The following is a 144,179-nucleotide window of genomic DNA, read 5'->3' on the forward strand; positions in this document are numbered from 1 at the left end:
GTCTGTGTCTCTTCTCTCTCCCTTCTCCACTTTCTGACCTCCCTGGATGATCAGTTCTGGAAACCAAAACCATTATGCAGAGAGTAAGCCAAGCTTCACAACCCCTCAACTGACTAGCCAACCAAGGAAGGCACCATGCCTAAACTGACCTTGCACTTAGCAGCTACATAGGATCCTGAGGGCTATGCATTCTACAGGCAGATTCTTTAAAGCCTTTCAGCTTCTCTAATCACAAACAAATCTGTCAGCCCAAGCAGAATCAGTGGGAGCCTCGCCTGAGGAAAAGCTGGATGATAGAATTTTGCATGTTGTATATTCCACACATCCTCTGCCATGACCATAAATCAAATCTTATTCAAAAAAGAAAGTTCTGCTGTGGTAGTAGTGAGGTCAAGGTTTAACTGCTGCTTAGGAAGAACCACCTTTAATTGTATGCTACTTGTTATTTGCTGTGTAAGAGAAAAATAATGTCACAGAAGAGGTAGAGAATGCCAAGCCAGATCATGAAAGTGTATTTATCTATTGCACATCCAGAAACATCTCAACACAATCTCACAACTAGAAATACTGCAAAACTGCTTCACAATTGCAGCCTTCTGAGACTATTAATCTATGAATTGATTACAAGATATGGGTCTCACATCTGGACCTTTTTGGTTGGTTTTGGTTGTTTGGGTTTTTTTGAGAGCACTGTCAAAACATTAAGGGGGGGGTGGGAAATGCAGGCAGCTTCAAACATTTTCCTTAGTGGGATATTAAAGTTCATCAGTCACATACTAACGTGTTACAAGGTAAGGGCTGAGGCTGTAGTGTTACTCTGCAGCAGCAGAGAATCCAAGGAGCTGCTGCTTTGCTACAGCTCTTCACATCTCAGGTCCACAGTTAAGAAAGCCTGTCAGTTGTATCTGCAAAGCTACCAAGTGAAGCACAGCTCACAAGTTCCTTAAACCCAGAATGAAATGTGTCAGTGGTAGCAGAAAATCATGTCCACACAGAAATAACATCCATCTGGTTCTCTTTGACATCCTACTTTTCAGTTGCTGGAAAACTTTTCCCCTTCCCACAACTCCTCCATTTTTAGGGTTGAGCAGGGGCAGGAAGGATCCAGAAATCCAAATTGTAACTATTTATTGGGTTTTCACCAGAAGAAACAACATAAATAAGGTCAAGAAGTGTACTAAATCATTTCAGTAAATAATTCTATTGTGTGGCCACTTAACTGGTAGAAAAGTCCTGAGCACTTAGAACAACCAACCTCCAGTGCGGAAGCTCACTCAGGTTTTACACAGCATCACTGCCCACTGAAATGCTGTGGCTCTAGCATCTCCATTTCCCTACAAAGCATCTCAGACTGATTCACTACTTGAATGTAATGAAACTGAAAGGTTGAGTAGGGCAATGGATTTGAAAACTAAAAGTAACCAAATCCCTGTGAAATGCAGATACTGATCTCACAAAGTTTTGGAAAATCTGGGGCTAATTGCCTGAAATGGGATGCACAGGAAGTCTTTCATGTGGGAAAACATCAGTCAGTCACTGCCCAAACTGCCCACTCTCAGAATACCTCCTTAATAGCAATCACTATGAGATGCTTTATGAAACATACTCTGCATCTTCATAAGCACTGAGTGAAAAGGCATTTCTCCTGTCTTCTGATAACACTTGTTATGAATCCAAACTGCTCAGCCTGCGGAATACTCACCACAAGAAGCACAAAAGCAGCGTTTATTGATACACAAAAAATGCTGAACACAAAAACACAACAGCAGAAGAGGATACTGAAATGATACCTTTAATGCATAGGCACGGTAAATCGGTTAACTTCATCGGAATTGAAATACATAGAAAAGTAAAATTTTCTGGTTACAGGTTATTTCTCTGCTGCACGTCTATTACAACCAGTAAATGGCAAAAAGCATCTGATCCCGAAGTGCTACACCTCCTCTTTGGCACCAGGTGGCGCAAGTGACCTACAAGCACGTTCACAAAGCTGGCAGTATTTGCTTTGCCACCCTCAAGCTAATAAGGCATTTTTTTTTTAACATGTGAAAATGAAGAAAAAAAAAAAAATGGCACAGCACCAGTCACTCCCTTTACCCTTGACTCACCATCTGCTTTGTTCCTTTACGCAGAATATTCCTGCAGCTTAACTCAGAAGTTTCCAAAATTTTCAACAGGCATTAAGCTGAGCCCTTCTAACTGGAAAATGTTTCATGCTGCTGTCAGTTCTGAGAGACATTTACATAGAACAGGACATGCCGAGAAGCAGGTGTCTCTGATCTGCTGTTGAATTCCCTAAGCTTAAGGAACATGGAAGCACTTTTCCAATACAAGATAATCATTTGCTGCTATATGTAAATGCTGTATACAATCAGCATTTATGTATGGAACACAAAACATCAGGCATTATTTTAGATGTAGCAGATATTGGGCATAACAATACCTATTAACATACTTAAATGCATTTAAATACACATCCATGGCAACTCAGAACTGGCAACAGAGCTCAGAAACAGAACTGGTTTTTGGCAGATACCTCAAAGAAGATTCAGTAGTATCCTCTACTCCTATCTGCAGCACTCATACAACAAATTTAGACAAAGTACTAATGCTGCTCCCATTTCTCTGAGTACATGAAGCATGCTGCTGTGAAACAGTTTACTGTTCCAAGAGCATCCAATATCCACTTCCTGCACTGGGATTTAGGCTCATCACAACTACTTCCTTAATATTCATATTTTGTGTTGTGCATCTAGAATGACACATCATAATTTATATCTAAGGCAGTAACATATTTGCACTAGTGATAAGAAGATGTCTGCAGATTATTAAAAACAAACACATGAATTAAATGAAAAAGAAGTCTGGCTTAATATGAAACAAAAAATCTCTCTTACTTCATACTCTGTTACTGAAACTATTCAGGAACCCTTCTACCAAGGAAAATGGAGTGCAGAGTAACACATTAAGTCATGACTGATGACTGTCTGCAAAACATTTGATATGTTTTATGGGGTGTAAAGACAAAGTAAGTCCATGTCAATACATCTACCTTTCAGCCATTGATGTTAACATGAATTCAGATTTTTATCAGGGGTGGGGAGAAACATAAACAAAATAAACCCCACAGAGCAGCTCCAGCAACTACAAACAAGTCACATACACACACTGACCTGGTGTGATCTTGAGTGTCCAAGTATGAGAAGTTCACTGTTAGCGCACAATGTTTGTAAGCTAGACTGTCCAGAATCAGATCTGTCAGACACTGAACTCTGAACCACTTCAAATGCAGACCTGCAAAACTGATGTTCTAGACTGGCACTCTGGAAGTGATAAATGAGACCGTTCCATCCTCTTAACCTTGCACACACTGAGCGGATCAGAAGAGATCCTCAGCAAGCAGTATGCACTGGCAGATAAAAAAAGGTTCATCTGTCCACTATGCAAATACAACATGATTTACACTTGGTGCAATAAAGACAACACACAAAGCAAGAGAATAAAGCAGAAATTGTTTGCTCTAGAGAAACACAGCATGATTCTAAGATTGGAACTTAGAGACTTTATGTTATCCTGCTGGAAAGGAAGAGGGAAGACTGTTTTTTGCAGCCCCTTTTCATTAATGGGCTAATGGAAAAGACACACAATTCAAAATACGAGAACAGCAACACAAGCAGCACTTTCAAGAGCTGCCTATGCTTGAAAATATGCACCTAGAAATCAGATAAAACTAACTAAAAGTGAATTCTCACTTCACAAAGTGCCTTTTAAAGATCAATAGTAATTACTAGTTTCGGGGCGGGGGGGGGGGGGGGGGGGGGGGGGGGGGGGGCGACACCAAAACCCACCAAAAAAATCCCACCAAAAGAAAAGCCTAAAGCCTACCCCCAAAGCAAAACCTCAACTAAAAGATAATCTGGAATTCCCAGCCTTTACAGAAGTAGCTTCCAAAGGCCAACAGTATTCTTCTGAGATTCACCCAAGTTATCCCTGCACTACCTTAAGAGAATGTCTGCTATAAAAGTATATATGCTTTAATGACTTGTTTGGCTCGTGTTCACACAGCCCTGAATCCCAGGCACTGGCCAAAGGCTCTGAAGAGGCAAATAGGAGGCAGAGGTGCAAGGAGGGCCTTTGTGCTCTCTTCTGGCACTTGTGTAATTATGAAGCTCCTGTGATAAAAGTCTGTGATGGCAGACACAGAAGCCTGAAGTATTCCAGATTTGTTGCAGCACATACAAACCTTTACCTGTTTGGTGGGGATAACCCTCTTTTTCACTTCAGACTGGTTTTATGATCACTGAGAAACTGCAGTCCCCAGTACTGATCACCACCATAAGTAACTGAACACTCCCACTGGCCGTATTTACCCAACAGACAACTGTTCCAGTTCCAGCTGTTTTCCCCCTTCTCTGTGCATATTCAACTCAAATGAACACCAAATATTAACACAATTACAATCTTGTCCCTCAAAGGGCGGAGTTGGGAAAGCGATTTGCAGGCAAAGCTAAGAGAGGTTACCATACAGGTATAGCTGTACACACACAGGTGTGTATGCATCTATGCAGAAGTATCTCAAGAACCAGCCTGTAGAGACACCAAGTGAAGCGAGGACAGTCTCAGCTCGTCTGCTCAGTCCCTTCACTTTGCAGCAGGATTCTGAGGAGGTTGCAGTTTGTAGGTGCTGAAATAGTTCACCACTTGCTGAGGGACTTCTGCCAGGACACACTGCGCCAGAGCTTCTTTTGGAGACTTATAAAAGAAAGAACAACAGGTTTCAGTTTCTACCAACTCTTAACAGAAATCCTGACAACTAACAAGCACCTCCTCTCTACCAGTCCATTTTAAAGCCTGACATGTTACAGAGGACTTTAGACACTGCCCTTGTGGGACAGATGGAGGCTTCCCTGACATCTTTACCTTCCTGCTCCCATTATCAGGAGCCAGCTGGCTGCCTTGTTCTACTGAGGTAGTAGAAGATGAATATATAAAGAGCCATGGCTGAAGGTACCTCCTGTCACATGAAATACACACATGCCCTGTGCAGACATCAAACCTCACCCCTGTAAACACACTTCCCCTACATGCTGAAGACGACCCTTCAGGGTCATGCCTCATCACCTGCAACCTTGTGCACCGAAGTCTCACCCACAATAACTATGATTACAGAACAGCTGGAGATCCTGGGTTTACTATAGACTAAGCAGCCATGTGAAGAAACAAAGTGCTCCTTTTTCTAGAAACTTAAAGCATTTGGACATAATTTTATACTAAATAACCTACATGCAAGTGCATCATTCATTAAGTATATTTGGTATTTATTTTGCTCTTTCTCCTTGCAGTTTGCCTGAGCTACTCTGAGACTCAAAGAACTTGCATCAAAAGTAAAAATACAAAGACAAAATATGAAGGTATGACTGTTATTATTAACAGTGTTAATACTAAGAAACAAAGAAAAATGGAAACATCTTAGGATAGACATAAAAATATTGCTCCTATTTTCCCCATCCTGAGGAAACAGGGTCATTTTGTTGGGTTTTTTTTTTCCATTCAACTTTTTTCAGCAGTATGACATTATAAGAGAGACTATATTAGCCTGCACATATTTTATTGGCTTCTACAGCAAAGAAAATAAATAAATCAAGGCTCCATTCTTTCCTTGCCAATTTTCAAATACATTTCCTTTAATGAAAATGAAAACTATCACCACTATTGTGCCCACACACAATTTCTCCTGATTACAACCTTCCAGATTGAGCCCTGGATTTTAACACTGCACTAAAATGTGAGACTAATCCACATCTACAAGTGGGTATCCACAATAAAAAACCAGAACAGAACACTTTAACATGAGCACAAAACCACAGTAAGTTCTTCCCTGTGAATGAATAACATCCCCATCTGTTCAATCAAGTCTGAGGCATAATTACAAAGGTCATCATTCCCCTGCAGCAGCTTGCCAGAAACGGGGTGCTGCAACCAGAAATGGAGCTGCTTTGAACATGACTCAGCTCACCTAAAACAAATTCTACAGATGAAGTTTTCTGTCCCTTTTAATGTTTCAGCATTTCATAAAGACTTCTCAGACATCACAGTCTCCTGTCAGAGATGCTGCAAAAGCTTAGGACTACATGTAGGATGTCCCAGGAAAGCCAGCATACCTCTACACTATTTATTAAGCATACCACTAAGATTACTTACATTTTGGAACTTCCTGAATGGTACAAACTGTACAATGTCTCTGACAGCTGCTTCTCCTGATGAGGACCTAAGAACTCCATTGTCACCATCAAGAAACTCCATAGCATCAAAGTCTGCTCCTCCAACACCAACAATGATGATGGACATGGGCAATTTTGAAGCATTGACAATGGCAGTTCGAGTTTGATCAAGGTCTGTTATCACACCATCTGTTATGATCAGAAGTATAAAGTATTGCTGTCAAAACAAAAAGCACCAAGTTACGACAACCAGAAAACACGCAGGCACTCTCCTATATGCAAAGGCTTTAATTAGACTTCAATACCTGTGTAACACTGCAAGAGTTTTGAATAGAAGATACCATAGTAGTGCCATGTTTTTATTAAGTTCACATTTCAACTCTGAAGAGTTTCGGTCCATTCAGGAGAGAATTGTGGTACGCAACCCCCAAAAAAAATCAGTTAGCTTTTAACTTATGTTAAGGGTACCAAACACCACCCAAGGAAGTACTTACAAGCTTAAAAGACAAAAGTAGTATTTAAGTCAGAAGGGGGGGTGGGGGGGGAGAAGGGCAAGAAAAACATACATGCTACCATAAAACACTTACGGATGCTGTTTGCTGCTGCGTAGCTGCAGCAGCAAATCTCGCCACGTGATTTATGATTGGAGAAAAATTGGTTGGCCCGTATAACTGCACTTGAGGGAGACAAGCTCGGTATGCATCGACAATGCCTTGGACTCCTGAAGAACACAAACAGAAGCTATTAAGTTTTTCCTATTAGCTCTGGGACTTGATCTTCCTAAAATACTGTTATTTATGCCATGATGCAAAGATGTAAAACTAAGCATGAAGACGACAAAATAAATGCCCCATGAGCAGTAGAGGCCTTCAGCTTGACCTGTGCTTAACGCACATGCTTACCATGTCTGGCTTTATGTGAAGATAAAGGCTAAATACTGCATGCTCCAGTGAGTGTAACTGAACTACAACAGCTCTCTTCACCTGGCAGCTTGTGGCAGTCATTGTGGTCAGAGTGTGCACGCTGAACTGGCACTAGTAACATCATACTCAAATCAGACACCTCCAACACTAGCAGTGAAGCAGAATGAAGTGGGTTTTCAACATGAAAACTGTTCCCAGCTTACCTCCGCTGTACCCTACACCTCTTGAAACCCCTTCCTTCCAAAGAGAGACTGAATGCTATTTCTAGTAACTAAGAACATGGTTCTAAAATTGTTTATTGGTACAGAACCAAACTCATTATTTAACTGGAACAACATTCTTCACACTTCACTTTTAAGTGGTTTTTAGCCCTTCAATCTCAGGCATTTTATTCTCTAGGTCTGATGTTACTTTTGCAGACTTACCATGACAGAATGGGTTTGATGGGTTAAAATTTAATGGGAACTCATGTGATACCTATCAATACACAAAAGACACAGTCAGGATTGTATATAGTATTTCCTCCTAAGTGCTTCCCCTCGTCTTATGTAGTGCATTTAAATATTCCATTACCTGAAAGGTAGGAGGAATTTGTGCACCAAATCCAAAGGCTGGAAACATCTTATCTCTACAAAAAAGCAATTGTAAAGAAAACAAAGTGAGTGCCTTCCTTTAAATGATGTCATAGTTCAGTATGGTTGATTAATCTGGGATGGTTTTGATCAATAAAAAATGTTGTTTACTAAGCAGTAAGAAGCAAAATTAAATGGAATTTTCACGCACAATGGTGGGGGAAGTATTGTAGGGCCAAAATCAGTCTTTATCAGCAAATTGGCAAGAATGCACTCATTGAAATTAATGTTGCTCTTTACATCAGATGAAAAGCCTTGCTTGCATGCTGTAAACACAAGCACAGTAATTACAAAGTCTTTTTTAGCTCAGAAGTTCCATTCTGATGTATCTGCTGACATCTTCAGCACTGATTCAAGAAACTTACACACAAATCTACATCCATCTAAACAAAACATTTAAACAAAAAACTAACACTTACGTATCATAGTCCTGAATGACCATGCCTACAGACCAAATGGCTGTCAGGTATTCATTCACTCCGTTAGGACTGAGGTAATGCAGAGAGTCTGGAGAGCGAGGGTCACCATTGGAGCCTGTGAAATCTATCCCCACCTGTCAAATGCAACATTTACATCAATTGCTGTTAAAGGTAAAATTATGTTTCTTATCTCTGGCAAAGCCAAAGTGAAAATCGTGAAGGACTGGTAAACAGCAGTTACCAGGACATCTACAAATCAGGCACAACACTTAGATGTAGGTTTCTTAGAATATTAACACTGTTAAAACCATGGCACTCCAAACACAGCAGCAGCTCTGTCAGCTTTTCACTGCTTCCTTTCAGTTACAACTCACAGTAGCTCTTTCAATAGCTTTTATTCTGTATCTTGCCCATACGCACCTTCAGCCTCAGATGTACGACTAGCAAGAAACCAGAGAACCCTAGAGCCAGCTCCTTCTCTAACCTCATTGGGTCTTTCTGCTTTGGTGATGAGGCACTTCAGCAGGGTGAAGACATCTTATTGTGATGTGTGCTGTATTTGGTTCACCAATTACATAACTTAAGGGTCCCAACCCACATGATGGCTTCTGTACATTGCTTTCATTAAGCAAAGGGCCTTGAAAGCCACCATCAAGGGCAAAAGCAAATGGAAACAGAGAGGAAAAAAAAACCCACAACCAAACCTGTACTAAAACAGAACTACAAAATTCTCATTGGTCTCCATCCACACAGCTCTCTAACTACAGAACTTTGTGCCCTAACTAAAGAAAACAATTGTTTCTAAACAAATGGCAAATGGCTTTCCTGCTCCATGCTACACAACCTAAAAAAACCCCAAACAAACCACAAAGCCACCCCAAAACCCCCCAGAAAAACAACAATCAAATGAAGTACACAGGCAACTAATTGCATACTTCAGTTTGTTCTGAAACTCAAAAGCTTCTTTATATGAATGGTTTAACTTACTGTGAAATTCAGCTGACACCCACCCATGATGTAATCAAGGAAGGTGCATTCCACTATGATCTAAAAGGTAATGAAAAAAATTAGATTATTTTTTTTTCTCTTGAATGACAGAAAACCACTAAGTATTACTGCAGCAAATTTGGGCATTACAGATTTGTTATCTTTACCCATGCAAAGCAGAACTCTTACTCTACAGATATCCCCCCCACCCACTACAGTGAAGACTATGTTTATAGCATGTGCTGTCACATGCTCAGCGCATCATGCTTAGGCCTTGTACAAAGTTACAGACAAAGCATCTTCAAAAGCTCTATCATTTACAAAACATATTCTGACAGATTTTAATTCACTATAGAACAGTGCAGTGTCTCAAGAACTGGTAAGCAAATTGGTAAGCAGCCTTTGCCATATAGATGGCAAGACAATTTGAAGGGACAGGGAGGACAGACATGCGATTCAGCTGTCAATCAGTCTCCTTATATGAATCAGAGCCCTTAACCATTTACTATCTGGATCTTCCAAGATATTTGAAAGTTTCTTGATATTTGAAAGATTCAATGATTCTTGGGTGAAGACATAGTATCAGTCAGGGCTGGAAGGGACCACAAGGATTATCTAGTTCCAACCCCTCTGCCATGGGCAGGGACACCTCACACTAGATCAGCCTGGCCAGGTTGGTCTTACACACCTCCAGCGATGGGGCCTCAACCACCTCCCTGGACAATCCATTCCAGGGTTTCACCACTCCCACAGTGAAGAAATTCCTTCTCACATCCAGTCTGAATCTCCCCACCTCCAGCTTCATTCCATTCCCCCTAGTCCTATCACTACCTGATATCCTGAGAAGTTCCTCCCCAGCCTCCCTTTAGATACTGGAAGGCTACAATTAGGTCACCTCAGAGCCTTCTCTTCTCCAGACTGAACAGCCCCAACTCTTTCAGTCTGTCCTCATAGGAGAGGTGCTCCAGCCCTCTGATCATCCTTGTGGCCCTTCTCTGGACACATTCCAGCACATCCATATCCTTCTTGTAATAGGGGCTCCAGAACATATTAGATGTTACAACTGAACACTTGCAAGCAGAGAGCTGTACGTTACTGACCTCACAGTGCTTAACGCTCACAATGCCAGAGTTTTTATAACTCTTTTTCTTCTGTCTTTTCTTTTCATTGATGCATTCAAACTCCACCTGCACAAATGTAAACAAATCCAACAAAAGCACTATAAATAGAATTTATGCAACCATTTTTAAAATTCTCTAGCCCAGGACTGACACTTTGGGCTTGTATTGAAAACGCATTTTATTTTAGCATCAAGCAAAATTAAACCCAGTCTACCCAAAATCAGCAAGAAAAACCTCCACTGTCAAAAGAGCAATCCTCTCTTACAATTACATTTGTTTAGACAACTGTATTTCAACCAAGGAGATTTTCTAATACTTTTTCTCCAAGGTTTCTCCTAAAAGCCTTCTTTTGTTGAAGACATGGTGGGTCAGGCAAAACACCACTGTTCCCAGCAGCTGTGGCAGTAACATACCAAATAAGACCAGATTTGTGCTTTCCAAAATCAGTTACTGAGCCTTCAACAACTAAACCAGTACTCAAACCTCCGAGTGCAATCAACAGCCACCAGGGTTAAGCAGCTCCTGCCATCATACAGTCATAGTGGCACACTGCAGCATGCCTGGTGCATAAGTAGCCTGAGAAGGTATTCCTGACATGCCTTCTGGCTCAGTGCCAGAAACAGCTTCTGTTGCTTTCCTTTAATTATGTTTTAAAGAAGTGATCCTGCAATTAATCTCAAGTGAAACAAAATAGCACTAACAAGGTCAGCACCTGAGAAGACTACATGCCTCTTGTCTACCTTGTTTTCTTTTGCTATTTCACCGCCAGCATCACTTCTGTTTGATGGAAATTGTCTTACAGGGACTTGTTTTTTTGTACCAGGTCAATTTGTGTGGTACTCACTAGTAACAGCCATGAGACAGAACATTTATAATTTTTCAATCACATTTTGTAATCCTCCAATCAGAGCTCACTAACAGCATGTCTGGGAGGAAGATAAACCTTAAGGGAAGGGAAAAAAGTATAAAAAGTCATCAGTTCTCCAGAGAATGAAAGCCACCGTTCTTCAGTCATATGCCCCCTTTACTTCAGTCATATGAGATCAGCTTTCTCAGCAACTAAGAGTCACACCTACCCTCACGCTTGCTAAATTTCAAAGTAGTTCTGCCAAATACCCCACAGGTGCAGCTGTGTGGAAGTGTGGGAGTAACTTGGAGCATATAAAGTCACCCTCACCATAAAGAAGTGTCTTCTTGTGTTGAGGTGGAATCTCTTGTGTTCTAGCTTGTACCCATTCTTCCTTATCCTGTAACTGGGCAACACTAAAAAGAGACCATCACCTTCATCTTGACACCCACCCCTCAGATATTTATAGACATTGATAAGATCCTCTCTCAGCCTTCTTTTCTCCAGACTAGACAGGCCCAGGCCTCTCAGTCTTTCTTCAGAGGAGAGATATTCACATCCTGAAATCATCCTCAAATTCTCCTTTGGACTTTCAAGCAGATCCCTGCCTCTCTTGAATTGGGAAGCCCAAAACTGGACCTAGTAGTCCATGAGTGATCACACCAGGGCAGAGCAGAGGGGAAGGAGAACCTCCCCAGACCTGCCAGACACACTTTTCTTAACGCACCCCAGGATACCTGTGGCCATCTTGGCTACAATGCTCCCTGTTCTTTTTTTGCATTCTGTCTTTTGACACACCAATTTCTGTATTTTGATGACTAGTGGCATTCATTTGCGCTGACAGGTATTTAGATATGCTGTATCAAATACTGTAACCAAGATATTAATCCTGCAAAAGTGGATGCACAACATAAATGTTGAGTCAGCCTCAGCTACAGCACCTCTGTTAAAGTATAGCCTAACACAGCTTCCAAACCTGCAAGTCAAGTGACGTAAGTTTTGCTCCACAATGAGTGAAACCACAAAACCACACAGGCAGCTTAGACTATGCAAGACTTACAGGTGAAGACCGAGATGCTTCCTTGAGTTTTGACATGGTGGTTTGAAAACTTCCTATGAGATCATGAGATCCATCACCATCATAGTCATAGCACTCAACCTACAATGAAGCATCATTCACTGTTAGTAACAGAAACGGCCCTACTGAAGCAATAGCAGAGTTGCATCGTGAAATGACAGATGAAAATTGGTAAAAGCCAACACACTCAGTTTCAGATCAGACCTTCACTGAAGTGAAGGAGAAACAAGAACAGCAAGCAGTGTCAGGTCTCATGAGCAAGTAACATCAATTACATGGAACTGCATTTTTGGAATGAGGACGTGTTGGGAAGAGTTGGAAAACAATGTAGGAGTTTTGATGTCATCATGGATTAAGAGACTTTTTTTTTTGAGGTATTAAAGGAAATTTAACTATCCCTGAGCATCCATCTAAACACTTAGTAAATCAGTTATTCAACTATCATGGGAGTTTTATAAATACACTAATATTCCTTTCTTTATCTTCAAGATAACTCACAATTCTTAAGCATGTGAAAGCAGCTCTAAATCTCCAAACAAGACTTAAACTTCTTATTCCTTTTTTTAACATTGGCAATTTTACACAACCATTACGAGCCACACTCTGTGGTTCTGAATGACAACACAAATTTGTCTTTTCCTGTATTCAATGTTCAGTGCTAAGTTTCACTATTCAATCATCGCATCTTTTCACACCCCAACCCAAAGGTTGGCAGAACAAGTGAAAAACACATTTTTTTCCCCCTTTGAGAACTAGCAGTTTGAGTGAGCATAATTTTACCACTGCTACTTCATAACCCTAGTGCCCTCAATTTTTGTCTTTTAAAAGCTCAGCTTAAAAATACGACCCAACTGCCTTTCTATGTAAAAGATGCCTATTTATCTATAATAACATCTGCTGATTCCATCCACTTCTGGTATTCCATTTGTTTAGCAGAATAGACATGTAAGTTCATTTAATAACTCAAAATACAGAATACAAGTAAAAATAATTTAAATATTAATAATAACATTAATAAATGAAAAGCCATAGTAAGAATCCCCCATCATTTGAAATCAGAGAAAAATTCCGAGTATATATGGCTTAAACCGAGCAGCTATTTTCATGTCTGTATATCCACAATGAAAAAATGGTGCATTTTGCTCAAGAAAATATTTACCTGATTACTTGGCTACTTCATTTAGGAATAAAAAAAAGTAACACAAACAACTTCAACACAAATTTCAGCTTCTGAGAGGAATTAGCTTTCTGACAGCTAATGGTAATGTGGAAGCACAAAATTGCGAGTTCTGCATTGTGCAAAGCATGTCTCTGCTGCAGTTTGCATTACTCCTGTAACATTTTGAATGCAGTGAAATACAGAAATGCATGCACATGGACTGATTATCAACTGAAGTTTCATGGAACCAGGCCCTGACACAACAGGCTAATAAGCTTCTGCTATGAAATGAGAGTTCTTTTGAATACCATAAATTAAGCCAATCAAATACTCAGTGAATGCTTCAGTATCCAAAAGTTAAAACTGAAGACAGTTCCTGAGCCAATAATTTATGATACCTGTTCACAGTTAGCACACTTGTTTTTCCCTAGAGGCAAGAAAGTTTGGGTTTATTTAATGTATTTGATACATCTATGGCAATTTTCAATACTTTGTCCAAACGAGCTAAAAATATTCCTTTTGTTCCATGTATACTCCCCAGACACACAATAGCACTGGGGAAACACACGATAAAACTGCCCATGTATTTTTCCCCAGCAGAATTAGGCATGCTTGCTCCAGATGAAAGTCTCACGTTTTCAACACAGCAGAATTTCACTGACTGCAAACACACTCACATGGAATACAGAAATCAATGCAGAAGATAAATCAGCTTCGTTTGTGCACCGCTGGGGATACACAAACTAAGTGATTGAAGAGGTGAAAAGTCACTCATTACAGAAAAGCTGGCAGGTTTACTTACTCTGACAAATAGCCCATTATGTATTCAACTGTGCACATACAAAAGTGTTAGAAGTACTGCTTAATTCTTCAACAACAACATTGTACATTCTGTCTGCAGTTCAACGTTTGAAGTGCTAGATCCCAGATTTCTAATTGTGACACAATCCTACCGTCTGCCTGCAAAACTAACTCCACTGGAAATAAACCCACACTGCCCTAAAAATAGAAACACACACCTACACAAGACTTCAAAGACCAGACTCTGTTGAAATGATGACATAACTCCACCCAGACACACTTCAACCACTGATGTATAGTTTTTAGTACAGCTGTTTACTGAAAAGGAGAAACAGATTTGCAGGATGTGGAGCTGTCACAGCTCTTCTGAGAAAAAAAGAAGCAGTAAGGAATGCAAAGGAAAACATGCAGAAATAGTAAGCAAAGCAGGTTCTGGGCTTGTAAAGTTTTTCATTAGTCTGCTCTATAATTATGCATTTAAATCCATACAGGTGCTTGTAACACCCAGATCCCTGAGGCTGTTAAGCATCTTCCAGGACTGCCTGAAGTCGTATGACTAATATCTGTTACATGCAGATCGTGCTCCCATTTTTCCTTCCCAGAGGATGAGTAGCAAATATAGTGGTTCATTTCATTTGCTTTGCTTTTGAGTGCTGAAGTATCAGGTTCCCAAAATGTTCCTAACAGTTTATAAATGGCATTTTGAGCAGTAGTTTAGCTTCAATTTGAGCCCTAAAGGGAATTCCTGAAGAAAAATATTAAGAAGTTAAATGTAATTTATACAAGATGAGATTTGAAGGTCTAAGGAGTTAAAGACCAGTTGTGCTTGAGCTGTCACTTCACAGCTGGTTGACTTTCTGATGGAAAATTGGATTTTATCTGAGAAGAAAAAGTTTCTACATCCAGTACCCACAACCCATATACAACCCACCCACATCTGTTACCTCAGCTAGTACATGAAGTGTAATTAATTGTATCAGGTAGTACATGAAGAATTTCATTAGTGTTATCTTTTGCACCAGTAACAAAGTATTACAAGATCCACAACATGGAACAAAGCGTATTCCAGCCTTTACCATGCATTGTTTACTGCACAACGTCTTAACACCACTAACACTGGCTGATGCAACACTACAAATGGATGATTTAAATAAACTGAACTGGACATTTCTAGGTTATCTATGTTCAACTAGTGTCCTAGATATTTCAGCAGTGTAGAATAGAATAGACCAGACCAGGTTGGAAAAGACCTTTGAGATCATCAAGTCCAAAGACCAACTTTCATCAGATACTGAATCACAAACACAAGGTACATTATTTCCTAATGTATCTCTGTGCCTTTCAAATAAGAAGCCTAATACTTTCAATTCAATTTTAAATAAAAAGAAGCAATAACTAGAAGCAGCACATCTTCCATTTACATGTTCTAATTTTTTTTCCAACACATTAATTCATACACACATTTTATAAACATTACCTTGATTGCTTTATCCATGTCACTGTAACACAGGGAATTGAGAGAGATTTTGAAGGGCCTCCAAACAGGATTCAGGTTGTTTTTAATTACCTATTAAAGGAAAAAAAAATAATTAAGGAAAATAGAAGAGCAATGTTCACAAGAGTGGAAAGGAGTCACTGAAATGGGTCATACTTTCATGCCATGACTTGTGTAATCAAAGCCACGCTGATTAACGCTGCCATCAATTGCTTCTGGCAATTCAAATCTTAACATATAAGATAAAAATAAATTAAGCAAACTTAATATGCAATAGTATTGTCCAAAAGAGATGGTATCTTCCAACTCCACATTCTTCTAGACTGCACTGTGACCTATTATATCATTCAGCTACTACACTGAAAAAAATTAAATTCATATTTACATGAATATTGGCCTTGTTGCTTGGGTTTTTGTAAGCACACAAATATACACATGAACATCTACATATATGTGACTTACCAAAAAACATGTGGAAAATTTGCACTGGATTTCTACACATCAATGCTTTGGAGATTACAATTCATTCCAGCCTATACTTGCTCTGAAATGCCACTTATGGAAAAGTTCCCTCAGGAAATTTCAGCTAAGCTGAAAGTGCATGAGGATGAAAGATGTCTCAAGCTGAAAGCTAAATAAGTGATATTTAAGAACAATACTGAAGGATCTTCAGGATTAGTCAGCTGGAAAGTATCTGTAAAATACCCAATACGCCAAATAATCTTTTAAAGCTCAAGAAACTACCCATGACAAGCAATCCTTAAATAACAGTACTTCATACTAGCAAAACTTAAGACTTTAGGCACTGTAGGAGTGCACAGGAAAATCTCCCTTTTGAAAATGAAAACAGTAAACCATAGTTAGCAACATCAAAAGTGTTTTAAAATCTGCAACAAACAATTAAACCTCCATCCAGTTCTAGGCTGGAACAGAAAATTCTGGATTCATTACCAAAATTGACCAAAATCTTCACAGAAAAGATACATTTTAAATGAAAGAACCATCTTGTGAGAGAAACTGTTTCACAAACCTGACACACAAAACAAAAGGATTTATACTATTTCAACATCCGTGCTTCCTTAAAATTAACATGGTCCCCACTTCAATTTACACAGTACCTCAGTTATGCCTAGGGCTTGAGCTTCCACTACAGTGAGACCTTTTGAACCTACTCTTTCCCTGCCAATTGCTGCCACAGGATCTCTGCACCCCATCCTGGGTGAAAAGCTGCTGCTGCTGAAGCATATTTTCCTTCACTCAGCATTATCCTTGACTTGCCCTTGCTATGCAAGCATTCAGTGTAATTACTCTCACTAATGAATGGTACATGTAGGTGACACTGACATTAGAACTGCAGTCACAGAAATGCCCAAGTTCTATCCTCTGAGGAGCACTGAGATCCTGGGGGGGTGTGCAGTATCTTCCCAAAACATGTTCATTCTTTCTTCTAGATTGCAGAAAGTTTAAATAGAAAGTATTTTTCCGATTTATTCCATCCTATTTTAAAATAAGAGACAAGCTTCTTTGTCCAGAAAATCAGTGGAAGAGGTGAGGTGATTTCTTACTCGTCTGCATACCAACTACCAGACCACGCTCTTCTTTCCGTAAGGAAATATACCCCCTAATGCTGTGACACACTGGAAATCAAATAACCTTACTCTCTAAGTTGACTGAAAATATCCTACCTCTGTTCTGTGAACCATCACCCAGTTTCCATCCCCAGTCTGCTTGTGGAATTCCAGATAAGGATCTGACTTTCCAAAAAAATCCTGTATTTAAAGAACACGTAATTATTCCAGAACAGCTTGTGCCATGAATGTCATTAAATGCCAGTTAAGACACACTCAGATTAACAAAAGCTAAACTAAAAATCCAGGGAACAAAAGTTTTAGATGAGGAAACACAAATCTGCTTATATTACAACCTGCAAAAGACAGAAATAAAATGGGACATGGCTGTCAGTTAAGGACAGAAGTTGTTTAGTGTACACACAAAATATCTGACATTCACATAAAATAATACATATACTAGTAGGTACTGAGATGGCTAGGTAGGGAATGAAGAATTTCATCCAGTTACTCTGAAGGAGTCTTTCTAAATTTTCTTTTATAGTGCAAGAAAAATTTTAATGGATTTAATTTTATTTCAGCAAAAAAATTAAAAAAGAAAATTTAATGCTGAGAAGGTTCTGATGTTGCTACTTGATCAAAGAAACAGCAATCACTTCAAATACCTTGTTGTCCAGTTTCCTTGCTTCCACTTCCAATACAACCACCCGGTTATCCTTCACTTCCTCTGCTGTAATCTAGATAGGCAAACAAAATCAAACACTTTTTTATTCAAGAACTACATAGTTTTCTCAGATTTGCAACACTCCTATTAAAAAATACAATGTTTACTCACAAATGGAGCATTGAAAAATGGGATGGGGTGGAGGGAGGAACAATTTGATTTGACAGAGAGATTCACTAGATGAAACTGACAGTGTTGCCCAAATAGTGATAGGTTGGATGCCCTGATTATTTTGGATGGATGCAATGAGACTTGCAGATGGAGAAAGCAGCCTGTTTTCTTCTTGAATGACAAAGAATTGTCAGTGGAGTGGAAAAATCAACACTTGGAAGATACTTTTTACAGCACTGTAGATTAGACACACTGTGTTAAAGGAAGCAGCTAACAAAACAATAAAAGTAAGCCACAACAATATTTAAGGCTAAATGCTGTAGGTCTTACCACAATACTTCCTTTTCCAGCAGGTCTGCCATTTTTAAGTAGTAAGGGTTTTGTTAGAGTCCTGCTAGAAACTATCTGCCAAGACAAAATTTGAGTATCAAGCATTAATAGTGTAACTTCATGGATTTTCGAAGGAATGAAATGAGAGTGTGAGCTATTTTCACTTCAGGAATTTCTCCTTTATCATGAAGATGACAGCATTTCATTTATTTCTAAGAGGCATGGGGAAGTAAGTAGGTAATACCTGATACACTTCAAAAGTTTTAAAACTATATGCAGAGGACCCTCTGTTTCAGGAGAAATATGAAATAAAATGTCTTCTAGTAACATGATGCATATACACAGACAAACATAACACTTGAAGTTCCAAGCTCAAACTGTTGTTAAGTTTTTCCATACACACCATTCAAATATATGCAAGCCATTTTACATACAAGGCTTCAAAAAGAGTTTTAGATGCCGTGTTTGTCACAAAAACAAACATAAGCCTCCTCCCTGCAGTGTTTCTACTTGATTTTATTTTATCCTCTTGAGAGAATGCTTTCTCAGGAATGTCTACTCATTCTACAGGTCCTTCTTTAAGAATGAATAATTAATTTTAAATTGATACTGAATTTCATTTCACAATGCTTCTCTCTTCATAACACACAATAAAAATACTTTATACACAGAGGAAGAAAAATCCCAAGACGACTCTCCTGAGAAGTGCATTTGAAAGATCTATTAAAAAGAACAAGCTAGAAAGAAGCTGCCTGGCTGTGATAGCACCAACAGCAGAATTTGACAGGGAAAAGGGAGTGCAATTAACAGCAGGCAGAACCAAAGCTACTGCTTGCCCCGAGTGGAAAGCAAATTACAAGGTTAATGTGGCCTTTGCGAACACACTTAGGTGGCTAAGCACCAATACTCTTTTTATGGGGCATTAAAATAGGAATTTGAGTATTGGAGTAAATAGCAACTACCGCTCTGTGCTCCCTGACAGTCACTTTCAGACAGCAACCTGGACAGTCACCATGCTAGAGGGCATGTACACAGATTCACAGATTACACTGGGTTGGAAAAGGACCCTCAAGGGTCATCTTGTACAACACCCCTGCATCCGACTAGACCAGGCTGCCCAGGGCCACATCAAACCTGATCTTGAATGTCTGGGCATCATTTTGAGACCTTTACAAAGAAAATACACACTGAACTGAGGCTTGAGAAAAACAAACAAAGGAAATTTCAGTCAACTTGAGAGTATACATAGTACTCCTACTATACACAAACATAGCGAGAAGGCAAAAGTGTTTCATGATTTACAGTAACTTACGCTTTCTCAGTTCTACGGGAAATCTGCATACTTACTTGTCCCAGTGTACATTCAAATTCTCCTAAGAAGTCATCATCACTCAGATCAAAGGTTTTGTTATCTATGTCATATATTCCAAATTTAAGCTTCTGAACAAGCTCAAAATAGTAGTCGATCATGAATTTCTTGGCAAACTTTGGGTTCAAGGAGTTCTTAACTCTTTCTGTGCGATCAACCTGCAGTTAGAAAGTTATCATTTAAGCTGGTATTTCACCAACCACACATGCACTCAAACCAAGTAATATACTAGCAATGACTTTACTATAAAGTACAAAGCCAGATCTTCCTCCACACTTTTCATCAAATAAATAACCACATTACAATACAAAACCCATTGCTGAAAATCAAGGTATTTTAGGACCTCTTTTCCTTTGCTCCCTGGATAGAGTATGTTTCTGCATAGGGAAGATAAACATCAAAATGGTATATCAACAAATCATCATAGAATGGTTCTGATTGGAAGGGATCTTAAAGATCATCTGGTTCCAAACCCCCTGTCACGAGCAAAGACCCTAGGCTGCTAAAGACTGCATCCAATCTGGCTCATCCAATCCAGGGTGAGACCTTAGTTTTGGAGAACTCTATTTACAAAAGCACACATAAGCAGTTAGAAGACTTACTCTGCTGGTCCACACATGGCTGCAGGAATGATGCTGAAAGCCTGACAGGTAGAAGTACTTATTAGACACTATTAGTATGCATCCTACTATAACACTACTACAGATATAACCTCAAAGTATTCAGAGGTGCTTTACATAATTAAACTGGTATAAATAAAAATCATACACTCCAAAGCTTTAAAAGGTCCAACACTTTTTGACTGTTTCTTCAGCAAATTCATGAGAAGGATCACACAGTACCTCATACCACTGCTGACCACTTGTGTTCTGGAGAAGCACACACAGCGGGTCTGACTTGGAACCAACATCTTTATCCAAGAGATTGGTGCAGGAAATTGTTAGCTCCACCTTCGTAACACACTGGGCTGCCATTTGTTAAGCTAGAAAGCAGCAGGACTGAAAAGCAAACAATGGGATTGTCAGGTGGTCAGAAGCAAAAACTGAGGCTTCGAATGCAAATTCCAAGACTCAAGATGTACCAATATTACAGTATTAGTGTCATGTTCTTGGCTGAAGCCATGAATATGGCAGAATAGGAAGAGGAGTTTAAGCGGGTAACAAGCATTGGTGATCTTGCTCTAGGAAATCTTCAAAAACAACTGCAGTTTTTAATAATAGGGATACATAATTTTGAAGTCCAGTAACAACTGAGGATTAGGAGGAAGTGCTCTTTCTGAAGGTTCATTTCAAAAAAAAAAGAACAACTGGAAGCTTTCTCACATTTCCTCTTAAGTTTCTCAACCATTCTCTGCTGGAACTGAGAAATACCAGTCAGCATTACAAACCTACCAAAACAAATTAATTATCTGTTACAAATCTCATGCTGGGATAATACACATTTGCAAGCCCAATTAGGTCTGAGCAGCAGATATTTTTTTATACTTAAAAACCCCTCTGTAAATATACTCCTCAGGAATACAGCTGGTCATTTCTAACACCTCTTTGCGAGCTGAGCGTTGACAGTACAACTACCCTTGACTAAGAAACTGAAAGTTCCAAATCTTTCCACAAGCAGATATTTTGGGAGTTCTCAAAGCCCCTCTAACTTCAGGCTCTCCTTCTCTACAGGAAGTCCACAGTCTAGTATCCCTCTGGATTAATTCATACTGAACATGTACACTGAAGAAGGAAGGAAAGGTATCTGCTTCTATCTAGCCAGCCCACTCACATTATACATTTACTTGAACATGAACTATGCTTAAGCCAAGCCAGCTCTCTTCCTTGCACTGCAAGCACATGACCTCAGGTAAAAAGGAACTCTTTTTAGAGGTAAAAAGGGAAAGGAAGATGGAAAAGAGGAATGATGAATTGAAAACAGAAGAAACAGAACACTGTAGTCTGGAGGCTTCCTGTATTCCACTAAGGCACACCTCACACATTGTCACCTCATCTGTGTTTTGCTGTCTTAAGAGATGGACCTTTTGGAGATTGAAGTAAACATAAGTTGTCTGTAAAGGAACCACACAAACATCTACACACACATTTTCTAAGATAAACATGGAAATCCTCCTACACCTTTGAAACACCTCAGTGTGACTCCATCTTTGAGTATCTTTTGCTCCCATAACTTTAAAGTTTCAGTCATCATCCTTGAGGGAAAGAAACACACACACAAAAACACCATAGAAAAAAAAGGAAACTCTAAGTTCTCAATCTTTAAATTGTTTTTGCATCAATGTTTTTTCTAAGCTTAGAAAAAACAGATATACTAAAGCAACCTGATCCTTGTTCCCTGGTTGCTTTTTTATACTAGTATTTTCCATTTCCTATTGCTTTCCTGGCTGCCAGACAAAGCTCATTAACAGTCAGTGGCTTTGCCCACAGAATCCAGTGCAGACCAGTATGCAACTCCTTAACGACTGTTTCCAGAAAAACAGCTTTCTGTCCACTGACAAAATGATACTCTAATACCAACTGATGCTGCAACAGCAAGTAAAAAGGGTTTTCTTGAACTTGAATAGAATTCAGACTTCAACTAAGACATACTTCTCAAAACATTTGACATTGTCTTGCTCTAACTTCCCTGAAACTTGTTGTTAGGAGTCCCTGGAAGGACTTGTGGCCACATTTTTCCGTTGTTAAAGTACCATTTCCAAAATTGCTGGTAAACAGACAGTAGCCAGTCAGTCTAAAAATCTGCACAGCTTTTTCTCATGTATGTGTGTGGGCATGTCCCTCTTCTCTTACATCACAAGTACTTTCACACATGAATATGCCCGTTCTGTTATTCCCTCGCCTCCTCCACATGTCACTGACATTCCCACTATTCAACTCATGGGGAAAGACCAAATTTAGCAAATGAGGTATTGGGCAAAAAGTATCCTTTAACACACAAAGGAAGAATAAAAAAAGCTGCTTCCCCTCCCTGGAATGCAAATGCTCTTCAGATGTAATAATCACATCCATATCAGATAAAAGACAACTTACAACAAGAATGTGTATTCCTTTCTAGTGAAGGATACTCAGCTTGAAACCCAGATACAAAAGCAAAACTTTCCAAATCCTGAAACAGTTCTTTACTCTCTGCAATTTCCAGTTGTGCAAAATAATGCAAGGCATTTTCCTCAGAGGCTTTGAGTATCTTAGGAAGTGTCATTTGTATAATGCGTTAGAGAGGTCTGTAATACTTCTAATGCATTTCAAGAAACAATTTTGCTATTGTACTTGGAAAAAAAAAAACAACATAATTATCTGTAATACCACAAGATTGGTAAGTTTTACAGTAAGTAGTTGTTTACAACCTTATTTTTAATGACATTCTAAACATTTAAAGTTAGTAAACTACTTATTGGTGAAAAGTCGTCCTATTTCATTAATCCAAAACAGTATTTATGGTAGTGAAATTCAGGACGTAGACAACAGAGACTGCAGTCATTACAGACCTTGTGGAGGGTACACAGATGCCTCACTTGTGGGAGCTCAGAAGTCTTTTAAATAGGAGTAGCTGTTGGAGCTCTGCATATGCTGCAAACCCCCTCACCGTCAGGAAGACTTACACAGGCTCCACTCAATTCCCTTCACCTCTGAAAACTTATGTTAGCCAAAAATCTCCAAACCAGGAAGGTAGGTGGCAGGATTCCTAAAGATGATAAACACCCCCTTGGGCCACAGCCACTATCAGGTAAGAAAGAACACTCTTTCTGAAGACTTGATGGGATAGAGGCTGGTAAAGTGCAGTCTCTTCAGGATGGTGGAAACAAGGAATCATTACCTCTTGAAATGCCACTCTACCACTGGGCAGGGAAATCAAATGCAAAATATTCTAGAAACAAGACTGGGTCACTTGCACATTTAGGATTCTTTTATGGACAGATGATAGTGCTTGGGTGCTGGTATGATAAGCCTTGACTGCCAGTAAGATAGATCATATAACAAGAGACTTACTTATTCAAGTAGTTGCCGTTATGAAATTAATAATGTTCCACATTGGCCAAATACAACTAAACTCTCTGCTTTTCTCAAGCTACCAACTGTTTGTCATCCATGCAGGGTACGCCATAAAGTGAGGTAAAGCACACTAGAATGAGGTCAACAAGAGGAAGCCCAACAGCCCTTTTTATAGGAAGAGCTTTTATGTCTGCAGGAGCCCATCAAGCTTTTTAAAATACACCAATAATTGTGGACAAGAGATGACTGAAAATTACTGCATAAACTGTACAGCAGAACCTTGGACATCCAGACTCTGAACTGCAGCAATGTGCAATCACTTGGTTCCTGATCTGATAGCACATCTAGTCTACTCGAGGGTATGATTAGGTCAACTAAGTATATCACACGAGTCCTTCTGCTTGAACTGTCCTTACCAAAGCAAAACTGTAAGTAAAGGACTAGTCAGGTCTTGCAGTTCTGCTGATCATAGTATTATTGGAATTCCAGTAATGATTCTGTTGAAGGTAAGTGGCATGCACCAAATAACCCAGACAATGTCTGCTTTCCAACAGAAATTGTAAACATGGCATTCTACTGGAAAGGCACAGATCCATCATCAGAATAATCTTCTAACAGAGCACTTGGGAACTGTCAGACTGCAGCAATCCTGTCACTGCTGCCATACCAGAAGCGAATACAGGCTTGCCCAGACAGCCTTTCAAACTACAATGGTATGATCATAACTACAGGTCCTTCTAAATTTGACAAGCAGAAATACACAACCACAAGAGGACAAAAAGACTAATGAAGTGGTACTGCTCTAGTTGGGCTTTGCATCACTGCCTTTAGCGACAAGTCTCAAATCTGGTCTCATGTAAGCTATTGCTTACATTTCCCAGTTCCTATGAACTACTAATGGCAATAAAAAAGCCTGGTTTATAGTTACCTCAGGGCCTAGATGGACACGGGAAACAAACAGCAAGGGAAACATTTTGGAGCTTGCTAACAAAGTCTGTTCCTGATAAACTAATCTTCTAGGTACAATGGTAGAGATAATCATCTTATGCACACTGTGTGCCAGACTGAAGAAGGCAGTACTGTACACAAGCAGTGCTCCAAACCTTCTTGGATCATTATATATTTCCCAGGAACATGGGCAGGCAACAAGGAAATAAATTAATTATTTAGACTGAAAACTAAAGACTTGAACCAAGCCTAAACCTGAAACAATGCATATGAACCTTTACTGTTCTGAACATTCACTGCATGCAATTGTTCAGTCTCTGCTCCTTCAGACAGAACTAAGACTCCATTTTTTGTGGTATAGATCTCTAGTCCTATACTACTTAGAATCTCTTCTGTTGCACCTCAGACTAAGCAGTAACAGCACTTTCACAGCAGCCTTTCACAAGAAGGGCTTCAGTGAAGAGCTGGCAAAAAGAGAAAACAAAATGTAAATTAAGCTGCAACACAACATCCATCTGACAAGATAACCTCTTCAATCCATGTCAGCACAGTTTTCTAGCATCTCATTGTAATAGTTGCATATGCAGAAAATGGCAATGTACTTCCAGAACCACAGCTGCTGCAAGGATCTGACAACGAAATTATGACCAAGGGACGCTTCTTTCCACTGCTGCAGCTAGTAGCAACATGATTTCTTGTCATCATGCAGTATATGTACATAAAAGTGTATTTTAAGAAACCTGAGGATAACCCTTCAGTTCTCAGGGAAACAGACCACCTCACAGGAACTGATATTTCATATGAAGTTACAAAGGCAAAGACTGCTTCATAGCCTGATTTCATCACTGCACTTGAAAATTAGACACTTTTATAAATCCAAATTCTGGCTCCTTTTCCCCCCTCACTCTTTACAGGCAACACAGCTGATAAAACTGCCCTGTGGCATGTGCTGATGTGCCAACAAGTTGAGTAACAGATACAGCTCAAAGTAACATCTCAATTTGAATGTTTCTGTATTTGAAGAACCAAACAAAATGTTGAGAGTAAACTGTTTCTTCTCATATTGACTATTTAGGAAGCATGAAGGAATTATGTCATTCTTAACTGCACAAGAGAGATTATGCTGATATAAACCTAATAACCACAGAACTCGTTTTGCTGGGGATTATGCTCAACAAAAAGTAAGAGCTTGTATTTAAAACACATGATACATGAGTGTTTGAGAAGGAAGACATTGTTTTCTCTATGTAACATGAATCATCTACTTACACAAGCTTAATCATACTTAAGCAGTTCAAATATTTACCTACTGAACTGGTAGCACACCAGTGTAACAAGTCAGGCAACTACTTGTATATAGTTCCTTAAAAAAATCTGTATTAAATGGCATTGCTAAATATTTTCTTTTTTAAAGAAGTCAAAAAAGTCCCACTGCACATACAAGAAACTATTAATTTGATTCCTAGGACACCAGTTCAACAGATGACCTAGAAACAGTAATTTCTAAGTATCCTGCGTTCTTTTGATCCAAGTGAGCTAAACTATAAAAGTACTATTGAAAAAAAGACTTGAGAAAAACAGATGTTTTGACATCAGCATTTAGTTGTTCCAAGCAGAGAGCATTCAATAAGGGGGAAAAAAACACCCTGTTTCCTGTAAATATGTTTCATCAAAATATTTTTGTATCAATTACACATCTAGCAATTGTAGTTTATAATGTTTATTCTTCATTGCAGTTTCTCTGTGTATAGCCTCTGCCTGACTCTACATAATTAACATTATCCAGAATAAAGAAAACCCTGTATCCTACTAAAAAGATACAAATGATCACATTTTAGACAAATCCTTCTAAGGGTCCATTTCAAGTCTGGCATGGTATGAGACTTCACTGGTAAAAATACCACTTCTTAAAAATGAGTTTATGGTACCTTACCTCAGAGGTCTGCCTCTGATATTCTCAGCTTCAAAAGTAGGATTAACGTGTGAAATGAAATTCAAACCAAGAATTGTTATGTCCCTGTATCAATGGAAATAACAGGGTCCGATGCATATACGTTGAGGAACTACAGCTCCTCCCCAAAAAAAACAACCAGCCTAACAGTTCTATGTGTCCATGACAGCAGCACTGTAAACAAGACTTATGGGAAACTCAGAGCCTTTGTTAGAGAATAAAGTACAATACAACCTAGATACTTTTAAAGTGCAGTGAGAAAAGACATTCAGGATTTTAAGAACAAATATCAGAGTACCTTCTTTATTCTATTCATTTAATGCTTTTTTTCCCCAATACTGTGATAGAGTTTTAAAGCAAGCACAGCAACCTCCCAGTGTGATTTATGCTCCAAGAAAGCTGTGCCTTCCTAAGCTGCTGAAGGCTGCCCAAGAAAAATCCATAAAATCACAATGATCCAGCATATCATTTTGTATCTCAGCACAAACAATAACACTAACTTCAAGCTGCCAATCATAAAATTACACTTCACTATGGCTCAGATGTACTTCAAACCTTCCTATAGGAAAACCCAAAGCTCTCCAGTCAGCCATCCTCCAATTCTGTATCCTAGCAGCTCTTTGCATTGTGTTCACTCTGCCTAGCAGGCATTCTACACACTCTGCATATACACAGGCAGCGGTTCTGAACACAGGCTCACAGTAATCATGCTGTCTCCTGGATTACTGCATACATGCTAATCACCTACCGTGAGGACTTCATAATAACACTCCTGGGTGGGAGAAGCACCAGAAGCAAGTCGCCACCACCAGAACTAATTCAACTGGTTCCCAATTGTGCCTCAGATAAAGCACTGAGTGAACATGCAAACGTGCAGGATGAGAAGGATCTTCTTTCAACACAAAAAAACGGGAAGTAGGAAGGAAGTCATCCAAACCATTAAGATTACTTCCTAAACAGCAGCTTGGACCCAGTATAGTAGCCCAGACCCACAACTTCTACGTTCAGAAATCCTTCAAATGCTTAGTGTCATTTTCAAGTCCCTGAGCAATAGTGTCTCTTCTAAAGCAGTAGTAAAGATAAACCAAATAAATTAAACACAAAACAGTGAAAAGCACCAAAATCCCACTTGCCATTTACCTGTTTTCACAAACCCCAATTTCAAATGTGATGCTTTATTAATTTTAGCCTAAATGATCCAAGAATAGAAGTAACTTTGTTTGGTTTAACAGGAAATGCTACACATAAATACTAACTTAATTGTGCATTATTTAGGTTGGAAGAGCACCCTGACTTTCACTGAAAAAATAAACAAAATTAACAAAGAAGAAAACAAACCAACCAACCCCACAAAAAAAACCCAGAACCACCTATCTTTCTACTTGACTTTGTCCCTAAAGGTATTTTCTAAAGGAAACAACAGTAATGACAGCATCTGATTCTTAATCAGAGAAATGTGGAGGGGGAGAATTCAACTCTCCCCCAGCTGATAACATTAGCCTATCCATGGAATGGATAGTTTAGTTTTATTACACCTAGAAGAAGCATCTTTGGTGTTATTTCTACTACTATGGCTTCCTTCTAGCCTTATTCTGGACAAACATTAATGCCTTGGGCATAACACAAGGCTACAAAAATACTGTGGTACAGCACCACTACCTTGGAATTCTGGCATTTAACAATGGCTTAGTGATTCAGCCTACATAAAACAGACTCTTACTTTCAACGGCTAAACTAAAATTAGTCTAACAGTCACATATAATAGCTTGTATAGATTAACTCTGAGACACTTAACACAAACATGCTTGCTGGAAAAAACCACCACCTTCTTCCCAACACCATAACAGAAAAACAAAAAGATCTCTGTCTGGCTCTTCTTGTTCCTCTACACATCTTTCTTGCTTACTTTTTTCTTCTAAAGCCTGTGGGTGTTCTTTTAAACATCTGACCTCTGTGACTACACATCTATGAAGTTAAAAACTTCAGCCGAAAAAAATAAAACTTAACAATTAAATCTGGGATTACGTTTGACTCAAATCACTTCTATTAAACCAACATTTTTGGTAGTTATCACAGTAGTATTTTAACTTGAACTTTGAGGGACATAGAACTCCCAATAAAATAAGCGTAGGTTTTGGAGGTGAGGTGACGCATATTACCTAGAGGATACTTCGTGCACTTTGAAGATACAAGTATGGACGTGAAAGTGGTTTCGTATTTTAACTCTTCCCTAGTGGAAGAGCAAATGATGACATCGTACGTGTCCGCTGAAGTTTGTCTAGCACGTATCTTACAACTACAGTGAAGCACGACAAAACAACCACCCACTCGAAGAGCAGCTCTAGAAGAGCAGCGCATATTATTTTTAGGAAGGACACTAGCTTCTAGCAGGACCCTTTCTCAGGGCGAGGGTGCTTGTCTGAGCAGGATTACACCGCCCCAGAGACCAGTACTTCAGCGTTCTACCCCACAGTTTCTACCTCATCCAGTTGCGCTATTTGAGGGCCGCCGAAACAGACAAAGATTCCTCGAGCTTCGCCGAAGCTTCCCTGCAGGAAGTTGCCTGTGCTTGGGTGCAGGAAGCGGGCCCGCCACCTAAGGGGGTATTTCATAAGAGAGAACAGTTAGGGTAAGCCACCGCCCGCGGCGCCTGCTCCAGCCCTGCCTGCCAGCCCCAGCCCTGCCTGCCAGCCCCAGCCGTCCCTCCGTTGTATGAGGCGGCAGCCCACTCCTGAAGGAGAGAAGCGCCTGAGGCGGGAGCAGCTAGAAGGAACGCACGGAGCGCACCCAGGCAAGCAGCGCGGAAGGCATCAATTCCCTTTTCTCAGGTCGCAAGAAGCACAAACCCCGTGGCAAACGCTGTAGCGCACGGACTGCCTCTGAGATGTGGGAAGGCGACGGGGCCCCGTCCCCCAAGCACTCTGCCTAGCCAGCGACCAATGCCCCGTCCTGAACAGCGGCACAGCGAACGCCGCTGCCCTACAGGCAGCCACTGTCCCCTTACCCTAGGGCCGGACCCCTCTCACCTGCAGGCGATAGAGGTGCGCAACCTCCGGACCTCTGGCGCCCGCGGCGGCCACACCCACGGCAACCGGGGGCGCCCCGCCCCAGGTCCGCCGCGGGCAATGGGCGCATGCGCGGAGACATTGTGTCCCTCAAAGCCGCCCCCCCTGCAGGGCTGAGACCGGCGGTCGGACGGTGGCCGAGGCGTGGCTTGGGTCCCGGGGTCGCTCAATGGCCAGCACCTGGAGCGGCATCTGGCTGTCAGGCGGAACAGCCTGCTGTTGTCCTTGTTTCTCCGCCTCGCCCGGGCAAGGTTGGGGGATGGACTGGTTCCTCCTCTAGTGTGGGGCGGTGCTCGCTGGGGGTAGCTGCTGTCATGGCGGCGCGGGTGCTGGTGAGGTCCTTCCGCCGAGGCACTGCCTGCCTTGGCAGGTCGCTCCGGTGGGAGGCAGGAGGCAGCCCGTGGTGCTGGGGCGACCTCGGCAGGACCTCGGTAACTGGATTGTTGCTCATGGGAGGGTGGGGATTGGTGGTCGCGGCCTTTTGTAGGGTCATACCGTGGCTGTCTGCCCGGGGCCCTCAGCCGGCGGAGAGGGAGGCGGCTGGTGGGACCAGCTGTGGGCGCTGCGGCATCACGAAGTGCGGCGAAGGGCTGGCTTATTTTTGTAAAAGCTGGCATTTGTCTGCTTGTTGTTCAGTAATACATATTTTATGATCCCACGCAGGTGCTCAGGAAAGGCCTTAAGGGGGGAGTTGCACTTTCAACGGGGTCTTTTTTGGTGTATGGAGCTCACAAGCTGATCTCTGGACTTGGTGAGGTTCATGCAAGTTTCAAAGGTAATATTTTCAATTTTTTTAAATATGTACATTATTTTAGTGTGAAATTTGAAATTTTATAGGTGCAGACTTATACAGGAAAATGGCACCATGCTTTTGATTTTCTCCATGAAGACTGCATGCAGTGTTTCTATTACAGGATGCTTTTGAGTTGGTTCAGAGTAGCCTTGTAGCACTTTAACAAGTTATTTTTTTCAGTTGTCACTGAAAGCAGATCTAGTAGCTCATTCTGTCCAGGATGGAACAGATGCACAAAGTATATGGTAACTAACTTGTTGCCCAAGCTTTAAATTACTATTTTTGAGAGAGATTTGGTTTAGTTATGAATGCTGACCAAAGTCAGCACAGGTTTTCATTATGAACACAGTGCATAGATTCCCATTTAAACTAGGTGAGCAGCACTGAAGTTGCAATTCAGACAACATTAAGGAATGTCTTGTATTTTTGTCATGCTGAAAAAGAGTAAGAGCAGCATTGCTTTACCTGCCAGAAAAGAATAGCAAAAGTGATAAAACATCCTTTCCAAGATTTGAATAAAGATAGTCTTGCTACTGGAAAAAGAGTAACATTTTAAAAGGGGCTACTGTTGCAGACTTAGAACTTGTCTGTCATGTGGCAAATTAAGGGGTTTTGAGAATTAAGCCTAACTGAATGGTGAATGAGCCTAACTCAAATGATAGAATGGTCTAAGTTGGAAGTGACCTTAGAGATCATCTAGATTCAACCCCTGTATTCTTATTGTACAGGTTAAGTAGTAGTCAGTTCAGAGAGCCTGTTTTTCTGTGTCTGAGAGGGGAGCATTGTAGGTGTTTATGGAATAATCATTCAGACAATAGACTGTTGAACAGATAAGGAACTGTTTTATTTGCTGTAAAGGAGTTTCAGTGAATAGATTTATGATAGCTACTTAGTGCACAAGTAAGAAAATTGCCCATGAGGAACATAAACAACACTGCTTAGTTGCCTCTGGTCTTTTTTAGTGCTCTAACTTGAATCTGCAATTTATGTTGCCAAAAAGAACAACGTTGGTTGCCTTTCTGCATAAGACAAGTAGCAAATAGGTGAAAACAAGTAAAAAAGAAATAACTGAAAAATCCTCTTAAATAAATAAAGGTTTTAATGAACTTGGAAATTTAAATTCAAGGTTTGATTTACTGACAACATCTGGTGGGAAATATGTTCAGAAGCTTGAGTTCTGAACATTAGATATGTTAGCGGTGTTCAGGGAGACTCAACAAACAAACATAGCAGTTCACTGACAGTAATACTGAAGATCTACCATGAAGCTAATCTTGACACTAAAATCCGAAGTCCATTATCTTATCTTTGAAATGGTGGATAGAAAACATCCAGAGATGGCAGAGTTAATGATTATCCTGAATCTTCTCCCAGTCTTCAGTGATTTATACTGTAGGAACTTTTCAAGCTTTTGTGTTTAGCTTTAGTGTTGTTTTTCTTCTAAGTCAAACTGCTGCTGTGAAATGTGGCCACCATATCCCATAAACAAGTATGTTAAGAACAATGGGCACATGGTTCATACATTGATACTCTAGAAAGCCACATCTGATTGCAGAATTAATTTTGGGTTCAATATCTTGAATGCATAAAGGTTTCAGTAAAGGAATGTATTTTTTGAGTCATGCTTGTGAAAACCTGAAGGGCTTCCATCAGAAAACTTCTGGGCTTGTTGAGCAGCATTAGGGAACCTACTCAATCTGCAGTCATATTCTGGCAAAACTCTGGAACCATACTGAGAATGAAGAATTCTTTCTCGTTTATATTATTACTTTTATTGTTATATTTAATTATGCTAGTGAGCAAGGTTTGTTACTCTCAGATCTGTTCAGATCTGTACTATGCTTACTGTCCTGGTCATATATTGTCATACTTATTTTGGGGTCTTTTTCCTGCTCTTTTCACAACAATGACCACAAATAGCTTCTAGAGAGATGCTGTTGAATTTTAAACCCATTAAAAAGCCAAAACTCTCTTGCTGGAAGCTGTTTTGCAGCTCCATGTGCAAGATAATGTAGCTTATTCAATCCTGCTGTGCGTGTGTGTAAGTTGTTTGGAATAATGGCTTAAAAAGGCCATATTTCAGTTAGATTGTCTTGCTCTCAAGTGTCTTGTTCATGATATAATGTCCTAATTACATAAAATTTGTTCTTCTGTTTCCACAATTTTAATTCCCTCTGAAGTGGAAGAGGTTATAGAGCAAGCAGACTACCTGTATGGGAGTGGAGAAACTGAAAAGCTGTATGAGTTGCTGGTTCAGCATAAAGATAGGTACTTCTGTGCTCCTCTTTATCAATTTTTCAACTAATGTTCTCATTGTGCTGTGCTGGAGAAACTTGCTTTTGCCTTTATGTCAGTAGGAAAGCAGGACTCATAATTTTTTTCCTCCTAATGGAAATATGAATGAAGAAAGGACTGGTAGCTGTAGAAGGTGAGGGTTAACCATCAAGCTTTTCAGTCCTCCAAAGGAGAGTTTTTTGCTTGTTTGCATATTTTAAAGGATTCTTAGAGTAACAAAAAACTAATGGTGCATCTACAGACTACTAAATGAGCAAAGTACCCAGAAGTCAGGTATGGAAGATTTTTGAGAGTGACTGATGTATTTTTCATTGCTGACTAGCTATTCTTTCTGTCCTTTTGTGTTGTGTTAGAAATTGAGTCTGAACAGGAAAAGCTCCTTACTCATGGAGTTATGTCTTAACTGCACAAAACATTGTAAAGGGAAAAGTGGGAAAAGCTGTTAAAGGAAAATGCAGAAGAGTCCATTCGTTTGGAGGAGACAAGGCTTCTCGCTACTATACATTTCTTTGGGGCTTTTTGTTTGTTTGTGTTCTCCCCCTCATTCTTGCCAGTGACACGAGTATATAGCCCGGGATATTCAATGGAAGCCCTAGTCTATAAGGGGCGCCATGTAATAAGCCAGGTGTAAGCTTGCTATGAGGTGTATAACTAAGCCAATTATTCTGTGAGGAGTAATGGTCTCGAGTAGCAGGACTTAACATTTTGTGACTTTGCTGAAAAATGAGTCTACTTGTTCTGTGTTCAGTAGGGCAGGGCTGCTGCCCTGTTAGCAGTCACTCAGTTTTACTCCAGATAAGAAAACTGGCATTTGTTGACCCTCTGAGTTTAGCAGCAACTTGTGCTTCTTTAATATTTTTAATTTCTGGTTTGTTGCTTGTTACCTTGGGGTTGTAGATAGCCTAGAGTAACAGATGAGATAATGTTGTTTCATCACCCACTTGAAAGAGTGGTGTCAGACCTCTGCTTGCTTTCTTTCCATCAATGCTTTAAAATGCTAAGAGTTTTCTGTTCTTAACTAGCAATGACGCAGAGCTGCTATGGCGGCTGGCACGGGCATCACGGGACCTGGCTCAGCTCAGTAGCACTTCTGCAGAGGAAAAAAGAAAACTGGCCTATGAAGCCTTTGACTATGCAAAAAAGGCACTTGAAAAAAATGAATCCAATTTTGCAGCACACAAGGTGAGCCAAGCAAAGTAACTGAAATCTTGTTCTTTGATTTCTGCCAGTGGAAACTGGAACAAATGCCACCTGCTGTTTCAGCAAACTTCAGCATAATTTACCTTGTAGTTGAGAATGTGTGAGACTTCCAGTTCTCCATAACTTTTTTGCAAGATTAGAGTTCAGACTTTTGCAGCTAACTTTTTTTCTTTACAGGAAACAGGAACTGGTTAAATGTGTGTGGGAGCTTGAAAAAGAGGTGACTGATCAGATTGCTTATAGCTGATGTAATGAGTTCCTCTTTCTCTGATGCACCCTTAAACCTGTTGTGTATGCCCTGCATACAGCACACTTTCTCTGCACACTAGTAGGTCTGTAGAGTTTCCCTGGAAATATTTCAGGCTCTGGTTTTGTTTTGCTCTTTTTGTGCTGCTTCTCTCACGGACAGAGGAAGCGGTGTAGGCAGTTGTGTTGGTATCTTGGACAAGAGGACATTGATTCCCTTACACATGCAGAGCAGAAGGTTGCTCTGATGCTGCCTGAGCTGTTCATAATAAAGGATTTTTACTTGTTGCCAGTTGTCATGGTGGCAGCAGCTCTGATCTCGTGTTGTTGCAGGGTTGCTTTTTATTTGCTATTAAATAGCTGTAAGGTTGTATTGAATGTTTTATTTTTGTTCTTTGAATTACAGTGGTATGGAATTTGCCTCAGTGATGTTGGAGATTTTGAAGGAATCAAGACTAAAATTGGAAATGCCATTATTATCAAAGAACACTTCCAGGTAATGCAAACAGCTTTTGCATACAGAAGCATTAATGCATCCACTATGTAGAACAGTGTTTGACAGCTGAGAAGTGGGTTTGGGCTGAAATCTGCAAGTGTACTTCCGTTCAACTCTCCTGGTGCCACTTTGCTTTTCTGGGTTATTGTAACAGTCCTGAATGCCACAGCAACAAGGAGTACAAATTATCTCCTGCAGCAAACAAAGTCCACATAGAATGGAGATATGAAATAGCTGAAATGCTTTTAACACCTTTTAGGACTAAATAAAACATAACTGTGCTGTCGAGAATGGATGTGTGCCTGTGTGGAGTGTGTAGCAGTAAAGGATAAATTCCAGAGAAGATAAAGGACATCTCAAAATCTGAACATGCCAAGTCTCTTGTGAAATTCTTAATGACCTGCTAAACAGAAGTGCTTAGAAATCTGACCCCCATTTTTTGGGGGTGAGATGATTTGGGTTGTGCACTGAATAAATACTGCACTGCCATGAAATTCTGCACATTGGCTTTAATAGTAGGATAACAAATCTGTTAAAGTGTATTTTAATCCAATTGTGGAAGAACAACTTCTTGTCTTGTGATTTTTGTAATTATTTTTTTTCCCCTCCTCCCTAGAGAGCCATTGAACTGAATCCTAAAGATGCAACAACAATCCATCTTATAGGCATCTGGTAAGGTATATTTTCAAACTAAAGTTAGCATGTGGCAGAGGAAAGCACCAGAATATTAGATGTCTTGCTTAAGTTGCTGAACACCTTGGAATAAATTAGTGGCTTGTAGTTAGTTGATGCAAACATGGGGAAAAAAATAGTGGAGGGGGGCATCATGTTTTGGCAAAATCTGGCTGTTCACAAAGATGAAAAAGAGTTGTTAAGTCAATTTATTTGCTTTACTGTACATAACTATTACAAACTCACTTTGTAGACATGTTTCCATAGCAGACATCAGAGACTGAGTGCTATTGTGTTTTTTTTCTCCTGGTGTGACTGGAGACAAAGCTCAACAGTGAACTTAACACTGAACTTCAGTGGAGGCTGCAATTTAATCTGAATGTAGTGGAAAGTTACCAAAAGTGAGGTGTGTTCCTAAAATAATTCCATCATTAACTGTCATGACACTATATTTTAAAAGTTACATTTATTAAAGGCATCTTACAAGTGTGTTAACAAAGGGCTCTGAACTTGAATTGCTGGGTGAAGTTGTAACTAAGTGACTGTTGGTGAGCAGGCAGAGGCACTGGAAATAACAGCTGTTCATCCTGACCAGGGCATTCTGTGGATACAGTGTGGTTGAAAGCAGTATTTTTTTATGTGTTACTGAAAGACTCCAGACAGCAGTTCTGGCTATTTGTCTGAGAGACCAAAGCTGCTACATTGCTTTACAGGAAATCTCCAGTGTAAGATTGAGAGAGTGAAAACAAATAAAGCCAGTGTATTTGTAGATTAGGAAAACAATACTATAAACCACAGAGCTTTCTCTGTGTTTTCTTTTCTGGACTCTCAAGTATTGGAGTAAACTACTATCTGTTGCTCCACAGTTTTTTGTGTGTTCACAAACTTACTTGGGTTTTTCAGTGTCCACCACTCATCCCCACGTGGCCCAACAACTGCAACGGTCCAAATTTCTAAACAGAAGTTTGTGCTACCAACTGACTGAGCCTCAAGGGCTGTTTTGAGATAGTAAACTTGTTCTGGAAAATGTTGAAGACATCATTCCTAAGGAACATTAGAAAATATTATCAGAAATGTGAGATTATTGTTGCTTATTATTTAATCATTGTATATTTAAATATTATTGAATCCCACAACATCTTCATCTGGAACTGGGACTTGGTGTCAGACAGTTCTTGAGGATTCTTCTCCTTTCTCTTTCTCATCTATCCTGAACTGAAACTCTTTGATTGGCATTTCTGATCAGGTGCATCTGAGGACAGAATCATAGCTCAGACATTCCATGCCTCGCCACCCTCTCTTCCAAACACTTCCATGTTTGCATCTACACAGGGACTGTTACTTTGTACTCCTGGTAGGGGGTTACTGAAATGAATAGTATTGTTCAGCACTTCCACCTGGAATGTTCTGCCTATTTGAAATACTTAACAAATCTTTACTCTTTTCAGCATCTCTGAGATAAGCTTTGTAGTTTAGGGGCTAGGAAAGCCATGTAGAATGCCTAGCTTAGAACAGTGGTTTGATTCTTGGGTTTATTTTCATTCTTATAGATCAGAGTCTCTCAGGACTGTACTGCAGATCTGCTTTATGTTAATAAGTAAGAAAAAACAAGGTAGCGTTGAGGTAAGGCAATGACATTACTCAGTTGTGCCCTGGTTTTGCAAATATGCCAGAACAATATCAAATACACATCAATTGTTAAAGTCATCCAAGCTCCAAAGCCGTCTCATGGTTAATTGTCCCCAGTTTTGTCTAATGTAGTAGCAGAAAAGACAACCCAAGGCTCCTTTAGTAGAGGTACACAGCAGCTTCAACCCTCTTGCTGTTTCGTTGTGCAGTTACAAGGACTTGCTCACAGATACTGCAATGTGGCTGGAGTTGTTGTGAGTCCTGGAAACAACAGTTCTGACATCCAAAAGGTTACAATGTGAGTCAAAACCCAGAGAAAAACACGAAGGGTACAGACCGATGTCTCCTTTTGCTGCAGGTGTTACTCCTTTGCCGAAATGCCATGGTACCAAAGAAAAATAGCTGCAACACTATTTGCCACACCACCAACCTCCACATTTCAAGAGGTACAATATGCAAATATTTCACAGATTAATACTGTCCCCACAAAGCCACTGCTACACTTTAACTGATTTTTCCTGACAACGCTGACATCTGCTCATGGAATAAGCATCGACTTGTGAGTGTACAGTTGTCTTTAATAAAGTGAGAGTGTAACAGGACAGTGAGTGATACCCAAAACAAAACAAAGTCTTTTTTTTCAGCTGCAGCACACACAGAATACCAAAAATTATTCTATGTACTTTGTGCAGCAGCAAATAACAAGCTATATGTTACCTAGCTTGTATTTACTAGTATGATCTATTGTGGAGAATGTACTATCCCCAGTGCTGATTGATATGGTGGATGTTATGCCAGGTATTTGACAGGAGCATTAGATTCTCCCCCCCCTTAATATTAAATGCAGGAAGCAACAGCTTGCTTTACTTAACACAGACAAATATCTTCTCATCTGCTGACTGCATATAGTGGAGGTGGTGTTGGGTTTTTTCAGTTGAAAGTATTTTTTTCCCTTTTTGCTGGGAAAATTCCTGCTGCCATACACCTTGTAATGCATCATCCAGATGTGTATCACACAGGGTGTCTAGCACAGAATGCAGCTTATTTAAACGCTTGCACAAAACATGAAAATAAATAGGTACTAGGAAAGTTCACTGCAGCTGTTTGAATCTTGGTTTGTTTAGATCAACAACTGGCCCACTATTTTGATCTCTTGGGGAGGGGTGGGGAGAAACCACTCGAAAGTAATTGCTGAAAGCTTCTGGCTGTTACAGAGAAAGCAATTTAAGCTCTGATTGAAAAAGAAATAACATTTTTAATGGAATGGAAGTTTGTCAGTATTCCCAAAAAAAAACACTCTGGGAAGAATACAAGTTGTCAGTGAGGGTTGTGAAACCTGAAGAACCCTGCCAGTCCCAGCTGTGTTCTGCAGCTCTTAAGGTAGCTGAAGAAGCAAAGCAGTAGCTGAGCCATAGTGATGAGGCTTCTGCAGGTTCAGTACCAAATATATTTTGTAGAAACATCTATGCTGTTAAGTTTTCTGATAGTATTTTGCCCCCAACTAATAGCATCAGGAAGAGAGAAGAAATTTCTCATGCAGGATGTGAAACTAGTTGAAAAATGTGTCCAGATTTGATAAAGGTTTATTCTCATGTAAGAGGATACTAGCTGGTGCTCTGCAGGAATAGGTTCTCCCTGAAGTGTTTGCCAACATTAATGACCTGAATCACAAGATTCATTTCATCTATCACATTTATACATGAGAGCTGGCTGGGGGAAACTGCAGATCTGATGAGTGGTAGAAATCAAATTCACAATGACCTTGGCAAGTTAAAGAGTGGAAAACCGTGATCCAGTTTGCTAGGGACAAATACATGTATTCACAAAGGAAGTGGTGGGGAGTCGCTGGGTAAGTCCCAGCTCTGTTGGGAAGATGTCAAATCTGATGGCACCTCTCAAGCCTGAGAACCATCAGTAGTATGCTGCAATTAATAACGATCAGATTGTGGGCAGGAAGTCCTTCAGCTCTGTTAAGCGTGCACATAAGGCTTTAGTTTGACTACTGTGTTTAGTTTATTCTTAATGTTAAAGACAACCTTATCTTTTGCAGGCTCTTCATTACTTCCATATGGCAGAGGAAGGTAACACTTCTAGCTTTTTTGAACAGAACGGTTATCTTTGACTTGTGCTAAACCTCCCACTTTCAGTGCTATCTTAATAGCATATGGTCTCCTGATAAGCCTGTCAGCTTGTTGTGGTAGCTGGCACCCTGGCCTGTTAGATTGGAATGTTTCACCATAGCTACTCAAGCTACTTCAGCTTTTTTTTATTCAGAGTAAGTGTTATAAGTGAAGTTTGCATCTTTATTAGTAAAAGAATGCTCTTCCCTCAACAGTAATGCTCTTCATTCAACAGTAATGCTGGGGGGAAAGAAGCATGCAAAAAAAGGGCAATTTATAGTCCTTTTCCTTAATTTTCATCAAGGACAAAAGTCCTCTGTATCCTAAATGGAATAACAGAGAAAGCAGACTTTATGATTTCAGAAGCTATTTGGATCAGATTGCCAATCTAACTGGCAGTAAAACTGTCCACATGTAAAAGAAAATATGGGCCTATTATTTCTCCAAGAGTGAAGCCGTACGCAAGAGTGACTGGCTGAGAGACAAAGGCAGACAAGGGCAGACAGTGTTCTATGAAAAAGCTGTGCACAGTTAAATCAGTGAAGTTAAAAGTTTGTTGTGTGTCTTCCCTGGGGTGTCAAGTAATGCAGCTGTGAGCTCAAACTGTGGATGATCTCCAAATCTGCCTGTAAAACTCCTCTGCATGTTTTGAATGTGGACCTTAGATCCAGCAGCAGAGAGCCTGTGGTTTAGTAGCAATAGTAGGCAAGACCAATCTTTAATAACAACCAACAGCCAAAGCATGCTTTCTAAAAGCAGTTTCTTATGAACAGTTACATGTGGGTACACGCAGTTTTAAGTTTTCTTCCTTTGAAGCAAGAAAGCTGTGCCTGTGGCCTGAAGCTAGGAAATAGGCCCTCCATTTCCCTGCCTGTACTTCCTAAGCTGAGTGCGTTGCCTGTTGCACCTACTGGGTCCAGAAAAGCAAAGCATCTGCAAAGCCAAGCTGTTCTGCACTATGTTCACTCCTTAATTCTCTGTGAGGAATCTAGTTTTGTTGTTTGCTAGCTTATGGAGCTGTGTATGAGACCAAAATCTAGCAACTGTCAAGTTTTACACTGGCTTCATTCTGAACCAAACCCAAGTGCTGTTCATCTTTTCCACAATACTTAAAGAAGTGGCACTCTATATTGGCTTCAGTGTTAGTGTGCTGCCTGTTCCTATTTGAAGGTTTTTTTTCTTCTGTCTCCACAGCTGACCCAAACTTCTATAGCAAAAATTTGCTCTTTTTGGGGAAGACATACTTGAAGTTAAACAACAAAAAGTTGGCTCTGCTGTGGCTAAGCAAAGCAAAGGACTATCCTGCACACACAGAAGAGGACAAACAGGTAGGAAGTTCGGAAGTGTAGTAGTACAGCCCTAGATTGCAACCAACACCTGTGATGTCATGGCAGTGGAGTGTTTTGTGAAGTTAACTCAGAGCAAATGGTAGTTCAGCACCACAGTCCAGGATCACACCCAGACACCAAAAAATTCTGGTACGATGGTAACTGGCTCTGAATGCAGGGGTTAGAAATATCCTGCTTATAGTAGCGATCTTTCTTCTACCTTCATGTTTTTGTGGTGCTAACAACAACCCTGTTTTAACTGTGGTGGAGATGAAGGCAGGCACCTGCTGACCACTGTGTGACCAGAGGTTCTCTTTTCACATGCCTAAAATTTGGGAGAGCTAAAAAACATAAAGCAGGAAGAAGAAAAAAGCAAGGATGTATCAAAAACCTGCTAGATCTATGAAAATTGTCATCCTTTTCAGCTCCTAAGGAGAGATTCAGACTATCTGAATTGAGACAAAGGGCAGTAATGTATCTCTGAAAGCACCTCTCCAATGTTAGGTGATGTGAAGCACTTAATTACCCTTTGAACTGCTTAGAAGGATCCTGGCTTGGAGGGGCAGGCTCCTGCTTCCTACCTAAACCCACACAGAATGGTTCTAGGAAAGGTAATCCGTTCAATGTGTTCACACCTGGTACTGCCTTCAATGCAAACTACAGCAATTGCAGCTATCTTTCATAAACAATCCTACTGACAACAGAACTAACAAAGTCTGATTTCCAATGGGTTTTTCTTACAGTTGCTTGACCTCTCATTCATAGTGTGTTAAGTGGCAGTAAGCATTACAGAAAACATCCAAATGTAGTGTGACACCCTGAACCTCCTGGTAGGATTTTGCACTTCACACTTCAGAAAACCTACTACTGAGGTTTCCCTCTGTAGATTTTTCTGGTAAGGCTCAAACTGTTTTTCCCAAAAGCAAGGTCCTTCAATAGTCTCTTTCAATGGAAATATGACTAAGGCTTCCTATCCTCTACTGCTTTGCAAAATGTATAGGAATTTAATAGCCTAAAGTGGTCCCAGGTATGTATGAAATCGGTCACTTCTTCTGACAGTTACTCACAGCTTGCCTTTCTCCAGAAACCACACTGAAAGTGCCTGCAGGGACTTAGTATTTGCTGCAGCCATGCTTGGTCTCCTGGTACAGACACCTGCTTAACTCCTAGAAGGGCGTAGAGCTGCTGAGCTAGCAGAGGTGCTCGTATTCTCTCCACTCTCTGGGTGAATGCATAAAATGTAAAATCCATTGGAAGCTACAGTCAGTAGTGCACTAAGAAGGAAAACTGGCCTGTGCAAAGGAATTGGAATTCCTGTCTTTGTGTTTGGCAGAGGTAGGCAGAAGTAGGTTTCCTGAACACTTGCTGCAGTCTGCAGTGGCTGGCTGGCATTGTCCACACTGCTTGGTCCGTCAGGACCAGAAGTGTGTTGGCTTTTTACTTTGCCTTTCTTTTAAATCTAGATGTTTAAGGTAATATTCCAAGTTTATTAGAGTTTACCTGGAATGCCTAAGCCAGAGGAGTCTCAGAAGCAGCCTTCTTGCACTCCCTTAGGCACTGTCCAGTTTTGAAATCCCTAGAGGACAACTTCTTGCTACTATTGGACTACAGCAAATCAACTTATTAGATGTAGTAAACAAATTACATGGAAGGCACAGGCTTAAGTGGTTTGATTCCTACTCATGTTTCATGTGTTGACCATCTTGAACTCCAGAAGAAACATGACTAGTCTTAGGAGGGTTCTGAATTTACAGACTGCAGTGAAATGTTTGGGTGCCTGCATAGCAAATTCTGCTAGAGAAACCTGTAGCTGTCTGGCATTCTTTTGTTACAAGAGTACATTTATTTATTCCAGGTACAGAAAGAAGCTTTGGAGTTGCTTAATTCTATATAACAAGACACAAGATAATGGAAATTCAGTGCTTCAGGGTTGAGCAGCATGGGAAGACGACCTCAAAGAGTTCTTTGGTTCATTAAAGCTGTTAATAAAAATGCAGTGTAAACCTGCTCTCTGTCTCTCTTTCATTGTGTGATTCTCTCTGTTGATTACAGGGACTAAAGGGTATCCTGGAAAAGCAGGGAAGGTGCTGGAGGGAAGGGCTTGTGCAGGGAGAGTGAGTAAAAGGGTTTTACTTAATTTTTCTTTTAATGCTGGTTCTGCTCCCTGTCTCATCTGAGGAACAGTAAGAAACATGACTAACACAAGCTGTGGGAAAGCTACAGGGCCACAGTATAACAATAAACCTGCAAGTTTTCTTTCTTGGGGGGGAGGGTTCCAAAGGCCTACAAGAGCACTGTTCACATGAGGAGATGCTCCTACAGATTTCTCTTCACAGGTGCACTTTTCTCTTCCACTGCAATGCTAATGTTTGACTGCAAAAGGTGGTGTGGTTTAAAAAACAAGGGAAATAGGGAACATGTAAAAAAATCCTCAAGGGCGAGACCAGCATGTGCAGTGTGAAGCTCTCTGCAGTCATAAACCAAAACTTTCTTGTTCTTGCTCTTTCAGCAGGAACTTTCACTGGAAATAACAAACTAAGTTAGATATCTAGCACAGAAAATATTCACAGCCTTACCAAACAGAAAAAGGATGCAATAATGAAAACATGGTAAGTGGTCAAATACGCTTGCTAGTGCCAGGAGAGTCTTACAACCTACAACAGACTAACTATAAATAGCCAGTATATACTTGAATAGAATAGGATATTGCAATCCACATGAGAAAGATGAAGTCTGAATTGCTAAGACTAAAACCAGGCTTGTGCCAAGTCAGTAGTAAAAACCTACAGCTAAGAGACTGGAGAGCTGTAATTCTAGCCTCAGCTCATGAAACTAGTTACATGATGTTTTTCTCCACTTAGGGTAAAATAATTACTTTTCTGCTATTAGTAGAGCATCAAAATTAAAGTCTCAAACATTGGTCAGAGTCCTAGAGTGGATAATGTAATGTTTTAAAGATTCTTCAAATGTTCCACATTCAGCCACTGCAAAAACATCTACCACACTTCCAGTAGCTTTGTGGAAGAAGGCCCCTTCTACTGCAGAAATGGCTCTGCACAGAGGAAGGCCATGCAGGGACCAAGTTAAGACTGTTGAGTATTTACTGAAAAGCAGCTGACCCACTTGCAGGAAGAAAGGGGCAAATGGAACCATCAATTACACAGTAGCTCCTTCAAGTAGTATTCCCTCTGATCTCCAACATTTGCTGCTTTTGCCTCTTCCTCCTGCCCCTCATGTACAGGAGGAATGCAAACGGGCAGAGGAAATGTGGCGATGCAGCGTTCCTGACGTTCCCAGGCAGTCCAAGTAAACTTGACACGAGCATTTAAGTCATTGTGTTTGGTTTTGTTTCTCAAGAGCCATGCTTCCAGTCAGTCTTTTGTAACCACTTAATCGAGGATACACCACGTACAGAAAGCCACTGGGTTGGTTTTTTCCCTTGCTCACTGACCCTTAGACACAGAAGAAACTATTGCAGATATCGCAGCTCCAATTAGAACAATAAAGCAACTACATTCTTGTGATGTGCTGTTTTTATTATTATTTTGTTCACTTACTCACAGATTCACAAAATTCAGCAGTTGGTAGTGAGTCACCAAGCCATTCATTAGTGCAAATTCGTGAAGTTCAACTCTGTAACATTTAGCCCTCCCCTCCTCGCTGTCAGCCGGACAAGCCACGCGTGCCTCTGTTGCCCAGCTTCTAACAGGGCTGTTTGTGATGTTGGTTTGGTTTTTGATTTGTGGTTGGTTGGTTGGTGTGGGGGTTTTGTTTGTTTTTCCCAAAGCTCCTCCATTCTAACCCAACCTGGTCAGAATTTAAACGAATTTGCACTCCAAATTAACTTAATGCTGTTATTTATGAGCATGATTGTACAGAAGATATTTGGTGTAGTATGAAAAACCCGTTCCTGTAAGCTAGCGGTCTGTTGGGCCCCTTGCACCACCGCCGTTACCATAGCCAGGTAGAGGTTACAGCTCCACAGTATGCCATGTGCAGAGCTTCCAAGGCCTTGAGAGAATCCAATATGTAGAAAAATAAAATTCAGCAGAATAAAGTTGCTGTATTGGAAAGATACACAAGCAGATAGAGCTCTTTTTTCCTGCATGTACACTTTTAACAGTGCAATCCCATACATTACAGAAGTGGTTTTAATTCTATTCTAAGAAACCTGTCGTGTCCATAGAAAATTCTAAGTTAAATGCAATGAATTTTACAGTTAGTATTTAAAGCATAATACAAATGGTGATGTTAAACATGTTTTGACTCCAATAAGGAGGAACAGTTTGCTAAAAATCACATTTGATCTCATTCACATGAATAAGGCGTCGAAATGTCAATTCTTTGCTTTTTAAAACACATCTTTGCAGTTCAGCAAATGCCCTCAGTGCCAACCAAGCTCATTTTTAAGTGGCTCTATATTACTGGGCACTTAGGACAAACTTGACCTACATAAAACCAGCAACAGGTTTCAGACATCCTTAATTCAGGTACATCTGAATTTCTGTAAGAACTAAAGAAATTTGAGAGTATGTGATACCCAAAGAATGCTTTTATCTGTGCAAAGCTGATGTAACTTTCATTTTATTCAGGTTTACTAGATCCAATAGCTGAAACTGAACATGAACACAGGAAGCAGCAATGTTCACATTACCTTCTGTATACCCTTATAGTTCAGTGTACATTAATATACTCTACAAAGCTGTAAAAAGGACATCACCGACTGAAAAGGGAAGCAACAACAAAAAAAAAAAGAAGACAAAAAGAAGAAAAAAGAAACCTGTGAGACACCAGACCAAGGAGAGAATGTGTAATATTTTCTCTTTTATTGTTACTTCTTTTTTTTTCTTTGAAGATTACCTAACACCCTCGTGGTAATAACCCAAGGTAATATGTAAACAAATTTCAATGCTGCCCAAACGAATTAAAATATTCTGTTCAGCTCCCATAACAAGTCAGAACAGTGGCACCAGTTCCTTTCAACGTTAAAACACATTCATCTTATTGTACATGACTCTTGTGCAAGTAGTAAAGGCTTTATTCATGACCTTGGCTACATCAGTAGAGGGATCTATCAGCTATTTATGTATTAAAAAAATTAAACTGACAGAACAACATGTTCTGTCGTCTCAAATACCAGCAGCATCTTTCTACATATTTAGGATACATTTGGCCTAAGCCTTTAACACCTTTTAGAACAGCCATGCAATAAAACAAACTTGGAGATGTTTCTTAAGAAAGAACACAGAGCAGTTTAAACATTTTTTTTTTCTGAATAATCAAGCCAAGATAAAGCAAATCCAGGCCCTTTTCAATGGCTGCAACTGTTCATACACTTAAAGCTCTATAAAACTAGAGCCTATTAGTATATATATTTATATTTTTTATATATATTTTAAATAAGTCTCTTGTCTGCTTTCAAAATTTGAGGGGTTTGTCTTGTCTTTTGGAAGGGCAATAAATAAAAGTAGAAAAGGCTGAACTGTTTTGCATATCTTTGTGGAAGAACGTAGAACAATTATACTTTAGAGTTCCAGAAAGATCACTGTACAGAACAAAAAGCTTATATACAATTAAGTGTGCAATTTTACTTGGCTGGGCCTTTCATTATGCAAGATCTCCTCTGTGACTAGAAGCCACTTCTACTCTTGACCAAATCCCTCTGTTTCTTCAATGGCAAAGAGCAGCTTCTCTTTCAGTTGTTCATAGCTTTTATATGGTGGCAAATCCAAACGATTAAAACTGAGCAGACAAAGAGAAATATAAAAAAAAAAACAACCAATTATCAAGTGTTACATTTATCTCAATCCCATGTAGAGCACTGCAGAACTCAACCTGTACAGCAGAAGTCCAACATGTTCTGATCTAACCATTAGAAATGCAGAAATAGTGATCAATGCAATCTCACCACCTTGACATTTTCTATGAGCAGCAAAACCAGACAGAGTTTGAGTGGAATATGCAAGAAAGAAAAGAAACTAAAGACTGCTATCACATCAGATAGAACCTCTGAAGACTACAGTCAGGCAAATGTAAGACTCAGGAAAGGAAATGTTCACCAGTTGGACATGATGATCTTGAAGGTCTCTTCCAACCTGGTTTATTCTATTCTATTCTACAGTTTAAGGCCATCTGACTTTGAGTTCTTGGCCCCTCAGTTTAGGAAGGATGTTGACTTGCTGGAGCGTGTCCAGAGAAGGGCAACAAAGTTGGTCAGGGGTTTGGAACACAAGCCCTATGAGGAGAGACTGAGGGAGCTGGGGTTGCTTAGCCTGGAGAAGAGGAGACTTAGGGGAGATCTTATTGCTCTCTAGAACTACCTTAAGGGAAGTTGTAGACAGGCAGAGGTTGGTCTCTTCTCCCAGGCAACCAGCACCAGAACAAGAGAACACAGTCTCAAGCTGCACCAAGGGAGGTTTAGGCTGGAGGTTAGGAAGAAGTTCTACACAGAGAGAGTGATTGCCCATTGGAATGGGCTGCCCAAGGAGGTGGGAGGTGTTCAGCAGGAGACTTGATAGGGTGCTTGGTTGCATGGTTTAGTTGATTAGGTGGTGTTGGATGATAGGTTGGACACGATGATCTTGAAGGTCTCTTCCAACCTGGTCTATTCTTTTCTACCCTATTCTATTCTACTCTATCTCTAAACCCCAGGAAGAGCATGAAAAGGCTGAATTTCTTTCCTTCCTACACATGCCTGCATATAAGGTTGAGATTTGTCCTCTCTAAACTGCCCAAAAATACTTCTGCCAATATTCTATTTCATTCCATGTCTTCCTTAAAACTATCTTAGAGAAATGCTTAGCTCTTGCAATCATCACTTGAAAAATCAGCGCTGGCAGAGAAGGTGGTGAAATGGAGTAGTTTAGAGCATGAGGAATGTTAGTGTCACAAGGCGTTTGCAATTGGCACACTGTGTGTACAGCAAACTGATCTGTGTACCTGCAGCACCAGTTTGGTGTAGGAATTCCAAGCCAGTAACAGGGTGAAGCCTGGCAGGTAAAAGTAACTGCATTCCTGACTATGCAATCCTTGGTTTGAATGTCTGCTGTCATTTCTTTCACACTGCTTTTTCTCATGACTATGCATTTATCTTTTATAAAGTCGCTGTACAACAAGTGCATCTAGCACCTAATACTAACAGGACCTTAGTTCATCTATTTAATGTACTTAGAATTAGGGAAACACCTCTCACTTCTGTGCAAGAAGTATGTTATCATACTTTTGACAGATCCACCACTGACAAATAGTAGCAAAATCTAAGAATAGGGCAACCAGAAGAGTTTTCAAACACTGTCAGAGCAATTGAACAAGCTGAAGATGGAGCTGGAAAACCAATTCAAATTAGGTTTCATTTGATGTGGCAAATGCAAGACCAGACGAGAGAACAACTAAATCATAGTATCTCAGAATGGCTTAGGTTGGAAAGAATCTGAGATCATCTACTCCAACCTCCCCAACATGGGCAGGGATACCTCCCAGTAGACCAGGTTGCTCCAGGCTTCATCCGACCTGGCCTTGAACACCTCCAGGGAGGAGGCATCCACAACTTCCCATGGCAACTTATTCCAGTCTCATTAACTCTCATAATGCAGACTTCTTCCTAAGATCCACTGCCACTGCTGGCTCATGTTGAGCCTCTCATCAATACACCCAAGTCTCTTTCTTCAGAGCTACTGTCAGCCCACTCTCCACCCAGCCTATATTTCTGTCTGGGACTGGCCTGACCCAAATGCAGGACCTTGCACTTCAACTTGTAGAAACTCATGCAGCTGTCACTGGCCCACTTCTCAAGCCTGTCAAGATCCTTGTGGATGACATCCCTTCCCTCAAGTGAGTCCATGGCACTTACAGAAAGTTTACATGTACCAACTCACCAAGTGTGACTTCTTGGTAACCAGGTTTCCTTACCAACTTTTTCAATGCAGAATTTCTGAGGACCATTACTTCCTAGAAAAGAAGATTTAGAAAAATGCAATCTGTTCCTCCAGTTAGCACACATGCTATATAAACATACAAAGCTTACTAGAAGCTCATTGTTAAGTGACTATGAACATTCTTCTCACAGAAAGAAGCTCATTTCCTAAGCATTTAGAACTGCATTCACAGGCTTTCTGATGATATAAAAGCCCTTCCAGATGCAAGCCAATCTACATGAAGTCTCTGTTTTCTGTACACTGGCAGCATGGGTCATTTGCAAATGGAACACTTACAGTATAATAGATGTGGTCACCTTTCACTTACCCATGAGTTCAGCAAATCCACCCAGCGGTAATCTGCAAGTGCCAGTGACAAACTGCAGCAGTCGCATGCGAACCTCGTTGTCTGTTTCTTTTACAAACTAGGCACAGAAATTCAAATTACTTAACAAAAATACTTAACACAGCTAGAGAAAAACACCACCCCCCCATCTCCTACCCCAAAACAGTTGAAAAAGTGTAATCCATTTAAACAGACACCACCTTGAGAACTGTTTACTTTGCTTGGTTTCAGCAGAACTGTGTGGAGGGAAAAGACAGTGATGTCAGATCTTACATGCACTGCCACCCACTGCAACACAAAGGCTGGGACAGCAAATAAGCATCAGGGCTCATCTGGTTTATTCTATACTAGAATTGAATCATGCCAGTGCTTTCTCTGAAGACTAACTGTTGCCATTTTGATTAAACACAGCAACAGCCTGGCCACAGGCTCTGGGTGTTTCAAGGATGAAGTATTCCCTGTGTATAGCAGCCTCAGTGAAAGAAAACACCATCCTGAACAGCTGCATTGCTTTGTAAGGAAATGCACTGGGAAAGGGAAAAGGAAGGAAAGGGAGCAGAGACAGAAAACATCTCAGTGAGAGAGGAGATAAAACTGGAATATTGACTTAGAAAAGGAGTATGTTTGTTCTATAAATGTTGGAACCATATCCAAGTTAACTGAACTTCTGGTGAAGATTCTTTCAGCACCAAGCCTCTTCAAAAGAGATCATCACATCAGATCTTACATTATTCTGACAATATATAAGCTAGGAAATAATGCATTTGCATCATTTTCTTATAGGAACTTAGTCAAAAACATCTCTAAAATGATAATTTATCAGAAGACTGAAATTACCCAGCTGTGACATCTATTTAGGGAAATCCACAGAAGCTGGCAGCCTGTATAGCAGTGTTGGAGTTTCAGAATAATTCTGAGCCAACTTCACTAAATTGTGAGTGATAATCAATCAGTGAAGACTGGCACAGTTAACATGAACAATGAGTATAAATAACATGTGGTATTTCAGGTGTACAACTGTACTACATACAAGAACATTTCTATATGTAGAAGGTAGATAACAATACAAAAACCTCTATTGTTGTATAATCAATACAAAGGATAGAGAATGTGCACAGCCCAGACATCCACACATAACACAGATATCTATCTGCCATTTCCCATGCTGCAGTATGCTCCTTTATGCTCCCTAAGAACCAGTAATCCTCCTTTCCTTCTCTGAAAAAAGAAAGGAAGCAGCAAGAACCCTCATTCAGATGTCATCCTTCCTTTCCACATCATTTGTGTTATCAAACAAAACCAAACCAAACCTAAAGCAGCTGGAATTGGGTCAACATACCTGCCAGAACCATATGATTTGCTTGCTGTTCCTTGTATAATGACGATAAACAGTGTTCCTCTGCCAGTCTGCTAGATCAACTTCTTGCATACCACAGAGCATAACCTAGAAAAGAGAAGAATTACAGTATCACAGTATCACCAAGGTTGGAAGAGACCTCAAAGATCATCAAGTCCAACCTGTCACCACAGACCTCATGACTAGACCAACATACACCTCTACACACATACATTAAGAGTTGATTTTGTATCCTGTATGAGACATGCTGACAAAAATGAAAGTTCTTTCTCCCCAAAAAGGGCTGGGTTGTTTTTTTTCATCTTACTATACAGTTAGATCTTCCTTTACCATAAGTTTTCCCCTCTACTCTACCCTGGTTAAACCATATCTGGAATATTGTGTCCAGTTCTGGGCCCCTCAGATCAGGAAGGACTGCTAACTGCTTGAAAGAGTCCAGTGCAGATACACAAAGATGCTGAAGGGAGTGGAACATCTCCATTCAGAGGAAAGGCTGAGGGAGCGGAGTCTCATTAGCTTGGAGGAGACTGAGGGGTGACCTCATTCATGTTAGTAAGTATGTGAAAGGCAAGTGTCAGGAGGACAGAACAGGCCCTTCTTAGTGATGTCCAATGACAGGACAAAGGGCAACAGGTGCAATGCAAGCTGGAGCATAGGAGGTTCCACGTGAACATAAGAAAATACTTGCCCTCTGTGAGGGGGAGAGCACTGGAACAGGCTGCCCAGAGAGGTTGCAAAGTCCCCTTCTTGAGACATTGAAAACCTGCCTGGATGTGTTCCTATGTGACCTACTCTAGGTGATCTTGCTCTGGCAGAGGGGTTGGACTACCCGATCTTTCGAGGTCTCTTCCAACCCCTAGCATTCTGTGATTCGCAGAACTCCTTCCAAATTGTTTAAGTGGTCTGAGAGTTTCTTCTGACTCGGTGACTTCTCAATAACCTCTGACTTTCAATAACAGAAGAGAATACCTTTCCCATTAAAACCTTGCTCCATATTCCAATATGACGATAACAGTACTAATGGTAGGAATATCAGCTAAGATAAGTCTACAAAGTATTCATTAAGAGAGGCAACTGAAGCTGCAAGTAGTAAAAGCAAAGCTTCTTAGAAAACTGAACACTAAGACAGACAGATCAAAGTCTTTTCTCAGGAAAAAACACCCATCTAACTTAAGCAGCTCATTATTTAGAGGGAACCTTGGCATGTCTCAGAAATAACTCAGCATAGCACTACAGAGCCTTTTGTCCCTGCTCCAAATCACAACCCTAACAGTGAGCACAGGTCAGGCTGATTGCTAAGTAAATATGGAGCATGCAAGTGATTCCTATTAGCAGTCCTTGGATTACATATTAAGAACCTGCTAAACGCAGTTTCAAGCCCTGTAATTTCCTCCAAATTTCTGTCCTCAAGTGTACTAACCCCAGAACTTACCCAGGGCAATGTATGTGAAACTTAGTGCACTATCACTATATATCACAGTATCACTAAGGTTGGAAGAGACCTCAAAGATCATCGAGTCCAACCTGTCACCACAGACCTCATGACTAAACCATGGCACCAAGTGCCACGTCCAATCCCCTCTTGAACACTTCCAGGCATGGTGACTCCATCACCTCCCTGGGCAGCACATTCCAATGATGAATGACTCTCTCTGAGAAGAACTTTCTCCTCACCTCGAGCCTAAACTTCCCCTGGTGCAGCTTGAGACTGTGTCCCCTTGTTCTATCAAAATCAACTTCTGTGCCCTCTGCTACAAGGTAATCCTACCTGCCTACCACAGAGAGAAAAGTTGTCTTTGTCCAACAGATGTATCTGTGACCTCATATTCTGATCCTTTCAACGAAACTTGGAAAAAATATTTTAATACTGATGATGGAAGCCAAAATTCCTAACTGTTGAACATTATGAAACACCAATTCAATAGATACTGCCTTTTTGGGAAGATTTACCCTTACTGCTCCTATTAAATTCTCCACATTCCAGAAACTATCACATGCAGCACAACACAGATGAGAGACTCCAGCTGACCTCTCAGTTTAATCATCCCATATGCGTTACTTGGCATACGGTAAAAACATTGTACAGAAAAGCTCACCTCCAGCTCCTTTTCATCAAAATAGTGTAGCCACTGTAGAGGAACAACTTCATTAAAACCATCAAGAAAAGCTTTGGTTTGTTCTCTAACTCCCCGAGAAAATCGCCACTCAGCCATTAGCCTGGAACAGAAAGCAACAAACAGAAATTAAAGATCGATTAGCACTCAATTCAGCCTGGAGAAGACTCCAGGGAGAACTAATAGTGACAAGAAAGGGGCCTACAAGAATGCTGGAAAGGCACCGTTTACAAAGGCCTGTAGTGATTGGATGAGGGGTAACAGTTTGAAATTCAAAGAGAGTAGATTTAGGTTGGACGTTAGGAGAAAGCTCTTTGCCATGAACACTGGAACAGGTTGTCCAGGGAGGTAGCTGAAGCCCCATCCTTGGAAATATTCAAGGTCAGGCTCAACAGGGCTCTGGGCAGCCTCATCTAATGGAGGATGTCCCTGCTGACTACAGGGGAGTTGGACTAGATGACCTTTGGAGCTCCCTTTCAACCCAAACCATTCTATGATTCTATGCAGTGTGCTCCCAGGAAATAACACTTCCTTCAATTCTATTTTCCTCTGCTATATGATTCCATAGACTACTATTCTCAGCATACTAACATCACAAATGTCCAAATTCAGAAAAAAGTAAAAGTAAAAAGACATACTTTTATCGCCATTCCACTCTAACAAAATCTATCATTATTATTAACCTTTCACTAAAACTCAGCAGCCTTGTCATAAAAATAATGCTGCTTGGACAAATTGGCAAAATTTGATTTATCTTAAGAAAATGCAGAATCCTAGTGTTTCAATGGCACAAAATTTATCACTGGTTTTAAAATATTCTGTTCTTGAGTAAAAAAAAAAAACAAAAAACAACAAAACAGAGAAGAGGAAGAAATACTGCTTACAATATCTGTAACTATGCCTGCCCAATATTTCAGCATAAGACTATTTGCAACTTCAACAAATATAGGAACAACGTATAGGAATAATTCTCCGGTTTGAGCTTCTGATTTATGCTAAGATTTGGAGGAAGAGGTAATATCTTTTAAGTTTCAACTAAGGCCACTTCTGAGTAAAAAAAAAAAAAAAAAAGACAAAATATATAAATAAAAATATATATTTATATATATATAAAAATAAATATATATATATAAATAAAAAGACATACTACAGAAACTATTTCACTGAAAAAAAATTAAGACTGCTTATATAAGTGGAAATTTTACATACATCCCTGGGCATATACTGTATCACAGAAAAGGATCTCTTTGGAGATCAGTCTGAAAGGATGGATCATAAACTTAGGTTCAGAAAAAAAGAAAAAAAGTGCTAAGATTAAGAGAGAAGCAGGAAGAGTGCAGCATAAACACAGCAATGAAAAAATAGTCACACCGCATTGTACACCATTCTGAATTTCGGTTTCCACCGTGACAGCAAAGTTCTGAACAATTATTAAATCCTCTGTCATATGTACATCTTCCTTCCACCTGGATTTGTTACCAGAAGCCACTGAAAACAGGTTTGCTCACTTTCAGTTTCACCTGTTCTCTCACTGTACATGTAAAAACACGATGGGTCATCTTCTCTGTGTCAGGTGGGTTTTGTGAGTGGTTTTTTGGGAGGAGGAAGGGAAAAGAGGAATAGGAGAGTTCAAACCATACCAAGAAATCGTATGTGCCAAGACACCATTTCAACAATAGTCCCAAGAATTACATAGTAATAGGGGAAAGGAAAATGAAGAGAAAATCATATACTGCGTGAAAAAAAAGACATAAGCAGCAGAAGAAATATGGAACACTTGTTTCCAACATCTCCACCTTCCTACCCAATATATTCTTCTTTGTTCTCCTCAGTTACCAAGATATTTGAACCTCCTGATTTCAGCTCATGTGAGGTTACTTTTCCCAAGAGCTCCATATCGACACAAAAGTACATTTCCAAGTTACACTCTTCAATGTTGTTATCCCTGAATGAGAAGAAAAACAATGAGAGAGAAAAAAAAAATCACTGTGAATTCTGTAATAGACAACAATAAAATCCATAAAACATCACACACAAAAAGCCATTTACAAACCTTATCCAAATTAGGGAGTTGTAAAATTCAGTATCAATAGATTCTAGGTCCTTAATGGTAAGTTTTTTGCTCAGCATTCGTTTGTAGAAAGGCAAAGAAAACCCAGTGTCAATAAATTTCCCATGAAACAATGCCTGTTGAACAGAAAAAAAGGCTGTTTAGTTTTAAGTGAACTACTGAGTTATTGAAGAGTTTCTGACTTGAATTCTTGTTCTTTCTTTCCTCTTCTAATAATAAAAACCAGCAAGTAGCAGTAGTAGCGTGGTATCTTGAAAGAATTAAATGCTACATTAAATGGGAGGGGAAAATAATAATGATTAATTGACAGCATTTATCCAACCGTGTCAGCATTACAATTTAGAAACCCCTTGATTAAAAAAACCCTTCTCATAAAAGGATTAAGTCTATAAAAAAGGAAATCATTAAGTTTCCTTTTTATTATGTGGACATTATGTGTTACCTGATACTACTTGATCATTATCTTCTATCCTACTGAGTACTACTAAGCATTTTTTACAACATGCATCCTGCAAAATCATCCTTTATGTAATGCTTGTAAAAAAAACAGTTTAAAACTGCAGTCACAGACTGCCTTGAGAAGAGCTTTGGGAATCGCATTTTACACAGGTAGCAAAACGGAGAAATTAGATTCTCCCTTCAGCTGCAAAAATGAAACTGAAGAAAAACCCAACACACGGTCACATTTGTCTCACCATGTGTGCATGAAAGCTCTACGCCAATTTCTGGTACTGAAACACTGCACTACAGACTCAAGTGTTACCTTTGGACTGAAAGCTAACAGAGCACAGCTGTAACCCTGAATTATGTTTTTATCACCCTTATGAAGTACACTAAATTACCTTTAAAAATTCACCATGAATAGGCTATGTGAGGCAATCACACCTCTTTTCTTTGTAGATGAAATTCTATGAGCAGAAGAGCCAAAATGTCCATTTTTCTAGAAAAAACAAAAACCAAGGTCTTCCCCCCACCCCCATGTTCTAATCTCCCCTCCCCTTAAGGCTGACTCCAGCAAGCATTTTCCTCTCCTGTAGGAAACCTTAAACAGGTTCTCTCAGAGGCCTTTTTTTAATTTATTCATTATTTGTGTATTTCTTTTTAAACTAGTCTGTATTTCTCATGGGAGAGTCAGCTGACAGAAAACAAAATATTCAATGTCAAGTGCACCATCAAGCCATACAATTTCCTGCTTCTTGCAAGAGTAAGCTCTTCAATCATCTCATTTAATGTCTACGATAGCCTTACAGCAACATATAAAAGTTGCCTCAGCCAACCTCATTTAACAGCTTTTTATTACAGAGCAAGATTTTATGTTTAACCCCACTTCAGTCCAAAACATCTGTGATTATTTCAGTACTTAAACACCAAAGAAGTCACAACTATTTTAGGACTGTGAGAAGGACAGAAACTACAACTGCAGTTAAAAACCTTATCTACACTCCTTAAAATTATTTCCATCTATGTTACAGCCTGGGCTATTTCAAGGTATTAGAGAGTATCCCAAGAAGTACTGCAGGACATACCATCCATTATAAACCCTGAATTTACACAAACCTTGTCACTGACCAGATCAGGCATTGTGACTCCTTTCCCCTTTACAGAATTTGAAATAGAACTGCAAAACTACTCGAGACAATTAAAGTCTGCCTTTCAATTACATTAAATGCTTTAATTATGTTCTCTTTTCTGATATGTACTTTTATGAAGTAGCTTTCCCATAGTTAACATTTCAATTATGGATTTATCTTATGTGCAAGATCAAAATCACTGACTGAGCCAGAATTTGGCTCTAGCACTTAACCGGCTTTATCACATCTCCCTGCTTGCTGTGGATTCTGAAAGAAAAAGGTTGGCATGCTGTTGAAATGATAACCCAATGAAACAAATGTTCACTTGACCTCAAATCAGAGACATTATCATCAAAACCAAAGAAATTTACTTCTCAAGAAGCATCTATAAAAAAAGAAAAAACAAGAAAACCCCAAACCTAACTTATTTTAGGTCTGAAAGTATTTTTCTATTTATGATACATTTTCCTAGTATTCTAATTTCGTATAAAAAGCCTGAACAACAGAAGATCACAGTCTCTTCAATGTGCACCTACTCTTCCTGGTTTCACTGTGTTCAGGGACGTTACTGAGGGCTATAGGCATCATGATGATTATGTGGAATGATACCTGTATCACTACGTGGAAGGAAAGAAATGTGACATGTGACAGAAAAGGACTACTACAGAAAACTGACACAGTGACACCAAAAGAAAAAATAAAACAACATGCCCTATCAGCTTTTAGTTTCAAAGAAATCTGATGGCAAAGAACCTGCTGCCTGACAGCTTCTGCTCTTCTTAGTATCTGACCTGCGTATTCATATACAAACATTTAAGTTCAAGCTCAATATACTCCACAAAACAGTCTAACTCATTTTTAGATCACAAGTCTAACTCAGCAGCCTTCTTTGGAAAACACTAGTCGCATTTTTCAGAGCATCAAAATCCACACAATCAAATGGCAGACTGCATGAAGTACAAACATCCAGCTGATAAAATATTCCATAAAGGTTTTATTAACTTCCATCACTATCCCAGGAAACTTGTGCGGGTAAGAAACTTAAATCTCAGGGAATATTTCAGCTCAGTAACTGTACATGCCTTCACCTTCCATTTCTAAGAAACTGATATCACCTTTAACAATTGTAACAAATACTATTCAGGAATAAATGTATAGCTACAGCAAATAATAAAACCTTCAAAATCCAACCTACCATGGCAATAAAGCGCCCAATGAAACAGAAATATGAAAGATGGTCAGGATTGATTGTTGATGCTGGATTGATCTGCAGGCAATAGTTGCTCTTGCCAGCATATTCAAATAGGCAGTACATAGGGTTCAGTACTTCATGGGAAAGCAAGAAAAACCATTCTCTAAGGGAAAAAAAGAAACACACACATGTATAGACATAAAAGCAATCAAATACAGATGTTTATCACCATTCTCCTTAGGTAAGCAGCAAAATGGTCAAAATATATGCAAAGTTAGGCAAATACTATAAAACAGTGTTGTATTAGAATCCCAGAATAATGTATGACATTGTATACTACTGAATTTTGAGAAAAATAATTATTAAACCTGGCAACATTATAAAGTCATGGCTTCCAAAACAGAGAAATTACTGTCAAGACTGTCACCTTGAACAACCCCTCATAGCACAGGTTTTAGCTGCTTATAGTAACATTTTTGCCTCAGAGTCCTTGCCCACAGCTAACACACTGTATTTATCCTCCTGCTGCCTGCTTTGCTGCATACAACTCAGATCTTTATTCAAATAAATACAGACTAATCCATGGCCAGTGCTGGCTATAGCACAACCTAGGTAAAACAAGACAGACCAAACAAACTCAAGCCACAGAACATCCCATTCGCTTTCCCAATCTGACAACAGAGCACACACCGAATTACTGTGGTTTAACAAATTACAATGCATCAGTTAAGCCCACAGAACAGAATCATGTGAAGATAAATTTCCATTTGAGGTTTAACTAATATGTATCATTCATCACTTTCATAGTTTCTTCCTCAGCTGACCTGTAATGACAATAGGATCTGATAGTTCAGTATTAGGACTGCTGATTTTTGCAATCCTTGCTGCATATCATCAGAGCTCAAAAGCAGTCAAATATACTCAGGAGTTTTTGTATCAGGCCCTAAATGCTTAGAACTGAACAACCAGGCTTAGAGAAAAGCCACAAAAAAAGCTAAAAGTCTATTTTACAGTAACTGCAAGGTCTGAATTTTACCCTGGTTGCATTTCAACTGTTACATTTAAGAAGCATCTTTTCCATATATTTACCTGAGACTGAGGAATAAAATTAAGAGATCTGCTGGCCTGTTTCTCCTAGTTCTATGAAATTCAAGTCATGGATGATGACTCACTACAATGTGCTTCCAACCCAAAAGAATGATAAAGTATAGGAAAACAGCCAAAATGAGATAACATTAACCAGGTTCTGTGTATCTTTTAACAAGCACAAAAATGTTGTACAGAATTCCATGCAAGCTTTATACTGACAGAATTCTGCATAGAAGCATGAAATTTAATAGGCATTTAAACTAAATCAAAGACAGGTAACAAGGGAGGAAGAATCAAAGAAGTCAGTCATCAACAAGAAGTTTGCACAAGCAATTAATTTTTCACATCAACAGCTAGAACTAGCTACAGGACACAGTGTCAGACTGGTCCTGCTAAACACAAGGTAAAAATCTGTAGGGAACACTGAGCTCAGCCTGCTGAGAGACAGGTGATAAATCAGGTGCTTCAGTTTGCTATATTTGTATTAATGCAGTATTACATTAACAAGTCAGTACAGGGACATTTAGTCAGTGCCACTTAGGAATTTTCAGCTCAAGTTACAGTGAGATCCTTGCTGCTTCCCAATTTCACATACAAAACTTTGGGAAAGTCTTATTCCTAAAACTATGAAATTATACTAGTTCTACATTTCTTAGTTCGTTGTGGTTATTTCTGTGAGGTTTGTTGGTTGGTTGGTTCTGTGAGGTTTATTTCTGTTGGGTTGGTTGGTTTGGTTTGATTTTTTGGTTGTTTTGTTGGTGTGTTTTTCTGCTACATTCTGTGACTAGCACTCTTCAGTTATACTCAGTTTCCTTGGGCCTCCATCCTATGTCCCATTCTATGCCTGGGGCCATCATGATAGCAACCAAAGACAATCCACACGCAGCACAGATTGGGATCCTTTCCTGCAGTCACCCCTTAAAGTCACCCTGCAGTCACATTTTCCAATTCAGAAGCATAACCACGCACATATCCATTAGATGCTCAACTTCTGGAGACAAGCTTCCTTACAAATGCTACACATCTTCACTGCACAATTTAACACCACAAGCTACACAAAACCAGAACAAAACCAAACCAGAACATCTTTACATTACAAAATTCAAGTAAACCAGAAAAACCGCATCACCTATTCCTGGATCTGCACTAGTACCAATATTTACATCCTAACAGTTATGTTTCAGTCAAGTAGTCAGCAGTTCTCTTCTATGTAGTCAGCAAATGAAACACTTTGTATACAATTTTCCTGTTACCAGATTTTCCCTGCAAGTTCCACTTCAGATTCTAGAAAAGCTTGCAGTCTAGTTTTGCACTCCTATGCAGCCTACACAGTCTGTTGTTCTGCTGTCACCTCATGCCTGCACTACTCTCCTTTTGTTTAGGTTCTTTCTGTTAACAGGAGCCCCAGTCTGGGATTCACTTCTTTGGGGTTTTTTTTCCCTAAATAACCTTTATGTTTCCATAGTCCCCACTTCCAGGGAAGTGGGAATTTCTGATAGAAAGTTTCTGAAATAACTAAGTCTAGAGAAATTAACTGGCATTAAAAAAAAAAATAATTCCATTTAAACATCAATCTTTGTCAAAGAACAACTGAGGCCACAGATTTCCTAATGCAAGGTTATAAACCCGTAACAGTGGATGGTGTGCCTAGTTCCACTTCCTTAATGCATTATGGGGAGCTAAAAAGGTAACCAGGGTCAGACTGCAAAAGCAAATTGTTCCTTTGCTAACAGAATGCCATTAGAAATCATGGTTAGAGTGCTATTGAAAAAACAAATGATGTTTTAAGCAAATGTTATGTTACCTTGCCAAACCACCATAATCCAATCCTTCTTCTCCTCTGAATATAACATATAATCTTCTCCTCAAATCATAGGGTTTTAATGCCATAATCTACCAAAAAAAAAGTTGTAGTAAGTTACACATTGTCAATACAATTGCTCCTCCTTATTCAGATTTTATTTAATTGATACAGAAATGCCATGTATGTCAAATGTTTACACAGATTGCAAGTAATTAGACCATCTCACAGAACACACGATGAACTGTGTGCAAAAATACTAACTTAGGACTTAAAATCCCTAAGCAGCAGACTGCTAGCAAGTGGGGGAGCGTATCTGGAATTTAACATTACATGGATATCCTGTCCTTACACTCTTCCTAAGGCATTGTTGTAGTTTGAGCTGGGTGCCCCCCTGGTGCATTCACTTCCTGTGTCCAGAAGTCCAGCCCAGAGGGATGGACACAGGAAATTGTGTATTTCCTACCATAATCCTTTGCACCACTATAAGATCCAGTGCGGAGTCTGGCACTTCCTCTTTCCTTCCCTCTCCGTGACTTGGTAACTGGGGGAGAGATCTCCCGGCCATGGGCCTGATTGGGCCCAAGGCCACAGGGGGATGGGCAGTCTCAGGCCTGGCCAGCTGAGACTAGCCCAGCAGAGGGAGGGGGAAGAAGGAGCCCTGGGGGTTTTGCATGCACCCTCAGGTGGGGATGGGATCTTTCTTTGTCACTGTGCTTTGGGTTTTATGTAACATTCACCGCTTTCTATTTAAACTTTCATCACTTTTGCAATCCGGTTGCCTGAGTCGTTATTTCTGCCTGTGGTGGGGAGGGGATCTGCCCCAACCCATTACAGGCATTCATTATCATTAAACAGACAAAAGGACATTTCATCTGATACATTACAGATTTTTGGATTTAGGCAAATCACTTCAAAAAGTAATTGACTCTAATCCACAATAAGTCTAACATATTTCCTTTATCAGTGACATTGATGATGGGACAGAGTATCTTGCTGACAATACAAAACTGCGAGGCTTGGCTGATACACCTGAAGGCTGTGCAGCCATTCAGCGAAACTTGGACAGACTGGAGAGCTGAGCAAAGAGGAACCTAATGAGGTTCAACAAGGATAAGTGCAGAGTCCTGCTCCTGGGAAGGAATAATAAACTGCACCAGACCAGATTAGGAGGTAATCTGATAGAGAGTGGCTCCATAGCGAAGGACCTGGGAGTCCTGGTGGCCAATAAGTTATCCATGGGGCAGCAACATGCCTCTGTGGCCAAGGCGGCAAACAGTATCCTGCGGTACATTAAGAAGAGCGTGTCCAGCAGATCTCTCTGCCCTAGTGAAGACTCACCTAGAATACTGCATTCAGTACTGGGCTCCCCCAGTTCAATATGAACAGGGATCTACTTGAGAGAGTCCAACAGAGGGCTACAAGGATGACTAAGGGACTGGAGCACTGCCTTATGAGGAAAGGCTGAGCAACCTGGGGCATCTTAATCTGGAGAGGTGAAGGCTGAGAGGAGATCTAATAAATGTATATTACTATACAAAGCCTGGGTGTCAAGAAGGAAGGGACAGCCTCTTCTCACTTGCACTCTGTAACAGGACAAGAGGCAAAGGAAGTAAACTACAGCAGAGGAAGTTCCACCTCAACATGAAGAACTTCGTTACTGAAAGGGTCACAGAGCACTGGAACAGGCTCCCTAGAGAGGCTGTGGAGTCTCCTTCTCTGGAGACTTTAAAGACCTTTCTGGATGTGTTACTGTGCAACCTGTGCTAGATTATAAGGTCCTGCTCTGGCAGCAGGGTTTGACTCGAAGATCTCCAGAGGTCCCTTCCAACCCCTAACATCCTGAGATCCATTAATAATATATTTTTCACTTGTACAGAATTCCTTACAAGAGGTTTTGATGGGGTGACTGTAGCAAGAATCGCTTATTGCAGAGAAAAAAGGAACATACACTGGTTACAAACTAAGTGCTCGAGACCTGTAAGCTTCAAGGAAAAAACAGGACACCAGTCTTAACTGGAGAAAACAGCATTTTGTAAAGTATCTAGCAACACACAAGAATCAGAAAAGCAAATCCAATGTGATTAAGTTAAGATAGCATGCAATGTGGTCAAGCTATATCACTCTTTACCACAGGATGTGGTAAATGCAAAAAGTTCACAAGTAAAGCACAGACAAGATCACAGAAGAGAAGTCCCTTGATGACTACCAAAATACTCAGAAACCACATCAAGCTGAAGCAGCATTTCAGTTGTAAACAGTTGGGAGCTGAAAGAGCATTTGGTGAAAGCATTATATATGTTACTTCTGCTCTTACAGGCTTCCCTTTGGCTAACACTAGAGAAAGATTACTGTGCCTGAAGGACCATTAATCTGAACTCTTATGTTCTTGTGCTTTTTCCTGATAAACAAACACAATGATCTTTGCAGGCTTACTTGCTGGAAGGAATCCTCAAACAAAGTCTGTCGGGATACATTGATTTTCACATGGCTTGGCAGTGCATTGGACTGTAAGCATAAAACAGCAACGTTAAAAGGCAGGGGATAAAAACGTGAATTCAAATAGTTTCAAAAAGTAAATAAGTAATTAATGAGTACCTGACACAAGTAACGGAAATGAGCAAGTTTCCACCTAAAGCTACGCTCATATGCAATCTGTGGCCCTTTATTTCTGTAAGGAAATATATTTAAGACACATTAACCACACAGACATCAAAGGTACTTTCAATGCTAAACACAAGCATGTAGATTTCAAAAACACACAGAACTTGTTAAAGTGAGGTAGTGGCAGAAACAAAATGAAATTGATGATAGAATTGTTTTGGTTGGAAAAGTCCTCTAAGATCATCAAGTCCAACCACCAACCTAACAATACCATTGCTCAAAGTGCCATGCCTACATATTTTTTGAACACCCCCAAGGACTGTGCAGCCTCTTTCAATGCTAACCACCACTTGAGTGAAGAAATTTTTCCTAATATCCAATCTAAACCTCCCCTGGAACAATTTCAGGCCATTTTCTCTTGTTCTATCGCTTGATACTAGGAAGAAGACATTTGTTTCAGTCAGACAACTTTCCTTTCCACTGTGCCCTCATTATTTTTTTTAGCATTGTGCATGTGCTTAAGATGCTGCAAGGCAATTTACTAAATTTGAGATCTAGAGGATTTCAAATCCCTATCAGTGTTATAAAAATTACAAGCCAACTACAGGAGAGCCATCTGATTTTCTGTCTTAACTGAGAGAAAGAGTGCAAAAATCAGGCTTCAGAAATTCGTCTGCTTGTGGAACTACATATGAATTTGTAGTAGAATGCTCTATAGATTCTTTGAATGGAAGACCAGCAGCATCTCATCAGAAGTAAACCCTACCCTACACAAAAAATATTAAGACAGCCCCCCACAGGTAGATCAATACTTCTGACTAAATTAGTTTTAATGGATTTGCATGCAAAATTAGTGGAATGTATTTAGAACTACTTTGTTCAGACATTAATGTTACTAGAGAGTGTATAACTGTAAGTAATACTCATTACAATTGCTGACTGTTCCTTTAAAAAATTAACTATTAATCACAACATTTGTTCAAGTTTACCTCTTCATTTAAAAAACTACTACAATCTTAGTATTTGAAAAGTTTATAAAAACTACTGACCCTTAGAGTAGTACAGCAAAGTGTGCCATAGATAAACTGACAGTTAAAGCCTAAAAATAGATTAAATTTGCAGAACAATAATTTAGTGCTCAATTTCAGCATAGATTATTTTCTACTATGAGAAGACTTTGTTATTAAACTATAACAAAATGTTTAATAGAAGGTATTTTATTTCTCACTTACACAGAAGATTTCCCAGTACGAGGATCATTGAAGGTGGTGGTTCTCGTATTATGGTCAACAAAGTATCGGACACCTTCTCTGGTATATCTGATTTCCCAGCCCTCTGGAAGAGGGTCCTCATTTTGTAAACTGCAGAAGAAATTGCAGACAGTACTTTTTCCCCTGTATCATGACATACAAGAATTAAGCAGGATCTTTTTATCTGCACAGTCAATATACACACCTACCCTTGAGTTCGAGGGTCTTCCCACTGTGTTGTCTTTGTGTTATGATTTACAAAATACACCCTATCATTTGAATCCACTCTCCTTTCTAGAGGAAAAAAAGAAAAAACACTATACAACAATTGCATTCCCAATTTCTACAACTGTCACTTCCTGAAATTAACAGCTAATTAACTTACCCCAGCCTGGTGGTAAAGGCCCAAGTGGATCATTTTCTGCTGACAACATTGAAGCCTATTGAAAAACAAGGGGACATTCAGTTAAGTCAAATACTAGTCATACTTGTTTGTTAATGTGTTTTAAGACTAGCACAAGTTCTGAAAGCCATTAAATATTTTTAAAACATCATGCCCCTTTTAGTCTGCTTTTCTGAAGAAACAGATTATGTAACAGTGATTGGTACACATGCCTCCACCATTTCCACAAACAATGTGTTCTCCCTCCCTTCCTACAGCAAGCTGGAGAGGGTCAGTGGTCTTCAACAAGTACAGTTCACACAAGTTTGGAGGAAGCACATATAGACAGATAAACAGAATGTTCTTGCTTAAGAACATGTTTTACCATAACAAACATTTTCAAGCACAGTGATTATTGCCAGCACAGGGGGTTTTACTTCCTCAGTACATGCTAACTTCCCTGGGAGTTCAGCTATTTTCAGACTTTGTTGTTCTTCACAAATACAGCTGCATTCATTAAAATATGTGGATGGTTAAAATTATGCTAATAATCCACAAGGTTACAAAGGAGGGGAGAAAATAGATAAAAGCCCCAGATTCAAATATTACATAAAGCCATGCCAAGCCATGCAGAAGTTCCCTCAGTAGCTCCCAAGAATATAAAGCATGAGAAAAGAAAGCGAGGGAAGGGACTTTTTATAAGGGCTTACAATGATGAAAGGGAATGGATTGAAGCTTGAGGAGGTTAGTTTTAGACTGGATATTAGAATGAAATTCTTTACAGTGAGGGTAGGAGACACTGCAACAGGTTGCCCAGAGAGGTGGTGGATGCCCGCTCCCTGGACATGCTCAAGGCCAGGTCAGATGAAGAGGATGCAAAAAGGACGGAGCCAGGTTGGTTTTGCTGATGCCCAATGACAGGACAAACAGCAACAGGCCCAACATTGGGAGATTCCCTCTGAACTCTAGAAAGCACTTTTCCCCTGTGAAGGTGACCAAGCACTGGCACACATTGGCCACAATGGTTGTGGAGTCTCCACCCTTGGAGATATTTAAAAGCTATCTGTACACAGTCACAGCTGCATGCTGGCTCTAGGTGGTCCTGCTTGAGCAGGGAGGTTGGACCATGAGAAGTCCCTTTTAGCCTCAACAAGTCCAACTTTTTGTAACTGCGTAAGACAAATTGACTTTGACTAAAGAAAAATATATAGTGATACATATTTCTGGTATTGCTAGTGATGTCATATATGTCTAATTAGATAATAGGAGGCTCAGAATTGTTAAATGTAAAAATAGTGCAGTATCGTTTCAGAGGGGTCCATAAATGAAGTCCATCAAATTCAAAGCAAAGTTAGGTCTGTGGATGTGGAGTCCTAGTCCAATGAAGCTGTTTCAGACTTGCACTTACAACTTCTTTAAAAGGTTCCATCTTAGCTACATATCACAAATTCTTTGGGACTGGATCTGTTTTTTTAAGAGGCCAAGCCCAATTCTAAACATGGACTGTCTAGAAAGACAGTGACATGGTGACACCGTCATTCATAACTCTGAAAAAGCAACTACACTCTTCATCCAGCCACGTACAGAAAAATCCATCTCAAGAAATATCTTCTTTGGAGCTACTCATATATTCTTCAGGAAGAAGTGAGTGAGCAAATATCTGAGAGAAATGGAAAACCATGTTGGAAATTCCAGAGCTGAACCAGATGTGTATAAGCTTCAAAATGAGCTCAAAGTAAAAGAATTGCCACCTGTACTAATGAATGACTCCTAATGACTAAAACAGTTTTGAAGGCCCTTTAATGTTCAAAGTGCCCATAACTCAGCTTTTAGGCTCCCTTTTGGTTAAGGAACATTTTTAGCGTTACCTCTTAATTACTGTCATTAAAAGCCGTAAGCATCTTCCAGCACACAAGGCTCAAGTTCTGGAACAGACTCAGAAGGGAGTGCTTTTCACCCTTCACATTTTTCAACAGACAGAATCTGAATTACAGATGCCATGCATCTCACACCACATATGCTTGCACAGTTACAAAATCAAGTCAGGAAAAGTTAAAGAACAGAAAGTATGCCTATTCTTCTTTACCCATTTTAAATGTTATGCAAAAGTTACCGAATAGAGGTATCGTTGGTTAAATTGTTGCATAGCTCCCTGCAGTTGATTCCGTTGAGATTGCCATTGCTCAAAGTTCCTGACCGATTCCATTGTTGGTCGCTGCCACGTTGTTGTTCTGGTGTTGTGATCCACATAGTAAACTCTCCCACGATCATCAACTCTTCGTTCCCAGCTTTCAAGAAACACAAATGTTATCAGCTAAACTTTTCAGTAATGTTACATAACTGATTTTTTCTTCATGATGAATTTCTAGACAGATCTCGAAGGAAGTACTGGAGTCACAAGAATTATCTGAATGTCTAAAGCATACAAAAGCACTCCCCAGCTTTATTGGTAGAAGGACAACCACACTAAGCAAACAGACTTCAGAATGCTCAGCTCTCCATCACCTCACTCTTAACTCTGTCAATCCAATCCCTGTGACCCTAAGCAATGGTGGCAGGCATCACAGAAAACACTTGGCCTGGAAATCTGGTCTTTGAAACCAGTGCACTACACCTTGTGATGCCACCTAAGCAAATGCTTGTGTTTTAAAGGAAGAACAAAATGATTTAGCGACTATATTTCAGCAAGTCATCAGAATGAGTGACATATACCCTACCAACATTCCTGTAACAACAGCTACAATTAACAGAATTCTTAATTAACTGAAAGCTAGTATTTCTTAATAGCTGATGTGTAATAAAGTGTCTTTGAGCTACTTATATAAGGTGGTCTTTTTCCTGCTCCAAACAAACAAACAAATAAATAGTACATTTGCCACATTTAAATCAAAAAAGCCTACATTACCCAGGAGGTAAGGGCTGTGGTCTTTCCCATGTTGTAGTTCGTGTGTTGTGATCAACATAATAGGTTCTACCGTGAGGATCCTTCCTTTGTTCCCACCTTCAAGACAAGAAGGCTTTCATGTACATCAAGCTGAAAAGGCTTCCTTCGGACTTATTTCCCACTAAGCCAAAAAAAAGTATCTTGGTATTGAATGAAAATAGTATGATCCAAACCTCATTACCGAATACAAAAGAAAACTCACTTTAGCATCTCCTTCAGTTACCTCCTGCTTGAACTGATATCATCATGAACACTTCTAACAGGGATTTGGTATATAAAATGAGCACACAGCAATATTCACAAGCATTCCAATTCTATTTGAAATATCTGAAAACAAAGTCAATTATCAGCTCCAATCTTGGATGCTAAAATAACCTCATTCAAAAGAGCATAGAGACACATTCTTTGCATTTTCAAGTAGATGCCTCTCTCAAAAAAAAGCCCAGTGGGATTGTTAAACACTGTTCCCTATATCAAACAAACAACAGATCTTTCAGTGTGAACTCACAATGTGTGCTGTCATACAATCACAGAATGGTTTGGGTTGGAAGGGACCTCCAAAGGTCATTTAGTCCAACCCTCATGCAGCTGGCAGGGACATCCTCTACTACATCAGGTTGTCTAGAGCCCTGTCAAGCCTGTTCCTGAATCAGCCTACCCCAAGGATGGAGTCTCAACTACGCCCCTGGGCAACCTCTTCCAATGTTCCACCACACTCATGGCAAAGAACTTGTTCCTAACATTAAAGCTAAACCTACTCTTCTCTAATTTCAAACCACTGCCCCTCAACCTATCACTACAGGCCCTTTACAGTCATCTTGTAGGCCCTCTTCCTGGTAAACTCCACATCCAATATCCCTGGGGATTATTCTGTCAGTTTTAGTTTCAAAGCAAAATGACACTGAGAATTAAGTGAGAGCCAATTATAAATAATTGACATTTCATGCTGCTGAGAACTACTATAATGGGAGAGAAAACCAGTATAAATGTTAAATAAAAAGCTGAAGCCCTTGCTTACATTAGACGTGGGTTTGTTTTTCAAACATATGCTTTACAGAATCACAGAATCACCAAGGTTGGAAGAGACCTCAAAGATCATCAAGTCCAATCTGTCACCACAGACCTCATGACTAAACCATGGCACCAAGTGCCACGTCCAATCCCCTCTTGAACACCTCCAGGCATGGTGACTCCTCGTAGGGCTTGTGCTCGACATAATTAATTAGCTCCTAAAACCACAGGCAGAACACCTTGCCTGCTACTCATAGGATTTGATGTGCATTTTCTCACTACTACAGAGTATCCTATAAAACTCCTACAAAATGTTTTCTGCAATTCAAAAGGTCAAACACTCACAGTACAAGAAGATAAGAGAAACAAGCAGCATGTTAAGGAGTTACTAGGGCTGAACATAATAGATTTGGGGTGGGGAGGGGCAAGGAACCACACTAAAGAAACATCCCAGAAACACAATCAGGGAAGAATGATGAAATGCATTTGGCCATAGCATGCACTGTGCCTGCAACTCATGACAAGTCTTCAACAGGAAAGTATGTCAAAAACTCAGAGGGAAAAAAAAGACTGTGAAGGGGACCTACAGGAGTTCCCTCCTATGAAGAACTTCCATTATCAAAGCATCTGAAAATTTAACATTTTTGCAACTCTTCCCCAGAAATATATATACAAAAGCTCTATCTTTTTAGATGCCTGTTCTCATGTTTATCCAACTCAACCAAAGTGTCACTTAACTCACTGAACCTGGAGCAGGTCCAAGAAAGGCTCTAAAAACACAGATACAATGTGTAAGCATGTTAAAAACATGCTGAGAATTACTATTTAGAATATTATGGAAATGTGAAGACATCTTTTCACCCAAACATGAGAGCATCTATAAAAAAGAAAATGTTAACATCTCTATATATATTTTAGTATGTACTATGTCTTTATTTAATGTTTAAGCACATTTTTAACTTTGCATTTAAGGGTTAGGACTACAGAAGTCGTTTCTAACAATCTAAGAGAATTAAGAGTTTCTAGCTATTCTGAGTGCTTGAAACCCACATTTTTATCTATAGTATTGTTGATCTCACTGTTACACAGTAAACATCTACAAGTACTTCTAAACTACTTTACTAATATTCACTTCCCTGTATTTTGGTCCCTACTACACTCTCATAGATTAAGAACAAAAGGAGTAACAAATTATGACCCAAATACATTGGAATGTATCAGTCGAGAAGTCTTCACATGCGTAATAGCCAAGAGTTTGTCTATTTAAATCCCAGTACCACCTCAGCAAATTAGTTGGCAGTTGCTACTATCTGGGACAAGAGCTACTAGCCAGTTATAGCATCAGTATAAACCCCGTTTTAGATCAAATAACCCTGTCTCAGCCAACCGACCTACATTTGGCAACGTCAGTGTAGAATTAAATATCTGTTTCTTCATATGCATGCTCAGATGAAACATAATTATAGCATGAAAATGAAGCCCACATACCCTGGTGGCAAAGGCTCTGTACAGGTGTTACCAGGCTGCTGTCTTACAGGTTCTGCAGATGTACTTGAGGAGGAGGAGGAGGACTCTCTTGGTTTTGCTGCATCTGCTGATGTACTGTTTCTAGCATTAGGCTGAGCACAGTCTGTTGCAGCTGTAGGTTCCAGTCCAGCAGATGCAGCTGGTAACGTAGAAGCATGGCTTTCAGAAGAGTTAGCTGCTTCTGTTGTTGACTGAGGTTCTGCTGTGGTGTTAGTGCAATCTGAAGGCATGGGAGCTTCAGCTGAACCTGTCAGAGCCTCAGAGACAGAAGAATCACCAGCTTCTGGTGCGGAGGTGGATGACTCGCCATTAGCTGAGAAATGGGAAAAAAACAGTTGTGTATCAGAATCTGATGAGATTTCATTTTCAAATGACCAGCCTCTGGAGTAAACTGTACAGAAGTAATAAGTTTAAGTTGCAGCTATATGCCATAAACAGTATTTCTGTCCAATTACAAAATGTCACAATGCACCTGCCTCTGTTAAACCTGCAATTAAAACTTAACAGTCTGAAAGCCATTCTCTCTATCTCTCTGCTAAGGCAATTTATTAGTTTCTTCACATCTTTATGAACTCAGCATTCTACCTTACTTAGTATTCAGCTAACATAACTTACACTTCAATGACTGAACAAAATTATTTTGGAATCACAAAGTAAATCAATTTCTGTCTCTGAAAGAACAATACAAATGTCATCCAACTCAAGCAAGCATAATCTCATAAAAGGTTTAAAGCACGTGTGGATTTAGCATGGGGCTAAGGCGGCTTTATTACTCCCAAGTCCACCTGACCAACAATACCAATCATCTGCACAGCTTAACAGAAAAATAACTCAGCACAAGGTCTTGCCTTAACTTAAGTGAGGTATAGCAGACAGTAGGACTCACATCAAACATTGGGGCCCTTTTGAAGTACTGCAACATCATTCTCAGCTTTCATTTTCTGCACTACCAATCAACACTAAATAGTGACAATTCTACTTAAACCCACCAGTCTGCACATGTTTTAGACCTGGAACTATCTTTCTAACGTGACTAACTATAACATGTAACAAACTTCAACTAATTTTCTACCTATACTATCAGCTTACAATTCTAAGGATTGAGATCAATACAATTCCATAGAATCATAGAATCAGTCAGGGTTCGAAGGGAGCACAAGGATCATCTAGTTCAAATCCCCCTGCCATGGGCAGCAACACCTCACACTAGAATTTCTCTCTTCTCATAACCTTACTGATACATTTTGAAGACTTCATTTCATATAACACTTTTACAAAGAGCTTCTGCTCATTACATGTCTCATGTATATCAAGTCAGCAATTTCTCACCTTCCCAGATGGTCAGAAAAGCAGGTCAAAGATTTGCAGACAATAAAACCTTCATCAGCACCTATCTACATTAGCAACTCAGTTTCTTTAAGAAATTATCACTCAGCCATAAATATTTTCCTGATATGCATAATGAAAAGCATGCTTTTACAAGCAGCAGCAGATTTCTAAGATCTGTAAATGCATTGCTTTTTGAACACAGCTATTCCAGGGTAATGCATCACTACTACTAGCTCACACAAAACAGATAAACATGTTAACAACATTCAGGTGTGTCAAAACTTTGTATTACTGCACCAAAAGCAAAGCATGACATTAAAAATAAAGCAAAAATCATAACTATGATCTCTGCTTTAACTTGCAAAAAAATTATTTCAATAGAAAAAAGGAAAAAAAAATAAATGAAATTGCAGGTTTCATTAAACAAAACCAAAACATTCAATTCATCCACATGAAAGAGTGAATGAGATAACATAACAAAGTTAGGAGCAAAATAACTGAAAATCATCAGTTCTTTTAGTAAGCTGATCTCCAAAACAGATCTATAAAACATTACATTAACTGATTACCTCAGCAATTAGACCTAAAGTAGCAACTCTGGTATCATCACATGAAATTACAATCCCACTAAGTACAACAGGGGAAGGGGTGGAAGTAAAGTCTGCCACGATCACACGCCAGAGACCTTGCCTTGAAGTCTCCACCAGCTGGTACAGTAGTTGAAACCTGCTGTATCAGTGCCACAGTGCAAGCTGAGTGAATATTTCATCAATATTACTCTTTGAACAAATCAATTAGCTTTGCAATTACCCTCTCCTAACACAGATTACAAACAGACCTCTGTGCTACTGAAGAAAAAGGGAGCAATGCCTAAATAATGTATATGCTCTCTGGCCTTCAACTGAAAGACAGAGGAATCAAGTTCAAGTTCTTCAAATAGAGAAATGCTTCAGAGGAGGCCTAATTTAATTATCACCTTTTAAAGTTCACAATTGTTTCTGCTATCTTCCCACCATACTCACATTTCCCACTCTATTACAGAAAATCTGATAGTCTCTGTTCTACTGTTTATTAAGAGCTTGCCTATTTCTGTTTAAGGTCATCTTTTTCCTTTGCTATCCCTCTCTCCAAACGTTCAAAGAAGTCAGAAAGTGCTTAGAAAGTATAGCCATTATCAGATGCACAGTTTTGCCAGAGAAGCAAAGATTAATGTAAAAAAACCCAAAAGCCAAACCAACAAGACCCAACCACATTTATTTTTCCATGTTTTACTCTACTGAATATTAATTGTAGTCATAAAAAAAGTTGGTTGTGTTTAGGAGGAAAATCAAATTTAGTATTTGTTATGAAACAGCAGACCTTTAGAAAAAATTAGAAGGCAAGAAGAATCTACAACACACCTCAGCTCAGAGCACAGCAATTCCACTACAGAACTAAAAATCAGATTTATCTAATGACAAAAGAGATTTAGTTATAGTTATTCAAATCAATAGCGAAAGAAAACTGATTTTTCCTCAAGATAATCAGTAATACTATTTAGTCACCTGGAACTGAAAAACTGAAGTTTTGGACACTTTACATCTTTCTTCATCAGCTCACACGAAGTAGGAAATTTAGCACACTGAAAAATAGATCTACTCCATAAAAATTCACAAAAGCAGACACACACAAGAGTATAAATTCAACTCCAGGAATGTCCTCCCAATATTTCTAAAATCTAACAAAAAATGTATAGAAAAAGTGGCTCAACTTCAGAAACATTTCAAGCAGATAAAGCCTTATGGAACATGTTCTCATAACTCTCCCATTCTTACCAGTGCTGTTGACAGGTTGAGCTTCAAGTGGTTTTGGTACTGGTGCATTTTTGGGTCTGGTTGCAACGTGAGTAGGAGATGGTGTGCTGTCTCCATTAACAGCTTCTATACAGAACGTATTCTGCACTACAGAGTTGGATGGTACTTGATTGTCTATTCCATTAGAAATGTCACAAGCAGATCTTGGCAAAAATAAAACATCAGTTTAGGTTACTACAAACAACATGTTTAATAGTTACGCAGCTAAACCAATCCTGCACTAAATCATGCTAACGAAAGAAAGAAATGGAAGGAAATTAACAACAGTTTATAACACAATGTTTGCAGCCCATAAAACACTCAAGTGCAAGATCAAGCCTATTAAGAAACAAGGGGCAAATTTTCATTTTGAGGACTTCAGATACTTAAAACAGATACAACTTTTCATTTCCACTTCATCTTTTACTTGCAATGACATACTAGAATGGAGCTGAGCAGACTGATGTTCCTGCCAGCATCTTCCAAAACTGCCTTAGGGAACCTTCCCAAGCCCAGCTAGGAGCAGGAAAAAAATTTCCCTCATTAAGCAAATGAAACAATTGGGTTTGTTTGGCATATGTCTGAAAATTATTCTAGTTGTAACGTAAGAAAATAACAAAACTCTCCCTCAGCAAAAGGAAAACAAGACAAGCTTTTCTATACGTAGGCAGGATGGAACACTGCAGGGACAGAAACACAGGTAGCTCTGTTTACAAGCCCACAACAGAAATAAATGTAGTGTAAGGGCTTTTGAACAGGAAGTCTTGTTTTACTCAAGACTATCCCAAAAATGCTTAAAACGACCCACTAGAAACACACTGTGGAAATAACATTCACTGACAAATCCTCATCTTCTCAGGGAGTAGAGGCTTACAATTAGCAAAGTTAAACCAATGACCATAAGTGTGAGAAGTGTTAGAGGTCCCACTCTGCAGAGTAAGAAAGGAAGAAACAGAACTTCTATGCTACCTTACCCAATTCAAAAGAAATACTATTAAAAAAGGAATTTTACTTTATTTGTAAAATGCCTTTTCAGTTCTAGACTAAAAAGTCCTTGCTAAAGAAATGAACAAACGCTACTTGAGAACTATTTTTCATCTCCTAATTTTAAAACTGCAAATCAAAACTGTTGAGAGCTGAATGAAAAAGTGCTGTAATCAAAATACCAACATCAAGACCAGGATCCTAGTAGCGGCCACTCCAGCAACAACAGCTGAATGAAAATTGGTAATTGATTACTACTGTTTCAAAGTGGTCTACAGATTGTTTCAAATCACTTTTAACAATCCCAAACCTTTATAATAGAAACTAAGGAGAAACAACTTTATCCTCACTCCCTCTTATTGGCACCCATGGAGGAACAAACTTCCACATAATCAAAATGAGATTGAATCAAATCAAGCGCACAAGAACAAATGTGTCCCTGACACTCAAATTCATAGCAACTGTATGTTTTTTCATTCACATTGTCAAGAACTTAACAAAAAGAGGTTCACTGCAAGGTAGCTGAGCAGGTCAGCAACATTAAATTGATCTGAATGCCTGTCACTTCCCTAGTGGTGGAGGGACAAACAGCCTACTCCTCCTTAGGCCGTCCAGCAGCTGGTATCAAGATGGAAAAGCTAAGAATGAAGCTTTAAACTGATACCAAAACCTTTTGCTTGCCACTGCAGGTTGAAGCTAGCAAACCCTCTGCCTCAGTGTTCTGATCATGACTTTCAAAAAGGAACTGGGTGAGGGAGAAATAATTTAGGGTTTTTTTTTCCTTCTTCCTTCCGTTCTGATGGTACATTGCAGCAAGTTTGTACACATGAATAGAAATGGTTTTTAAACAGAAGAAGAAAACAAATGTTGAATAAGTACAGAAAACCACAGTGAACCACTGCTCCCCTAATCTCTGCTGCAGCATGTAGTAGACTTCCACTCAGTTGATTTTTCACAGAGGACTACACATCCAAGAAGCAATGGTAAAGTAGTAGAGAGTAGACTCTACCAGCAGAGGAAGAACAGAGTTGTAAACTTAATTCTTCTCAAGCTAATTGTGATACAACTTACATTACTAAAATTTGGGGCAACATAATTTAGGGCTTTGCAGTTAAAACCTATTGCCCTCAAAAAATATGTATTTCAAAAAACAAGACAAGACACAAGCAACCCAACCATTCCAACTGAGAAACTTGTTTATATACTTCATACAGTGTAAGACACAAAAACAAATTCCAACCTGGATGTACTTCTTGCCGAAGCATCTCTGCTTTCATGCACAGCCTCGCCATTTTGCTGAACTTCTACTGAACGGTAAGAAACAAATTCAATAGAAATATTCTATTATCTCTGTTTGAAATCTTAAGCAAAATATTACCAACTGATTTAATTATTTTAACTTACTGGTTGCTGATGAACTGAGATTTGTAAGAGATTCCTGTTCAACAACCAAACCATCTAGCACAACTGTCAGTTCACCTGTTTGCACCATGCCACTCTTGTTTTCCAAAGAGAGTTTCAACTGTTCTTTCACCTTCTCCACTAAAAATGGAGTTGGGGTGGGTAGGGTGAGAGAAGGAGAGAAGGAATAAAGGAAAGATTAAATTCTAAACAGCATTAAAAGAGATTTTTCAACACAAAAATATGATATCTGTATTTAGTTGTACAAAACTGAGCATGAGAGGTACTCGGATGTTTCAAAGCAACATAGAATTCTGTGTAAATTTAAATCCACTGTGGGTAAAAGCACCCTTTACTGTAGAAATAAACTGGCCATCTACATAGATTATTCCACAGGTATGCTACAGGATCCATGTTTCTCAGTACTTTGTTGCTAATGATTATCCAGGCTTGCTGTTTCCACTAAGCCCCTTCTGAAATTATGCGCTACTTTATATAACATGAGAAGGCTTAGAGCCAAACAACTTCTGAACTACACATCCAAATACTACAAGTCAGGGGGAACCTCATTCTATAACCAGAGCTTATATTCATTTCTCATGTCACCCACCAAAAGTAATGCTGAGAGCACTAAAAAGATCACTTTGAGGAAGAAGTAAATGCAAAGAATACATAGAGTCCTTCTTCCTTTTTCAAATTATTTTTAGTAAATCCTTACTAGCATTTTCATAGATCTCAACTCCAAGGATTAAACAGAAGCAGAGATGATACCTCAAGTAAACAAAACTTAAATCAGAGACTACTTTCACTAAAAGGAATTTTGAGATAATTGAGATATACCAAATATATATATACATGGTGCAAGAAAAGAATTCAATCTGACTGATAAGCAATGCACACATTTGTAGAGAGAAATACATAATCCAGAGGTAAAATGTGCAGAGGATGCTGCATAATTCTCTCTACAGCAACTCTTACTAGCAGAGAGGTTAAAGCTATGTATCATAAATCCAAACATAGTCAGCATCCATTAATCAGGTTAAAAAGCTTAAGGCCTTTTAGTATTTGCAGTCTCAGATTAAAAGATTCATTTTTCAAGATATACTACCCTATTTCCCTCCATATGATTCCAAGCTAAAGTTAAAGCTCTCTGTGCAACTTTATATATGAAGGTAGCATTTCCTTATTTTCTTCATTCTTAGCATACATCATAAATGAACAATAACCATGGAAACAGGGAAAGCTCCCAAAAGCTATTGCCAAATATCTCCAAGCTGTTACGTTAAAGAGCAGTTTTGATAGTGCACAGTTGGGCAGCAGTTACCAGCAAACACCCACTGCTATATTACAATGGATGAAAGATGAAACTAGCCTGCCACTGAGTTGATAAATGAACATATTTATAAATCATCATTTCTGCAAAGGGTGACTGGTTTAGCTTCCACCATTTTAACACTTTATCTCCCCAAACCAGATCAACAGTTGGTTGTAGTCCATCTGAGCTGGCAAGAAAACTGAGAGGGGCTTGGGCAGCAATTCATTACTGGTGGTGTCTAGCAAGAGAAAGTAACGGCACTAATTCCAAAGTTCCTGCATTTAGAGGACTTCCCCTTTACATTTTCTTCAGGAAACAGCCTTTCATGTGTTGCATTTTAAACTAGGCATCAATGACTGAGCAACTGAAGAACACAAATCAATTATTCTCCCGCTGAATTATTGGGTAATTTGGAGTGTGTCAAACTGCTAACCTACCCAAATCAGAAACCCTACACATTAATTAATTTTGGTGCAACCATTCCCTGAAAGAATTTCCCCCATTGTTGGTTCCTATATCCCCTGGATCTACAGTAATAAAATATTAGCTATTTTGTTAGAAATAGCTAAAATATTAACTACTTGCATTGCTAGTATTATTCAACCCAGTGTCTTCTGAGACAAGGGGGAGGGGACATTTTTAAAATTAAGCCATTTTTCTGCTTAATTATGGAATCTTGGCAGAATCTTTATAATACTGCTGAAGAAACCTCACTTGATTTTCTATTGAGTGTCAACTTTCTGTAAGAATTGAGAAGTGAAGCTTTTTTTTTTTTTTTTTTTAAGCTCTCCTGTACTCCCATCTCCCTAAACAGAGCTCTCAGGTTTGTAAATCTAACTTATAAAAAGAGTAGAGATTGGTTTAGCTGGAATTCTACTGCCACTTGGAGCGGAATTTAAAGTGTGGATTCACCATCTTCTTTAGTAATAATAAAAAAAAAATAAAAGCAAAAAGCAAATTAGATAGAGAAGACCTGTTTTAATTCTATTAAAGACAATTATAAATAGAAGTTACATAGAACACAACAATCTCTAATGTATTAAGAGGAAGCTCTCAATTGTTTCATTTATCCCTGGTTCTTACTGCTATCTGGGCAGCCAAATTACAAGGGAAAAATATCCAGCCTTTCTATAGTCACTCCAGAGAAGCAAAACATGAAAAATAACATAGAAGGCTTTTCTGAAAGTTTAGACCTTTTTTTTTTCTTTTTAACCAAGTCTAAACCAGATCTTCTAGCAAACTAGTTATTAGTTTGCCACAAAACATTGTGTCTAATCACTTCTGCTTTTACTTAATTTGTAGTAACTCCTAGGGTAACAATTGTTTCAAAATTATTATATCCCATTGCCACATTTAAATTGCTCTCAATAGCACAGACATCTCTAGAAGAGACAAGTGAAGACCTCAACTGAAAGTCAGCTGTAATTACATGTATAGTTAGTAGTCTGGTTGCCAGTTTGATATATAGATTAGTAAGAATAATTTTACTTTACTCAAATATCCTTAATGATAACTTACATTTTCTATTGTGTATTTCCAAAGCTTGTCTCAAGTCTACAGTGGCTCTTCCTAATAAAGCATCTGCTTTTAAAGTGTGATGGCTCCACACTCTAAATTCCAGCGTAGTCTGTGGAGTCACATTCCTGCATATAAAATACATTTAAAAAAATATATATACAGATCTTTAAGTATTTGTTCTTGTTACTAGGAGAATTTGAACTTAATTCACTTCCTCATATTTATTATATTTCTTGATATTAATTAACTGAAAGAAGTTTTTGTACTGCAATGGGAAATTTTTTAGTAGGAACTGCCAAAAAGTGAGGTATTTATACTTAAGATTAAACTTAATGGGTATCACTACAATAGCATAAGGAATTTGAGAAGTATCAGGATAATCTACACTAAGCCCAAATCTCAGTTATATAAAACACACCTTCCTTTATTAAAGACAGATCTTCTCTATACCTCACTATTCCAAAATTCTAACTAAAAACTCACATTTAATAACATAGTAAGTCTACCATTAAAAAGAAAAATACTAAATGTTCTTAAAAAGGGAAAAAGCCACCTATCAGCCACTTGCAAGCAGGAAGAACCCACTTAATAGCTGTTAGCTTGCCATGAGAAGTGTCAATAAAACATTCTTTGTGAATCTACAAACATACATAGAACCATAATGCATACTTACAGAAATCAGAGGGCAAAAATCAAATGATGAAGCTAAAGTAAAAACTGGAGGGAAGCAGAAAGGTAAAGGACCCAATTACAGTAACATTGTAACTCTGCTCAAGAAGGAAAGCAGGGAGCTATGCTAGGTCCCGGTGAGTAAGTTTTGTAGTACAGGGTCTAGTACTGAAAGAATGTTCCTGGCTGTGAAAAATGGGGTAGAATCACTGTACTGCAAAAAAGTCAAAGGCCACATACTCATCGGGATTGGATACAAAAAGATATATTGATACTGATGAAAACAATACCAAACCTCCCAACAACAGGGCTAGCTTTATAGTCAAAGGTGTTGGACAATGTGGATCATTTTGCTGAGGCCCATGACCAAATGTATTTCTGCATTTTGAATAGGCTGCCTTCTAATGGAAGTCTTACTAAGAGACCAACTCAACAACGAAGGAAAAAAAAACATCAAAAATACCTATGCAGAGAGAACATATTGCTGGTGCTCAGGCAAACCCATAGAGGTGAGGGGAATTTTCCAACTCGGAAAGTTCACTCATCCTCATATAGACTGGGCAATGGAAGCAACACCACCATTCCAATAGCCAGAGGAAGAGGAGCTAGCATACCTTATATACATGAGGGGATGATCCTAAGTAACAGTCATCATGGAATGAGTCTGGCTGGCTGGCTGTACTGTGCATGCCAAATTACCTTGTTTCTACCAGTTTACCATAGCCTGCCAAATCAAAGCTGCCTCCTCAACAGAAACTGTGGTCTCTGTGAATAGACTGGTAGCTCTGTACTTGTGCTAGGATTAACTCCTAGTCCAGGTCCAAGACTGTATTTTCCTCTTGTGCAATACTGCAGAGGACTAAGAAGCTCTGCTAAACCTGAAACAGGGTGCATGGGAATATCCTACTTGCTTCAACCCAGGTCTGTAGTTAATCAATAAGTGTTCCCAAACAAACAGTTCTCCAAAGCTAGGTATGTTGTACCACTCCACAATCTCCAGCAATGGTGGCTGTAGGAACTTGGCATGGTTCCTGCTTCTAACAAAGCTGGCTACTGCACAAAGACAGGTCAGGTGCTGTAAAATGTACTGGCCTATGCTCAATGACACTCGATAGTAGCTGTGCTGTTTCCAGACCCAAATCTGAAGCAGTACAGTCTTAGTTCTATAAAAATGAATTCCAGCCAACTGGCCAGTTCTTCAGAGTCATATGCAGGTATAGCGATGTAAGTAGTATAGTTAAACCAAATTAAACCACAAGAAGATTAAAAAGGTCAAATATCAAGATAAGCTGCAAGATCATTTAGCAGTACAATGAATGTTTGTGTGTGCATATGTCTCTTCATTAGGAAAATTAAAGGAGAAAGTGACCTTCCTCATAACTACTATTTTTCCAGCTGAGATTCTTTTCCTTTTAAAGTTGAGAATGCCATGGTTACAATTAGTAACCTCTGAGAAATCTTAAACTTGAAAGGTCCACAGTGCTAACAAGTATCAACTATCTACCATATATAACAGCTGTATACAAGGAACACTCTCTGTAAAAAATATTCTCAAAACATTTTAAGAATTGAGAAAATACTACTAATTTGAGATAAGCATCATCTTATATCTGCATTTAGTCAGCAACAGCCAGAGAAAAATGTAGGCAGCCAAGCTTTGTAAATATTTGCCTGCAATGTCTGCCTAATAAATAGTATTAAACAACCAAAAAAATCTACTTACACTGTCAGCTGCTCATCCCATTTTGGATTTGAAGAACTACTTGATTTTGCTGTTTTCTTAATTTCTCCATCTGCAGTTAATTCCGTGTAGAAAGTTGTTCCAAACCAATTCTTTTTCCGTTTCAGTTTGGCACTAGAAACTAATAAAATATATTGCTTTATCTGTAACAGCATATTGTTGCTGAGAATATACTGCCTACACAAAGTATGAAACACAGAATGTTATTCCTCACCTTTTCTACTTCCACTGAATATAAAGAGGTCAATGCTAAAATGGTAGCTTGTCTTTTCAAAAGCTACTTTGTCAGCTGAAACCAAGTGTGGCATATTCTCTTCAACACATACTGACAGGATGGGTTGCAGAGAGAGCAACAACAATTACTTTAGTGATAAACACTGAAAACCATGTGGATTCTTCATGGCTCTTCTTACTCTTCCCTTAAAGATATCGAAGTATGACACATCTGAGAGATTATCAGGCAGATTTAGTTTTAATAAATTCTATATAGTTATTAAGCTTTGTGCAGTTGAGGCCTATTTCAAAATGCCCCTGTAAAGCTTAATTTCCTTGCTATTTTACCTATGTGGTTAACCTGTGGTTTGACACTGTTTCTTAAAAGCAAGAAAACAAGTCTCACATTTCCTCTTACTTAAACAGCTTTGCAGATGAATTTGTAGTTTCAGCTAAATATTCAATAATTAAGAAGTAGCAAATGACCAAATAAGCTGTTTTTTTACCCCCAAATCACTGGAGAGGTCCTCAGTAATCCTGAATATAAATCTGTTCTCCCCCCCTCCATATCTAGCTGTGGAAGTCACTAAAAACACCACCAGTGCCCTAACTGCTAGCAGTTCAGGCAGATGTTGTCTTTAGAAGACCACATCTGTATTCACAGCTGTATCTACCTGCTGGCTATGCCTTCTCTCTCATTCCTCCCACACTGCACTGTGATTCTCTCTTCACTTTCAAACTAAAGCAAAGCTGAGTATTTTCAGCCACTTGGAAGTAAACCTTGTCATTTTTCTGTATGGAACTTGCCAAGTCAAAAGTGGAAGTTAGCTAAACTCTCTTAAAAGAAGACAATAAAGGTCTGTCATGTATTTCTGAATTACAATATTCTAAAACATACATTAGTTAGTTAGGGGGATGCAGCTCTCCAAGGCATTGGCCATGGACTTCTACTTAATTTCACATTTAATTCCCCCACATTTGGGAAGTCCATTCTCAGTCACATGTCATAAAAGGGAACTGCAGCCTCTATAATGATGAAAGATTAAATGTGACTAAACACATTATTCCACACATGGGTCACATTTTTTCATCTGAAATCATAATATATTCATTTTTAAGCTTTAATGCCCCTACTTTCTTCACATTTTCTTCCATATCTTGCTTTCTAAAAGCAACTGCAATATTTGTTAAATATATAGATTCTCAGCCATAATATTCAAGCTTCCTTCTAGTTTACCCTTTTTACCAGATTATATATTAAGTCTTTGAGTTCCCAAGCATGAATGGAAGCCATTATCACTTTTTGGTTAAGACAATTTTTTTTTTTTTTCCTAGAATAAGAGGATTAAGTAACAAATACCAGCAAAAGACTTCAAAAAGAACTAAGAAGACGTCTCACCAACTATATGTGACAAAAACACTGTGGCAAAACTTGTTGGCAACATGCTCCAAATGCCCAAACTCAAACAAATCACCACTCCATATGAAAATCTATAGGAACGTCTACAAGATAAGTACATGCTACTTGCTGTCTTTATAGAAGTGATTTTTAAGTATAGTTCTCGAAATATAGATTCTACAGCAGCACAAAATAATCTGAGTATAAACCAGCATAGGTCAGCAATACTACAGTTCCACACTCCTCAGTTTCCCACCTCCTTCCCAGTATTGCCACCATCATTCCTCTAATCATAGAATCACAGAATGTTAGGGATTGGAAGAGACCTCCAGATATCAGGTCCAACACCCCTGCCTAGAGCAGGTCACACAGGAACGCATCCAGGAGGGTTGTGAAAATCTTCAGAGAAGGAGACTCCACAACCCTGCTGGGCAGCCTGTTACAGAGCTCTGCCACCCTCACCATAAAGAAGTGTAATCTCATGTTGAGGTGCAACCTTCTGTGTTCTAGCCTGTACGCATTGTTCTTTGTCCTGTCACTGGGCAACACCAAAAAGAGACTGGCACCTTCATCCTGACATCCACCCCTCAGATATTTATAAACACTGATACGATCCCCTCTCAGTCTTCTCCTCTCAAGACTAAACAGCCCCAGGTCTCTCCATCTTTACAGGAGAGACATTCACATCCTGCACTCATCGTTGCAGCTCTCTGTTGGACTCTCTCCAGCAGATGGTTAGAGCGCTAAACCTTCAGAAAATCAAACTTAAAAATTGTACCAATTTCTTTCCACTTCAATCACTGAACCAGATCTCTTGAAGTCAAGAGAGGCTCTAGCACCAGATACATAAAAGACTACTTACATACAGAGCAGTACAGTACAAGATATCAAAATCATCACTTCTGCATACACAGACCTGAAGTGATGGGTCATTGTGTGACTCTTAAAGAGTTCTACAGATTCAATCTGCAGGTGGCTCCATCAATGCTGTTTGCTATTGCTAGTTTTGATGATTCATCACTTCATGAAGTTATGTGACCCTTACACAAGGTTAATCAGTTTTAATGATCTTCTCTGATCTAATTTGATAAAATAGCCATTCTGGGCATACTCCAGCAATGTATTTTCTCTCTGACAGCCTGGCCATCATTGGATTATTCAGAATCACAGAATGCCAGGTTGGAAGGGATCCCAAGGATGATCTGGCCCAACCTTTCTAGGTGATAGTGTAGTTCAAATGAGACTGCCCAGAACCGTGACAAGCTGAGTGTTAAAACTTTCTAGCAGAGGGCAATCCACTGCTTCCCCTGAGATGTTCTCTTTGTGAAAAATTTTCTCCTGGAGCCCAATCTGAACCTCCCCAGCATGACGTATCTTTCTTGAGATGCAGGGGTTTTTTTCAGACTTGGTATCTTACTCATGTTTTTCTTCAAATTTTGTTTAAGATATCCTTGGTCATGCATTCATTCTTACTTTAGGGTTCCCAAACTTCTCAGGATCCCTGGAAAGTTCTTCATCAATGGTTAAATAATACTTGCACACAAACATACACACGCATACACTTACATGTATATACATTTATACTCAATATCTAACTACTTCCTGGTAACATTTTTACTTTTAACTATTCCAACACTGCCATAATTATCTGTCAGACCTGATTGTCTGAGAAGGCTGAATTCTGCCTCAAACTGAAAGCCAGCACAGCAAAAGGAAAAAAAGAAACAGTCACAGGATGCAACACAGTCAATTCCAATTGGATAAAAGGAAAAGCATTTTCACACTGATGTGTTTTATGAGCAGAACAAGCTGCCCAGGAAATCTGGCAATCTACAGACTATGAAATACTGAAAGTTCAGCTACACAATACTCTCAGTCATCTGATCCAACTTCAAAGGTAGTCTTGCCTTCAGCAGAAAAGTGGACTAGGAAATCCGAAAGGTCCCTTCCAAACTAAATGATTCCATATGGCTGTGTAATCAAACCTGCTGCCCTAATACAGCACACTTCTGCTATTTTCAACAGATCTTTACCTGATATGTAATCAAAGACCACAATCCTCTGAAACTCTAGCAGATTTTGTGCTGTCTTCCAGATCATGTCCAGCTTCACCTTAACATTGCACCCATTTTCAGCTTGGAGTTCACTACAACTGCCCATCTCTTTGGTAGAATTTCAGTAACACATGTTCCCTTTGCAGAATTTGTGCCATTAATGATTTGTTCCCAAGCAAAATTCCTCACGTTTGTCCCTATTGCTCTATTAAATCCAATTTTTTTTCTAATTTGAAATCATTAAATCCTGTCATCCAACACACTGCATAACCTCTACCTAGCTTCAATTCATCCACATATAGCCATATTTGTAACTGTAACACTGAAGTCACACATTAAAATACCAGCTATACTGATATTTATTATCCCCCAACAGCCATTTCAAATACTATTTCTTTAGAATATATATGTTTTCATGTAAGAAACACCGTAACACAAATCACTACTTGCCTGTTACTTGCATCTGTAATCTTCCATTATGGTTGTTACTTGTATCAGATCTCGGTGAGGCTGTGGCCATGTCAGAAGTTTAGGCTTTAGCCTACAAATAAACGAATTCACAGAATAATTAAAAAGGAAAACCACCACACAAGTAGCTTATTAAAAAGTACTATCTCTGCATGTTAGTTGCAGCTATTAAATAACATGCTCAACTACTCAGTGAGTTACCAAATGTTACTTGGGTATAGCAGAACGCATTCTTTCAAAACACCAGTTTAAAGAAAACAATTACTTAGGAAATTTGTCCCACTTTACCTTTGAGGATACCAAGACCCTTCAGTAATGCTTACATTTACATAGTTAGAATAACTGTGTAAAGCAAGAAAAATAATAAAGCTGCCATATATTGCTATTCCTATCTCCAAAAGGTATGCTTATGATCTGATTTCAGATAAGCCAAGCACCAAACTTCAAATTTACAAGAGATCTGAAGCCCTTATATATTTGAAAACAAAACTGTCTCCAGAAGAAAACACTCAACAGCACAAATGATTCAGACAACAAACGTTTGCATTCCTCCCCTACATTTGCACTCAGCTCTGTATAACACTGCTGTCACCTTCAGATCACTTTCTCATCTACAGAGACAGTAAACACTTTACAGGGACTACCCCATCTTATCATTTGGTGACTGAAATAGCGTGGCTCTGATCTGGGGCATCCCGACGCTTGAAGCATGTATAGAAAACATTACCCCCCGCCATCCACCTGAATTGCTACAACTGAAACACAGCTAGAAGTAAAATATTCTGTCTCTCTTGGTTATTTTTCATGAAAAAAAAAAAAAAATGTGCATTTAAAACACACCTTCCACGATATGAACTTCCATACATTTATTTCTGTGAACATTAATTGGTGTCAATAATAATACTGGAACTGTTGTCACAAAACCTTTTTGATCATGCATCTGAAGCAGTAAGCTTTTCACCACACCTCCAATCTGTATATATTTATTAGTAAGTTATGTATTGGTTCTGCTGTAATAATATGTTCTGTACATTATCAAACACAATAAAGATTAAATAAACATTTTTTATTAATGAAACCCAAATATTTTGCTTATTAGTAATTTTATGTTTTTCTTCTGTGATAGCCAGGTGATTCAATTTGCTTCATCATCTTTTAAAATGTTGGCTTAACACACTGTAGCACAGTGATTTGAAGGTCTGGTTCTCAAGCGACTTTCTTTCAATACTTGGTTTTAAAGGCTGTCAGAGATGGAATAGAATTTACAAAGATTCATACATCCAAGTCATGACCCTCATTTTTCATTCACATCCATTAATTACACAAAGGTTTTCCTTGAAATTTGTCCAGTAAATTTCCATCTTCCGTGCTATCCATCCATTCTTACTGCAAGCTAGTGCAAAGTGTTGTATTTTCACATTTTTAACAAATGCGTTCAAAAACACCTGAAAGTTTGCCTTTGGAAGACTTTTATACAAGTGAGGAAATTCTGTTTCCACGTTCAAGTATACAGATATGAGAGGTTTTTATAGATGACACACACCTTTCCTGGCAACAAAGCCACACAATGATGGAAACCTTTCCAAGTATCTGTTTTCAACATGCTCTCTCCATAGCAGGAGTTTCTTTGGCAAAGCAGTTAGCTTGTTCTTGCTCACTGTTAAAACATCACCTTCACCTTGAAGGGACACGTTGTGTCTTTACAGTTTAGAAAACGCTTGATAGTCAGCATACTACTGACAGCCACTTGTCATCACAGACCAGGTCAGCAAATCCTGAGCCCTCATCTTTATGAAAGAAAAATAGGTAACTAATTTTAAAGTTTTCTAACACTTCTAAGCACCTTGCCATGCTAACCAGTGAACCTCTCTGCATGGCACTGGTCACTCTCCATGCCAGAACACAACACTCTAAAGATTCCACCACTTCAAGGTCTTGTTTTCATATCATTAAATGCATTGATGACACCCGGCAGCACTTTGTGAACTTATGGCTGCAGTTTCCTTGTTGTTTGCCTACGCATGACACAATGGATGAATTCCACATGTGATTATCTCCTTATACACATACCCCAGAATTCTAATTCAATCAAAGCAGCCACTCCATCACTGGTTACATTTGCACAGTTCTTCCATTAAAAATGTGTTATTAAAGAAGTAACTTGCTGTTAAAAACGTATGTTCTCTGCTGCATGCTTCCTTAGTGACTTAGTTCTTTGTGTATTTCATGACTGACACAGAATCAGAGCCACCTTACAAACACCTCTGCTTTTATCCAGCTGTAGAGTAAGCAGTATCACTGTATCACTTTTTTAGTATCTCTTTCTCCCAAATCGTTGGCACTGTTTTCCAGATATCTTTCAATGGTATCTACTGGCAAAGGGATGCATTTTAGTTTGTCATCATGTTGTTTGTCATGTATTATTTCAGAAGATCAAGTGTTTCCCCCAGCAGCATGGGGCTTCTATGTATTTCACTATTGAGAAATCTCAGAAGAGCATGCCAGTGTCAACACACATTAAATAGAACTTAATTTGTTTTCAGATATATTTTCTACTCGCACCTCAATGATGGTCTTTTATATCCCACTTCAGAGGCCACTGATATGGAAGACATCAAAGGACCAACACATGCAAAAAAAATTCTGTGGCAAACAAAATTCCTCACAAGAAATCAAGGTCTGCAACCTAGTTCTAGTTTTTAGCTCCTACTATTCAGCTTGGATTGATGAAAAATGCTAGGGGCCTGTTTGCTTTCATTTTTAGTTGGTTGGGTTTTGTGGTTTGTTTGTTGGGTTTTGGGGTTTGTTTCATTTTGTTTAACCCTATTCGTAGCATGCACAAAGCAAAAAATAAAATAGAAATAAAGGAATAAACTGTGTCAAACTCCTCAAGTAAACAGTTCACTGCCTAATCTACTCAGATTTCAGGATTCAAGTGCTGATTTATCTGCAAGGCAAGCCACCTGTCCTAACCTGAGTTTCTGGCTCTGCTTGCTACCAAGCTACTAACTGCAGTAGGCAAACACACTTGCCAATCTTCTGATAACAGGGAAGTGAGAATTCACTACACTTAGCTTTGCAACTTCCCTCTTGAAGAAAAACATGGCCACAATGCCTGGCAGACATTATTACAATGCCAGGGAGATCACAACATAGAATGGATATGAACCAAAATTAGGCTTGGGTTTAGCTGAGGCAGATTTCTGCACTAACTAAATGACTGCCTCCCACATCAACGCTGCCCCAGTGTTCTGTTTCTGCCCATACAAAATGAACATCCTTCTATAATAGAAGTCTATCTCCTGTTCTTGCTGAAGTGGAACACCAAGATTTATGCATACAGCAGTTCCAAAATTTTTCCAAGTTTTTGTGGAGCTTGCTAACAAAATACTGTGTTAATATGTCAAATTATATTTAGAAAACAAATTAAAATCTATGAAAGCACAAATAGAGTTTATTAGATAAACACAGGGGTTTTTTATTTAGAATACATAAAGGAAAATGTTACATCATATTTCATACTCAAAAGGCCTTTATTGAACAGAGCAAATTAGTTAAGTGACTAATTCTAGTCTCATCATATTGCAAAGATTCCAAAGCTGTATTTCCCATCCATCCTAGTTTGGAGGAATGATTAGGAATTAAGAGGTAAAGAAACATTAAATTTTCTGAGTCTGAAGAAAAACAAACACAACATATTGGTGTTTCTAGTAACTTCCTTTTTCAAGAATACAAAAGAAAAAAATCCTTAAGGCTTTAGTCAACAGTTACATTTATCAGTAACTATCCAAATTCAGCTACCAACATTTTTTAGTTAACAGTTATTGTCTAATCAGAATCTGCTCACATCATAATGTTGCACTCTTCAGTGAGGAGCCAAAACACCACTCTTACTGTACTCCTGAAAACAAAACACCAAACCACACCACCAAAGTGCCTGATGTACACTGGAGTCACCCATTCCAGGCAACTAAAACATGCAGGAAGATAATTTGTCCAGGTTATGTTGTACAAGATGAAATATCTTACCTAGATCTTTGGAAACCTACTACTCCCTGAAAGATGGTCTGGATATATGAGAAATTCTGCTGCACAAAGAACGGAAGAATAACCCAAAATTTAGTTCTTCAGCTTTTGACAGGAAAATTACTAACCATGATGAAGCCATGTTAAGGAATGGGACAAGACAACAACCCTAATAATCACATCAACTGTTTGAAGTAGTGATAAAAACAGCACTAGCACCTATTCTCATACTCAAGAAAACAACAGTCTAAAAATAAAGACTGGAAGTAAATCTGAGCATCCTCTATAAACATATGAGGAACAGACAGAAAACAAACAAACTTCCAACCTTGGTGATACTGTGATAACACTAAACATAATAAAAAATAAATAAAGAGGATACTGAATTAAGAGTTTTGATATAAATGTTTAAAAAAAAAAATAAAATCTCGGGTTTCCCGGGGGGGAAAGGTTGCAGCAGAGAGAAAGAACAAGCATATACTGCATGAAACTGCACAAGGACAGTAAAGGAGTCCCACAGCAGAGGGACTGATGGACTGGCACTCAGATGGGATTACATCATCACTCTCTTACCTTGTTACAAGTGAAAATTCACAGAAGCCAGGTACAGTTTGTTTTTACTCAAAGCAAATGTCCAGTTTTCCTAGTGAACGTGTTGATTAAGGGTTAAAATCTTTGAGGTTGTCTCCACACAATCTTAAAAAGAAGATTACATGGAGTAATGTAAAAGTCACCATCCTTGCACTTACAATCTTCCTGAAAATCAGGGGATTAATTCTAACAGGGCTAGAGTCACCACACACTCCCGAATATGAACTTACTACATCTCTTTGTTCAGCTTCCAAGCTAAGTTTCATTGGTCTAAAGGATGTGAAGCTTTACTTTCAGAACTGTTTTGCTGACACAGATGGCCTTCATACCCTTCAAAATTCTTGGATATCAAAAATTTATTAGGAGATTCTGGAGAGCCACATAAAGATCACAGTTATCACAATGCTTCTGTGTAAACCACAGCCATCACATATCACTGTTTGATCAACTAGAAACATACAGTCTGTTTATTAACACCTACAACAGATTTTCTTTTTTTTTTTTTTACATTGATACTGCTTCAATTGTATAAATTATTTTGGGTAATTACAGATCAATTAGGATAAAGTAAGACCCTAGTAAAAAGCACGGAATAGCTAACATAGCAAGCTATTAGAAAAAAACTTAAAAGGATCATTTCCAAGTTCATGTGAATCAATACTTTCATGGAACACAGTAACAATTACTTCTTCTGCAAACTTACACTTCTGTGAAAAAAAATCACCTCTACATCTCAAAATGCTACTAAAAACATCAGAAATTAAACACAACCACGAGTCAATTTATGTTTCAGTCTTTAGCAGATCGTTTACTTATTCATGGAATTTAAGCAGATACATTACATATCCCTCTAGCTAGTAAAGAATCTTTAAAGGATTACACTTAATTGCAAATTAACATATTCTAACAGTTACACAGCCAGTAAGTCCACCTTAAAATTACTATCAGTTGCAAAAATATTGAGATTTTTTTTAATGTCAAATAGAAAAAACAACTTGACTTTTTTTAATTTACTGAAATTAAGTAAAGAAATAGAACAGACCAATAAACCATCATTAAGAAGCAGGTTTTGTTTTGTCTCTTATACATAAAGAAAGGCAGTCCAGTTGTGAAAAACAGTGACCAGTGCTCCCACTAACAATAGTGGGATACTCAAGTCCTTTTCTGCCAGCAAAATGTCTTGCTCCCTCTCCCCTTCACCTAGGAGTAACCTACAAGCCATTTCAACCAAAAAAAAATTACTTTAGGCAAAGAGGACTGGAAAAGGACCCAAAAATGTTAAGCAGTAAATCCAACTTTGAGAAAACAAAGAGGAATAAAGCTTTATGTTAACACCAGCCAGCTTTTCAGAGTGTATCTTCAACACAGCCTAAACAGTTAAGCGGCACAGTAGCACTTCATCTCTTCTGTTTTCAGTGAGCCCATAACACACACTGACAGGTACAGATACGCCCGTGACTTCCTAAGGATCTGCTTTGACATCAGTACAATTTCAGCTTCAGCAATCTCCTCCCCACACTCTGCAAGGTTTTGTCAGCAAGGCAAAGCATTAGTTCCTCCTGACAACTAACAGCTTCTCCAGAGATACTTCAGCGCGGGTTATACACTGCAAATATTTTGTTACTATGTTCCAAGTTGCCAACCCTACAGCAGACACACACAGAACAGACTTGGAAAACAAGCTCATCCTTTCTTAAATCACAGAACATCTTGAGATGGAAGAGACCCAGGAGGATCATGGTATCCAACTCCTGACACCACACAGGGCAACCTAAAAGTGAAACAATGTATGTAAGAGCGCCCTCCGAACACTTGGTGAACTGGAAGCCTCAGTTCACAGAGCTGTATCATAGTTGGTATTAGCAAGACTCAGTGGCACAAATCCCAAATTAGGGTGCTTGGATGGAGGCCTACAGGCTGCTCAGGAGGCATAGGCAGGGAATGCAAGGTGGAGGAGTTGCACCATACAAAAGGGAGAGGTTTGACTGTACAGCCCTCTCATTTAGTCATGATGTGGCTGAGTCTTTGGGTGAGGAATCAGGATACTGAAAACAAAGAGTACTCACTGAGCCAACTAGGAATGACGCCCTGCTGGATTTGCTATTTATGCACAGGTGATAGATGTCCGTCTTGGCCACAGTGATCGTGAAAAGGCTTAGTTAAAATTTTCAGTGTAATGAGGAGAAAAAGGACAGCAGAGTTGTTACTGGGAACTACAGGAGAGCAATCTTGAAGCAATTCAGGGAGCTATTTAGTAGAGTACCCTGGGAATCTGCTTCTGTGGGTTTAGGAGTCCACAAGTGCTGGTCAGTCTTTAGGAACCACCTCTTGGAAGAATAGGGGCAGGGAACTCCACTGTATCAGACATCAAGCAAGCCAGGCAGAAGATCAGTTTGGCTGAATGGGGAACTCCTTGTGGAGCTCATGATGAAAAAGAAATGATATAGTCTCTGGAAGAGAGGTCAAGCTCCACAGGAAGATTACAGAGCTATAGTTGATTTGTGCAGGGAGAGGATACAAAAGGCCAAAGCTCGATTAAGAGCTCAGAGTGACCAGTGTTCTGGGAGATAACACAAAGAGCTTTCAGAAGTATCTTACCAGCAAGAGAAAACATTGGATTAAAACTTTTTGATTAATGGGAAGAACTGGCTGAAGGATGTGGCTCAAAGGCTTATAATGAATAGAGCTACATGTAGATGGCAGTCACCAGCAGCATTCCTCAGGGCTTATAGGGCCACTTCTGTCCAGTACTCTTTAATCTCTGGATGCTGGAGTCAAATGCACCAATAGCAAGTTAGTTAGCTGGGAAGTGGAGAAAAATATGAGGTCTTCTCCCCCATATCCAGTGATAGGATATTTCTTTACTAAGGGGGTAGTCAAACACTGGTAGAGGCTTCCTAAAGAGGTGGTAGATGCGCCAATCCCTTAAAAACATGATTTAGTTTTTGATCAGTCCTGAATTAGCCAGGCAGTTGTATCAGATGATAGCTGTAGGTCCCTTCAAACCGTGGTATGTTCTATTCTCTTCTTGCACACTGACAGTTTGGGGGTATGACCACTTCCCTGGGAAGCTTGTTCCTGTGCTTGACCATCCTTTTGGTGAAGAACATTTTTCCCAATATCCAATTTGGACTTCCTGCAACACAGACTGAAGCCATTACCTCACATCCTATCGCTGGACACCAGAAGATCAGCACAACCCTTCTATTTCCCCTCATAGACAAGTTGTAGACAGCAATGAAGTCACTCCTCAGTCTCCTCTTCAGCTGAGCAAAGCAAGTATCCTCAGATGATTCTTTTAAGTCATGCCCTCTAGACATTTCACTATTTTTGTTGTTCTCCTTTGGACAAACTAATATTCACACCATGCCTGATATAAGCATAGAAATGTTTGATTTTCTTAAATCAACCTATATGGATTTCCTACAGCCCTGCCTCAGAGAACAAATCTCTTTCCACTCATATTGGCATGGAAAGCAAGCTACCTAAAAAAATACTTCATTTTTTGTGTATGTGTTTTCAAGTACATTCACTGGCCATTGCTTCAGATGCTGCAATATTGATCCATGCATTAGCTACAACATATTGTCAGACTCACAGAGGAGTCTAAGGAAAAAAATATAGTACAATTGCAGAGCTTTACAAAGCCTTGTTTTTCAGAGGGCTATGCAGGAGGTCCAAACAAATGACAGACTACAATTCCACAGTACTGCCTATACTGTTTTGCCTTATGCTAGCAAAGACCTTTTTAGCCTGGCTTCCCAAACAGACATCAAATGTGTGGCTCATACTGTCCACCTGCCTCTTACCACTCTTTCTTTTCTCTCCATCCCTCTCAATGAGTCTGTTCACCACCATATTCAGCTAAAGTAAACTAAGAAGTAATGTCCTCTGATACATTAAAGTCAACAGCTAGGTAGAGGAAAAAGACACCATTTCTTGTGCTTGCTGAGCAAAGGGCTTCAGCAGGAACTCAATACAATCCAGGCTGCCTGGCTCAAAGGCTACACAGCTCTGAATCAGTCTGAGCTGGAGTTGTGTGCATACTGGCTTTTTCACTACTAGTAAGATGGGAAGAGAATTGTTATGATGCAAGAAAAATGTGTACGAAGCCTGGTTCCAGTGCTCACAAAAACAACTCATTGGCAAAATCTTTAGGGTACACCTCAGTTGTGTTTCTTGATCACAATGATACTTCCAAGTCCTACAACATCAAATACTTAAAAATATCACAATGCCTCCTCCTGTGTGTACTACAGACGGGACCACAAGCACAGTGAAATAAATGGTGTAAGCAACTTTCCAGTTGATTGAACAGAACAATGGTGAAGTCTGACAGCCCAACACATGTCAAGAAACTGGAGAAAAGTATTTTCTCCTTCATTTTAATATTCATCTGAATGGCATTAATATCTGCCAGAGCACATAATATGCTAGCTACACAATAGTCTTCAGCTGCTCTGGATGGGTTTCTGCTACCAATAATCCTAACAGTTGGTATAATTTATTGTTTATTAGACTTGCATCAAGCACAATGTAAAGTAATATACTAAGACACAACTAAAATAGGGGCCGATTTTAGTATACCTGCACTGTGAACAGGAAAACTTACCCAGTTATACACAGACATTTCCAGATTAAATTTAACTCAATAGCTAACATATGACAACAATACAGAAAATGGAGACGTGCAAGCTGCAGAACATGCAGCCTGAACACACACCAAGAGTGCCCAGGCAATTTATAAAGTTCACTCACCAGCACATCTGCACTGCAGTCACAGCAAAATTAATAAACCAACAAATTCTAAAGGAGCATAACACAAAACTAAAGATGTTAGCTAAGAGTGCTACTGATTATGTTATACCTTCCTCCTCAGTTTTGTGGGTATCAACTACTCACTTTTCTCTGCATTCTTGCTTTTTCTTATGTGCTCTGCAAGCCTCTTTCCAGCTATCAATCTCAGCAGCATTAAAACACCAAAAAATGTCTGTCCTGGTGCCATTCACAGACTACACTTATCTAACACTACCTGAGAGCACTCACTCATTGCCACTTATTTTTCAAAAGCAGCCTTTCAGTCTCTACAGTGCTAGAAAACTAACCTCTTCCTTAGTAAGGCTTTCAGGCGATAAGTAATTCTCACTTCTTAAAACAAAGAGTTGCCTGCTTCTGCTAACTATTTTCCAATATGATTCTGAGCCAATCTGAAGTGACAATTTAACTGCACAAAAATTACAAACTAAGAATAGGAAAATGAGTAACGTAAGTCCCACCAGAAGAGCCCAAGCTTGACTTCTCAGGGGTCAGTCAGTATTGCACCATATCAATACACTGCATATTAAGTTTAACTCAAGGCTACAAAAGAGTCAGTGGAATAAGAAAACTACTTAAATTCCTGATAAATATGGAAAACAAAGAAACACAATGGTCTATTTGGAAAAAAGATGAAGTTAGTGATTCCACACAGTACTAGAATCACTTGCCATGGGACAGTACCCTTTGGCAGCTTGTAAATACACTTATGTAATTAACACAAAAACAGCATGCAAGCCAGTGTATAGTTATATTCTTAACACATTCCAACACTAACTTTTTATTGCTTTCCTAATAGAATATTTTCATGAAGCAATTCACAACTATGGTGAGCTCTTATACCAAGTACTTTATTTACAGCCCGTTTTGATGGATGGCGTGTAGCTATTTCTTCCAATATGCATTAGGCTTCTTATGTTAACACAAAAACATACCTATCACCAAATATTAAACTAGCCCCTGTTATGTCCCTGTGAATTTTCCACTTCTGTTATTCAATAACCCACAGATTTTGCCAGTTTGTTAACAGCAGTCTTCTTGTCATGTTTGGACCTAAGCCTTCTTCTCCATGGCTATTCCCTTAACAGTACAGTTCTACTCCCTGTCCCACACCACCACAGCTTTATCAGCAACATCTCACAAGACATTCAGCCATGGATCTATTTTATTTTACTTCAAATGACACACAAGTATCAGTCTTCCAATACTGACTGGAGGGGTTCTCCATTCTTGCACCTTGCATACAGAAGTCAAAATAGACTTCTTTTTTTCCCCTCCTTTAAACCCAAAATCTTTCCAACTACTACAGTAAGACAGTTATCATTTTTTAAAAAGATAACACTGAATGAAGGCAGCTGGAAGTGGAAAGCAGTAAGTTCCAAGAATGAAGGAGTATTGGGAAAGGTAGCAGCTTCCTCTCTTCTCCTCAGATTAGAAGGAACAGGGGAAAATGGGCAATCCTGTTGCTCTTCATCTTCTATTTAGCATTCCTCTTATACTTTGCTTTTTGACTATTATGTCCACACAGATTTTTTTAATGTCACTGCATATGCAAACAAGTACAAGAGAGCTAATTCCAATACAGTTCATTAAAAAAAGGTCATTTTTAAAGATGAATATATCCTGAGCTGCTCAGCAGTTTTAGTTCATGCATATAAACAACCAAAAAAAAATAATAAATCAAAACTCATCTTACCGACTGTCTCAGGAACTAGCAAATCACTGTTTCAAAACTGGACATGTGGTATTTTTTTCAGTCCTGAAGCCTAAGTATGTTGTGCAACTGTACAGATTATGAACTTTATCTTTCCTGTTTACTTTCTCCTGTTCTAAAACTACAACTCCTTTGACTCTATTTATGCTGATGAATCACAGGCTGCCTTGAAATGCACGCTCAATCCAAAGTTCTCTGGTATTTTTTGTTCAGCTATAAGAGGTTGCACTTGCTAGTTTTTAAAAGGACTCTTTTGCTAATCTCCTACTCATTTAAATGATTGTAACAAAATGATCTTGCTTAGAAACCCCAGTAGCTAGAGATGTGTGCAGAGCATACTCTCTATACTCTTATCTGCCCTCACAGAAGCATAGACAAGAGCTCTCTTCTGCCCACTTCAGGCTGCAAGGGGACGATCCTTGAATGTGTAAAATACTTCGTGGCTTGTTTTCAAAATGTGACACCCATTTCTCATCCCTTTTTAAATTGTTTCTTCCATCTCCACAGTGATTTTCAGCAAGCTACCTCAAATCCTAATAGAAACAAGCAGATGGGATCAACTCCCTGCCATTAGAACTAGTCGAGAAGGTCAGTTACTAATACATCTGTATTCTTGAAGCCATCCACATACAAGACAAATTAAGAGAGTGTTTTCAGCAACAGATACCTGCATTTCAAAACAAATATTCTGAAATTATTTTAGCCAATGGATGATTTCTTGCATTAGACATCAGAAACTGAAATTCACTACAAAAAAACCCCAAAACTGACAATTGGCCATGCTAATTACATCACTCCAAAATAACAGCCTTAACAGTGAGGATGTTAAAAAGCCTTCAGATTTTCAACTGGCTACATTTAAGCACACTCAGACCCTAGTGGGTTAAAGCAGAACATAAGCATCTCCAACATATTCCAGCAATTAAAAAAAAGTCATCAATAAAAGAAGTTTCAAAAGCCCAAGAATGCAATCTGCTTTTTTAAACACATGCTGCACTCCAATTTATTAAATACCTTCATTTAGTCAAAAGCCATTATGAAGTAACACATCCAGCCAAGTAAATTTTACTCTCCAAATTCAGTAGAATGCATAAATCAAAACTAAATCCATATTCTCTGTAAACAGGATTTTTAAAGTGCTGTTTTGAAAATACTCCATTATCTGACTGCACTTTAGATCACAAACTTACACAATCCCCAATGCTGACTAAGGGGAGAGGAAATTGAAAAAATAACTCGTTTGTTTGTCATTTATCTGCTGTTACAGAACCACAGCAGCATACAGTCATGCAAACTTGCAATGGTTAATTGCTTCATACTATGTACCACATAGTAGTTACTAAGACCTACATGTAACACGAGCATAAAGGTTTTCCTGAAATAGTAAGAAAGATTGGGGGGAAAAAGAAGAAAATGAAAGGGAAGAAAACAGCACTCTGGCAGGTAAATAATTCTGATGTACTACAACTACTCGGACAGCTGATAGCTTCCCTGGAATCTTCAGTGTTCCTCTGTAAAACAGCTTCACACTTGCAAAACAGCTACACTTAAGTACATTTCTGATTGAATTATTAGGTCCTCAAACATAGCAAAAATATCCCACAAAATAGTAATCAAAACTTTTGCATTTACAGAAGGCAGTTAAAGCTGAAACCTCCTTCTTTAAAGGTACCATAGCAAATTTTATCAAAACCCATGCCATGTCACTGTTCTACAGGGGAAAAGAGAAAACAAAACAATAAAGGCGCACCACTCAGAAGATCTATTTTACAATCCTTTGAAAAAACCTCTCCTGGACACTCCAACTCCTGATGAGGAAGAGGAGATTTCTCTCTGCAAATGTTTCATTTTCCTGCACAACATAGAGGTGAGCACCCTGATACTTGCCATGTTTCTTACCTATGACTATTTTATGTCACTACAGGAGAATGTCAGCAGATTATGATAAATCTGAACAAGAACCTACAGAATGAAAAATAAACTTTTAAATAAAGAGATGGATATAGCCAACTCCTATTGTCTGCATTTGTAGATTGACCAAACCAATACAGAAGAATGGCATTACACATTGCCTCACTCAGAATTCAAAAGAAGATCAACAGTTATGGTTTACAAATTTCATAAGTACAGCAAAAGTGACAGGATTTTGGTTAATCCGACACCACCGCAGAAACTAGGGAACCCTACCCAAATTTACACACTTTCGTAAAGACAGACACACTGGAGCAGCTTTTCTTCTGATTAAGTCATATGCAATTAATGCAGAGATAGAAAGCCGTTTATTTTTTATTGACACATGACTTTTGTCAGTAATAATGCCAGCTTCTTGTCATAGATCCTTACTGCCGACTTCTCTTTATGTCTGAACACCAGGCAAAAAAACACTTTCCCCACACACATTCTTTCAAGAGAAAAAAAACACACACACACAACAGGAAAGTGGGTAGAAGTTCCAGCTTATCAAAATTTCCAACTTCATACAGAAAGATAAGAAGGAAAATGAAATGCAATAGAATTAGTAGACAATTCCTCCCTCTTCCTAGGGTTCCACAAACTCAGGAAAAGGGGCGAGGTTTGTCAGTATTCCCATGCTTAAGAAACACTTGTAGACAGGTGATTGTTTAAACTTTAAGGTCAACACTTCAACAAAAACAAACAGCCTGACTTACAATGTTTAGTCCATTGATGTTTAGCAACACATATGGATTGCTTTTGTTAGAAAAATCATTTACACCCTTTTGGAAACTAAGTGGCTCATGCTGAGAGATTGTATCAGTCCCAGGTATACAAAACTGCTGTCATGTTTTCAAGTAGAACTATGTATTTAAGGGAGTTCTTTTTCAGTATCATTGAAAGACGACTACTGATAATAGCAGGTTAGTCAAACTAGAAGCATTTATACGATCAGGTCTTTAAAATTTTGCTCAGAATACACACCAAAGAGGCAACAAAAGGATTACAAATCCCGTTTCACAAGCAACGTCAGTTGAAAGCATTTCTTGTTGCACCACTTAACAGCGTCTTTGTCAAAATAAACTGCTTTTACAACTCCACTTTTTTTTTTTTCCTCAAAAGGATGAAAAGACCTTCATTTTTCCCTATGCAAATTTAATTTCACTTTTATTAGTAATAAAATCAGTAAAAAATAATTCAGTTTATACCTTGTCCAACAGACACTCAGATAAGGCAGCACACAAAATTTAAATTAACAAATGTTTAAAAGCCAGTTCACATTGGTGGAGAATTGTCAAGGCCCACCAATAATCTGTTTCTATATCACAGAGGCATGAAACCAGAATAGGGTTTTTAAGTGGAGATTGTTATTACTATGAAAGCCATATTGTCTTCCATGTGTATGGCCATATATAACCCAGCCACCTGCAGCCACTGACACTACCACCTAGTAAGACAGCATTATTAAACTTCCAGAACCTGGAGGGCTAATGCAAAATATCCTGGGTACTTTCTGTGTGCCACAGGTGCCATGTGAAAATACAACTGAAACATGAATATATCTTTTACCAGTTTCACCCAAACACTGAAGAGCTCCCATTAAAATGATTAAACAGCATCAAGTCCTCTTCTCTCTTTGATGTACACTTTAAACATTTATAGATGTGGAAGCAGAGCTAGATCACCCTAGTTAAACTGGGATAAGAATTGGTCTTGCTCCAAACATAAGACAACTACAAATAAAACCAATAAACACACTGAGTTGTAACATTTTGCCACAACATAAACAAAGGTAAATCGCATAAATAGGTCTTTCGAGGTCTTGACCTGATATAGTCTGCACGGTAAAGCACACATGAAAGGACCCAGACAGCCCAGCAGACACTTTAACTTGAGCAGTAACAGTAAGGACTTCCATTGCCCTGTGCCACCTCCTTTTGAGAGCAGGCACACTGCCGGTACTGTGAGGGGTGACAGAAGCTCATTGTAGAAGGCAAACGGCTCTTCCCCTCCTCCCTCCCCAGTTTCACCAGAGGAAGGTGAACTGAAACGTAACAATATCCTTCTCCTCTGCTTTCACTCAGCAGATAAGCAGGCAAGGGCCAGCCGTGGAACTGCCTGACTGACTCCCAGGCACTAACGCCTCTCGCAATCGACTCGACGTCGACACAGGTCAGGACTGAGCCCTCAGTCACCCTCACTCGAAAGGCCGTAGACGGGAATAAACAAGGTTATACGCCTGACACCGGACACCGGCGACGCTCCTCGTCTGCCTCCCCCCACCCGACACCTCCACAAGCTCACGCAAGCACCCACCCTTCCTCCCCTTGCCAGGTGTGGGTCCAGAGGCCCTCAGCCCCGTCCAGGCATGGACCAGGACGGGAGACGGCAAGACAGCAATCCTCCAGACAGCAAACGGGGCAGCCGAGGGGAGAAGCAACAGCCCACACCCTCCTCCTCCACCACCACCCTCCAGCAAGACCCGAGAGGGGCGACGAGCTGAAGTGCTGGATAGATTGAGACCTTACTACGGCTCCCTTCGCCATTTTAGCCCCCACGCCCATTCCCCTCCTCCCCGCCCCTCAGTGACAGGGGGAGCTCGCACCCGTTCAGAGCTCACCCCCGCCTTGCCCTCACCGCCCCCTCTTTCCATACTGCCGGTCGACAGTGAAGAAGGAGAAAAACGGCAGGCGTTTTCCTCAGGCCGGGCCAGACCGCAAAGCTAAACGGCTGCGGCAGAGCCTGTTTTGTTTCCTTACCGTGGCTCGCAGCCTCACAGCTGCTGCCGCCTCCTTCTCCTTCCTCCCACCTTTTTCTTCCTCTTCTTCTTCTTCTTCTCCGCCGCGGCGGCTCCTCACCCCTCCGCGCCGCACTCCGCTGCTGCCGCCGCCGCCGCGCAGAATGATGCCATCTCACAGCGGCATCGGCGGCTTCTGCACAACACCCCTCCCGCCGCCGCCCCTGCTCCGGCCGCTCCCGCTGCCGGCGACCCGCAGCCACGACGCTCGAACCAACCCCCTGTGCGCGCCTCAGGCACGGGGAGCAGGAACTCGTGGAGCTGCCGCTGCCCTCCCCGACCCTGCCGCCGCCCGGGCGGGAGGGCCCAGTCGGCACCGAGCCGTGCGCAGCGGCAGTGGGAGGGAAGAGGAGAGCCTGAACCGAGGCTCTTCAAAGGGGACAGGGCTTATTCCTAGCGCCTGCCCCGGGCTGAACCAACTTGTGCGCTGCGGCGGGGAGAGGAGCCGGGCGGACTGAATCAAACCTCGCCGGCAGCAGGGGAGAAGGGGCCGGGCCCCAGCGCTGGGGTGCTGTCGGCGGGGAGATCGTGCAGGGGCAGGATAAGGAAAGCTTTTGCGAGTCACGGCCCCCTCCCCGAGAAAGCCCGTCTGCGGCAGCACCGAGAGCCAGCACACCCCGGGTGCTGTGCAAGCGATAAAGGCCGGGGGCTGACTTCGCCGCCCGCCTCCCTCAGGATCTGGGCAGGCAGGGCGGGATTTTGCTCCCCGCCGAGAGGCTGCGCCGTGGCCGTGACAGTCGCCCCGTTTCGGAACCAGCGGGATGCGCCCGGGCCCCTTTTTCTGCCGTTTGACCTCCCTCGCGGAGGATCAGACCCTCCCGTACTGAGGAGGGCGGTGGCTGTGGGGGAGACACAGCTGCTCGCAGCCCACAGCGGTGGCGGAGCTGTGGGCAGGGGCGACGGTCCGGTTTACCTTCAACACCTTGAGCACCGTCCCCGTCACAAGCAAGGGGCCGGTTGTCCTCAGCCACTACTGAAAAAGGCGCAGACCTTCCGAATAGACTTACAAACCTAGAAATGCTTTTATGCGCAAACGTGGGGCTTAAGTTTAGTTTTAATAAAGCTTTAACCTCTCCCCGTACAACATCGTGCTCGGGAGGCAGCGGCAGCTTTTGAGCATAAACAAGGCCTTTGAGCGGCTGTTTCAGGAAGCCCAGCGTCACTGTTAATAGAGAGGAACAAAAGCTTACAGTATGAGACCCTGAAGCAACTTCCAGCAAAGTCTGGTATTCTTTTGCTTTTAAAAAACAACACAAGGGCCAGCAATCTGATCTGGGCATGTAAATTCCTTCAGGAAACAACTGGGAGGCTCTTTAAAAGTGCTGCTTTCCAACCTATTTATTCTTCATAGAAAATCTATAGGAGAACCACAAAGTTTAGAAAGAAACATTATGTACAGTTCAACTTTAGCTTCTACGATACCTTTTGAATGAAAACAAAACTAGTATTTTTTTCACTGATAATGCAAGAGTCTGAAAACTCTGGTAGTTTGAGTGTTTACTGATAGCAATACATAGAATACATAGAATACATAGAATAAACCAGGTTGGAAGAGACCTTCAAGATCATCGCGTCCAACCCATCAACCAATCCAACACCACCCAAACATCTAACCCACGGCACCAAGCACCCCATCAAGTCTTCTCCTGAAAACCTCCAGTGATGGCGACTCCACCACCTCCCCAGGCAGCCCATTCCAGAACATGTAACAGAACATGTGAACTGTACACTCGCCAAATCCATCCTGGGCACTTAAGAGTAGCTACCTAATGAATCCAGTTGCAGGATTCAAGAGTGACTGTTTTCTGTACATCAGTTAAAGCTCGCATTTAAAGAAAACCACAGCCCTTTTATTCTGAGATTGTCCCAGATGAGGTACTTAGTCCAAGAGAATACTTTTACAGTCCTTTGGTAGCACCTTCAGAGTCTGCTGGTAAGCTCCATTTGTCTTTCCTGCTTGCTTGTTTGTTTGCTTGATTGTTTGTTTCTGACGTAAAACAATCTACTTGAAATCTAGAGAAAAAAATACCTATACCTTTAGGTGGGAACACTTTTTGATGGGGAAAAAATATACTTAGGAACTTTCTGCTGGATGCAGCATTGTATTCCCAGAAGCGATGGGGGAGTGAAGGTGTGAATGGCAGTATTTCTGTCTCCGTTCGTTGTATAAGCTATTAATTTTTCTGCTCCAATGCCTTGCTTGTTAGTGATATCAGTAATCTCATACTGATACTCGTGTGAAAGTCAGGACCATTATTTCTTAATAGACTGTATGTATAAAATCGCTAAGTGCTTCTTTCTTGCCTTATGAAGTACAAAAGTGTAGTGTCTTGAAACAATACTCTATACAAAGTTATGGGCTTCTCTGGTTTGCCTCCTCCCTGTTTCAAAACAAGCTTTGTCATACATTTGTCTCACCCTGGGGAACAGTGACATTCCAAGTATTATTCCCTCCTAAAAGACATTTCATAGACTTATGAATGCAAAATGTCACAAGTTCAATTTTCAATGTCTTATAAAACCTCAAGATTCTTGATTTTTTTCACTACTTTTAGGACAGAAGGTAATAAATAGACATAGAACAGTTAGAAGCCATACACTGAAAACTTGCTGAAAACATTTAAGTTTTACTGAAGGCTTATACTTACTTAGTATCTGAAAAAGTACACAGTTTTCTTCATTCTGTAGATAGCCACTTTTATTTTTTCTACTGTGCTATGGCCAGTAAAGATTGCAGAATCCATTTTTCAGCACTGATGTCTAGGAGTAATTACTGAAGGTTTGGTTGCCTCATTGCTTCATAGCTGTGCTCTTTAGAGGCTTGAAACACACTGTTCACCTCAGGCAAGGTCTTACAAACCAGTAAACCTACCAAAAGTTAAATCAAGCAAAGTTGGAACTTTGCAGGAGTCTGCATGAAGATTCATCTTAAATAAATATAGAAGTAGCTTCTGTACACAATATTCCAAATATAGTAGTTTATGAGTGTCATTATTTAACCCCAGCCAGCAACCAAGCCCCACACGACCACATAGTCACCGCCCACCAATGGGATGGGAGAATCAGAAGCATAAAAGTGAGAAAGTACTTTAAAGCAAAAGCCACACACACAAGCAAAGCAAAACAAGAACTTCATTCGCTACTTCCCATCAGAAGGGAGGTGTTCGGTCATCTCCAGGAGAGCAGGGCTCCGTTATGCTTAACAGTTGGGAAGATCAGCGTCACCATTCTGAATGTCCCTTCTTTCCTTCTCCTTCCCACAGCTGTATATGCTGGGCATAACATCATATGCTGTGGAATGTGCTGTTGGTCAGTCGGGGTCTGCAGTCCTGGCTGTGTCACTTCACAGCTTCTTGTGCACCCCCAGCCTACTTGCTAGTGGGATAATGTGAGAAGTGGAAGAGGCCTTTACGTTGTATAAGCACTGCTCAACAGTAACTAAAGCATTTTAGCGTCATTTATGCTGCACAAATCCAGCACAAATCTAAAATGTAATCCCATACCAGCTACTATGAAGAAAATTAATGTGCAATGGAAGTTTTTAACAGCATCTCCTTGGGTGTATTTCAGAATAGATTAAATGCAACTGGTTAAGTTGGCTGTTTCTGCAGCCCTGCTCTTCAAACTATGAAAAATCCCCAAAGCAGCATCTGATGAGAGTAAGAGGCAAGATTTCTCTGGCAATTCTAGTTATTTTTTACATGGAGGTTTATCACTGCAAAGCTCCTGCAGAGCAAGAGGTCTTCTGGAAGAGCATTTAGGTACCTCAAATGTGTTTTAAGTAGAGTTTAAATTCTACCTTCAAAAGCACAAGCCACAAAACTCTGTAGATGGAGTCACCCAGGTCTGCTAGTGGATGTACTCAATGCCCATAAGGATGGGCAGTTGGGCACCTGGTGCTGTCACTGCATCAGCAGAATTGCTGCTTGACTTATGTCTGTTACGTTCAGGGTCCAGACAACAGGAAGTATATCCCCTGAAATTGGTGAAGGGGAGTATCAGAGGAGGTGCTATTAACAGCTTATCCAGTGCACAAAAGATCTTAAAGCAACACAAAGTACAAATGTGGGAAGGACAGAAGCAGAAAGAAACATGGTAGCAGTGGTCAGCAGGCCTACAATGTCATGATGATACTATATGGAGCTTGGGACCTAGGAAACCTCTCTAGACTATGATCAGTGAGTGCTGTCTGATGCAGGATCAGGATTATCCCTTCTGTGCCAGGTCTGCGCAGCGTTACAAAGCATGCTGAAGTGTGAGAGAACACTGATGGACAGTGCAGCAAATAAAGATTATGGCTACGACAGCTGGAAAATTTTCATTTCTGGTCCTTTTACCCAACAGTGTTCAGACATTTTAACCAATGGCTTCTCAATGCACAATTTTGCCTCCTGTTCCAGGACAATAAACATTGCTTATAACAACTGAGTGTCTGTACTGCTGGCGTTTGATCAGAGTCTCCTTATATTTCTCTTGCTGATTCAATGATTACCATGTTCTGAAAACAGACCAAGTACAGTTATGTCTGTGTTTTATTTATATACATGTATATGTTTGTGTCTGTAAAAGTATGCCTTAAATATATATTCTTATTACAAAATATCTTTTTATAAAGTAAATAAGGGACAGGGAGTTATCCATATCATGGTAGATGGTCTTTTGATATTATACTTAGAGCAGAATCCTACTTTATTCACTTTTTTTACTGCATATAATCTAAAGTCTCTGGATTTACAATGGATAAGGAACTTGGGTACTGCACCTTCCAGTTATTTACTGTCTCATACTTTCTTGCATCTCTCAGAGATAAGCATATGTTGCTTCTTGTTTAAGGTATGAGATATGGATTCTATGATTATGTATGCAATATTTGACACAATTCTGTTCTACTCCATAATCTGAGGGGGTTTTGCATATGTAGCAGTGTAAATAATAGATAATAGTAATCACCTTGGGTACACTTAATTAAACAGGATGCCTATCAAGAATTTGTTGTCTAATTGCATTAAAACAATTAGGTGTTTTAAACAGCATTGTAGAGAAATGACAAAATAACAAATAGCAAAGACCTTGACTGCAGTTAGCAGAAATCAGTAAAGCTACTTGCCTCTGGGTTTAGACAATATTAGCTTCCTTATCTATACATTTGGATTTAGAAAAAGAATCTGTTTTCCTACATCTTTTTCCTACAACCAAAAGTGTTAATTCAAAAGCTGTAACTTTAAAGGGTGAGTGAATGATGGAGAAGGGTAAAAGCAATTGCTTTTTTGCTACAGTTTCATAAAATGTATTTTCCTGTGTATAGACATCTTCCAAAATTACTCTTGTGTTTTGAGAATACAATTATTTCAATACCTTGACATTGTTGTCTTTTCAGATCTGTTTTTCAACACTGAGGCATGAGTGAATCAGCAAGGAATTTATTACTTTTTCATGTAGGAGTAGAAATTTGTGTGCTGAAACCTAAAAAACTATGAAAACAACTTGTCAAAGTGTTGTTTCTGGGGGGGTTTCTCTTAGCAGTACAGGATGTAAGGCTTACTTTGTGAAAAAAATAAACTCACAAACTAGTACATAGTCTCCTGTTGTAATGAGCACTAACATTTGCTCAAAGTCTGGTGCTGCAAGGCCTTCTCTAATTCAGAAAGTTCAGATTTTATGTGAGCATAGTGGAATATATTTGAAAGGCAGAGAAAGGCATACAATTACCTTTTTATCACTGTTTTCACAGTCAATAGTGTGAAATACATTAATATAAATTCACTCCTATCTTGAAATTGTAGCAGGTAAATGCTGAGCCACTGTTTGACATCTGCTTCATAGAAGATTACTGTTTTGCATCATGCCTGCACTTTTGGCCCAGAAGCAAGGCTGAGATAGGGTGAGGTTGGAAGCAGATAAGTAGGTTGGGTGTGACTTAGATGTCTAAGGAGACAGAAACAGGTAATGAAGAATGAGGGACTCTGGTCCTAGCATTGTGAGAGTAGGTGGTAATGAGCAGAAGAGTGTGGGAGCATAGCAGCTCAGTTTGGGGATGGAAGAAGAAAGAGAATATGATTGTCTAGAAGGAAGGAGGTTTGGGGAGGGCATTTAAATAAGGAGAGGGGAATGATATGTTTTGTTCTGTTCATATTTAGGAGAAGATTTTGGTGGGGTTTTTTCTCCACAATAAATGGGCAGTGAGTTTTGGAAAAGAAAATCGAAGTATGGCAAATTATTTTAGCCTCACTTCCTATGGAAATGAGATACATGTTTACAGAGTGTGAGTTCAATGACCAAATCACCTCTACATCTTTGTAACTTCTTTGAGTTCAATAGCCAAGCATGTCTTACACTAACTGATAAATTCTTACAAACTTCAAGAAAGAAAAAGCTACATCTGTAAATTGCACTCTGTTAACCACTGGGGAATGGGGAGCAGGGAGACAAAGAGTAAACAGTAAGGCAGCCAACCCTTATAAATGCCTGCCATAAGAGAAGGCTTCAGCTGGAGTTTGCATTCTTAAGCACCAAAGTCAATCATCCATGAAAAACAAATCTTTAAGTGACCAAGCTTCATTAGTTCCAGTACTCATTGGGTGATGTGATTTAATTGCAACACCACCTAAAGCAATGCTATGCAGCCCATACTCTGTGGATAATTGATGATCAATAAAATATCTAAAGGGAGTTCAAAAAGCAAATCAAACCCAGAAGATCTTCTACAGCCATATTTTGTTTTTCTCCCAGGAGTTAAGGGTTGAGAAGTGTCGTGATCTAGAGATCAGAATCAGGATTTTGGATATTGGAAGAGACCATATGCCCTTTTTCCTTTATTGCCCTATTTAGGTAGTGTAACTGAAAATGCTCAGGTAGATGTAATTTGTGTTAATCCTTCATGAGAGCATGGCCTAAGTCAGCCAGAGTCAGCCATCAATTTGAGCTTCAAGTTACTTTTGTATTTTCTTGATCCTTCTCTGAGCATTAGTTAGAAAAACTAAGATATCTGAACCTTCCATTTCATCTTTTATGATACTTACGCATCTACTTTTAGCATTACAATGGTTGCTATGATGTTTATGATTATTTCAGAGCTGAGATCTCTCTTCCTTTAATGTCTGTATTGCATCTCTGTGAAGAACTCTTGCCGTGACTCTCTTATCTGAGGAAAACTGAAGACTTGAACCTCAGCTTTCTCCTGACCTGTCTTTCTGAACTTTCATAGAGTCATAGAATTAATAAGGTTGGAAAAGACCTCAAAGATCAAGTCCAACCTGTCACCACAGACCTCATGACTACTAAACCATGGCACCAAGTGCCACATCCAATCCCCTCTTGAACACCTCCAGGTATGGTGACTCCACCACCTCCCTAGGCAGCCCATTCCAATGGCTAACAACTCTCTCTGGGAAGAATTTTCTCCTCACCTCAAGCCTAAACTTCCCCTGGCTCAGCTTGAGACTGTGTCCTCTTGTTCTGGTGCTGATTGCCTGGGAGAAGAGACCTGGCTATAACCTTCTTAGATTCTTTCCTGCAGATGGGGTTGGTTTGTTTGTTCTCAAGTCCCAGAATATATTTTGCCTTGGAAAATTGTCTCCCCTTTTCCTGAGCTGCACATAAGAATTAGAGCATAGAATCATAGAATCATAGAATCAATATGGTTGGATAGTGCTGTATGTAGAACAGTAAATCAGACTTACAGGTCCATGCATGTGTTCTAACCACTAGTGAAAGTCTTTCCCCACCCCCCACCAAGTATTTACAGTATAGTACTCTTATTTGTTTACATGTAATTCCAATGTTTAATGTAAGTTAAACTCATTTCAATTTCAAGGCAATGCACATCCTTGACAGAATAATGTTGGTAAATAGTTCCTTCCATGACTATTTGAACTAATAGACTAAAGGATGTTTAACTTTGTCCCTTTTGACTTTCTTATTCTCTGGTTTAATGCAGCTACTAGAAATTGTCCCCAGCTTGTTATTAAAGTTTCACTAACAATTAGTGCACGTTGTATATTTTAAAATGAGATATAAAATTTATACTTATGTATACTTAATTTGCTATTTAAAAGCTTCTAGGCACGAAAGAGGGTAGTAATACTTTTAAAAGCTTATTTTTAAAACTTTTTTTTTTTCTAGAACTTATATAGGAGTGTTTTGACCAATTAAATATTCATACAGAGCAACTCTTGCTTGTTCACTGTAGAAATCGGTATACTGCTGCTCCTTAAAAGCATTTAAAGTGCATTGCAGTTTTTCTTCCACATTCTGCACATTCAATTTAACTTGTAAAACTTTTAGCATCAATCTGGTAGAATGACAAAAGACACGTTTGAAAGAGAACTGCTCTTCTGCTCTCTTTTGTCTTCTGCATCCACCTCAGTGCAGGTATCTGTTACTTTGGTGGGCCAGTTCCTAACACAGTCACCAAAATACTGACAATGTCACAAGTCATTCATTGGAGTTTGAACTACAGTGGAGGGAACTGAGCTTCTACAGTGAGTGAAAGCATCTGATTTTAGTTCAGAAAATACAGTTTCTTCCACAGTGCTCTGTCTGCTGTAAGACTTTGAAGAATAGTCTTAGTTCAGAATTTTCAAGTGCATAGATTCCTATATGCTAAAGTATATGGAAGATAAATGCAGGAGATAAGCTCAAATAGATTTGTTTTGTTGTCCTTTTAAAGGGTGAGTCCTATCTTGCACGTCTCTGTGTGTGAACTGTAGGCGTCTCCTTTGGCTCTCTACCAAGCACTGAGTGCTGTACAGAACTGACGTGAGATACTGTGCACAAAAAGTCTGCTTGATGAATATGACCTCAGGGATGATTCCTGCTTTCAGAAATAGTACTACCCATCAGCTTTCGTACAGTGTCTGGGTGGTAGGTAAGGTAGGTGGAGAAAACTGAAAGCAGGGCTGAGAGGAGAAAGGTGATGGAAGAGGGATTGTTTGGAATCAGCAAGATAATGTTTCCACACATTTTTACTACTGTTATTACTATTGCTATTTTTCCTGCTAACAATTCTAACTGCTCCCGAGGGAGAAACAGTATATAGCATATGGCAGTGAAACACGCACCCGCATAGTTCTTTTTCAGATGTCTCATTTGTCCTCTCTAGAATTAGAAAGCAAGTAATGTTTTGGTATTTTGGAAGTAATGATTAACTAAAAGAAGCAGTATTTAGATGGAATTTGTTACATTTAACAACAGTGGTGCTTAACAAAAATACAATAATTTTGTAACCCCAAAGACGTGACTAATTTTCAGTTCTTTCCCAAAAATTTACTAGGAAAAAGATATATTGACTAATGTAACTCTTTTCAGACTGTTGATTACTGTATTTAAGTCTGGATAATGTTCACAAATGGTTTTCCAGCAGTATCCAGTGAAGTTTCTTGATACTTACTTCTAGTAAAATCACTGCTGACACGTTCTAACTCGTGTTGATTCCCTGTAACCTATAGGTTAATAACATTGAAATGTCACTTGGTAAGACCAAGTTCTCTGATGATATAGATTTTATCATGAATTAATTTTTAATCTACATTTAGGAGGGGAGAGTTGACTTGCATTTATCAAATATAAGTCTTTTATTTACCTCACATACTCCCAAGATGTATCACGTTAACTTTGTTGAGGATCATAGTGGTCTTGTCTCATTCAGGGAAGTCACTGACCAATTTTGTTGACTTATCTTAGGATACACATTTATATTGATTTTATGAAAGTAAAATGCAAAGAAAATGAGAGAAAAGTTAACAAAAATGAAACTCAGTGAAACAAGAGGGGTAAAAGATTCATATAGCAACAAAGTGAGGACTCACTGGAAACAATTCTGAAGGTTCAAGGTCAGTTACTATTCGAAAGGGAAATGGCAAGAAAAGCAGAGGGAAGTGTAGATATTTCTGTGTAAGTAATATCCCTTCTAAGGCAGAGATAACCCAGAGTTATTCTGAAAGTTTTCTCCTAGTAAACAATTCTTTGGGCTTTCTGCAAAGCTGTGGCATTGTGTTCTTGTTCAATTATATTAGCCTCTTGGTAGTAATTGAATCAGATGTCTTCCCTAAAATGTTATGCACGAGTGATTCACATACTTAGCCTTCACTGTTTCCAAGGTATTAATTTATTTTTCTTACAGCAGCTGCTCTCCTACCAGTGGCCAAACAGCAAACACAAGACTTGGACAGCAGCTAAGATGTTGTAATTGCATTTTTGGTCAAACTGGATTACATTGTAATGGAGATGAGAAAACGTTTTCTTTTCAAAAGCAAAGCTTGAATATACAGGTTTAGTGCAACAACTGCACTTTTTCATATATATTTAAAAAGATTTTATTGTTTTACTGTAATTTTTAATATACTGAAATACATACAAATAATTAATATCAAGACTGAGCTGTAAGCAGGGTTGGTTTTCTTGCAACTAACATAACTGACAAAGCCAAATAGGCTCCAATCAGAAGACTCGAGTCAACTGATCTTTGTGAAGGAGTTTAATTTTGTAATCATTAGTTAGTGGAGTTGACTCTTTGTCCTGTCATGTCCTGTGATTATTAAAATCTCTCCTGGTGTTTACCTCTGTCAGTATTTCAGTTATTCAAGGGCTGTTATTATTGATAATGATAACTCCTGTCTTTATGTAGGTCATGAATGGCAGAGTATCTGATGTAGGAAGGAGGTAAAAATTACTTACTATTGTTTTGTGAAGACAAAAAGGTGGTTTGATTTCTGCTTCACAGCTTAAGTTTCATGTTATCAAACATTTATTTCTGCCACAGAACAAATTTTCTTTCATCTCAGCAGTAACTTTATTGCTGTCCAGTCTTCCTTCTGAGATGGTCCCTCCACTCTTGAGTATTTTCTAATATCAAGAATATAAGACCATGCCTGACTGGGTGGCAGGAGTGCAGCTGGATGTCTACACATATACATGGCCATTTCACCCGTGCCTGACTGTGGGTGGCAGGAGTGCAGCTGGATGTTTACACATATACATGGTTGTTTCAAATTATCAAAACTCCCATTAAGTTGATGGATCACATTTCTAACAGAGAAGTGGTAGATTATTTTCTGAATTTTTGGTATTACTTATGCTAGGAATAATAAATTACTGTGTTACAAGTAGAGAGGTCATTGAGATGAGTGTGAGCATCTTTTTTTTTTTTAGCCAAGGAGAAACTGCACCTAAACACATTTGGATAAAATATAACTTGATCTACACCGCTGCTGATCTTGTAAAAATAATCCTAATGCAACTGGTATTAACTTTGTATGAATTAGCAGATAGGTTCTGAAAAAGCAGCTGTTTTTTTCCCTCAGAGTCAAAAACATTTCTTGAAGTAAATATAATAATGTCTTCAAGCAAAATTACTATAAAGCTGAACAGTTCAGAACTGGTATCAGAGTGCCATTAGATTATGTCATTTTACTTTTTCAGGTTTATAAGAGGTTTTGCTTTGTGTTTTTCTGAATGTCTGATTTCATAGAGACAGATTGTCTAACTACTTGTCTTTCAGTGAAATTAGATCATTGACCCCATTCTGGATGCTGTGTGACTTTGGCAGGTTATATCAGTCATTTGCTTTCTGTGGCTTTGAATGCTGTCTGAGTAATAATCTGACTTTGTTTAGTGCCATCCTTGAGTAGATGTTAGAACTCTTTTGGGAGACTTACATTTCCAAAAAGTTTTATTTCTTTTTCTTTCTGCTTATATTGTGCACTTTGTAAGTGCACAAACTGAAATGTTTTGAGAGAGTTTTTTAATAATCATCATTCTCATTAATGTGCCTGGTGCTGTGCCCAAAACTAATCTTAATTGGTGCACTTCAGAAGATGTGTACTAATTGGAAAGAGTCCAGAGCAAACCAACAGATTTTATCAGACATCCAGAAAATGCGATCTACAAGGAAAGGCTGAGTGTGTTTAAGTTGTTCAGCACAATGATAGAGAAAACAGAGTCTTTTCAGGGTAGTTATTCTTTGATGATAATTTGACCTACTCTTAGGTGAGTAAGATAATGTTATTGGTAAAATTATTTGGGAAAGAAATCTTTTTAAAAGAATCTTCTGATGGAAATGCCAGGCTAGGGCTTGAGGAATCTGTGCTCATTTCTTGTCTCTTTTGCCAATGTGGCCTTGGGAAATCACTCTGTTCTTTGATCCACCAGCACTAACATGTTAATATTTTTCCACTCTTAGTTGTTTATAGGACTTAAACCAATTAGGACTTTGGCACTGAAAATAGAACTCTGGCATGCCTGGAGCTTTTGATTGTAAAATTGCTCCAAGGAAGCCTTGTTCAACTTCTGGCTCTTCAAAACGTCTAAATTCACCTGTCATTTGATTTCAAAAAAATTCCAGTTGTTTTTCTGGATTTCTGCCTGTCTTTTGCCAAGCATTGTCTCAGTCTGAATAAGCTGGTGATTCAGTCTCACTTAAACTCACTTAGGATCAGAAATTGGTGCAATTTCCAAGTTGTTTCCAGTCATGCAGAGTCACTCTGTACATCTGCAAGAAGACCAGAGACCTAAAATCCATTAATTTCAGGGCCCACTTTCATCTGTTTTCCAGTGTCTCAGACTTACAAGTACATGCCTTAAAATTATGCTGGTTAAAACATTTCATTGAGCCTGAGTTGTTCAGCAGCCAGCCAAAACTATTTCAGCTCTTTCCATGTTGGCTATAAATACAGAAGTAGTTCTGGCAGCAGAGATCAACTCCAAGATCTCCCTGCTGAGGGATTTAATTGATAAGTTAATGTAGTTTTTGGCATCTATACATAGGAGCAGCCTCCTGTTCCAGCACTGGATAGCTGACTTATGCTCCTGAGAAGTATAGCTATGCTCTGTGCTTAGCATTTACTGTTATTCAGCAATATAAGTCTCTTTGCTCAGTGTGCAGAATCCATTTTGAGTTGCTTAAGCTGCCCAGACAGTACATGTTAATGTTAGGGCACCCTGAGATATGGCACAGACAGTGCCTGGCAGTCTTATAGTTTTTAGCTCTTAGACTGTGTACTCTGGCTGTGAAGGAACTCATTATCTTGATTAAGACCCATAGGCATTGTAATACAAATTAAAACATACCCACATAAGTAGAATCAAAGAGTAGACCATATTTGAAAGCTTCTACATTTTAATTGCTATCACTTCATTTGTATACTAGTGAATAATTTTTGTCTGCACTATTACAGAGATTCATCATTCATATGAAACTGTGTTACCACTTTAAGTCCCTAAGAGCACAAAGCCTAAGTGGAAGAAAAAATGTCACAGTAGTTTAATTGTGTTAGAAAGTTAACCCAGAGATCTGGGTCAACTTTGTCCTCTGTCATTCTCCTCAGACACTACATTCCCCATATTATCAATCTCAACATTTAAATACACAGCTGAAACTGAACCTAGTCATGATTAAGATAATACTGGTTATGGGTGTACATGCTTGGATTCTGTACCTCCTTAGTGTTGCTGCTATTCTAAACTCCTATTCCCACCCCATACACACTGGGAAGCTATAGTTAAAACTAACTGCAGTAACTCAGCTTTAGTCCTTTTGCTTAAAATTATTCTGGGATGTTAAACAATATCTGTGTATTTCACACACCAAAATGAGAGTCTTTATATTGTTCTGAGCTGCCATTTACAAAATTTAGTTGTCCTTTATTTGTACAAAATGGGAGTTCACTGCTCATCCTGCTGCTGAGGAACCATAGAAGCATAGTACTGTTTAGCTCTTCTGCAAGGAAGATTATGTCTGATTCCATTCACTGGGTGATATTTAAGAACAATATGGATCTTCCTATATCAGTGGTTTTCTTCTGGAGCCGAACATCCTCCCATCAGTAAAGGGGCCTCTGAGATTAATCCTGTTTGGAGTTCCTCAGGAAGACAGCAGACTTGGTTTGTTTTGGTGTAATTTGTTTTTTCTTTTATTCTGGAGATCATTAGAACAGCAAATGGAATACTTAGTGTAATTTGAATCAATAATACCCACCAGTAAACCATTCTTCCCACATTTGGTTGGCTTTGTGTTTGATCCTGGTATTTGCACTGGTTTTATAACCCTGGAGTTTAAATGTTCCACTCCTAAAAATGCATATGCCAGCCATAAAATTGTTCCAGTGACTGTAGAATACAGCAGATCACATCCAAAGTAATATAAGAAAGAAGTTTCTAGTTTCTTGTTTTCCTGTTCACTATCCTGTTTTCCTGCTAGGTCTCAAATCCAGTTCAGGGCTGTGGAGTTCACAGTGCTCCAAGTTCTGGCATGAATGTTTGCAATCTGGTTTAGTAACTTTTGGTGGTTTTGTTGCTGGGTTTTGGTTTGTGTTTTTTGTTGGTGATGGTGGTTGGGTTTGGGTGCTTGTGTTGTTTTTTGGGTTTTTTTCTGAGTTACTTCCAAGGAACATGCAGTTGCCCACTTCAAGGATAAGACTGGACAGCTAAATGGAATGTTTGCTCAAGGTCTGGCCCACACCTCTTGAAGATTTGTGCAGTGAAACATTTGAGTTGCTAAGAGACACTTAGGTAAAGCAGCATTTAGTGCACGTGGGACTAGAATGAGTAGGTCTGATTGGAAAAGCCAGCATTGTGATCAGGGAATTAGGACTTTTGGCAAGGTTTTATTGTTTGTTTGTTTTTAATGCAAAATTTGGCTTTTACTTTATAAGAATAAAATTCTGAGAGATAAATTGCAAACTATTACTTACTTGCCATGATTCAATAACAAGGACTCATCTGAAAAAGAATAGGAAGGGAAAGCTTCACTGGTATGATTCCATTTAGAATGATGGCCTCTGTTTCAAAGTGGAGGTTGTAAACTGTTAATGCTGATTTTAAGAAGAAAACATTAAAGCTTACAGCTTTGAATGACAGCAGCTGCTTGAGAATGATAGAAAAAAAGTTTTGATATGGAAGCCATGACATGATTTTACCCAGTCACTTTTGCTAACCTACTGGCCTTCCTTGGTTTCAGTGCCTTTCACTGTCAGGTTTGTGTGAGCTTTGTGTTGAGCCATATGAGGAGGGTTCATGTGACTGGCTCCCAAAATACTAAAATGAATAGGTCCACTTAAGTAGTCATATGGTCAAACCTCTGAACCTGAACTCAAAAGCACCTACTCAAAAGTACTCTCATCGTAGACGATGAAGACTAGAGAGGGAAGCTGTGATAATCATGCTGGCGAAACTTGCCAATGAGTAGTGGTAGAGAAATATGCTCAAAGAATGTGACAGCATCAGCTATAAACACTAATGCATCTAAGGGTTACAAGAAAATGTTATCTTTTCCAATCAGCTGCTCAGTGCTCTGTGACCTGTGTTGGGCTCAATCACCATGCTGATTAACTGTGTAGCACAGTATTTCTCCTCAGCCTCCTGGCTGCTGCAGGACACTGTACAGGAGTCTACCACACCAGGCAGCTCTCAGGACAGGTTCAAGTTTTTATCTCTGTGGTATATACAGCTCGTGCAAAGTCATGCAACTCACTCACCCTGGAGGTACTGACCCTGCTCCCACTGAATTCAGTAGGAGCACTGTCATTTTCTTCCACAAAAGCAGATTAGTGGGCTATTACCTACAACAGCTTTTACTGTATGCATTTATATGCTTTTGTTAAATCATTAATTTCTTGTGCCAACGATTTTCTAACATATTGTTTGTAGTAATTTGGAATTTGTTTGTGGTTTTTGCACATCTACAGAAGTCATAATATTTGCTCTAAATACACATCATCTGTTTTATTTTGGCTGCTTTGGCTTCTGCACATTTGTAACAGTGTTAGTACTCCCTCTTCATGTTACAGATGATAGAAAAAACACTTCAGTTCTGTAACAGTTCTGGTGGTTCAGTTCTACCTTTTTGCTAATTTGTATATTTCATTAAAGCTCTGGTTAAGGGGGGGCTGACTTTTGAAAACAATTGTTTTAGCTTTCTGAATTTGAAAAATATCCTTACTAAGGGCAGAGAATATGTGGCTCCATGTTTGTTTCTCGTTTTTTCTGGATAAGGGGCAGATTTTGTCCACAGACTCTGCCGTACTCAAACTTATTTGGGGTTTTTTTTTGGCTAATAACAGTCAGAGGGTATGAATAACACTGGTGTAGGGCTCAGGTGAACCTTACTTCAGTATTGTTATGGGTATAAAGAATTTTTATGAGCTTAGATCAGGCTTGTAATTATTTAAGTGCTCTCATGAGCCTCTTATGCTGTATGGTATGAAGAGAACGATCTAAACGAGCTTAGCTGAAAATGCAAAAGAGTTTCCTTCGCTTGACTTTAATGGATTTTATTACAAATCTTGGTATAATTTTCTTTACATTTTCACTAAAAAAAGAAAAATAATGTTGTTGTGATGCCGCATTTTAAAGTTTGCTCTTCATTGATTTGCTCTTTATTGATTTGGCTGGTGTGTGACTCAGTGGAAGGTTTTGTAGCTGATGCATATGTGTGTGGGTGTGCATGCATGCATGTGCACCTAACAAAACAGGAGTTTAAAAGAACAATGCAGCCCTAAAGAAAAACAATATTTACATTTCCAATATAAGACTAATGAGATAAAGAGTTCTTCTAGATTGGAAAGGAAAGTACGACCATTATCTCATCAAGAAACTTGCAACTTCTTTCCTCTGCTTTTCAAATTGTCTGAGTTGCTTTTACATGTTAGCAAGTTAGAACATGCAATGAATTTCTATGGATTGTATATTTGTTAAGTAATGCTTAACAGCATTACTGAATTCCTTGTATCCCTGTGCCTGCACAACAGCATTCAGTGAGTGTTTCTCTGTCCTGAAGCTGACAGAGAGGAACATGAACACTCAGCTTGGGCTGAGTGTGGAAAGGGTCACGTACAACAAAGTTACAAGGTCTATTGTGTGGAAATAACAATTGCCTAACATTTAAAAAATGTAACAGTTATTTCCACTTTGTCAGTAGTATCTTGATTATAGATAACCTATAGAGTTTTATGTGACACTCCTTAATCTTTACTGTTACATGTCAGTATTAAGACAGCAAAAAAAAGTTTTCAGTAAGCTTTTTAAGATGCAGGTCACAACAGATTACATCATGCCCAAAGGGGAGAGCCACCTCTGGGTATGTCATTTGATTGCAGAAAATAATTGCAAAGATAGAGTAAAAAAAAACATTTAAAGATAAATTGTACTATAATCATCTTTTTCAAGACAGTGTTTTATAATAGTTTTTAAGTTTAGTGCTTCAGGCCTTTATCTTCCAAGAGACTCAGAGCTTTGAAATTTAATTATAACAGATGAGTTATGCTATAAAAATGGCACCTGTCAGTAGGTTTATTTATTACACTTATCTGTGGCATACTTTCAGAGCAATTAGTTTCTCCTCTTTTTCTTCCTGGAGAATCTCCAAAATAACAGAAAATAGGGCATTAATTTTTCTGGCTTGCACACTAAGATGGGGTTGTCATTGATTGTGCCCATATCTGGAACATCTGCATTAACATTGCCAGCTGAGTTATGTGAGTTTGATTAATATATTTTTCTTAACTGAAAAATCACAGTAAATATGAATTCCAAGTAGTCAAATGTTTCTCACTGTGTGCCATCAATTATAAGCTTTTTACCTTGGTTCTTTAAGAGACTTGTCTTACTGTTTCTTGTATTCTGTTTCTTATTTTCTCTTTCTCATTTGGGAGATATCCCAATATATTGAATTATTTTCTGTGTGTTTGAGGTGAGTTTTGTGTCATGTAAACTGTTCTAAATTCCTGGTAGATATTATTGCCATTTATCACTTCTTTTTTAGTGTTATGTTGCACAATTTCTGTGCAATCCAGTTGCCTAGCACATTGCTGGACTTTGTCTTCTCTCTTGTTTAAACTGTTGGAGTTCTCTTTGTGCTTGATTCTCTGATTTATAATTCTGATGCAAATCTTAATGATGACCCATTACCAATCCATTCACATACTTAGGATCTGCCATTTTGCAGAAGAGTTAGGCTGCATGTTAGGCACAGATAGTAAAACCAGAAAGCATCATGTTATCATATATGAAAGAACAGTGAGTTACACAATTTTAGCTTTAATATCCACAAATGTGCACAATAAGACAAGTATGGGATTGAATTGGTTTTTGTGTTACCTGAAAGTCTTGCTGAAATTGATAAAAGCAGTATTAGTGTGTGTTGTTGTCAACTGACTGTAAGTCCAGAGCTAGCATGGACACCCATTCATCTTGTAAATCTTCAGTTCTTAACAGAGGAAGTGCTTCAAACATGTTAGCCCAGTCCATCCACAGCTCAATGTTGCTCAACTGTTTGTGAGCAGATGGCAAGCACATCAAGCCTGAGTTACAGCAAATGTTGGGAAAGCGAGATACACGAGCTCACCAGAAGCTTTTTCTTGGCCCTGCTATTTATCTCTCATTGAAGACGTAGGCAAGGGGGCTTAGTCAGTGTAATGATATTGAACAATTTTGTCTGGATAGACTTAGCCATTTAAAACTGTGAACACAGGTTTCTGTTGTTTGAGAGGTATAAGGAAGAATGAGATAATTAGCTCATTGCCTCATGATCCCTTATCCTATATGTTGACTTTATCATTTAAAAGTTAATGATGCTTGTAATAGTGACTCGGTGATCTGGACTTCCACTATAAGACCTTGTTAGAGATGAATGAGTGAATGAATGAGTACTAATTAACTATCAAGAAAGTAATGTATGTATTATACTATTTATAGAAAAAGCTTGATGTTTGTAGCCTTGCATCTTTAAAACCCTAATTCCCATCTTGGTCTGTTGCATCTCTAGCTTACTTTTAAGTTAAATATAATCAACACCTAGTACACCCTGCCCTTGTTTAACAAATATCTAGAAAGTTGTTTTGAAAAAAGCATCAATCAACACTGGTGCTGTCCTTTCTGTAGTCTGAAGACCAGTTCTGCTGACAACACAATAGTAAGCTGCAGTCCCTGCTCATTTCTTTCCCAGGCAACAGTATCCACAGACTGTTGCAACAGCAGCTGCGTATCTTCCCTGGCACAGAATGATTTAGGGTGGAGAGCAGATTCTTTCCCCTTCAAATCACTTCAGCAAATTCTTGGCAGGAAGCCAGCTGATTTGTGTTTTTCAAGCAGGGAGGTTTGATGTATCAGTACAGAAAAAGAATTTATGTGCTGGACTGTATGAATTCAGTTTCTGTGTCCCAGCCCAGTTCACTTTGTTGTTCAGCTCATGAACATTTTTTTATCATGCAAAAACACTAAAAAACACACCCAAAAAAATGCAAATTTGAGAGACTGTAGTTCCATTTGCTTTCCTCATTGCAGTTTGTGAACTAGTTTGTGACATAATTTGTGATAGTTTGCGTTATAGGTGTGAACTGTAAAGTTTTGGTTACAGGTTAGACTGAGAAATACAAATGGAAGATAATAAAAGCAGAACAAGGAAGCAACTCAGCATACCAAAAAGAAATTGCAATCCCCAAATCCTACAGTTTCTTTTATTGTTTATTTTTCTCACAACATCTACTGAAGAAAGAAGCCCCAATGCAGAAATAAGATTTGTATTATTCTCTTATACACATTTATTTTTAGTCTGTTTTTCTAAACTCCTACTGAATTATTTCTAAAGGAAACTCTGAAAATATTATGAAAGTATCAGTATAAAGTTCTCAGTGATTCACAATAAATTGTTGAATATCTTCTCAGTTCTCTGTGAAATCAGGTGGGATGTCCTTTGGTTACGTTTACAATTTAAGAAAAGTTTCTTTAGCTGTGAAAATGGTAAAGGTTTCCATTTTTCATGAGTGATACATGTGCACATGTATGTATTGCATCTCATTTCTTAAAACCTTGATGCCTGAATGTTTTCCATAATTCTGAGGTGTTGACGTAGGATACATTTTATTTTTCTGCTATCTGGCAGGAAATGGATTTTGTTTCTGTGTCATATTACTGGAGACACAGTCAGCTGAAAACTGAAATTTGCTGTTGTGCAGCCTGAAACTAAGGACTCATGCAGAAAAATTAGGTATGACCTGTTTCAGAGATAAAAGGGCATGTTTTTTGAATGGAGTAGGAAGGCAGAATGTTGATATGGCTTTCAAAATCCTTCCTTTTTCTTCAGCTGAATTAATCTTGTCTTGCTACAATCTGGCTTCAACTGTTCACTCTATTTTTAGTTAGCAATCTTAGCCAGGTCCTCAAATAGCTCCGAGCTGGTGTTGTTTGTGTCTGACGTAAAACTGATACAGACTTGGCTGGTATTTTCATTCATGTTTCATAATCTTTCCTAGTGCATACATGAAGACAGTGTCTGTGGTGTGCTGGGAGGAGGCATTTGTATTGCTGTGGAGTAGATCAGACCCCCACTGTTTGAAACACTGCTCCTGGTGTGACCATAAAGGTGTAAGTGAAGCCATTTTCATTAAGATGAAATTACTTGCTTACAATTAGCTGCAGAGAGCTGTCACAGTTAGAAAGGTACAGGAAGCTCTCTTGAGATTCCTCAAGGGGAATCTCTGAGTAACCCTAAAGTTTCTCTCTTCTTTGTGTATTAAGTCCTTCATACAGTCTTGATTGCCATGAAGAAGGCGTGAACTGTAAGAGGGGAGTGGAATTTAGTTTGCCCTTTGAGAAAAGCATTAATTCAGAATTAAGCCATTAAATTGCTTTTCAAGCACCATTGATACAAAGCTTACTTCCACAATAGAGAAAGAATATGTATGTAAGATGTTGCAGGGAGGTTTTATTGATCAATTAAATTAAATGGAAATGGAAAACAAATCTACCAAAAAAATGTATGAATAAGCCAATAACATTTCCTTATAACACTTTTGTATCTCTAATTGCATTGCTTTTTCTTACACTGCTGTATATTAGGAAGATTATTAATACATTTCAAGTCAACTAATAAGAATTTACTTTTGAAAGAAGATTTTTCTTCTTTTCTGTGCCATAATGCATCTGTTCAGACATTGTAGGCTTATACATTCTCAGCTCTAGAAAATTGGAATGTAGTTGTTAATTTTGGTTCTGTGTCTCTGTGAAATACATTCAGCAATCCATACAATATTCCTGCATTCTTGTTCCTTTAGCTTTACATAGGCATAAAACACTCCAAAATGAAACTGATTGTTGAATGCAAGCACATTCAGTTTCACCTGTTGGGAAAAAAAACACACAAAACAAGTGTTATAACAAAGTATTAAAGAAGGCAAATGTGGTTTCTATATGGTAGCTTTCATCAAGAAAGGAGTCTCTTGGGTGTAAACATAATTGAAATGTCATCTGTGGATTAATTCTGGTAATAGACTACAACAAAATTACAGGTAAGGAGAGGACAGTGGTGAAATACCTTCTTCACTAGACTCTTCAAAAGACATTTCATTAAGCAGTTTACATGAGATGGCTTTCAAATAGGCTGTCAGGGTTGGCAGTTCCATAAGTGGTTTTCAGAAGAATATCCTGGGATTAATTTAATTTAAAAAAGTAAGTCCCTCTATTTTGCTTCAGACAGATGTTGACAGTGTTCTTGAACACAAAGCTGAATCATTCACTATAGTACAATCAAAAACCTAGTATCTTATTCTTTTTTAAATGTTATTCCAGGTGGACAACTTTCAGTTTGATATTTTAAGGTTAGAAGCTCTTACCTCATGTTCAAAAAATGCATCTTCTAGTGTCTTTTCTCCTGTGCCACTCCCTACTCCTTCAAACACAGCCTTGTATTCCTAAGAGCATAGACAACCACCCAATGGAAGTAAGGTACTTTTGCATTCTGTGCAGCACAGCTACTTTACATTACTTTGTTAATTTATCTATGTTAAGTAATTTTTCAGTACAGAAGAACTCATGTATAGATTACAGTTCCACATAAATCAAAGCTTAAAAGCATATAGTCAGTAAAAGAAAGAAAAATCACATTTATTCTTGTGCTTCTTAGCATAATTTCCTACAACTTAGAGTAATTTCCTGAAGGCACTAAAAGAGACTTATTGTAGGATGAACACGACCTTGCACTCCTTTGGGCAGAGAGCACTGAAATTATTGTACAAATAGTATCTGTCAGAGACAGAACTGTAAATGGAGCCAAAACCCTGCACTCCAATCCTCACTTGGCTGGTCATTTTATTTCCAGTAGTCAGCTGGATTTGTTTTATCTGCATTAATATTGTATCTAAATCCATTAGTCATCCTGGAATATTCTGCACAGATATATCCAAGTTAATTTTTTACATCTCACATTTTTGTGTAATTTGCTTCTCTGTGTGTTTGTTTTGGTTTTCCTATGAAGTAGCAGTGCAGTATAGGTCTAGTACAGTGGTTCCCACACTCATCTAACTATTCCACCATGACATGAATAGACATTCTCTGCCATGGTGAAACACGCTTCCAGCATTCTGCTTATGCAGAAGAACAGATGTGCATCTCCAGCTTTGTTTCTTCTGTGGAAAAAGGAACAAACTAGGCCTCATTTTTGCTTTTCTGTATCTGCTTGGAGGTAGCTTAACTATTATAGGTAGAGTAACACAGTTAATTCATAGAGCAAGTGCTGCAGCTTGATTCATCTTTAATAGCAGCATTAGTCACATCAATATTAACAACTTCATCTACTTCTCTAATTCAGTCAGTTATTTAGACAAAACTTTTCAGAAGGGCATTTACACGGTACACTAGCAATAAACCAGGACTGCACTCATCCTTGACATGAATTGTTTGGTCAGCACATATTAAAATGACTTACACCTTTGCTCCAAAATCTTAGAGGCAGCATCTAAAAAGTGAAACTCAGTTTGGGGAGGGTTAATGAAGGAGTTAGGGGTTTGTTTACTAGAATGTGATTTGGTCTTATTTAAATATCACTATAAGAGGAACTTTGTATCACACTAATAATGTCTTTACATGAAAGGCCATCCCACATCTTTGTGGGGTCTTTTGTGTCTTTGCTGATTTTTTTTTCTCTCTCTCAAAAATGTTTTCACTTATGTGAATACTCTTTTAAAAAATTGCTGACACCAGGAGATGTTGGGTGTTTATGTTTTGGCTTTTTGGTTTAAGAAACGAGATCACGTACTGCATAGTAATCGGCAACACACTTCACTTGCTCGTAGTCATCTGCATTGGCCAACAGGTGTAAGCCTTCTGGGTACAGTTTTCCACAGGTTGGATACAGCTTCTCCCGGTCATCTTTGCTCAGCTCAGTGCCAAATGAATTAATGGTGATGATAAAGGCACGTCTGTCTGCCTCAAACTTAATATACAAAACAAAGAATAATAAAGACATGTTAGCAGAGATCTCATTCCAAATTAGGGTGGAGATATGGGTTATTTTCAGTATGCTAAAAAAAGGGGCCTGCAGAGTATTGGAAGCATACCTTATTTTAAAAGTTGCAAATCCTTATTTGCAAATACATGTTAAATTTTAGCTAGAAAATCAAACAGGGTTTTGCAAGCACAGCTTTTATTCCTTGATTTTCTGTACTGAAAATATCATCTCTGATACTCTTTTCCCTATTTAGTTACCCAGGTGTTGACAACAAAAAGTCTCTACACGTACCATTATGAAGCTATGAAATAATACTGCTATTATTTTTTATTGTTATTAATAATACAGGAAAGGACTCAGAATCAACAATACTATTCAGGGGTAATTCAGAGTGCTGTTGGGAGTAAAGTTTGAATGGAAATTCTGGGGAAAAAATAAAAATAGTTTCTGACTGCATGTATTTAGAATAGAATAGAATAGAATAGAATAGAATAGAATAGAATAGAATAGAATAGAATAGAATAGAATAGACCAGGTTGGAAGAGACCTTCAAGATCATCACGTCCAACCCATCATCCAGTACCATCTAATCAACTAAACCATGGCACCAAGCACCCCATCAAGCCTCTTCCTAAACACCTGCAATGATGGCAAGTCCACCACCTCCCTGGGCAGCACATTCCAATGGGCAATCACTCTCTCTATGAAGAAATTTTTCCTAACATCCAGTCTAAACTTCCCCTGGCACAGCTTGAGACTGTGTCCTCTTGTTCTGGTGCTGGTTGCCTGGGAGAAGAGACCAGCTGCCTCCTGTCTACAACCTCCCTTCAGGTAGTAGTAGAGAGCAATAAGGTCCCCCCTGAGCCTCCTCTTCTCCAGGCTAAGCAATCCCAGCTCCCTCAGTCTCTCCTCATGGGGCTTGTGCTCCAAACCTCTCACCAACTTCGTTGCTCTTCTCTGGACATGTTCCAGCAAGTGAACATCTTTCCTAAACTGAGTTTAATAATGTGGAAGGTGCTGTTTACTTGGCAAGTTAAAGTTTTCAGTGTTTCAAGTAACAGTTAATGCATAGAATCACAGGCTGTATTTTTTCCTCCAGGTTTGGATGCCTGTAGGATCTCTATTTCCCCTGCAGCAGCAGACTGAAAGTCATCCTGATGTCTAGATCTGAGGTTGTTCTTCTGTACAGGGCAAAATTTCATGTGACATTCTTACAGTGTGAATTAAAAATTTAATCCTAAACAAATATGATCTTACTCAGTTGTGTCTAATTTAAATGTTCTTCTGTTTGGAGATCTAAATTGACTCTGGTTGTTTGGGGGTTTTTTCATTCGTTACGTGTATGTTGCAAGAACAGCAGGGCCCTTGCTAATTGCAGGGATTGTGCAGGAAAATCTTTCAGGTGAAGCCTATACAGTACACACATTTCAGGCAGATTGCAACATTTCTGATGCTGTGTATTTTTGAACTACTTCAAGCACAAAGGTGCACTTTGGTGTTGGATAATAAGTCTGCAGTTGCAACACAGTTCTACAACTTTAGCAGTTGAGTGCATATTCATAGATCCTCCTCCTGTGTACTGGAACACAATGTAACAAGGACCCAGATGCCCTCTGGCAGTGACTTCAGAGTAAGAAAAATGAGTAAACAATAGAGAAATAAGTGTGCTTGAAAAGATTTTTAGCTAATGAGTAACTGGGTGAAATATCATAAGCCTTATTAAAACAAACAGGCTTATCAGCTCTAGTGAAGCTAGATTGGGTTCTAACTTGTTAAACCCGCATAGAATTTAGCTGTTAGATTTGTAATATTTGGGTAAAAAGCATGCTCAGATGCAACTGCAGCTAATGCCAGCAGGAAATTTGCAGTATTAGCCCCATCCATACAGAACACTTAGTTCATCGCATCATTGGCACAAGAGATTCTCCAGAGTTACTTGTTGACTTGGGCCATTTAATTGCTGCAGGTAGAGGTGAATTCACAGGATGGCCATTTCTTAAGTGCTTTAGTTTCCATAGAAGAAGCTCAAGTGGCATGTCTGCTGCTTGAGAATGACTGTGGGGCCCTTACAGCTGCAGTGCAGTCCTGCATTTTCTGGCCAGAATCAGAGTTAAGTATGCATTGTTTGTTGTCCATGGTGGAAGAAAGATCATCAGTACTTTTAATGTGGAAGGTTGGCACTGTGACTGGTGGCCAAGGAGCTGGGTAGCTACATACCTCAGCCTCATTTTGACAGGGTCAGGTTGTTAGTCTTACATATAAGATTACAGAATAAATAGGAAGTATTCTCATGAATAATTAAACTTTGCCTTTTTGTGAATTCAGCCATTAACAATCTGCTGTCTGTGTGTGTCTTCAGATCATTAAAATGTCATAGAAAAAGAAATCTTCTACAGAAAAAGTTTATCCTCCTAGCTGATTGACACTAGATAGGGATTTTAAAGAAGCTTATCATAGACCAAACTGTTACCGCTGATATAAAGAGAGTTTTGCAACATGCTTAAACTAACAGTGGTAAATAATCTGTTCTCAGCATGAATTTCTAGCTAAAAATGAACTTTCTAAAAAATCTGAATCAGCTGTGGAAAATGTCTTTCCCTCTGCCAGCCAATCTCCTGATTTTATGTCTTTTCAGAACACAATAGTCAAAATACTTAATTACTAGTCAATTTAAGTTGATTAAGAATATTTTATTTAGAACATAAACTGAAATATTGTGTTCTAGTTAAATAAAATATGAAATATAATTTTCTTTTAGGATATTCTTTTGAAAGATGTAATTTAGGCTCGTTCTTTCTTCAGGAGTGAGCTCCCAGAGTTATCTCTCTCCTATAACACAAACTTTTAGTGTGATGTCATAGAAGCTCAGTGGATTTTGTTCAGTTTCCAGGGTGTAAATTCTGCTTGTCCACAAAGAAAAGACTCCTGGAAACAAATGGGTAATCTGGTTACCAAACTCCACAGAGAATTGTGATAAAACATGAGGAGAGGGAACCAAAAAGAGATGGATGCTGAGAATTCAATCTTAGGAATTTCTGCATCTTCTCATGTAATAACTGATACCAAAAATATCATTCACTATGATGCAGGTATGCTTTGGGAAGAAGAATGTTAGATATTTTGTATGTCATGGAAAAAATAACTAATAAACTTTTCTCAGTAGAGATAAAAATAAAACACAGACTTGGAATTTCTGTGGGATGCTAATTCCAAAAGTCACTCAACTCTATCTTCAACCATTCATTTTCAGAGAAGAGAAAACAAACATAATGGTGCTATAATGCTTGAAGATTATTGATTAGTAAACACACAGTAATGCCAGATCTTAGCTGTCCCAAATTTAGCTCTTCTACATGGTACTGAAAAATGCTAAAGGGCAACAATTTGAGATTGGCGTTCTGCTCTCTGTTACAGAAAAGTATTATCTGAGCCAAACTCCTGCCTGGTAATAGATGAGCTGCTTCTTGACTCAAGAGGTAAAAGTCATCCTAGACTGAAGTCTTCATTACATCTTAGAAAACCAGTTTTTAATCAGAGGAGAAGCAAACATGTGACAGAGAACTTTGCAAATGGACAAAGAAGGAAAGGGAAAAAATTGAAGTAAGCTAATTATGAAAATAGAGTGGAGTACTTTCATATACAAAGACTGAATTTTTTCTTACCTCGAGAATAGGTCTCATTATTTCCGCTGTAGTACCACCTTGCTTTTCACAAAACTTATAAAATGCCTCAAGGTAAGACTACATGAAAGAAGAGGAGAAATATTTTAAATGCTGCATAAGACCTGGACCTGCACCACAGAGTCATGAACCTAATTTTTAAATATTTCCATGAATTTTGATCATTCTATCTATGACTTTAAATTCCAGTCTGTGCTTAATTTTGTTGCCGTATTAGAAATTGAAATAGTAGCATGCAAATATCTTGTTGTTACAATATGGGTTCAAATGCTTTCAAAAATTCCTAGAGGACAAATATTATGTTTTCTTTGCTCTCAGAAGAACTTCTTGAGCTCCATTGAACTTCTACTATGTAATAAGCAGATGGCTGAAGAAAAGTCTGCATTTACAGTGTGGAGGAGGGGATTTGGGAATATGCCAGGGCTATTGGGCCAGCACTATGAAGATACACATGCTAATCCCTGCTGCTCTGCCCTAAACCCTGGATTAGAATAGAACAGCACACAAAGCTTCTGTAATACTGGTCTGCAGAGCCCTCTGGTCTATTAAGGATACTGGCCTCTGTACTCATTTCAAAAATACTTATGCAGGAAGGCCCCTAAATATCTCAGAGATGCTGTTCCCTCTACCTCTCTGTCCCCCAAAATACTGTCTTAGGGAGCATTCACATTATCCAAATGCATTTGCTACAATTTCACACAATCTTGTTAAAAGAAGCTGTCACTAGCCATGCAATTAAGTGAATTTTGAGTAAAGGCATCTCAAGGGAGGTCTGCTACATGGGATTGTGCATTAGGCTCTGTATAATGCTATCTGATAGTAAATATTAAACATAATTGATCACATAGACAGCTGTAGCATAGGAGAGATGTTATATTAATAATTTAGATGTTTTTGCAGAATAATCCTCCAATACTTGTAAGAGTGAGAAGAAAAACAAAAAAACCCCACAAAACCCCACAAACAAACAAACAAACAAACCAACCCCAAACAAACAACACACGCACAAAAACCCCTCCAAAACAAAACCAAATGACCCCCAGAAAGCAGATCTGGTAAGTGTAAATACACAGTCATTCAGACAGGATGCAAGAATCAAATCTGCAGGTTATCAAATGGAAAAGAAGTGGCTAATTTAGAAAGACTTGGAAGAATTAAAATCCTTGGCATAACTGATGTAGTTTTGAATGAGAGGAAGTAGCAGAATCTTTAAGAATTAAACATTGTCTTTGGAATTTATAAATATCCTTCATAAGACAAACTGAAGAATTTCTTTTCTTTCACCCTAATAGGAATAGTTCCCACAGTCTGGGGCACCCACTGCCAAAGAAAGATAAATAAAAGAGAATTTGGAGAGGATGTGCCAGGAGGAGCCATTAATGGAATGAAATATGTATGCCCTTTAAAAGAGACCATCCTCAGAGTACTGACCTGTGTGCTAATGTTTGTGAAGTGCTTTGAAAATCCAAGGCACATGTTAGATTCATATCTCTACAGCAGTGTGCTGTAGCAATGATAAAGATAATTTAAAAAGAAAGAAAATTGTACAGAAGCCTTAAGGAAAATGAAAGTGTTAGACTCAAAGGAATTAGGCCTTTCCAAATCACATCTGCCTTTTATATATAAAAATAAATGTTAGCCAAAAGCCTGTCCAGGCTCATTTAGGAGCTAACAGTTCTGTGACATTTGGTGCATAACTGAGTTATTCATAAACAAATGGATCTGAATATTAGCCTGATGTCTAAAGCCTTTTCATTAATGAGATATTAAATTAGAATTTGGAGGCAGACCTAAAAACTCTCCAAACAGTGAAGCAGAAATGAAAGGAGCTGGATTTGATTCCTGTACTTGTCATCAACCAGGTGACCTTAGACAGCTTGCTTTATCTCACTGTACTTCTGTTTCCTTATCCATAAAACAGGGTTAATGACACTGCCCTCTTCTGAGACACTTTGAAAACCCCCAAACATTATCATTATGTTGCAAGAACTTGCCTTGTACAGTTTGTTGCGCATTATTTCTATGTTCATTTCATCCAGGTCATTTTCAGACAAGCAGTCTTGAAAGAAAGCAGCTGAAAGCAAAGTTTATTATTTTGAAGTACAAATCTACATGCTGATAATATGCATCACTTGTCTATTGCCATTCACCAGTGTGCAAGCAAGGATCTTAGGTTTCTGTTGTACAAGAGGGAGTGATATAACAGAGAGGAAGAGAAATCCTCTTGATTTCCCCCTTATCCTCCTACTCCCTGCTCTTTAATGAGAATATGCTGTGAGGCGAATCAATCAGTGCTCTGGCCAGAGTCCACATCTCCAGAGAAAATCAGATGAGAAATGCTAATGAAAGCCTTAATCTTCCCTGAAGTATATGGTCTGGGCATTAGGGAGATTTTCTAGTGAGAAACATGAAAGATAATTTTGGCCTTAAATCATGCAGGTATTCAGCAATTGTGAGAAAGAACCCTCTTTCCTATTTTGCCTCTTCTTCTTTGGCTTTGTCTGTAGTGGAATAAAGACACCAAGTCTCCACTAGTAATGAGCACAAACTTTGACCCTGATTCCATCTATGATTCCAGGTTCCCTGCAGAACTGGCTGAAGAGCAAGCTTTAGAACAGGAGGCAAAGGATGAATTTTATTTGTGCAACTGGACTGCTTAAAAATATTGTGTTCATAACCACCACAAGTATGCCAGTCACTCACTGTTCCTAAGATATGCCAGTGGGGCAGATCAGTGCTTTATGACATAGTGTGGCCTCCAACAGTGGCAATGGAAGATGTGATCCTGGCCATGTTTTGTGGTCTTCTCCTATTTTGACTCTTCCAGCATTCAGATTTGGATGAGCAGCATTCCCCTTATTAACTCTTTGTAGATCCATTGCCCATGACTTTGTCTTTTAAAAGATTTGATAATACTTTCTCCTTACTCTTTAGCAAAAAAAATTACTCTTTAGCAAAAAACTCTTTAGCAAAAAAATTTAGTACCAGCTGTGTAAAAAGCTTGTTTAACTTTATCTGGTCTTGTGAGTGTTTGGATTCTGATGGAATTTGGTCTTTTAAAAGATTTGCTAAGCAGCACTTTGTAGCTCACTGTGGACAAACAATTGTCCTCAGGAGTTTGTAAACATTGTCCATGTCTTTCTGCCTTGTCCTTTCTAAACTGGAGTTCTGCCTGTGTCTGTCTGCACATGGCAGCACTATCTGCTTGTTCATTTTAGCTGTCCTGCCCTCTACCTTCTCTGATTTCACTGCATGGGGTGCCAGTGCCCGGGCGCAGGCAGCAGAAGGCTGCTGGGTGGCCTCTGTGAGGGGAGGCTGTGCCAGACAGCAAATTCTACCTGGCTGCAACAGACCCACCACAGGACACAGCTGAGCCCCTCAGCCAAGACGGTGTCACCTCAGGGGAAATATATTTAAGAAAGGGGGAAAAATGCAGCATTCAGAAAGGGGGAGGGAAAAAAATGTTGATACACAGCAAAGGGAACTCCACGGCTGGAGAAGGAGAAGTCACCTCATGGCTCTGGAGCAGGTACTTCCTGCTACCTGCAGGGAACATACGCTGGAGCAGATACTCCTTGTGAGCTGCAGCCAGTAGAGAACCCACTCTGGAGCAGAGAATCAGTGTGAGGAGCAAGGAGCAGCAGAGAAAATCCACTATGAACTGACTGTAAACTTCCCTCCTTGTGCTGCCCATTGGCTCTCCAACAGGATTGAGTACAACTGCAGTGATAACAAAGGGGTACAGGAGAGGAATTTGGAGTGAAGGAGTGGCAAAGCAGGAAGGAAAATTGTTTTCCATGAGTGTGCAAATGTTTCTTTCTTTTCTGTTTGTTTCCTAATGCCTGGATCAATAATTAATTATACATTTATTAATCAACAACAAATCAAGTTAATTTTCCCCAAGTTTGGTCTGGTTTGCCTGCAACAGTACTCCATAGGTGACCTCAACCCCCAAGATCCCTTATTCTCCTGTTTTCTCTCCACAATGCACTGAGGGTGGGGAGTCAGGGAGTGATTGGTTGGTAGTTTGGTTCCTGTCTAGGGCCAACCCACCCCTCCTTCCTGAGAAGCAGAACCCAAAACAACTCACAGTACTCAAGATGACATGCAGTAGTTTCATATATGTTCAAACCAATCCAGTTCCATCTTATTTTCTGTACTCATCCCAGAAGTCCCCCACAGCTTGTTAGTTTTTGTTTGTGTTGCATGCTGTAGCACACTGAGCAGTTTCATCCCAATTTCAGAATGAGACATTCCCAAGCCTCATTCTAATTTGCTTTTAGATTTAATTCTTCAAAACAGCAACTTCCTTTGTGTTTGAATCATGCCCAAATACCAAGAGGAAATCTAGGTTCCACTGCCACATCTAATATTTATGAATAACTGCCTGCATCTGGATCCGTAGGGAGGGATCAGCAAGATTTCCTCTTAGATTTTTTTATTGTAGATAGCAACTGAGATGCTCTAAATCAGTGTCTGCTTTCAGTATAAAAGATGCCTATAACACTTCTTGAATAGCATGTTTTCCTTGTGTCTGCTCCCTAAGGTTGATACAGAAGCTGTTAATAAATGTTAGAAAATGGCCTGTACACCATTTCAAAAGCTTATCACAGTATCACCAAGGTTGGAAGAGACCTCAAAGATCATCAAGTCCAACCTATCACCCAAGACCTCATGACTAGACCATGGCACCAAGTGCCACGTCCAATCCCCTCTTGAACACATCCAGGGATGGTGACTCCACCACCTCCCTGGGTAGCCCATTCCAATGACAAATTACTCTTGTTATGAAAACTTAGATATTCCTAATGATACAGGACTAGTTGTTTCAAGAAGCAAAGAAAGAAGTCATTTAATGTTCCTACCTAATGGTGTGTCAACCAAAATTGCATTGAACAGTTCGGTGGGGTTTGAGGCAATGCTGACTGCTTCCATTTGCTCAAAGCTCCCCAGTGGATGGCACTTGGGAACAAGTTCAGCTATGGGCCGCTGGTGTAAAGTGCCAGTTATTAAAAGAATTACATTGTCAATCATATAGCTGTATCTGTAAATGAAAGAAAAAGTAAAACAAATGTATCTTTATAATGAATTTTCCTTGAAAAAAACCCAACAAACATAAGATTTTTGAAATTTGATAATAAGACTAAAGTCAAAACAGGCCACAATACTTGTAGGTTTGTGTATTCACTCTGTATCAATCTCTCATGAAAACCAAACAGAAGGTTTTAAATAGCAAGTGGGTAACACAGTCCCAGTTTTAAACCACCTGACTCATTTGGAAAAAGAAACTTTTAAAGAAGGGGTAACTGAAACTTGAATATAATGAGCTTAACAGCCGTTAAATATAGATTCACTATAATAGGAGACTATGAGTGGTATCAAAAAATAAATCACCTGCACTAGCAGCTTCTCTACTTTGGGATTTTGTTATTTCATGTAGGCCACCTGGACAGAGAAGAAATTCATGGGAACTCAGCATTAAAACTGCAGAGTTCATGCAGATAGACCAGTCTTAAGATTTTCTTCTCACTCGTCTTTAAACATTCTCCCAAAAGGAAACTGAGAACAGCTTCTCACTGATTCCTTCTTTGCTGCTAAAAATTTTCTTTTCAGTTGAAGTTTTCTATTGGCTTCTTACTACTTTTACTGTCAGGGAGGCCAATAAGAGTTTTATCAGCAGCTTGGGAAAGCTATTCCCTTAGAATAGTTCCGAGTGCTTATGACAGTCTTCAGCTTATGCTGTTGACTCAGAACACAGCTAGAGACATACAGAGATTAATATGATCTCACACTAAAGTTGTGAGGGGGCTTCAGGATCTGGGGAAATGTAGTTCAATTATTTTTTTGAGTTCAGTATCTTAATCTAGCATCTCCACTATTAAAAAGAAATGTGTGTGCATACACATGCATACATGCATGTCAACCAGTGTGAGAAAAAAGCTGCCATCATTTTAATATTTTCCCTTTTATTTCCCTGACTCAAAATGTAGACACTGTATGCCTACAGCTTACAGCTGTCCTAGGGCAGTCTTTAAGATCCTTTTGATGTAGTAGCCTAAAACTGGTCAGCTACAAGTTAAAATAAAGAAAAGAAAGAATAATGGTATTTTATTGTGTTGTTAATGCTCCTTGAAAGTAAGTCAAACAGCCTCATGTTCCTGTAATAGCATATGAAAAAGATGAAATCAAGAGGAATAAACAATTAGGTAAAATACCCTGCTGGCATTTCACTAGTCCATGTTGTTACACTACTATGAGGCAAACCTCTGGTTTTAAATTTAAGCCATTAATTTACAAGTTTTACCTCTTTATGATTTTATTAATATATCAGAACCTGTCTCTTTGTCTGGCATCAAACACTACTTGACTTTCAAAATAAGCTTTTTGGATCTAAGTTTCTTGCAGCATGCAACTTAAGTCCTTCTGTTTTCAGTGTTCACTGGTATAAAAATTATGTAGGTGTATTGTGTCTTGTCTTTCCCCCTTCAAGTCTAGAACTTGACACATGCCTAGGAATTGAAACACTGCTCTGTACATCATGAAATTGCTAATCTTGCATGAGCCACCTCCACAAATTAAGGTTTGCAAGTTCTCTGACTGAAATGGTATTTGAATATGATAAACATTTTTCCTCAACTCCTCCTCCCACTCCTCCTACCACAATATACAGAAAAACTCTGGGTTTTGGTCTCTAAAATAAGTGGTTGCAAAGACAACTCTTTTCATACTTATATATCTATATCTATCTATGTATCTATTTATCTATCTATCTATCTACACATACTCACGTTCCCCCAGAAGTTATATTAGTAAAGAGGGCACGCCAATGTTGCAGTACCCAAATAATTTTGCTATTTTAGAAACTTAATAGAAATGTGAGTACAATACAGTTCCACTGCTTTAACTTCTCCCTGGGCTGACATTACTTACGTGATAAAATTCAGGAAAGTGGCGAGCGGCTCAAAAGCATGGTTTCTAAAGTAATGAAATTCTGTGAGTAGTTTTGCTTTCAGTTTATCATCAATGGTGGAAATAGTGAGAGGGCCAGTTTCATTAGCCAGGAAGTTGCCATAGTCTGTAGTCTGTAGATGCAGCTTCAGATCTGGAATTAGATTCAAGGAAGAGTATGAGAATAAACCGTCCTATTGTCTACAAACCATCTGTGTTAATATCTTAAATTTTCATATGAAACATTTAAAATCTCTGGTAAGACTATAATCTTATGTTATCAGGCTGCCTGAAAAGAGGAGACAACACATCTTCCCTGGCTCAAACTCTGGGCTCCACATGGCTTCTTCAGTGGAGCACTTGAAAGGGTAGAGTTACGATCTTAGCATTTCTGGTTTGGCTTTGATTTATGGCTGCAGCTACCAGATCCTAAGAAGCTGTTCCAGGAAGTTGGGTTATCATGACATATTCTGTCTGAGCTCCCAGCCATGGTAGCTGAAGAAAATGAGTTGATTAGACAACAAAGTTGAAAGAAGCTTTCATAATATCACAGAATTAATTTGACAGATTCCCTCTGCTAACCATTCTCCACCAGGAGGCAAAAGTAGGAATCCAAATCAGTTCTTATGTTCAAAGCAGTTTAGCATTTCCTTTCAGAAAAGCCCCTGCTATGCTGCATAATTGTGTTCAAAAGCTGTAATTAAAATTACAGTAAATTATAGATTGGAGTAATTTTTTATGTGGTTTGGCCATTTGATTAGATTTCCAGATAAAATCTGACTGAAACAAGAGTGTACCTGTAAGGGAAGTTAATACACAGTTAGCGAGGTGTGTATTTATAAGCACAGTAATTACTCTTTCCTCATGCCTGTACTGTGTTAGTATGTAATCAGGATGCCTACAGTGAGACTCAAGGCATTGTGAATTCAAACTCCTACATCTAGTGCTCTTTCTGACACAGATGATCCTCAGTTTTCTGTGCAGTTTGGCTGCCGCTTGAGCTCATTTTAGCAATTGCAGCATCATAGAATAGGTTGGGTTGGAAGGGACCTTTAAAGGTCATCTGGTCACCCAACCCCTCTCCAATGAGCAGGGGCATCTTCAGCTAGATCAGATTGCTTGGAGCCCCGTCCAACCTGACCTTGAATGCTTCCAGTCTCTCTGAGTGACCTGTGCCCATGTTTCACCACCCTCACTGTAAAAATTTTCTTTCCTATAGCTAGATTGAATTCTTTTAATTTAAAATCATCACCCCTTGTCCTATTGGAAAAGGCCCTGATAAAAAGTTTGTCCCCATCTTTCTTATAAGCCCCTCCTTTAGGTGTTCTAAGGCCACAATAAGGTCTCCCTAGATCTTCCTCATGGCTGAACAGCCCCAACTCTCTCAGCCTCTCCTCATAGGAGAGGTGCTAGTTTGGACTTGCTCCAACGGGTTCACATCTTTCTTGTACAGAGGACTCCAGTGCTAGACACAGCACTCCATCTGGGGTCTCACCAGAGCAGAGGGTCATAACCCCCTACCTTAACCCACTGGCCATACTTCTTTTATTTCAGCCCAGGATACAGTATTGCAAGAACCTGAACACGTGGCATTTTGATGAGCTCCTCACTTTGATAGCCAGCTACTCCATATTCATTTAGACTGTTATTTCAGCCACCGTATGCTGGCATGTCTGGGATCTGGCATGTTAAGCCAACCTATTTCAGTGATGTTAGTGGGAGCATACCTGCAGTGCTTGTTCTTCTGTGACCTAGTCTGCCTTCTTGAGACCATTTGTTTTTCCATCATATAAGGAAGCAAGGAAAGAATAAAACACCAAATATAACAATGTCCACCCCATATTCTACTTCAAAGACTGTCGGCAGAGTTCCTCTGGGGATCCCATTCCCCTGAAACAGCTGATGACATGGGGCCAAACTAGCAGCATTCCATGTTGCAGTTTTCAGCCAGTGTTGCAGCCCACAAGATAGTTCTATGGAAATTATAAATCAAACAAGCCCAAATGGATGTTTGGGTAAGGCTGGGAGTCTCTTCTTTCTGTGTGACCCTAAATTGAGATGACACAGTGGTATCATAAATCAGTTAGCAGCATCAGTTGGGCAGAGTCCAACGGCATGAGATTTAACACATCCAAGTGCCGGGTTCTGCACATTGGCCACAGCAACCCCATGCAGAGCTACAGGCTGGGGTCAGAGTGGCTGGAGAGCAGTCAGGCTGAGAGGGACCTGGGGGTGCTGGTCGACGGTAGACTGAACATGAGCCTGCAGTGTGCCCAGGCAGCTAAGAGGGCCAATGGCATCCTGGCCTGCATCAGGAACAGTGTGGCCAGCAGGAGCAGGGAGGTCATTCTGCCCCTGTACACTGCACTGGTTAGGCCGCACCTCGAGTACTGTGTCCAGTTCTGGGCCCCTCAGTTTAGGAAGGATGTTGACTTGCTGGAACGAGTCCAGAGAAGAGCAACAAAGTTGGTGAGGGGTTTGGAACATAAGCCCTACGAGGAGAGGCTGAGGGAGCTGGGGTTGCTTAGCCTGGAGAAGAGGAGACTCAGGGGTGACCTTATTACTCTCTACAACTACCTGAAGGGAGGTTGTAGACAGACAGATGTTGGTCTCTTCTCCCAGGCAAGCAGTACCAGAACAAGAGGACACAGTCTCAGGCTGCGCCAGGGGAGGTTCAGGCTGGATGTTAGAAAAAAGTTCTATACAGAAAGAGTGATTGCACATTGGAATGGGCTGCCTGGGGAGGTGGTGGAGTCGCCATCACTGGAGGTTTTTAGGAGAAGACTTGACAGGGTGCTTGGTGCTGTGGGTTAGTTGCTTGGGCGGTGTTGGATTGGTGATGGGTTGGACGCGATGATCTTGAAGGTCTCTTCCAACCTGGTTTATTCTATGTATTCTATGTATTCTATGTATCACTTTTTCCTTTCCCTCTCACTCTTATGCTCACTCTGTAATTATCAAGCAGATGTAAAGCATTAACCTGCAGTTTTTCTTGTGGTTCTTCTGTACTGGCATTATGGTTTCCCCTCCAGAGATATCAAAACCACTTTGAAATTAAAAGGCCTTTTTGGTTCTATTTATAGGTTACTTGTAATGGTTTTGATTCTGTTTCACTTGTTTGTTTTAGCATATTTATAATATTTTCAACTTAGGCTACTTTCTGTGGTGTGGTGCTCTGCCAGAGTGTAGAATGGGGTAAATTTATTACCTTTTAATAGGAAGACATGAGCTGAAGGCACTATTAGACAAGCACAGTAGTAATACAACACAAATCCTTGTGCTGGATCTTTTAATTGGAAACAAAATACAAGGTATGCATAAAGCTCCATTTGTTTGTTGTTTTGAGATAAGGGTCTGTGTTTTTTAGTGCACTGTACACTCATGGTGCAAGTTCAGTATTACAGAATCCTGTACATGCAGAGAAATAAGTGTATTTAGCCTTCTGTACAAATCCAGTACTTCTCATATTTTTATTACTAATAAAGTATGTGGTTGATAACTAGTGGAAATCTGTTAGCTGTCTAAAAGCAGTAGAAAATGTTACAATGGAGAAAGGTGGAGCTAAAGAGAGAAAAAAGGGAAGTCATAGTGGGTAGCAGAGATATTCTTGTGAATGGGTTGGTGGAAGCTGCTGCTCCTGTTGCTGAGATAATTTCTTTGCTGAAATTGAATGAGCATTAGAAAAAAGGTTCAAAAAATAAAAGGGAAAATCGTTGCTCTTTCTACTGTAAATCTTACTTAGAAAAGTATTTTCTCTCCCTATTGTGATCTGTCTGTTGCATGCTCTTAACAATGTGGAAGGTTTATACATCTCAGAAATGTTTGCAGACTACTTCCTGTTTGAAAATACATTTCTTGTAGCATGACTTAATATTCAGATAGTTTTTCTTAACTGTTCCTGGCATGAGCAAGTATTTTTCTGGGAAGGGTGAGGGAAATCCCTTTTTCTTGTATATTTCTAAAAATATTTAAACCTGTATCTTTTTTCATCCTATTCATAAGTAACCAGGATTTTACTGTTGTGGTTTGTTGGTGGGGTTTGGGGGTTTTTTTGGGGTTTGTTTCATTCATGGAGCCTTTGGTGACATCATTTACTTACCTCCTCCACAAAGAAGGGTGGTGTAAGTGCAAGATTTCACTATTCTACCTTTTGTGTCTTTTATAGCTGTTTGAGGCTCTGACAGCTCTTTCTAAAGTCTGCATATTCACAGAGCAGGACTTTCTGACGTAAACAAATAAAATATAAAGAGACTATCTGAAGAGTCTAAGTTGCACAGATCACAACTGCTGGTACAAATAGGCTACAAAACTGTTGATTTTTGTCCAGCTGACATAAGGAATAGATTTCAATTCTCAGAGTGAGTGTAGACATGCATCCTGTGTGTCTCAATTGCCATTGTATGAAGTGGAGAGCTCATACAGCTTTCCATCTTATCACCTGAATTGGCTACATGCACTTGGTCCAGTTGAACAGTCCCTAGATCCCACTGACTGTACTGACAATCACTTCTTTAACTGTGAAAGGATCTTTAACCTTCTAAAAAGTGAACACTTACATGTATCTGTTTAAATGTAGTTGTTTTAATCTTCAGATGAAAGGCAAGCAACCTTCTCAGATATCTGTTGTTGTTATATTAATAGTTTAGACAGTCCCGAAAGTCCATTGTAATGGGAGGCATTAGGTTCTGTACTTCTCATTTTCCCAAAACCATTACTGCACACACAAAGCAACCAATACTTAAAACAGAGTGATCTTATTATTTCTCCTTGTTCATTTTCCAAATTAATCTAATATACTGTATATTATAGAAATGACTTCAGTGTATAATCATAATTTCTACTTTAGAGTCAAAGGGAGAAACTTTGTGTTCCCTTAGAAAGGTGATTATTTTTTTCTGCTTCATTTTTTCCTGCCAAGTGTCTGGAGGCATGTCATATGATTCTTTGTACAAGTCTGTCTTCATCAGGCTGTGACCAGTCTTGGCCACAGAAAAGTGTTTTGGAAACTAGTCTGTTTTCTCTTTATTACTGTGGCAAAGTCACCTTGAACAAAGCTTGTGGATTACTTCATTATCGCGGGGGGTGTGGGGGGTGGGTGTTGGTTTTTTCCCTTTCTTTCTTTTTTCCCCCTTAGGCTTCAGAATTGTTCAGTTTTATCTCTGTGAGGTCTAGTTTTCTCTTCCTTGTACACAGAATGTCCCCCCACTGCTGTAAAACTCATGAAGTAATAGAGCACTAAAATGATATCTTTTATAGACAAACCTGGAGCTAAATGGTAAGCTTTAAATAAGTCTTTGGGAACTGTTTTATCCAGCTGAAATGGCGATGAAACATTTCATCTGTGCTTGAGCAGTTCTATAGCTTGGTTAAAACCTGTGAGAAGATTACCAATTTCCATAGGAACTCTATGGATAAGATTCCCAAGCCTTATCAGTAACTAGAAAATCCCATCATCAGTATTGCTTTGCAAATGACAGTCTGTACAACCCTAGGGTAATTTCTGTGGAAAGCTATTAACTTAAATGTGAGAACAATTCTTCAAAGGGCATCAGAGTTATCTCTGGTTTTTAAGATAAGCTCTCAACAGTTCAGTCTTCTACCTTCCATCCTTCAAAGGTCTAAACATCACTATTTCTTCATAAATAAAACAAACCATCAGACTTACCTTCTAGTGTCTCACACTGTGCTAAATTGACATAGTCCGAGCTTGTCAAGATCCCAGCTTTGAACCCTCGGACCAGACCCTCCAGGTAGCCATGGTCCACATTAAAGTAGAACTCTGAGTATCCTGGCATGGAGAAAAAGAGATCTAATCTTTCTGCTGGATACTTGGTGATACTGAATATTTGCCACCAACTGTTTTCCTCCTCTTTGGAAGGAGTGACAAATAGTCACTGATTTCCTGACAGCCTATGATTGTGTTTTATCAACTGGTTTCTTCCTGTTTCTTGCTCCTAGGGTGGCTCCAGTATAGTTGATGCTTACACAATAGCCAGCCAGCAAATCCAACTCACTCCTGTCAGAGCCAGAAAATGAACCTGTTACTGTAGAAAGAGAAGCCAGAAAGGAAATACAAGACTTAAACATTGCTTACAAGAATGCCCTGTACTGATTGGAGAATGAGAAAGCATATTACAAAGCCTGATAGCATTTTTCCATTTCTTAACCATTTCATAAACAGGAAGTTATTTCTCAATACCCATTGAAAAAATATTTATGCACTAAGATGGTAGAACATAGCCTAGTCAAGGAACTTAAACAATTTTTGGTGTCTCTATATACCTTTTGTTTCTTAACGTATCTGATAGCTAGAAATTTTCTGCTGCTCATCTCTCACAATAAATCTGTGTATGAGCAAGAAGATCCTACTAGTAATTGCAGTGAATGTTAGATCATGCCCATAGATGAAAGATCCTTGAAAGGCTCGATTTTCATTAGCTTTTAAAGTAAGTATGCAGAACTTACTTCAAAACTGTAGTTTGTCCAAGTTCCAATCAAAATACTGTGGTTATGTACATTAAGATGTGGAAATGACTCATATTTTTTCCTCTTACAAAATAAAGATTATAAAAATAGGAATCTTGCTTTCAGAAATGCAAATATAGAGCCTTTTTTAGGCTTCCTGATTATGATTCAATTTAAAGTCAAAACTGCTAAATCTGTTAGTGACTTTTATATTGAACTGTGAAATCTGCTTTGTTTCAGACTTAGGTGCCCCAGAGCTGACAGTTCAAAGTGGCTATGCTTCTGGAATCGACACAAGAAGTCCTTTTTCTCTGTACATTCACTATCATACACAACATGTCAGCAGGCTTTGCTGGAAGGGAAAGACTCACTGCACTCTAGGTGATATAGAGATATGGAGCTAACCAGAGCTCAGGAATGTTGCAATGAGGTGTCTGAAGGCTCTTGTGTGGTTGGCAGGTTAACACCAGCAACAGAATCTGCAACAGCTGTCTGCCATCTGCATCTCAACACTTAGACTCAGTTTTCAGGGCTGTGGGCACGTCTGGTGTATTGTGTTGTCTGAAGACACGTGGCCTGGCTTTCCCATTGATCCCTTGTGCTGAAATATGGATGCAGAGAGAGCTGTGAGTTCACAGCCATAGGAACAAGACTGTGGCTGTCAGACTTTCTCCTTCATGCTGGGAGCTGAGAGACTAATGACAGCTTGGTACTCACCAGGTGATTCCTGTCTACACCACTTTGCTCCTGGCACAGCGAGGTGGTGCAGGCCACACCATAAGACAGATGCCTGGGTTTTTGATGGACAAGCAGTCACCCACTACCTCCTCTGTCAAGGTCACTAGCTAGCTGGCTTCTTGGATGGCTGCCCAGGAGCCTGCAATGGGCAAGAAGTGGCCATGAGCCACCTGGCAGGCCAGGCTGAGCCAGGGCAGTAATACTACTGTACCTTGGAGATTCATTAGAAGTTTCTCAGTTTGGTTGTGACCATGCCTGTAACTGGGTGCAGGGGAAATAATGACAGCCTTTAAACATCTAAAACAATCACGTGTTCAGATATGCAAACTATAATTAGCTGAGAGTTTAGCCGGTGCCTAGAGTATTGACGTCTGCTCCTTGCAAATTAGGCTTACATTTCTAAATCGGTCAGTTCCGAGCACCGCAAACTTAACCCAGCTAAAGAAAAGTGAGGAAAATTAGGCCTCTTAGGCAACAGAAATAAACCAGCTCCCTCCCACACAATTTGATTTTCTCTCTCAAGTCTTCATGCCAGCAGTGTGCAGAACCTCCTAGTGTAAGAAGCTGTCAGAAGTTTGTTGATGATGTTTCAAAAGCCAGGGAGGTTTTATTCAATACATGACCACTCTCAGTGTCTCCTGATTGACACATAAAGATAACCACATTTTTACTTAAATCTACTTTTTTGTTGTTGTTGTTGTGGTCATCATCATTGTTCTAGTGTACTTCACTCAGCAGACTCTTGATCTCTTTTGGTCTCTTCTCCCAGGAATTGGTTTCTTCTCCCAGGCAACCAGCACCAGAACAAGAGGACATAGTCTCAGGATGCACCAGGGGAGGTTTAGGCTGAAGGTTAGGAGGAATTTTTGCACAGAGAGAGTGATTGCCCATTGGAATGGGCTGCCTGAGAAGGTGGTGGAGTCACCATCACTGGAGGTGTTCAGGAAGAGACTTGATAGGGTGCTTGGTGCCATGGTTTAGTTGATTAGGTGGTGTTGGATGATAGGTTGGACATGATGATCTTGAAGGTCTCTTCCAACCTGGTCTGGTCTGGTCTGGTCTGGTCCTATTCTATTCTATTCTATTCTATTCTATTCTATTCTATTCTCTCATAGTTTGGTGGGTTTTTTTTTGTCTTCAAGGAAAAGGAATGAGGGGAGGTAATAATGCAAGGGACTATTTAGTGTGTACACTATGAGCAATGTTTGGTTTTCACCCACATACCTCTAAAGTTTGTGTTACATAAACAAGCAGCTGAATTCAGGCCTTCTCCAGCTGCAATCATAGCGTATCAGCACGTGGCACACAGCCAGCTGGTGAGAGTCCAAGGTTATGATGCTGATGAGCTTCCAAAACTTCAGACAGCAAAGCCAGTGCAAAAATGGCTTTGCAATAGATCCTAAATTTAGTAAGGTGCGAGGTCATATGAATACCACCTGGCAGGTGCAAATACCACCACTGGTGATCCTCCAGTGCTACCACAAGATACACAAATACTGTTGGGCCATCACTTGAAATATAATCACTCAGAAAAGTTGTTTCATGACATCTGGATGATTTTTGAACACTTTCAGGGAATTGCAAAATCAGGCTAAAGTCCTGAGTAGTTTTTCTATGAAGGGATGATGTGTCAGATGAGACGATCCAGGTCAATAGTCTCCATCCAACATCAAATCTGTGCTCAGTTCTCTGATTTTTGTGGCAAGAAAATTTGATGAGACAACTTTTAAAAGCGAGTAATACATGTAATTAGCTAACACACTGATGTTTTACATCAAAACATATGTGTTCTATATATTGTTGTAATCTGTTAATACCTATTGCTCTAATTTCTTTAAATAAATGGCTAGTACCATACTGTTTCTTTAACATTTTACGGTGGGTAACTTTTTATTACAAATATGTAGTTCTTTATATTAATGAATTTATTTACATAGAGCTGTGAATTGACTTATAACATATTGACATGTGAGAAAACACTGTACCCTCACCTGCTAAGTTTGTGTAGTGCAAAGGCTGAGATTCTTTTTTTTTTTTTTTTTAAAGAATGCTTTTGTCAGTGAGTTATTTGGCCGAAAAAAAGTTAATTCAGGTTAAGCAGAATCAGCAAAGCAAGACTGCTCAGATCTACGAGCAGAATTGAACCTTTAATACTGACAGGTTGAGTCCGTGAAACTAAATGCATGGTTTAACCACAAGAGGGCATCCTAACACTGCTGTAAGCAACCTTTCTCAGGTCTTTCCTCACCTCCACATGAAGAAAGACATAAATAATAAGTTTGAAAAGAAGCGTGGAACAAGTTCTGGGCTTTTTAACTTGTTTTCTCAGAATCACAGAATTAACCAGGTTGGCAAAGACCTTTGAGATCATCAAGTCCAGCCTATCACTCAACACCATCTAATCAACTAAATTGTGGCACTAAGTTGTATTTTAAACACTTCCAGGGATGGTGACTCTGCCACCAGCCTGGGCAGCCCATTCCAATGGCAACTCATTCTTTCTGTGAAGACTTTCTTCCTAACATCCAGCCTAAACTGCAAAATTGTTTTGGAATCATAGAATCATAGAACTGTTGGGGTTGGAGGGGACCTCAAGGATCATCCAGTTCCAACCCCCTGCCATGG

At 39.3% G+C, this 144,179-nt stretch overlaps 4 protein-coding genes across 9 annotated transcripts; 1 reads left to right on the forward strand and 3 right to left on the reverse strand.

The window, feature by feature from the left end:
• Window positions 1–3,836: 3,836 nt before the first annotated feature.
• CPNE3 (copine 3) lies at window positions 3,837–29,781 on the reverse strand. 2 transcript variants are annotated; one of them, XM_009910491.2, is made up of 17 exons: window positions 29,700–29,781; window positions 29,154–29,268; window positions 20,628–20,783; window positions 19,764–19,943; window positions 18,417–18,491; window positions 17,917–17,988; window positions 17,369–17,452; window positions 15,666–15,755; window positions 12,211–12,309; window positions 10,283–10,369; window positions 9,183–9,242; window positions 8,196–8,329; window positions 7,718–7,772; window positions 7,570–7,621; window positions 6,809–6,942; window positions 6,202–6,438; window positions 3,837–4,752 (listed from the first exon to the last, which is right to left on the reverse strand). In XM_009910491.2, exons 3-17 carry the CDS (start codon window positions 20,757–20,759, stop codon window positions 4,642–4,644), a joined length of 1,602 nt encoding a protein of 533 aa, XP_009908793.2. In that variant the 5' UTR covers window positions 20,760–20,783; window positions 29,154–29,268; window positions 29,700–29,781; the 3' UTR covers window positions 3,837–4,641. The 2 variants fall into 2 exon arrangements, with proteins under 2 accessions (XP_009908793.2, XP_054023448.1); XM_054167473.1 differs by lacking the exon at window positions 3,837–4,752 and having other exon boundaries at window positions 6,293–6,410.
• Window positions 29,782–29,806: 25 nt separating this feature from the next.
• RMDN1 (regulator of microtubule dynamics 1) lies at window positions 29,807–42,518 on the forward strand. The gene is made up of 10 exons (XM_054167547.1): window positions 29,807–30,169; window positions 30,402–30,513; window positions 32,712–32,799; window positions 33,849–34,008; window positions 34,679–34,768; window positions 35,385–35,440; window positions 37,428–37,515; window positions 39,120–39,150; window positions 40,384–40,517; window positions 42,373–42,518. Exons 1-10 carry the CDS (start codon window positions 29,807–29,809, stop codon window positions 42,409–42,411), a joined length of 1,161 nt encoding a protein of 386 aa, XP_054023522.1. The 3' UTR covers window positions 42,412–42,518.
• A 1,772-nt stretch (window positions 42,519–44,290) lies between these two features.
• WWP1 (WW domain containing E3 ubiquitin protein ligase 1) lies at window positions 44,291–100,830 on the reverse strand. Of its 5 annotated transcripts, none has more exons than XM_054167418.1 (24): window positions 100,471–100,829; window positions 84,595–84,685; window positions 80,461–80,599; window positions 78,069–78,193; window positions 75,239–75,376; window positions 75,075–75,138; window positions 72,833–73,014; window positions 69,651–70,002; window positions 67,113–67,208; window positions 66,321–66,495; window positions 64,211–64,265; window positions 64,035–64,119; window positions 63,808–63,936; window positions 62,570–62,642; window positions 62,408–62,479; window positions 59,975–60,063; window positions 57,085–57,244; window positions 54,301–54,434; window positions 54,052–54,192; window positions 52,230–52,350; window positions 50,116–50,220; window positions 48,759–48,855; window positions 48,392–48,464; window positions 44,291–46,259 (listed from the first exon to the last, which is right to left on the reverse strand). In XM_054167418.1, the coding sequence occupies exons 2-24, from the start codon at window positions 84,662–84,664 to the stop codon at window positions 46,160–46,162; spliced, it is 2,775 nt and encodes a 924-aa protein (XP_054023393.1). In that variant the 5' UTR covers window positions 84,665–84,685; window positions 100,471–100,829; the 3' UTR covers window positions 44,291–46,159. The 5 variants fall into 5 exon arrangements, with proteins under 5 accessions (XP_054023393.1, XP_054023392.1, XP_054023394.1 ...); XM_054167417.1 differs by having other exon boundaries at window positions 75,075–75,141; XM_054167419.1 differs by lacking the exon at window positions 67,113–67,208 and having other exon boundaries at window positions 75,075–75,141; window positions 100,471–100,830.
• Window positions 100,831–121,317: 20,487 nt separating this feature from the next.
• Window positions 121,318–140,146, reverse strand: ATP6V0D2 (ATPase H+ transporting V0 subunit d2). Its single transcript, XM_009910489.2, has 8 exons — window positions 140,017–140,146; window positions 134,334–134,505; window positions 132,269–132,447; window positions 129,398–129,477; window positions 127,386–127,463; window positions 123,532–123,708; window positions 122,111–122,188; window positions 121,318–121,618 (listed from the first exon to the last, which is right to left on the reverse strand). The coding sequence occupies exons 1-8, from the start codon at window positions 140,144–140,146 to the stop codon at window positions 121,457–121,459; spliced, it is 1,056 nt and encodes a 351-aa protein (XP_009908791.1). The 3' UTR covers window positions 121,318–121,456.
• Between the last annotated feature and the right edge of the window lie 4,033 nt (window positions 140,147–144,179).

Source organism: Dryobates pubescens, chromosome 14 (genome assembly GCF_014839835.1).
Source record: "Dryobates pubescens isolate bDryPub1 chromosome 14, bDryPub1.pri, whole genome shotgun sequence".
NCBI lineage: Eukaryota > Metazoa > Chordata > Aves > Piciformes > Picidae > Dryobates > Dryobates pubescens.

Excerpts from the sequence above, each read along its gene's own strand:
- WWP1 (XM_054167417.1), bottom strand. The coding sequence starts at position 84,664 with ATGGCCACAGCCTCACCGAGATCTGATACAAGTAACAACCATAATGGA. Across the intron at positions 75,377-78,068 it reads GGAAATACACAATAGAAAAT|TGGAGAAGGTGAAAGAACAG; the intron begins GTAAGTTATCAT and ends CTCCATTTTTAG. Across the intron at positions 48,856-50,115 it reads AAATCATATGGTTCTGGCAG|TTTGTAAAAGAAACAGACAA; the intron begins GTATGTTGACCC and ends TTCTGTGCCTAG.
- CPNE3 (XM_009910491.2), bottom strand. The coding sequence starts at position 20,759 with ATGGCAGCCCAGTGTGTTACGAAGGTGGAGCTAACAATTTCCTGCACC. Across the intron at positions 12,310-15,665 it reads ACATGGATAAAGCAATCAAG|GTTGAGTGCTATGACTATGA; the intron begins GTAATGTTTATA and ends GCTTCATTGTAG. Across the intron at positions 7,773-8,195 it reads GTCATTCAGGACTATGATAC|AGATAAGATGTTTCCAGCCT; the intron begins GTAAGTGTTAGT and ends GCTTTTTTGTAG.
- ATP6V0D2 (XM_009910489.2), bottom strand. The coding sequence starts at position 140,146 with ATGCCAGGATACTCAGAGTTCTACTTTAATGTGGACCATGGCTACCTG. Across the intron at positions 127,464-129,397 it reads TGCGCAACAAACTGTACAAG|TCTTACCTTGAGGCATTTTA; the intron begins GCAAGTTCTTGC and ends TCTTTCATGTAG. Across the intron at positions 121,619-122,110 it reads ATGCATTTTTTGAACATGAG|GTGAAACTGAATGTGCTTGC; the intron begins GTAAGAGCTTCT and ends TTTTCCCAACAG.
- RMDN1 (XM_054167547.1), top strand. The coding sequence starts at position 29,807 with ATGCGCGGAGACATTGTGTCCCTCAAAGCCGCCCCCCCTGCAGGGCTG. Across the intron at positions 32,800-33,848 it reads CTGGTTCAGCATAAAGATAG|CAATGACGCAGAGCTGCTAT; the intron begins GTACTTCTGTGC and ends GTTCTTAACTAG. Across the intron at positions 35,441-37,427 it reads ATCCATCTTATAGGCATCTG|GTGTTACTCCTTTGCCGAAA; the intron begins GTAAGGTATATT and ends CTTTTGCTGCAG.